The following is a 144,179-nucleotide window of genomic DNA, read 5'->3' on the forward strand; positions in this document are numbered from 1 at the left end:
ATTGATTAATTAGAATCGATCAAGTTAGCCTATTGATCCGGACTCGAACCATTGAGCCAAATTAGATCATAAGTTGATCGATAATATGTAACTGTTAATCAATCTGACCAAACGACAACTACTTGGGTTGGTCATGAGCACATTTGATTCCTCTCTAACCAATATTTGATTTGATTTGATCAATCGCTTAAACTGGACCTAATTGACCTACCCACACACTGAACCTATGTGTTATGAAATTGTCTTAGATCTTCAATTCTCAATTTTTAGATCTATTTAATTTCATCTCTTAATTCTTAATTAAGTCCATGAGTCTTATTTAGATATCCAAATAATTTAGATCTAAATAATTTAATAGTATCTCATACAAAGAATTTCTGCTCACCTCGAGTCGACTCCCTGTAATGAACAGAGAACCCGTTTGCCTTAGCCTGCAAACTGAGCCAGCTCATCTGCAAACTGAGTCGGTTCCACAGGGTCTCAAGTCGACTCGTCAGGGACTCGAGTCGACTCGAAGAAGAATCGAGTCGACTTAGCGGGCGTACCAACAACGAGTTCCATAATTTTTTGATAATCCATGCATAATAAAAAAAATCTAATTTAGAAATTAAAGTAATTTTAAAATCTAAACAACTTAATTATGCATCAAAATCTAGGATTTTTAGATTTAGGATTTTGCAGAAAATTAAGTTTTTCCTTTCGCGGTTCTTCTTCATAGGATATAATCATATGGCACCCCTATATGTCATAAGAGAATCTATCAATTGGACAAGAGAAATTTTAATCCCTGCTATCTCTTATGATCGGACGGTTTGGTGATAAACCCAATTCGAGTACTTGGCTATTTAGACAATCAACTAGATCTACACATATTCTCATATATCAATAAAGATCTATTCTAACACATGCTGAAATTTTAATCTAAAACATTTTTAGATCTAATTTTAACATGCTAAAAATAAATCTAATCTAAATATTTTCAGATCTGATCACTACTTCATATCACATCTAAACTAGATGTGATTTGATTTAGATCTATGATCTGTACAGATTGGCTCTGATACCAGTTGAAGGATCGTGTAGGCGCACCAGATCGGTTCGGATTAGAGGCAATAGATTTCAAAAATTTTTTATTTTCATCGACCCAGCTCACCATATATAGATCTGTTATAAAAAATATCTCGAGATTCAATTTACAATAAGCTTAGAATGAGATCCAGGATGACGAATGGAGTCCAACGAGCCTAACAACAATCCAAATAAAGTCCAAACGACGAAGATACATGTGAGAGAAGCCAACATGGAGGTTGGTATGGTCTACAGGCCATCGGAGGGGCCCACAGGTCAGTGAAGGCTGCTGCGGAGTGGGCCATGCCTGGTGGCGGAGCGAGCGCATGTGATAGTGCGCGGGCCGGCTGCTGGCACACGACCCAGGCTAGCGTGCGGGCATGCGCGGGTTGGCCGTGGGCGAGGCCTAGCAGACATGTGTGATAGCACGCATTGGAGGCCCGTGCAGTATACCGCGATCCATGATTGACCAACGTTGCATAGGATGGTGTGTGTTCCAGCCTGGCATTTCCCTGACGTTTCATGCGGTCCACGATGGATCGACATGGCTTCTGTGGCCATTTCTCATGGTCCATAGGGATTTTTGTGGACTTGGGGTTGTTTTGGTGCGATCGAATAGTGATCATCACATGCAGGTGCGATCTGGTAGCCGTGGACACTGCGGACATGATCAAAGGAGGTTTTGAATCAAGTTAGGACTCTTGTTACGCGTTGGACTCAGATTTAGCTATTTAAAAGGCCTGTGGATGAAATAAAGAAAGAGAGCGTGGTTTGCAGAGACTTGAGTGTAACAGCCGGCAGAGAGAGTTCGATAGGCAGCAGCAAATCCTGAAAAGATGTCGACAGAGAGTAAAAATAAAGGCTTCAGGCAGACTATCAGACAGCGGATAACGATCATTTCAAGGGTTCAGAGATTTTCTAAAGAGAATTTTTGTGAAGGAGAGCTTCTTATTGAGAGAGAAAAATTTGTGTCCGAGGATTGAGGGTGTGATCTCCTCTTGTAATTTTTTTTTCTAATAGTGAAGCTTGCATACCTATTGAGGTGAGTCTTTTGGCTCATCCACATATTTGATTGTGTTCTTATTTTGTTTCTTCTTTCTTTCTATTGCAACATGTGGTACCAGATCCTGCACAATAAGTGATATCAGAGAAAGGTGATATCACAACAATGGGTATCAGAGCTAGGCGGTACCAGGATGCAGGTTGCGACGGTGGTGATTAAGATTGAAGATGAAGAAGACATGCTCAATTAAGATGGAGATCAACAAATTTTATGAAAAAAATAATTTCTCTTTGTGGCAAGCGAGGGTGAAGAATGTGCTCATCCAGTAAGGGTTGATCAATGCTCTCTTGTGCGAGCAGATATCGGCTACCATGGAGGTGATGGTTTGGATGCGGCTCCAGATGCAGATGGTGAGTACGATCTGTTTGTACCTAGCGGATGAGGTGGTGATTCATATATTTGATGAGACTTTTCTAACGGTACTGTGATCAAAGCTTGAAGAGCTGTAAATGACGAATTCTCTCACCAATACTCTCTTTCTTTAGAGGCAGTTTTACCAACTACGAATGACTAAGGGACAAAGTGTACAGGAGCATTTTAGCCACTTTCAGAAGATCCTCACCGACCTCCTCAGTATTGGCAAGAAAGTTGAGGGGAAGATCAGGGCTTTGGTCTTGCTAGCATTGCTTCTCCTTTCATATGAGTCTTTGGTGATTGCTCTTCTAGTAGAAAAGAGCACCATTAAAATGGATGAGATCACTACAATGATTCTTTAGAACAAGATTCTTAGGAGGGAGAATCCAGCTTCGAGCTTAGGCAGTGGTAGCTCAGCTTTGGTAGTTTCTGAAAGAGCAGGTGGCGGCTAACGGAGCAACAGAAGATCGCGATGAGGGCGGTCCAAGTTCAGAATGAGGGACTTGAACAAGATCATATGTTATTGGTGCGACGAGTTGGGGCATCTAGCTAGATTGCCCACAATGAAGAAATCAAATGAGGGCTACTACAGTAACGGTCAGTAGCGAGTCAGAGGATGATATTCTAGTGATATCTGATGAGGTATGGACTTTTTCTCAGTAGTGAATTTTAGATTCTATATGCATCTATTGTGTATGTTGCAGAGAGGAGTTGTTTGACTCTTTGGAGAGCTATTTGTTCTCCCTTCTGAGAATAAGATTCTCAGGAGGGAGAACCCAACTTCGATCTTATTCTCAGGAGGGAGAACCCAACTTCGAGCTTAGGCGATGGCAGCTCAGCTTTGATACTTTTTGGAGGAGCAAGTGGCGGTAGATGGAAAGACAGGAGATCGCGACAAAGGTGGTCCAAGTTCAGGATGAAGGACTTGAGTAAGATCAGATATTATCGATGCGATAACTTGGGGCATCTAGTCAAAGATTGCCCACAATGAAGAGATCAAATGAGGGCTACTGCAGCAATGGCCAGTAGCGAGTCAGAGGATAATATCCTAGTGATATCTGACGAGGTATCTACTTCTTCTTAACAGTAGATTTTAGATTCTATATGCACCTATCATATATATATTGTAGAGAGAAGCTGTTTGGCCCCTAGAGAGCAATAAGGGCACTATTTATTTACCGAATGGATTGAGATGTGTGATCAGAGATATCGAAATGGTCAGCTGGAAGACACATGATGGTGTAGTGAGGAGATTGAGAGAGGTCTGATACATATCTGATTTCAGATAGAATCTTATCTCACTGAGTAGACTGGATTCAATCGGCTATAGATGGAGAGCTGATGGAAAAATTCTAAAGATTTTGCACGGCGATAAGTTGATATTGGAGGAGAAAAAGAGGATGATAGGACATTACTACATGGTGGAGAGCCTAGTGTAAGGTAGAGCTTTAAGAGCCGGAGGAGTCTGAAACAAGGTGGAGCTCTAGATGGAGGTCGATCGAGCACGAGATACGAGATTCGAGAGGATGAGAGGTGATATCGCAAAGTGAGATTCCTATTATCGTAGGAGACTACTCTAAGCAAGTCTCAGGTCAGGAGGAGTACAGCATATAACGGAGATGGGATAAAGCAGCCTGGCTTAACTTCCATGCTTGTCCATCCATGATTAGCAGGCATTTCCCCAGGGCATGGGGGCGAGAAGATTCAAAAGCTCTTAGAGTTAGGAGGAGGTCGAATATCAAGTCGAGGTGGATATTGTTATGAAAAATATTTTGAGATTTGGTTCACAATAAATTCAGAATGAGGTCCAAAACAACGAATGAAGTTCAACGAGCCCAAGAATAGCCCAAACGGAGTTCAGACAGCGAAGATATGTGCAAGAGAAACCAGCACGGAGGTTAATATGGCCCACGGGCCGTTGGAGGGGCCCATGGGTCGATGGAGGTTGCAGCAGAGCAGGCTAGGCCTGACGGCGGAGCCAGCGTGCACGACAGTGCACGGGCCAGCCGCGGGCACACCGCCCGGTGAGCGCGCAGGCGCACGGCCCAAGTGAGCGCGTGGGCGCATGCGGTCCCACAGATGAGGCCTAATGGGCACCGCGACAGCATGCATGGGAGGCTTGTGCTGTATACCGTGGTCCATAATGGACCGATGGTGCATGGACCAGCCTGGCATTTTCTTGACGTTTTGTGCGGTCCATGATGGACCGACATAGCTTCTGTGGTCGTTTCTTGCGATACATAGGGATTTCTGTGGATCTAGGGTTGTTTTTGCGTGATCGGATGGCGGTCATCACGTGCGGGTGCGATCTGGCAGCTGTGAACGCTGCGGACGTGATCAAAAGAGGTTTTGAATCAAGTTAGGACTCCTATTACACGTTGGACTCGGATTTAGCTGTTTAAAAGGCCTGTGGACGAAATAGAGAAAAACAGCGTGGTTCACAGAGACCTGAGTGAAGCAGTCAATAGAGAGAGTTCGACCGGCAGCACGATCCTGAAGAGGCATCGACAGAGAGCAAAAATAGGGGCTTCAGACAAACTATCAGATAATGGATAGCGGTCATTTCAGGGATTTAAAGATTTTCTAGATAGAGAGCTTTTGTGAGAGAGAGCTTCTTGTTGAGAGAGGAAGATTAGTATATGAGGGTTGAGGATGTGATCTCCTCTTGTAAATTTTTTTTTTTCATAGTGAAATTTGTATGTCCCATGGAGGCAAGTCTTTTGGCTAATCCACATATTTGATTGTGTTCTTGTTTTATTTCTTCTTTCTTTCTGTTGCAACATATGGTACCGGATCCTGTGCAACAAGTGGTATCAAAGTAATGTAATATCATAACAACATCTAAATCAGATATAATGCATAATATAAATCAGCATATATAAATGAAAGGGTGATCACATCACCTTGTGTGGGTAGACGATCTCTGCAATCCAATTATCCTGATTTTATTGAAATTCGCTGTTGAGCTGTGATGTGTCCGGTCTCTACAGATATCCACTCGAACCTTTGTGTAGGATTCTTTTCTTTCTCAGGATTTGATCTCTCAATCGAATTTCTTTCTTATCCACAAGGGGCGACACCCCTTAATTCCTTTCTTATTTCATCGTGAAACATTTTCACGAGAAACAAAAACAAAGCATGGATTGGTTTTCCCATTCAAATTTGAAGCAGATCTCATCTTTATTTGAATTTGAACCCTTTCAAATTCAGCTTTAAATTTAAATGGCAACCATCTCAACCACTAACCTTCTCATCTTTATCCATATGGGGTGCACACCTCTGGATCTTATCTAGAAGGGGTGTGCATCCCTTCTCTCTCGAGAATGCATGGAGAAAGTAGAAAGGGGGAGGGTGACAATATTTGGCACTCCTCCTTTCTCATCCCATTTCTCATTCTCCATTTGACTTTCAAATGAGCATGCAAATCCTTTGAATTTTGAATCTTATTCAAATTTAACTGAAGAAGATTAAATGCAACCAATTTATTGGTGCCAAATTGAGAGCCCAATTAGATTAGGCTGAACCCAATCAAATAGGAAACCTAATCCTGAAAAAATCTCGGTCTAATCATATGCTAGTATGATTCCCATAGATTCAATTGGACCAATTGAGTCTAATTAAACAATTCTAGATCAAAATCCTTTGTTGTGTGACCCCATAGGTTCAATTCTGTACGATAATGGGACATATTGTGATCTCCATCATCAACATCATCGAAATTTTTTTTGATGGATCAGAACTATTTTCAATTCAGTCAATTAGAATTATTGATCATCGAAATAATTCTAATTGATCCCATAATCTACCAGTGATACCTAGCAGTATGTAGTGGCAACTCATCAGAACTGCAAAAAAATCTTTAGGTGTAGTTATTGTGTGATTCGATTTTTCTATCATGAGTTCCGACAGAACTCAACCTCATCTCTGTCATATGATAGAATCAATCAATTCGAATCTGATGTGAAATTCCATTGAAACACTTTTTTATCTTTCATACTGCCATGGTCTCGGGTTTTAGGACTCAATCTCATGATCTTTATAGGATAACTTCTTCTCTATTAAGATCGATAGATCCCATCTTGGTACAATTCAATTCTCACAATGAACATACTGTAGCTAACATATATCTCAAAGCTCCATATGGCTAGAAGATCGAGTTATGGTGTAGTCAAACTACAGCACCCTCAAGGTGAATAGGAGATGCACCTCAGGTCAGAGAATTAAACACATAACCGCAACTGTGAGCATGTCATTGACGAGAAGATAGATATCCTTGTGACTGCTTGTAATTGGTTACACTTAGTATCCTTGTTCTTAACAAGCACTTACACTTTCGCTCTGATGTCTCTATCCCGTAGATTCAAGACTCATCTATTCGAAAGAAGCGATCATGCATCAATCTTCCGGATCAATCATCATCTCCATGATAATCCTATGATTGGGAGCAATTTATGAGCTAACTAAAATTAGCACGTGTCTTAAATTCTCAATTCTTAAGAATATGTGTTATCATACCTATTAATTCAAAGGACGATTCACGGACACTATTAAACATAATGTAAATAAAAACAATCCAATTTTATAAATATAAAAGTCAATTTACAAATTGTGTCGTAAGAATGTTTTATATGTGTTGGCCAATTTGGCTTCTAGCACATACATCCAACAAATGTCAGCCATCAATATTTAATCAGATCATCGAACCCTAGGGTAGTGAGTTCCGAAGCAAAAAAATTTCCTTCTACTCTACTTGCTGTTGTTTCTTAATAGGGGTGGGCAGTGATCAGATGTTCCTTTGAATAAAGGAGAAAGGTTTGTGAGAGGGAATTCACTTATCCATTCGAGAGAGACGAGGCATCAATCTATGTTAGCCATTGACAGGTTCCCTTGGTGGTTCGACCAAGTATATTTTCTTTAGCTATTTTATCTCAAGGAGGAGAGAGAGTCTATGAGCTTGTTGAAATCTCTGGATGCTTTTGAGCCACTTGGTGCGCCTTATGGTTCAGAGGAGTATTAAGTGATGTTGAAATCAGCCACAAGAACCCATGCTTCGGTCCATTTAGTTCAACTGTGTGCAGTTCGCTGAAGAAAGACCCTCTTTGTTATGGATTGTTTGGTCCATAGATGTTTGTGACTAGCCAATTGGAGTCTAACGTTGAGGCTTTCATCGAGTGAACTATACTGAGTATTGTCCATCATAGAAAGCCATTGAGCTCTGATGAGTTTGAGGAGGATCATCAATCTGTCTGACAATCCTTTTTGAGTTGCCCGCACACCACCGATCCAGTTTTGTCTGCAGACTGATTCGATGATTCTTGGGTTGGTTTTATCCAGTTTTGTTTCCTGAAAACATGTTAAAGAGCAGCTTGATTGCACCACCATTTCCTTGACTAGTTTTCTTTTTGGTTTGCTATTAATGCCTCTTATGTTCCAGAAGGTGATGTTCATCTTGTTTTGAGCTTGGGAACCAACTTGACTATTGGATTTGAAATAATATGGATGAAGAGAAAATACAGAGAAGATTCTAGCTTCTACCATTTGGGTAGTGTTTGTCCGACAAAAAAAGAACTCCTAGGGAACTAACTAAAAGTCGAAATAGTATTCTTTATTTCATGCAGAGATCCGAAAGCTTTGACTTAAATCAAAATGGTGGAAGGGAAGAAGGGATTAATTTCTGACTTAAAAGGCATCATATTTGACTGGTTGATAACTTTGATTTTGGGGGATGTCACCCATCAATGCTTCTTTATTTCACAATTTCCGTTGCTAGGAGCCCTTGTGAGCCTTCTCAATGCATTTTAGTATTTCCATAGCTTCTTCTACCAAATCTGTGAAGATCAAGCTGCACTTCCTTCCCAAGATTTTCACGCGTTGAGGTGAGAGAATTTAGATACATGATGCCTTCGTCGAGCAGCTCTGATTCTTTGGGTCCCAATATTTTCGGTTTCTTCACTCTTGAATGAGCACTTCTTTATGAGCTTTTTAGGATTTTTTTTTCACTGATTTGATTTTGTGAGGATTTGTGTGTATACGTATTTAGTCTCACATCAATTATTCACCGAGAAGATTCTAGGTAGTTATAAAAGGTTAATAAATTCAAGTAATATCTCTTATATAGTCTTTTTGGATGAGGTCTTGAATTACGATACGTTGTCTCCATCAAAATTCCTGATTTCTTGGTTAAACCACTGCTGGAGAGGATCCTCTGCGGTGCCATTTTTGCACCGCACAGTGCTGTGCATGCTTGGATTATCTTTACTTGGAATAAAGCACATCCAACGGTAAAGTATTAGAATCACGTGGAATAAAACACATCCAACGGTAAAGCATTAGAATTCCCTTTTTCTCAAGGGATTCAATGCCCCGACAGGATCTCTTTTTAAAGCTAATGACGGGATTTAATGATGCGACTTGATTTAATGACGCACATTAAAACAATATAGAGTTAAAATAAATTAAATGGCAATGCCCTTCTCTTTTCCTCTGGGGAAGGATCTGACTATCGGCATCCTATACTGCTCCTCTCCTCTCTAACATTGTTTTATCAAAGAAGAGTTTGATCGGTTTTTAGAAACTAATATTATTTTATTTTTTTTTAGAAAAATATCCATCTTAGAAGATAGTGAATTTGGCCTGATTTTCCTCGATAGATGTCAACGGACCTTCTCAACTCTTGAATCTTCTTCAATCAATAATAACGTAGGAAAGATATTACGGTCTTTCACCATCATCGTTCGTCATCTTTACTACCACATCGGTAAAGGCCACTTCATATTCATTATCATTGTTCTCTATTTCTTTCGCTCTTCGTTGGACATGTTTTATATGAATTAATTATTTTTTACCATATAGCAAGTGTTTATGGAAATACCTGATAAGCTAACTTGTCTATGAAACATGTAATAAGTAATTAAGAAGTATAAATATTTATATTATAATATATTATATTGTTTGGTCTTGTTGCCGCTGATAAAATTTATTTTTGTAATAAAAAAAAGAGAGCTTGGTGTACCGCTGATGAAGTAATGAAAGGAAAGGTATAGTGGATATTTTGTGATAAACTAATGACTGGGCAAGGAGAACCTAGTAAAATGGAGTTCGGTGTAGGATATTGTTTGGTCTAATATGATTGCTTGTTGTCTATGTCAGGTATAGGACCAAAAAGAAGAGTCTTAAATGAAGCCAACGCTACAGAAAAAATGATCATTAACGACGCTATTAATGTTATTTTACGACGCTTTAAAACGTCGCTATTTAGCTTTACGACGCTTCGAAAAGCATCGGCAAAGCGTCGCTTATGTAAGAGTGGAGATGAAAAGCACTGACGCTTTTTAAAAACGTCGTTATTTTTTAACGATGCTTTAAAGCGTCGTAAAATTTAACATTAACGACGCTTATAAGCGTCGTTAAACTTGTCTTAACGACGCTTATAAGCGTCGTTAAATATATTTCTAACAACGCTTTAAAGCGTCGCAAAATATAATTTTAACGGCGCTTTTTAGCGTCGTTAATGACTCCGCGTCATCCACTCTACCAAGACGCTTTTCGAAGCGTCGGCTTTTTTGTCTTTAACGACGCTTATAAGCGTCGTTAAAATAATTTTAACGACGCTTATAAGCATCATTAAAGGTTTTAAGAGAAAAAAAAATACAGGTATTATCTACAAAAAAAAAAAGAATACATACATTTCTGTACGAAATTATATCAATTATTCGAACATAAACCTGTACAATCATCACATTCACACCTGTACAATCACCACCATTCACACCAAAAGCAAACTTAAATAGAAAATTTAACCAAATCAAAAGACAATATTTTATATAAATAAAAATAAAGTACTAATCGTCCATTACAATCAAGAGTAATATAAATAAATATAAAAATATAATAAAAATAAAATAATATCAATCTGCAGGCGGATGGTCGTCGTTGTCTCCACGTGACGTGCCGCTATCTCGACGGGTGCCTGATGTGCCAGGAGCCTACAAAAAACATATCAAAAGCATGATTTGCATATCTATAAATAAAAATATATAAATCATTAAATTAATACAAAAATATATATATTTAATATTATGTGTTTACCTGAGATGAACCATACATCTCTAATAAAGATGTAAGGCGATCAATCTGTCCCCTCATGGCCTGCATCTCGGCACGGCTCTGTCGCATCTCCTCCATCTCAGCGGCACGACTCTGTCTAATCTCCTGTATCTCCGTCTCGAGTCTGCGAACGCGTGAATCCTGAGCATTTGATGTAGCCCTCTCCTGTATTTTTTTTGAAAACAAGAGTTATACATTAATAGCTAACAAAATTAAATTTAAATCATTGTAAAAAATATAATATTAATAATGTCGTACATATAAATCTCTCGACTCATCTCGAACAAAAGTACCATCCTGATGAGTATGAGTCATCCGGTAAAACTCCACTTGTCCGGGTTCCCTCCCATGCTCATCCTCCTACATAAATAATTTCAATTTTAAGTAAACAGTTATAATAATTTAAAAAAATATATGAGTATCATGATACAGACATAGTCCACGATACATAATGATATTAGTTATATAAATATTTCAACATAAAAATTAAAAATTAATTATGAAAGTTTAAGGAACATACAAACTCCTGTCGAAGTCGTGCATAACTCTTCGACCCCGATGTATGAGGAACAGACTGAGCTGCTCGTGCAGCTCTACCAATAGCAGAATAAGTCTGTAAAATAAAGTAAAGAACTTGTTATATATATAATATATAATAAAAATCAATATTTTTATAAAATATTTAAGAAAAAAAGATAATAAACAGATAATATACCTGTGCCCTCTCGGAGAACCAATAATGAACCAACTCCATCCACTGATGAGGGGGTACATCAGGAGGACAATTCCTAGCAACCTCCTCCTCTGTCATACCCTGTCTCATATAGTCCTTCTTCAATTGTGCTCTATATTCTTTCCATTTGCGGTTGAGAGACTTCATTACAAAATCATGAGTGGATGGAGGGAGAACAAACTTGCTCTATAAAAAAAAAGTTAAATGAAATAAATTATATAAATGATTAACAATTAATATACAGTATGAACATCAATTCATTACCTCTATAACTCGGAGGAACTCAACTTTGTACGTTGGAAGCATGTCATTCCATTTTGCATAGCCCAACGGACATAGCTGAGGCCTCCGAGCAACAGTCCCCAAAAATGAAGTCAATAAGCAGGCAGCTTTCTTAATTGGCTGACCTAGCTGATTGCACTCCACAACAATCCTCTCACCCTCACGCATCTGCCACACATCTCGTACTACTGTGGATCCGCGTCTGGGGCGTACTCTCCCGGATCCGTCTGCAAAAAATACATAAAAGTAACTATATCATAAATATACATAAAATAAAATAAAAAAAAATTACATGAAAGACAATATATACCCTGCACGTGTATCTCATCATCTGGCTGATGAACAGGAGGATCGTGCTGTGCTGATGATGAAGGACAGGGCTCAGAATGCTGTGCAGCTGAACTGGCCTCAGGCTGCTGTGCTGAAGAAGACGTACCGGCCTTTGTCTGTGAAAACTGAAACTGCACACCAGCATATCGTCCCCTGCGACGCATGATGTCACCTAGTATTTATATAAATAAAAGGTAGAATCAGTTAATATATGGAGTAAAATAACACAATAATTAATGCAAAATATATACATCATAAATAATTATTATCAGTAACAATCAAGCAGTAGTGTTTTCTTCGAATTCTGTTCTAACCAACGTCGTCGTAGCATTTAAATCATCAGCTGGCACAAAATTGTAGGGCATACATTGTGTATAAGTATCATCGTTATCATTCTCCACTTGGTTTCCCATATCATATAAGTCTCTAGGTTTTGTTTTGATGACAGTAAACCAATCTTTATCTTTTGCGTCTTGTACATAAAATACTTGACGAGCTTGAGATGAAAAAATGAATGGGTCATCCTTCAATAACACACCAGTGTGTATCAACCTTGAAAAATTTACAAGTGTAAATCCATTTGCATCTTGTTTCAAACCCCTTGGTGAGTTTATGTCTATCCAATCACATCTAAACAGTACTACTTTAAATTTTCCATAATAATCCAACTCATAGATATCTTTAAGTGCACCATAATAGGATTTTCCATCCGCTTCCACCATAACACCGCTATTCTGTGTTTTTCTAAATTTCTCCCGTTCTCTAGTATGAAATTTAAAGCCATTAATTATGAAACCGTTATATCTATTCACAATCTTGTTAGGTCCTCGAGCAAGAGCTATTAGTTCATCTGAATTATTTGTCTCCATCATCTTTGATACCTGACAAAAAATGATATGACGAAGTGCAGTTGAGTTATCTGATATTAAATATATATCAAAAATTAATATATCTCATAATTAAATATAAATCACACCTGATTCGAAAGCCACATAGGGAATAACTCGACCAACCATCGCTGTTCAATCCTTGCATTAGGACGAATGTTATGATTGGCTCGTCTCTGATAAATTAAAAATTCACTGCATAAAATATAAATATATCATTTAGAATATTATATCTAATATAAAATTTAAATTTTGATGTCATTCCTTAAATATACTAACCTGCGATGGTCAGATATTATGTCACTATGAAGTAACACATAACGATGTGCTTGTGCTAAAGATTTTTGATCAAGTACAATACTTTCAGCTCTTCCCAAAAATTTTTCAGCAGTTAAGAACTTATACAGTTCTACATTCTCCACAAAGTCATTATGCCGTTGAGGTCGACTAAAAATAGTCTCTACACCTTGAAGATATCTTGAACAAAATGTCAAACATTCATCCGCAATATATGCTTCAGCAATCGAGCCTTCGGGATAGGCTCTATTTCGCACATAATCTTTAAGACGCACAAGATACCTTCAAGAATTAAATATTTATTAAAATATCAGTATGCTGTTGTTTCTAATAAAATTATCAAAAGATTTAAGGTTTGTAATAATACCTCTCAATAGAATATATCCATCTATAATGTACCGGTCCACCAACTTTAACTTCTGAAGCTAGGTGAATGAGCAGATGTACCATAATAGTGAAAAATCCAGGAGGAAAAATCTTTTCCATCTGGCAAAGTGTAATTGTAATATCGGATTCTAACTGATCAAGTTTCCGAGGATCAATAACTTTGGAACATAATGCCTTAAAGAATGACGATAATCGAAGTACAATTGTAACAACTTGTTTCGGCAATGACGATCTTAAAGCTATTGAAAAAATATCTTGCATCAATATGTGACCATCATGACTTTTAAGATTTGAAATTTTTCGATCTTTTAGATGCACACATCGTGAAATATTTGATGCATATCCATCGGGTACTTTGATACTTTTCAAAACTCCCAAAAAATTATCCTTTTCTCGAGCAGACATTGTGTAACATGCAGGAGGCACATAAATTCTATCATTAGCAAGCATTTTAGGATGAAGTTCCTGTCGGATACCCATTTCTTTTAAATCAAGACGTGCCTTCATGTTATCTTTGCTCTTTCCATCAAGGTTTAAAAATGTTCCAAGTAAATTATCGCAAACATTCTTCTCTATATGCATGACATCAAGATTGTGCCGAATAAGATTATGTTTTCAATAAGGTAAGTCAAAAAATATACTTCGTTTTTTCCATAAATGTTTACTTGGCTGTTGTGTAGATGCTATCTGTGTGTCTTCCTCATTTTCATCCTCGAAATAATTGTCTGGATCTTGAAACACCTCTGCATCTATAGTACTGATACTGACTTCCTCTGGTAACCCTTCGTGCACTGAGCTTTCAACATCATCCCTTCCTCTTTTTTTAGAGGACTTTGAGTGCTTACCATAGCTGTAATTCATGCCATCTATTTGTCTATGAACATCAGTTCCAGAAGGTGGAATAGGGGCACATCCCAATTCTATAGTACCATCAAACAAATCTTTCTGAAATCGAAACGGATGATTTGCTTCCAACCATCGACGATGTCCCATGTAACAAAATTTACCTCCATGTTTTAACCAAATTGAATGTGTTGAATCTCCACAACAAGGACATGCGACCCGTCCCTTTGTACTCCAGCCAGATAAATTGGCATATGCTGGAAAATCATTAATAGTCCATAACAAAGCTGCCCGTAGTTTAAATGTTTGGCCGTTGGAAGCATCAAATGCATCAACACCCTCCCACAACTGTTTCAATTCCTCTATCAAAGGCTGTAGAAAAATATCAATATCATTGCCTGGACCCTTATCTCCTGGAATAACCATTGACAAGATAAGTGATGATTGTTTCATGCACATCCACGGTGGCAAATTGTAAGGTATCAAAATGACTGGCCAAGTGCTGTAGGTAGAACTCAGGGTCCGAAATGGATTGAAGCCATCAGAAGCTAAGCCAAACCTAACACTGCGAACATCAGAGGCAAAATCAGGATGCCTATCATCAAATGCTTTCCATTGAAGACTATCTGTTGGATGTCTCAACATTCCATCCTTTGTACGTCCTTCATGATGCCATCTTATTGATGAAGCTATTTTTGATGATGCATAAATCCTTTTCAATCTAGGTATAAGAGGAAAGTAACGCAATACCTTGGCCGGTTTCTTTTTACTCCGCGTTGCATCCAATTCATTCAGTACATCATCTCGATCTTCTTTTTGTGTTATCCATCTTGAAGATCCACATACATTGCATGACTCTTGATTAGCGTTTTCACCCCGATATAACATACAATCTTTCGGACAACTATGAATCTTTTCGTATCCAAGATCCAATTCCTTTACTACTTTCTTGGCTTCATAATACGATGGTGGTAAACGAGTGCTTTCTGGAAATGCATCCTTTAATAACTTGAGCAGCATGGAAAAACTCTTTCCAGACCATTCATTCAAATATTTTATATGAAATAAATGTACAAGAAAAGAAATCTTAAAAAATTTTGTACAACCCAGATATAATTCTTCGTCTGTATCTTTCATTAAGGTGTGATAACGAGCTGTCTCATCATTAGATGTATGTATGGGCTCCTCAACATGCATACATTCCGTATGCGTACATCCATCAAACATCCCAACTGTTTTTTGTATACTACTGGATTCTCCTAAATTTTGAACATCAAATCCAAAAGCATCTGTGATCAAACCCCTTATATCATCATCTCTTGCAGAATTATCTTCTAGGCTAGTGGATCCAAAATGAGTCAGGGGTTGGTTACATGATGATGGCAACATAGATTCTCCATGAAAAATTCAGTCGGTATAACCTCTTAAAAAACCATTCCATACCAAATGTTCTTCAACATTTTGTGGATCTAAAGAAGAACTATTTACACATTTCCGACATGGACATAAAATCTTTCCATTCAAACTACTTTTCTCCATACCAAATTTAATGAAGTCATGAACTCCATCTAAATATTCTTTACTATTCTTTGGTTTATTTATCCAACTTTTGTCCATTATAGGATAAAAATGACCGAACTTGCAATTTATCTAAAAATAAAAAAAATTATACAATCTATATTAATGCAATGAGTAAAAAATATCAGTCATTTCATAACATTCAAAAAAATAACAGCTAGATAAAGTTTACATAGTAAATGCTTGCTATCATCAACTAATAGGTAAAGAAAGTCCTATCCCATTCAGAAAATGTATTAATTCTATAGGTCAATTACAAAAATCAAATGATATGCAACAAGAGCCGAAAAAAATTTCGGCAGCATTTCCCCTTAGTTCTTCCGTATAGGAAGAACAAAAGAAAAATACCATCCGAAATTTATTCCGAACCCTCAGCATACCATTTGATTATGGTAATGACCTATAGAATTACTCACATTTTCCAAACTGTCCATACTGGACAATCAATTGATCAATGTACATAATTCTTTTACCCGTATAAAAATAAATAAATGTACGGATACAATAGAATATGTACATTAATCAAAAGACGGGTCTATGTTTCTATGCAATATAATTTTTTTTAAAATTAATTCATAATTAACATTGTCTGGCATCTTTCATCACATCCCTCTAATAAGCTGGCAACTTTATCACCTGTTATCTAACTTTGTATTTAATGTTGCTTGAAAGTTATGCTAAGGAAGCAAGAACTATGAATCTTGTCATGTATTCTAGAGCTAGTCTACTTCAAGTCTTGTCATGAGGCAGATCATAGCCATATCCACAGAGACTAAGAGAGAAAAAAGAAGTATAATACCTGATATTAACTTGGGGAGTAACGGACAAAGAAACTTGGCCCAGCTTAATCCAGATGCTTAGTCTTCATCAGCCACGAAGATAAGGATAATGTAGGCCACACGATATCAGAGTCCAGCCACATAACAAGCGCCACATGTCAGATAAGCAATCAATCAGGATTCATGAAACTATGAAATTATCCATTCATCAACTATGTATCACAACCTTAATTAATTGTACTATATATTTTCGGGTGAAACTCATAGAGAGATACTAAGAGGGTGTGGTTGTAAATTGATCTAGCTCTATATCATTTATTTTATATAGTTGAAGATATTATCAATAATTATGTTGTTGATTATAATTATTTATGGTTATACATTTTTTTGAAGAATATGTTACAATAAATTTTGAAGAATATGTTACACATTGGAATGTTTATTTCATTAGTTGTCATTTAACTATATATATATATATATATATATATGACTGAAACATAGATGTGTCCAGAACTTTAATGAATAAGCTCAGTATATAGTTACAGAATAATTCCATTGTTGGCAGACAAGATGTCTACATGTATCATGCATGTAGTTTATTTAAAATAAGACTGAGACCCCATGAACCAAGGATTGGAAAAAATGTAACGTTTTTTTTTTTTTTCAAGTCTTTGAAAAATGTTTATTGTCTTTCATCTTTTCAGTTAAAACTTAATGCAAGGAGTGTAACTTTAATTTAGAGAAGATGGCATTTATAATCATAGGCAATTAGCTAAAGAAATCAATTTGTGGTTCATCGGCGAAAGGTAAAAAGTAATTGTGGCCCAAATTTCCCTAGAACTAGAAGCATGCATTTGTTTTGGGTCTATGTATCTTGTAACGACTTATAAATCATAGTAAAATATTTGCATGAACAGAATAAGTACTGCATGCATTAAGGATGTTTTTTTCTTTAAGATTAGGATGTTTACAGTATTTTTTTTTTTTCCTAAGAAGATAAAACATCTACATTCTAACCTTTTTTGCTGCCAACCATAGCCAAATGGGTTACAACACCCATTCAAATGACACCTAGGACATTCCGTAAGCATGCCCTGTGCTAGCAAAAGTTCAATATCACTAGATAGCATACGTTTTATGTAAGGAAATATTACATGTTTATTCTCAGATAGCGAATAAGTACAATTAATTGGACCTTTTCCATACCAAATGTCTTTTCATTAAAATAATTTCTTCGGCAAGATCTCTCATAATCCTTGTTTCGCTAGGCTAACCATGTGTTATACCCATTTCTCTTCACCATAATAGATGCAAGACAATAAATTGAGAATTTCTTTAATGAAGCATGAAATTAAAAACGGAAATGAACAGGAAACATGGCCTCCACCACCGAGCAATGCCCCTCATCCTCTCTTTTCCCCTCTTTTCTCCCTTCAAGTTCACCGTTCCCCTTTGGCTCCTCTTCTTTCCAAGGCCTCAAACCACCGGCGCCGGTTGAGAAAATTCACTGGGAATCAATCCGAAGAGAGTCTTATTCCACTTCCCCTGTTTTCCAATTTCTTTTTCCCCTTCTTCCAGCCACAGGTGTCACCACCCCCTAACGCAGAACCTTGGACCGAACTCCTTAGGCCTCTCCATGATCCTGCTGATGAAGCCATGGCCGCTGGCCAAATCAAAGCAAAAGCCCCTATTCCCTTATTTTTTTTGTACTTTTTCCTCTATTTTCTCGGCATTTTTCCTTTATTTTCTCACTAGTTGGTCACCACCGCCGGCTGTTCACAACCTTCGATCCTCGACCATGCCCATAAATGCTTGAACACAACAGATGATATGAACCAAAACAAGACAATCGCTGGCAACAAACATCATAAGACCACTGCCACAGCCCATCGCACAGGAAAAAATTGAACTTACGCCGAAAAAAATAATTATCAATAACATATCTTACTTTTGTGCCTGCGAAGATGGCCGCCGGGAGGGGGGAGGAGAGGAGGGCCGGTGGGGAGGGGAAGATGGTTTGGACCGCGCGGGTGGGCGTCGACAGACGCGGCAGCAGAGGGGAGCGGCGGACGGTGGTGAGGCGTGGACGGCGTGTGCGCGTGGACGGTGGATGCGGTGCCGGCGGCGGAGATGGGCCGGGGTCGGCGGAGAGGAATGGGTGGAAACTGAAGGGGCGGCGGTAGATAGATTAGGGCACGCGCGGGGGTATAAAGGAACCTAACGACGCTTTTTAGCGTCGTTAAATAATGACGTAAAAAAGCGTCGGTATTGTTTTTATTTCACGACGCTTTTGCTAAAAGCGTCGGCGTTGACAGTTTCAAATTTTACGATACTTTTAAGCATCGTTAAAAAACGACGCTTTTTAAAAGCGTCGGCAGGTCTGCGCAATCTACCGACGCTTTCCAAAAGCGTCGGCAAAAAAAGGTCGGTAATTCACTGTTTTCTTGTAGTGCAATATCTATGGAAAAGGCTTATTGTCTATGTCATTGCATTGTTTTGTTGCATCATCTACCAGCCTATCAAATATCTAGTAATAAAAGAACAAAAAGCAAAGCCAAAAATATTTAATTAAGAACTTAGAAAATTATCATGTTGCAGCTCATTATTGTGCTAGTTAAATTAGCAAGGATATATGGATATTGTTTTCCTTTCAAAGCCTATAAAGATAGTTTCTTGTAATGTAGCCTTGCATTTATAACTATAGAATGTGCTAGGAAACCACAACATCAATCGAAAGAAGCCAGAACATATCAGACAAATAATCATTATCATATTGACTAATTTATTATGCAATCAATAATCTTATATATGTTTGAAATCTTTTATTGCATGTTGTTACTAATATTTAGTTAATTTATGCTAATATGCAGGAGGTTTATTATGGCAGAGAGTCAAGTTGATGAAAAAACAGTTGATTCTCATGATTTTCATAGATACATCCTCAAAGTAGGCATGAAATTTGAATCTGAAAATGATGCAAATGAATTTTATAATCATTATGGATGGATAATTGGATTTAGTATTCAGAGAGACTATGCGAACAAGCATCGAAAGATCAATAAAGTAATCTTCCAAAAATTTATATATTGTAAAGAAGATTTCCGACTTCCAGACAAACGTGATGATCATGCAAAGAATCATTGTGCTGAAACAAGAACCGGTTGCATGGCACATATACTTATTAAGTTCAACAAAAATAGTGGAAAATTTCAAATTGAGAGCTTTGTGGCGAAGCATAACCATCCTATTCACATTCCATTATGCTCCCACATGATGCCATCCCAACATAAAATGTCAGAAGCCAGATATATGAAATTGATTTAGCAGATGATGTCGGTATTAGGTTGAAAAATTTTCATGAAATCATGAGTCAGCATGTTGGTAGTAGGACCAATATTGGATTTACTAAATAAGATCACAAAAATATCCTTCGAACCAGACAACAATGGGAAATGGAACATGGAGAAGTCGGGGTGCTGATGAAGTATTTTCAAGAGCAATTATTAAAAAATTCTATTTTTTTCCATACAATGCAATTATATGCTGATGAAAAAATAACCAATATAGGTTTTTACTCATATCCATAGGTTCGGGTATGGGTTCGGTTATTACCCATACCCATAGATTCGGGTCGGATTCGGATTCGGATTTAGATAGAAAACAGTACTATCCATATCCTATCCATATTCGTGTTACAAATTTTGAATTTTTTCTAAATCTGATCAAATCTTATTTTTTGGGTTTGATCGGATTTGAATAAGATGCATATCCATCAGGTCGGATCAATTTTACCATCTCTATATGATTGTTACCTAGATAACCTGTGGGATGCTCTTTAGTCTTTCGCAACAGAAAACCACATCAAAGCTACCAAGGTCTTCCCAGCATATGCTTGATCGGCTTGCCTTGCGAGGAATACCAAAACCCGAGATAATTGTAGCTACTGCCTCCATTGTCCAGGACTTCGTATCGCAGGATGTAGCCATTGCCATGAATGTGTCCTTCAGCCATGAGATCTTGCACTATTCTGTTGTGCGAGCAAGTGACAAAAAATTCAGTTGGAGATGGTTGCATGGTGGTCCACGATCCCTTCTTTGTTGCCTTCCTCGCCAGGGTGGTAGTGACATCATGTACCTCGATTGGTGGTCAATATTCCGGCCATCTCATCCGTGAAACGAAGGAAAACTTGTTTAAACTGGGGTCGGCTTAAGAGCTATGTGGGACGGATGTCATTTGTGCTGGCTTGGTAGGTTGCTGTTTTTGGATCTCTTGCAGTTTCTATAGAAATGTCCGAAAAAAAGTGGCGCTTGAAGCAATGGAAGCAGCGGCCACATTTAAAAGGTCGAATGTGTCCGGAAGGTGTCATGAGAGTAGGAATGGGATGTGTTGTCTTTGATGGATGGTGCAGAGGAGGGGAGGATGGCTTTCTAGTCGGTTTTGCACCTTTCCGTACTTCACCACATTGGCGTAGGTTCTGATGAGTTGGTTCGCGTTTGGTGCTTTATTCCTCCACTCGTTACTGGCCACTGCAATCTCTGATGCCTTACACCACCATTGGTTCCTAGATATGGCGCTGTTTCCTCTATCATGATGCTGAGGTTGACATTGAAGTTTAGTCCAAACTCCGGTGACCATTATGCGAGTGTTTTTGAGAGGGGGGAAGTCTAGAGTGTTGAGCTGCTGGTTTTTGCATGCTTGCTGGGATATGATATGAGATCTCATATGGCCGTGGCAACCAAACGTGGGGTAGCTGGGCATGGAGTAACTATAATTTAGAATTGAGCTTTAGGAACATTTAGCTAGATTGATTTCAATACATAATATTTTGACTACATGGGAATGGAGCTTTAGACTTTTTTGTGGTTGAAGACTATCCTTGTAAAGTCTAATTTAAAATTCTCATATCCTTAACAAGCTTTGAATGATAGACAATGCCTTTTTTTAAGGATTTCAAGTTCTTGGATCCGAATTTGAACTTTTTGAAGCTCCAATGGAGGATCAAACTCTTTTCTTTGAATTTTTTTTAAAGTATATTTGGTTGCGGAGAGTTGAACTGAAATGAAAATGACTGCTATTCCAAATATTTAAGTGGAGGAGAGTGCCATTCCCATTCCGATTCCAATGGAGAATAGAAATGGCTCAATCTCCGAGAATTCAATCCCTATTTTTCTCTGATATATTCAAATCACATTTCATTTCTATTTTTGATTCCAACCACAAATCAAATGTATCGGAAGATATGGCTATTCTGATTTTCGTTTCAATCTATTCTGATTTCGATTTTTGTTGCAAACCAAACTAGATGCGCCTCTAATGATTTGAAGGTATTCTATCAGTCTTTCTCGCATGCAAACAATTGTTCGACCCTCTGGATACGACCAGAATCTCAGTAAAGTCTTGGATGACTCTCTTAGGAAAAGTCTTGGGACATTGAGGGAAGACTTGAGTGCATTTTTGGAGTTCGCTAGTCAAAGAAGCTTCCAAGTTTGGCAGCTGGAGCATTTGAGCATATGAGATGAATGTCTCAAGCTCGATTTGGTCCAAATCTAGTAGGTTGGTCTGCAAAACCTTCTTCACCGGTGAGTAGTGTTCATGGACTTTGAAGGGGAAAGGTACATAGTTTGATGAGCAGTTGCACTCTTTCGAGGTGCATGCAAGAGCATTGATTTTTTTAAAAAGCGAGCTTCCTCATTTTATGAGCCTTTTGCCTTTAAAAAAGCGGGCTTCCTCATCTGATGAGCCTTTTGCATTTAGTATTGAAGACGATAATGATGGCACGACAAGGGAAGGACGTAACAGACTGTCCGGTTGCATAGGCAGTGTGTTCGCGCTTGAAACTGGTGGATTGGTTTGCACAAAAAAGTTTGTCAGATCATGTAAAGAGACAAGAGAAAAGTTATTTTCCATGTGAGACGGTACTAAAGGATGGATGATCTGCATCATCATCATCCTGAGAAATTGTTTTGGTTTTCTGGGATTCATTTTTTTCTTTCATCTACTGTAGCTCCATTATGTTCTTGTTACTCGACTCGTGAGCTAATGCTAGTTGATTGTTTAGAAATTGCCATGGATTTAGCCGAACAATCCTGATGATGATGAGTCATAAAATAAGTCAAAATTTGACCCATTGAGCAAGGAATCTGTAAAACAAACAGATCAATATGATAAAATAGAATACAATTCATGTATTTTAATTAAGAAAGTTGTACCTTGGGAGGAGAAGATAACCGATTGTTTTCTGAAGCATGGAGGCTAATGATACCACACTAGTGTTGTCTTCACCTTCCTTTTGTTCAGGAAGGTGACTTGGGTAGTTACTCGAACCTTTTAAGAAATTAATTGATGTTGCTCAGGAACATCTTGCCTCAGTTGATCGTCCATGATAAGTTTAGCACTTTGTGCCTATAGAGAATTTCCAATAACCTTGTTGAGTTGGATTTCTTATTGCTCCTTCCCTTCTTCCTTTTTTTTTTCCCCTGCAGAGTAAAGTTTCTATCAACATTGCTTCTTCTTCTTGTTATTCTCTTCTTTCCGAGAACAATCAAATGGTAATATGCTACTTTTAAGCTGTGGATATCTGAATACATTAGCATGCACCTAGATTATGACAGCAGTGGCTTCAACAACCATCGAACTATTCAAGCGTGATAAGATTTTCTTAGCAGGATACCACCAAAAAGATACTGTACGTCTCATATTACAGTGAAATAGTTTTTATTCCTTAATATTAATGCTGTTCTTGTATAATGGAAAGAGATTTAATATCATTCGCCATATCAAATGTATGGATTGAAACCAGCTTGCCAACTTTTCAGTAAAATTAAACGAGGTGCCATGCATAAGAAGGAACTGGGAGCCACTACTTTCCATGTAGAATTGCTATGCTTCTGTTAATTTACTTATTTATTTTTTGGCATGGTGATGATAGAGACGGACCTTCCAGGTCATTGGGAATGTATTTACCAGCCTATACTACTGTTTGTCAAGAAATTGATCTAGTAAATACTTTCAATTCCATTTCCTCCAGATGAGGCAACTGGCAGGAAACAAACAAGAAAGTGCACATGTACCTGCACACACTCCTAACTAGTTTCTTAGCCATTTCCTTTCTGATTCCTATTCTTTTGATTGCCCCCAAAAATAAATGACAGGTAACAACAAATATATAGCAATAAAAAAAAAATTATTGAGAGAGGAAATAATATTACAAATGAATAACGAGGAAGATGTTCATAAATTATGAGCTTTTACAAAATTGATGAAGAGAATGAACGTGGTTCGACTCTTTTGGCGAATTTGTCAGAGGCTCCATTTCTTCTTTGTTGCCTGCCATCAAGTCCAGAAGTTGGAGGTGGAGAAAGTAACCACCACCGTCATGCTCACGACCATGGAAAGAATGTGGAGGCCCTCATCCCATCTTTTTCTTGGTCTCAGTCTGGTGTATCCCTCAGCCTTACTGGTCTCAGTTGCATTGATTCCTGCCTTGGTGATGTTCCTCTCTTGCTTGCTGCCCAAAAACAACACATAAAAAGGGCCCACCATAATTTAGATTTTTGTTGAAGCTACCACAAAAATTTATGCCCAAGGATCAATTTTAACTCCACAATGCATCTTACAGAAGTACCACATCAAATGTAAAAATATTCTTCTGGAATATCCATGAATTCAAAATATTTAGATGATACTTTTTTCCCCATTATTGTTAAGTAGGCTCATCGTGGCGTAGGTTTTAATTATTGATTACCAATCATTGAGGAATAAGATTTAAGCTAGCAATTATGGAGTCTGAGGAACAATTATTGAGACAGCACTCAGAGCAGAGTGTTCGACAGTAAAATTGAAAAGAAATAATCTTTAATTTTCTGCAAAAAGGAAGGAAGATGAGGCGGGTTCTCACCTTCCAGGAAAGATGCAATCCCCATGACCTGCAACACAACCACAACTTCGTCTTTCAGCAACCAACGCACCAGGATAGCCAGAAAAATAAAAATAATAGCAACTATGATGATATAATATAAAAACTTTGAACGATGGTAACGGCTAAGAAGCTAGAGCTAATTATGAAACCAAAAGCATGCTCCTATTGGGTTATAATGATACCTTGAATGCAAAGCAAAAGATTTTAATGGACACCAATAGTGCCATGTGCAATTGGTGATAACAAGCGGGACCATCTCAGGATACATGAAAACTCGCTGTCAGCAATTAAGCTGGCCGATGGATGTAAAAAAATCTGTTCAATTTGGTGGGGACTCCACACGGACATTGATATGATAAATGATTGAACTACCCAACAATAATCTGGTTTTAGGGGCAAAGACAGTATCACCTCAGAAAAAGTTTCAAAGAAAAAAAAAGACCAAAAACAACTACCTCATCAGAGATTCCCGTTATTGGTATTCAAGTAAGAATTTGCTGTTCTATTTAATATTGCAGCTACAAATCCAAAATATTGTCAGTTGTGGGATTGTGGCTGTCCAAACAAAGATGTCGCTGTTATGTCCATGACTTGGAAAGTGGAACACAGCTTTTTGTTGAAAAGCCAGCTTACCTTCCTGATTAAAAAGTCATTTTAAGCATGTTAGTCTTTGACATCTTCTGAATTTTTGCATATACACCCCCTACTTCCTTAATGTTGCCTGTAGAATGCTCATTTTGCAAAACTTATAATTTCTTCAGTTGGCTGTTAAGGGCTTAATGCTAATGCCAAATGATCGATACTATGAGAGGCTTCAAAAGAGAATGGATGTCAAGATGGTTTTGACAGAGAAGAGGCTCTCCCAACAAAAAAAGATGGGTCAATAGGAGGAATAAGGATAGAATGGTCGATGACAAATTGTAATTGCAAACTCTCCCAACAATTCTCCTTGTTAATGACGTAACTTCAAGAAAGAATATTCCAGGCATGCTCATTCTAGCTACAGCAAGTAAAACGCCAAATCCCACCATGTCGCATACTCACATGATCACATGGACTTATATGTTATATTAAAGAATTGTGGGGTTCATGTGTAAATTTTTTTTTTTTTTGAATTGTTTAGTAGCCGACTAATGTACACTGAAAATTTGCAGATCGACATGTACATTGCTTTCTATTGAGTTTTCTCATTTACAGAAACTAATAGTGCAGCTGATTGGTGGAATCTCACATGGTTGATCATATCGGAACTACTTTATGAGATTCTACAATAAATCTTCCTAGTCCATTGTTAAATATTTTGTTCACTGATTCTGAAAGATGTATTTGCACTCATCTAGTTTAATTTATCTGATTTACCAAAAAAATTGTAAAGTTTTGTATCCCATTAATTAAACCCCAAAGCTTTCTTGGTGTTCAGAAACAAGCACCAAAAATCCAAAACCTCACTCTTTTGGAGGTCTACTATGCAATAGACTCTAACCAAAAGTTGTGACGATTTCCTACCAACCGAGGTCAGTAACAAACAAAGTTTACAGCAGGATCCAGCCCACACTCCTCAGCTCGTACTCTGCTTTCCCTCTCTGTCTTCCATATCCCTTCCCTAAGCGGGTCACCCGTGTCCTCAGGCCCCTCTCCTTTCAAATCCCACTCTCTTCTGCTACCCAAAGGATTCCACTTCCACCTCCACCTCCACCAACCCATCTCCTCTCCAAGCCCCACCACCACCCGTGCACAGAAACAAAGAGCCCTTTTCAGTGCTCACTACCAATAACAAGCAATAAGAATAACAACAATCCTAAATCATTGAAACAAACGCACTACAGGCTACAGCATAGAATTATAGATTTCGGACTGCGGAGCAAGAGTCGGCAAACTTACTGGGATCGGTGGTGGTGACCATTGCCACCCCCTGGAAGTAGCACGATCCGGCCCCCTTCCCCTCCTTCTGGTAGTAGCTATCGAAAGCATACGATGCGTGGTTCCTCACATTGTTGGGCTCGTAGCAGCTCTCCCCGGGCTGTATCTCCGAGCAATTCGCCCGCCCCGGCCCGCACGCCCAGTCCAGCGCCGCCTGCAGCGCCTTCCCGTCGGCCCCCTCCGCCGCCACGCAGTACGTCCGGTTCGTCGTGTCGTTCGCCAGGAACCCGCCGCTCCCCGCCACATGAAGCAAGTACACCGGTGTGCCGTTTCCGTAGAAGAGCCCCCAATTCCCCTCCGACACCGGCCCCGGGCTCAAATCCTCGTTGAACAGCTCGTAGATGTAGACGCTCGAAGTGACCTCCGGGTGGAGCGGCGTCCCGGAGCGGTCGAGGATGTGCTTGATGAGATTGGAGTTGTAGGTGTCGGCGTTGTCTTTGGTGGCGAAGGGTTCGTCCTTGCGGGAGCCGTTGGAGGGCCAGCCCGTCTCGGTGATGAGAACGGTGACATTGGTGAAGTTGACGTTTTTCATCGAGAAGTAAGCGGCGTCGATCATGGCGTCGAACACGTTGGTGTAGTGGAGGAGTGTGTTTGGATCGACCTCCTCGAGCGACGGTGGGAGGGGTTTGAATAGAGCATTGTCGATGGGGATGACGCTCCGGCTCTGCATGAAGGCGTAATAGGGGTAGAGGTTGAGCATGAGAGGGGAATCGGTGTCGGAGAGGAACTGGATCAGGGGAACGAGGAAGGAGGAGGCGAGGGTCTGGTTGAAGAAGGCTTGGGAAGGGGGGAAGGGATCGAGGATGACGGAGAAGGGGAGAGGGGTGGAGAGCTTGATGGGAGGAGCGGAGGAGGAGAGGTTGGAGGAATTAAGGGCGGAGGAGAGGGAGCGGAGGGCGGGGAGGACGAGGGGGAGGGAGTAGGGGACGGAGGCGGGGACCTCGTCGCCGACGGCGATGGCGGAGATGACGGTGGAGGGGTGGAAGGGGAGGACGTAGCGGGCGATCCAGGAGGCGGCGGTGGCGTTGGAGGAGCCCAGGGCGAGGAGCTGGTTGTTGGGCACGCCGAGGACGACGCGGATGCCGGTGCCGGAGAGGGCGGCGAGGAGTGCCGTGTCGGCGTCGTAGAGGCGGATGTGGGTGATCTGCTGGGACTTCAAGAAGGCCACCAGATCTTCCGGCGGGAAGAGGTTGGAGACGTCGGTGCCGATGTTGACGCCGACGAACGGCGTGGCGTCGTTTTTTGATTGATTCGCTGCGGCTGCAAAGAAACGACGGAGGGATTATTTATGGGAGTTTGATAAGGAGAGTGGAGAATAGGAAGGGAGGTGGAGATTTGAAGGGCTGTCTTACCGGCTAATAAGGGGGAGAAGGAGAGGGAAAGGAGGAGGAAGTGGAAGATGGAAAGCATGGGAGTCATTCCCATGGGTCTCTCTTTTTTGAGTGGAATTGGTCTTTGCTTTTACTATCCCCAGGGGAAGAGGGAAGCATAATTGTGGAAGGGAACGTGGGGAGAAGGTGGGTGGAATACTGGAATGGAATGACTCCGTGTGTTTTAGTTTTACGGTCTCCCTCTCTCTTACCCTCCCCCTCCGTCTTTATCCTGGTGTCTGGAATACGTGATTCTTTCAGACTTGTGACTGGTGGGACTTGTGAGTGAGAGGAGAGACAAAGAAGGAATTGAGAGATGATGAAATAATAGAGGAGGTTGGGGGTGGGAATTGTCAGGAGGACGCGGACAAGATCTTTGGGGTTTTGTTCAGCCTGAAGGGAAGTTGCTTCATGTTTGCTCTACATGCTGTGTTTTCCTGGTTTCTTAAATGGGATTAGATTTGGTGTTCACTGTTGGGCATTATAGAGCTGCCAAAAAGACCAAAGTAGCCACCCACCTGCTAGATTTTTTTATAATGGGGATGGGATGACGCGCTTTCCTCGGAATATGATTTAAGAATTAATTTTTCAGTACGTGCTCGATAGCGAGTCCATCCTCGCCGGCACCAAGAAGCGCACACGCGGCCTTGCCCGCTGTTTGATGGTGGTGGGGATCAAAAAGATAAAACTTTTGGTGCCGCTTTCCAGATCGCGCCTGAGATAGAAAAGAGTTCCACGTGATCCTACCATCTAGCGCGTGCTCTTAGCCATCTAAACATCTTTGATATAGTTAAAACATATAAGATTAATAGAGCAGGTGATTAGATGGCATTTTTTATTGCTGATTATAATAGATTCGCGCTCTAAGAATCTTGATCTAGATTACCTGATTGTCTTTGAGATGTCCTGATGGCTGATGCGAGTGGGTATCTTTATTTTTATATAAAACTGCCAGCTCAACAAAATATATAAAAAAAATGAAAACATCTTTATCTTATGAAAGAAATGTCGATGGCAAACATGTCCCTTCCTATTACCCGACTTAGTCTCCACTCTCAACCAGCAGAACATATTTTAGAGAAATTTTTAATACATAAAGTATGTTTATTAAAAGGAGGTTTCGCTCTCCATCTGGGTTTAAAGTCAGTGATTTACAGTCATTTTGTAAACAATACAGCTAATCTTCAATAAATTAAGCATCAAAAGTGGCTCACAAAGTATTTAAACTGTTCGGTGCCAAATAATTGTGCACCTTACACATAGTTTCTTACCGTAAATCTGGTCAGACTATAGCACCAGTCATGTATCTTGATCAATCAGATTATATATATATATATATATATATATATATATATATATATATTTTATTTTCATGAGCAATCAGCTCCCTACACTGCTTTTCTCTTTTTTTTTTTTTTTATTATTATTAATGCTTTGAATCAGTAACTCTTCTGTCATTTAATGCTTGTTAACATATCCCTTTAGGCTATAACATTAATCACGCATCTTGAACAGTAGCTGATTCCTAAAATAAAGACCCCTTTTCGTTTTCACCGACGTTCTGCTTGAAAAATTTATATACATTACTTTCTCCTCGGATGTAAAGCAAGAGCAGAGACACTTCCCTGAAAGCTTTTCAACTGAAAATTCTTTGTGCACCGCCTGCGGTTCAGAAAATTCGATGTAGTCATCATTTTTTAATACATAATTAATATCAATAGATTAATTTTTTTATTTAAAAATTTTATATGATAATAATATCTTTTTTAAAAATTATAATATTTCATCATAAAAATTATGACATCTTTTTATAAAAGTTATAATATCCCCTACATAAAAGATTAAACTGAAGTAGGCACCATAATTTTTATAAAAAAATATCATAATTTTAAAAAAAATATCATAATATTGTTTTCGCATATATTCATTATCTTTTTTTCTTCTGTGCAGTATTATGACATCTTTTCTTAAAAATTATGACACTCTTTTACAAAAATTATGACACCTTACTTCAATTTAGCCTTTTATGCAGGAAGTGCCATAATTTTTATGAAAAAATATTATAATTTTTAAGAAGGGATGTTATAATTTTTAAGAAGGATATTTTTCATCACACAAAATTTTTAAACGAAAAAAATCAACCTACCGATAATAAATACATATTGGGAAGTGGTGACTACGTAGACTAATCGAATAAAATAATGTGCTCCACGTCGGATTTTCTGCACCGCAGACGGTGCACAAAGAATTTCTCGCTTTTCAACATCTATATGATTGTCAAACCACCAGGCCCAAGCATACAGCAAATATAATAAGTCTCCAGGGCACCAAAATTTAGTTACTTTCTGCGGCATAGGTCATCTCTCCCATGGTTTGGTATGCGATGACAATCATCGAGGATGGCTGCCACACTATAGGTGAGTATTTTCTTATCCAAATACCCGTGCGGCACCTCAGCATGCCACACACCAAGGCCAGTCCTCTTGAGTCCTTTTCTCGGATATACCAATAAACACGCAGCAATCCAGCAACATAGCCAAGTATGCACCTCTATGCTCCTGCCTGGCAACACTATTGTACTGAACACAGATGACACCCTCAAGTGCCCGTAAGCAATCCGACTCCTTGGATCAACTGCAATACTCATGCGCACCTCCGTGCCATAATAGACTCTTCCCAAGAGTGCTTCGCAACTCAACATCTCTGTGTCCACTCTGAGGCTCTGCCCCTCAAGCCAAGTATTGCTCATCCCAGATGTCTTGATCCTCGACATATCCTTGTGCTGTGACATAATCACTATGCCACTGATCCACAACCCACCAAGCTGTCCTTCAGTACTACACATACCAAATCCACACAGCACGACCATGCAATGCCACTACAATGCATTAGGCTCGGGCAAATCCAATTCTAGTGCCGCCCAGCTAAACTACCAAGCTAACATGCCTTACAGCTCTTTGAAGGTACAGTTGATCGTACACATCCGAGTCCTCCGAGGTTCTACTATCCAAGCTTCCCCCATAAGCTCTTGTGCTACGATCCCGGTCTTGCATCCTTGATATGCCTTTCTATCCATGGTCATATTGCTTGATAATATTCATGGCCTGCCCGTCTATCACTGTGCATTACCACGATCCTGGAGATGCATGACCATATCACCCAAAATCCTAGGTCCACAACCTACTCGCATATTGACCACTGTCACGATATCAGCATCGAAGTCTGCCCCATCAAGTAAATATCTTCGATCGCTTGATAAATGCATTAAGCTGTCCTCTCCTCGGCATGACCCTCTTGGCCATCCTTGATCCTTGGCCCAACTCCAAGGCACATATTCCGACCGATATACCATAAGCTTTGCTTGTTCTCCATGACCGACCGGCTCCCATTGATCCTCGCAAGACATCACCTTATGATACTCACGAGACTTGCCTGTTTGTGTAGGCCACACCCTTGCCCGACTAGTCTTCTATCATCTCTACGCTCCACTACAGAGATTAAGAACACATAGAGTAGTCTGGATAAACCCCTCAAGGATAAAATCTCGAGATATCCCCTCCCCGCACAATGTGGTCAGCTCGTCCAACCAGCATTGCCTCGAATACCTCCACATGAGACCATTCAGGTGTGGCACCACCATTGCCTACACAACCATGCCACAGCGCACCCATCTCCTACGGGTCTGGGGGAGTCGGGTATGCGGCCAAAGCTCTACGCCCCTCCTCAAACCAAGAAGAATTCTTGAGTATCCATGTATATCATGGCGGACCATCACTATTTCAAATATCATGCATCCTGAGCCCCCCAATATCTTGCCACAGCTATGCCGCTCCTTGGCGAACCATTGCTCCCTCACTACCCGAGCAAGGCATCCCCCAAATCTTACCCAGGGGGGTCCAAATGATCGAGTAGCATTGCAAATTTTGGCCATGCCAAATCCTTCGCAGCATCATGCCACGCCCATGTTGGTACCCCCTGCAACATGCCTACGGATAAGCCCGTGACAATTCTCCTCCACACAAGCTGTCGACTCCCTCGTCGACATTCAAGCCACTCCTTGAATATTAGTCACCACGATCAATTTCCATTGCAGTCACTGTAAATATGGTTCCTCAAATCAGAGACCCATGGTCTTGATGTCCTTGATCCTTTCTCCATAACTGAAAATCCATTATCCACACCACACTGACTCTTCCACAAAACCAAACTACTACAAAACCCAAAACCAACCTCTACTTTTATCCTCCTCCAATGGTCTTCTAACCTTCAATTACATGGCATTCCTCAAACTCTTCCAAGGCTTAACTCTCGATTGCCCCAATCTGAGAGCGACTACTGCATTCTTCTAAGCTTACTGTGGTCCTCTAACCATCAACTTAACTGAAAACTTTGTGGTACTTCTTGAACCCTTCCGAAGCTTTACTCTTGATTTTCTCAATCTAAGAGCTGCCATTGCCTCCACCAAAGCAAAATCCGTTGCCAATAACACAAAATGGCACTCTTTGGATTGTGTCCAAGACTTAACTCCTGCCCATCTAAGTCTCAGAGTGGCCCATCACATGAGTCCCCTTTGGCAACTCGTCTTCAAACACTTGGTCTTGTAATGTACCTACCTTGCAGCCTTGTAGTAATTTTGACTTTTTCAATTTAACACCAAGACTTCGGACCCTACCACGTCGCACCAATGCCATGTACTCACAAGTTGCCTCCATAACTCTACGCCGTCCATACCAACGCAGATCCATAGATGCTACCAAACGGGACCCTAATATCCAATCAAGGCCACTTTCCACTTTGCTCGAGTGCCTAGACATTCCAGTCTTCACTTCGAGCTCCAATTATCTATCTTCACAGAACCATTTGTTCATGCTATTTCCTGCGATCCCCAACTCGACTACTTCTATGTCTTGACTCCGAGTCTGTGATGCCAATGCAAGGCCACCACACTAGCCTGCCTCACTCCTATGACTCCAGTGTATCGACACCCGCTTGCACGACATCAGGGCCTTGTAATGCCTCACAGCATGACCACCTCATGGCTAACCTAGCCAACATTAAACAACCCTCATGCTCCATGTCCTACACCCTGACATCACATGTCTATGTAGAGAGAAGATACCTTTAGCCAAATATCTACCTCTAGTACCTCGGCTTACCAACACCTTCATCCTGAGAGTAATTCCATTAAGTTTGGTTGATATCTTATGCCATTCGAGTGCTTCAGATCCACAATCGTCCACACAAGAGATGGCTCTTTCCAATGTTCCCATATCTTAGCGCAACTGAGTCCCTTGACTCTCCAAGCATTCACCTCAGCTTGCACTTTTAAAATTTGGGTGCTACATCTATCCCTGCACTGTAGATACACCCTAGTACCTCAGTCTATTTGTCCAGCTCTGCTTCTTTGGAGATTCTAGTCCCTTGAGATGCTCTGCCTTGCAACTTTGTATGTAGCCCAAGTGCTTTAGCATTCACGAGCACTCTTCACCCTGAATTCCATTCCTCAGTCCTAAACTGGTAGACTTTTACATTCACAGGCTTCCATCCACTAGTGCCATTGATGAGCAACCTTTATCTTTCAGCACTGAGCACATTGCCCTGTAACATACTCCCTCACTCCAAGTTGTTGACACCACAACAGACTCAGACATCCAATTCCTCTGAACCTAGACTCCAAATTTTCATTGCTTTGGATACCCCCGTATCTGCAACCAAAATATGCAATTTGATACCACACGTACTAGAAGCTAACACCACGCACAACATTGACCATCGACTTAGCCAACCTGGCTCTGATACCAACTATCACGGGATGAGTGTTTTCTTACCCAAACACCCTGCGGCACCTCAACATGCCACACACCAAGGCTAGCCCTCTTGAGTCTTTTTCTTGGACATACCAATAAGTATGCAGCAGTCCAGCCACATAGTCAAGTATGCACCTCTATGCTCATGCGTAGCAACACTGTTGTACTGAACACATATGACACCCTCAAGTGCCCATAAGCAATCCGAATCCTCAAATCAATTACAATGCTCATGCGTACCTCCGTGCCATAACATAGACTCTTCCCAAAAGTGCTCCGCAACTCAACACCTCTATGTCCACTCTAAGGCTCTGCCCCTCAAGCCAAGCACTGCTCATTCCAGATGTCTTGATCCTCGACATACCCTCGTGCTATGACATAACCACTATGTCACTGATCCACAACCCACCCAACTGCCCTTCAGTACTACACATACCAAATCCATATAGCACGGCCATGCAACGCCACTACAATGCATGAGGCTCGGGCAAACCCAACTCTAGTGCCGTCCAGCTAAACTACCAAGCTGACACGCTGTGCAGCTCCTTGAAGCTACAGTTGATCGTACACATCCGAATCCTCTAAGGTTCTACTATCCAAGCTTCCCCCACAAGCTTTTGTGCCACGATCCCAGTCATGCATCCTCGATATGTCTTTCCATCCATGGTCATATCGCTTGACAATATTTATGGCCTGCTCGTCTATTATTGTGCATTACCACGATCCTGAGGATACATGACCATATCACCCAACATCCTAAGTCCATAGCCTACTTGCATATTGAGCACTGCCATGATATCGACATCCAAGTCTGCCCCATCAAGTAAATATCTTCGACCGATTGATAAATGCATCAAGCTGTCCTCTCCTCAGCATGACCCTTTTGGCCATCTTTGATCCTTGGCCCAACTCCAAGACACATATTCCAACCGATATACCATAAGCCTTGCTTGTTCTCCACGACCGACCGGCTCCCGTAGATCCCCATAAGACATCACCTTGTGATGCTCACGAGACTTACCTGTTTGGATAGACCACACCCTTGCCCGACTAGTCCTATATCGTCTCTTCGCTCCACTATAGAGATCAAGAACGTATAAAATAGTCTGGACAAACCCCTCAAGGATAAAACCTCAAGATATCCCCTCCCCGCACAATATGGTCAGCTCGTCCAACCAGTATTACCCCGAATACCTCCACACGAGATCATTCGGACGTGGCACTACTATTGCCCACACAACTATGCCACGACAGACCCATCTCCTACAGGTCTGGGGGAGTTGGATATACGGCCAAAGCTCCGCATTTGTCTTCAAACCAAAAAAAATCCTTAAGTATCCACATATAACATAACAGACCACGACCATTCTAAATATCACGCATTCTGAACCTCCCGATATCATGCTACAACTATACCGCTCCTTAGCGAACTATTGCTCCCTCACTATCCCAGCAAGATATCTCCCCAAATCTCACCCAAAGAGTTCGCTCCTTGACGAACTATTGCTCCCTCACTACCCCAGCAAGACATCTCCCCAAATCTCATCCAAGAAGTTCCAAATGATCTAGTATTGTAAATTTTAGCCTGCGATATGCCTACGGATAAACCCGTGACAACACGAAGATATATCAATATGAATTGCACGCGAGGCAGCGAGCAAATAGGCACCCGCTGCACGCAGAAAAACCATCCAGTTTCATATTTAGATATGATTTTTACCAAACGCATGTCCTGCATATCACATTAGACGCTCAAAATATGGCTGAGAAGAAAAGAACGAGATCACATCCATCTTTTCCCTTCAATTTCAGTTGGGGCCAAGGTGTTTGTTGAATCTGCTACCTGGGTCATACACATCCATCTGCTTGATCATTCATGTGTGGACTGCCATATTTGCAAACAGATCATAACCTGGCCCACTTAACGCGCTCAAACTTTATGAAATGGCGTCAAGAATCAGCTCAATTAAAAACATTTATTCAGTGGTAAGATGTCATTTCCAGAAATGAGTATAGTTATTAGTAATATCATAAGCTCAGAGACCACCAAAAAAAAAAAAATTCTCTAGAAAATTTTACATGTAACTTCTAGGTGGATTTGCTCACATTAGCTTCCTAAGACGGAAACTAGATTTGCAAAATTTAAGATTGCCAGACACAAGCAAACCAGTCAGGAATGGGTCCATATCTCCAGACCTTAGTACTTTGTCAAAACCTCCGCACCAGTCCTCGTAATCAATATTGTATGCTCAAACTGTGCAGCCCGGCCGCCATCAGCCGTAACTGTTGTCCATCCATCATCCCATGTAACACAGTCAATGCTTCCCATTGTGAGAATGGGCTCTGCAAAGTCAAATCTCATTCAATAAAAATTAAATGGAAACCCAAAAAAAGGGTCACAATGAATATAAGTTCTCAAAAATTAATTACACACCATGTCAAATATAAGACAACTTGATAGCTGAGGTTTCAAAAAGAACAGTATATGCATACATGTATATAAGAGAGTGGGGTTATCAGCGCAGAGTCGACCTGCTCCCCACCCCAAACAAAGAGGGTATCAGTGCCTCAGAAAGCTATGCAGGGGCATAAACATAGTTTTCCCCTTATGTGAACTTCCATCTATCTCATCCCCCTGAAACATGTTTTCGGGAAGTTTGCAACTTTGGTATTGTTTTCAAAGGAAAATGACATAAACCCCTGACCCAATAGCACATGTTGCCTCTAATTCTCTCTCTAACAATCAATGGTATATCTCATGGAGTGGAATTATGATCAAAGGTATGACGCTGCTTAGCCCTTGAAGCCAAGGTGAAGTGCAAGGCATACTTACAGTAGGCCAATAACAAAATGCGTACAAGATGGTTTTAGATGGATCTATGCAAGCTAGCCTTTACTTCTAGCAACAGGATGATTAAGATTTTCAGGACCAGCAGGCCCTGAGTCTAAGGAATCATTGTTCTATCTCCTCATCTTTATTAACATGTTTCTTTCACCCAAAAGAAACTTCTATAGGTTGAGAAATAGGGAGAAAACAAAAGTACAAATAGTAGGTATGGTTAATGGTACAAAAGCAATCCACTTAGCAATTAATTCTATGTAAATAGACTGGAAAAAAGAACATGGAAGGAAAACTAATAGATAGGAATTAGCTAGTGAGATCCCGAGGAAATCTCTAGCATGCTCTCAATACCATTCTTTTGATTACAAACTGAGAATGAGACAGGCATGTCCTAGCATGAAGAGAAGCGTTGATAAGATATCTGTAAACTTAAATGAGGCTAGGTGCTTATTTTTTTTCCATGTTTTGACCTTCAATTATATAATCAAGGTTCGCCGTCTCAGTACCGGACCCCATACTAATGAAATCCCACTATAATATCGGTATGCGGTACCATATGGTATAGTTGTATCGATACGGGATGATTCGGCATACGGTACACTCGTATAATCTGATACGATACTGGTATGGTATGGTCCATCCCATACCGTCCGGTACAAGGCAGTATAGCAAATGCTAATTATAATGTCTCTGGGTTAGATTGTTTCACCAAACTTTATACAAAAACCATATTCAGGAATTCTTTGGATGTATGGAGCTATTTCTAATATTTTTCATGTTTTGGTCATCACTTACATGTATTTGGGCCTGATTATAATGATAAAATTTACATAGTAACCCCAACTAGGGGCATTTTGTTCTTTATCATCAAAGAAGTAGACCTAAGAAAATATTACAAAGTGGACATAGATCAAAATTTCAGTCTTGCATCCCCCCTCATTCCCCTCTCTGCATTTTGTCTGCTTAACTTCACTTGTTCTTTTTGTTCTTTTCTGTCCTCGTTTCCTCATTTAGGAACTTCTTCCTCAATGTTATTCTTTTTGGTATCAACTTTGAGCCACTCTTGATGATTGCATATTATGCACCGAGGCAATGCATGTGCTTTACTTGGTCATTATTTGATTGCACCACATATATCAAACCATCTCAAAGAAACATAAAACATACCCCTTCCGAATGTCAAACAAATTTAAGAGGTCATTTGAATAAATTCCAAATATCATGCTATGCTTATTAGATCATATGATAAAGATTTCAAAACTTAACAACTAAAGAATTTGCAGAAATCTCTGATGTCCTTTGTATAGACAAACATGCATAAGTTATCTCCTAAAGAAAAAACTGCAACATGACTCAACAAAGTTATGGCCTAAGATCACGCTCCAATCATAAAAACAAATTAAGTCAGGTTGTATTCACTACTTTTGATCCTAAGTATACAATAATATTTAGAGTAAATTATAGAAAAGCTCTCCAAGATTAGGTATAAATTACAATTACACCCAGTAGTTTGAAAAATCTACCATTACACCCTTGAGGTTTATTTTTAACCTACACTTTAACTCATGCCATTAGTCAAATCGTTAATATTAAATGGACTTCAAAAGGCCCGTCAGAATAAATTTATAAAATGACAAAACCCTGAATAACAAAATGGCCAAATCGAAGGCACCTCAACCAAGGGTCACTTTCCCCACCAACCCATCCTTGAGGAGGTCCTTGTCCTTCACCGATACCTCCAGCAGTTGGCCTGGAGCTATTCTTTGGAGAAGGCGAACAGCTGATGCCACTCCGGGTTTTAGTTCTACTCTAGATGCTTGGTCTTTCCGATGAAGTTGCTGAGCTTCACCTCCACATTGGGGTCGAGACTGCCGGTGATGTCCATTGCCAGCAAATTTCGAGTTTGGCCGATGTTGACATAGAGGTACTCCATCTGTTTCGCCAGGTCGTAGATGTCAGCGATCTTGGTACCGCCGTGATAGCCCCTCTGCACGATGACTGGTGGCTGCATCTCTTTGAGACCATAATCAGATTTCGGTTGTGGAGGGGCATCCATGTGCATCATCGGGGGTGGTGCTTCTACTCGAAAATGGTGGCTCCGACTATGGTTCTTCTCCATCTTTATGAATTCTCTTGTCTAAGTCTATGCAGGTTCGAAGCCCACCGTGTGAAAGACTTTCTCTCCTTTGTGGCTGGCAGAAGGTTATCGGAGGAATGGGTTTCCGAGATAGTGGTGGTCGTCGAGGGGGCATGGCTAGAGGAGGCTTTGGAGGGCCTGAGGATAGCGAAAAGGCAGAGGGCGAGGTCACCATGGACACAAGAGAAGAGGCGACGACAGTCAAAAGAGCAAACCTAAAGGGTGGCTCCGGGATGAGAGTAGGCGACAGAGGAGCTGCAGAGGCGGACACAGTTGAGGAAGCTATGGCCCTGCTGGTAGCCGTCGCCAGCGGAGCAGTTGTGATAGACGGTGATGTGGATGGTGCAGCTGGCTAGGTTGAGGGGGTCAGCGACGTCGAAGAAGAGAACCTCATTCCAAAAGGGGTTAAGGTCATAAGGTTGATCCAGGTGCTCCCCGTGTACACTATAGTGAGATCGAACGAGACCAATATGGAGAAGTTGCTGAGGGACTCCGAAACTTGGTTGGTGAACTGGTTGCTGTGAAGGTAGAGCTCTTCCAAGCTAGTTTCATAGTTTTGGCAAAAGGATGAGGGGATCAACCCCGAGAAGCCATTGGAGTTGAGATCGAGTAGCTCCAGCATCGGGAGCTTCGAGACTGAGTTCAAAAGGGGCTCGGAGAAATTGTTGAACAAGAGGTCAAGAATCTCGAGATTCAACAGGGAAGAGGATAGGGTCTTGAAAGGAAACTAACTGAAGAAGTTGTTGGAGAGAGAAAGGGAGGTCAGGACGGAGCAAAAAGAGATAGCTCAAACTCCAGCACCGGCTAAAGACTCCGGCCATGATATCTCGGGGAACTAGTTCACGAAGAGGTCCAAGTGTTAAAGGTCGGAGTAGCTGCTAGTTGACGGGATCTCGATGGTGAGCTGGTTCCTGATCAAGTCCAATCGTCAGAGGAGGCCGAAGCTTGAGAACAACAGTCGAAGGTCAGCCTCGCCATAGATCTTGTCGAAAGAGAGGTCAAGGGTCTCTAGCAAGAACCCATCACCACTGGAGGGGTTTTTCCTAGTGGGAGGGATCTCAATGGAGTTGTCAAAGGGGGTGGCGACCTTAAACCCATGCAAGCGGTGGCGAGATTATAAACATCAGCAACTGACCCTCTGAGGGCATTATCAAGGAGGTCCAACATGGAAATGGATTTGAGCTCAGCAAAGAAGAGGATGATGGTTTTTTTTCAGATTTGAGAGAGAAGCATCATTAAAACAGATTAAAAAATGAGAGAGACCTCTGGGGCCATTTTCTTCTTTTTATATAATATAAACAGTTTGAGTAATACTATTAATTTACATGGGTGTGAATGTAGGTTTTACAAACCATTGGATGTAAGTGTAATAAACGAAAATCTTAAAAAGATTTTTATAATTTATCCTAATATTTATTAGAGAAAAGATTCTATAATAATATATAAAATATAATATTTCAAGATAATATTTAATGATACTAACCACAGATGAGAAACATAAAATATCAAATACATACCAATGGTAAAAGTTTGACCTTCAACCATACACCCAGATTTATCATTACCTATAAAACAAATACTTGTCATCAAAATGAGAAAATAATGCCAGGTTATGTTATAAAAAAAACATTCAAAGCACAAGATGTCCATTTCTGGTATATATACATAATCCACAAGCTATCAAGTTGCAATATATATCTATGAAGTCAGGTCAATTTTTGACATCATTACCATTCTGCAAACAAAATTTCGTAGAGAAGATATAGTCGAAAAAACTGAAAGAAGACAAGCCTTTTCATAGTTTATGATACATGATAAAGCAGAATATAGCCTTAACATGATGTCTGAGCAATTTTGGTCCATGTGTCCTGAGATGTGTGGTTCATAGTTAATGGTCCTATGTTTTTTATTTGCATGACCTACCACGCATGTTGAAAAACATAGCTATTATAATATATACATTTCTTTCCACTATGATGCATAGGAAAGAAACAGCCACAATAATTTAACTCATTTCGTATTTTTGGGCATGTTAAATATTAGATCATGATTAACAACGTGAATTGTCATTTTAGATGGACAAGCATCATGCATTTTGCATATAGAATTTGAGCTTGATTTCCCTTGGTAAGATTATAGCTCCACTTTTGAAGAATGAAAAGAGGGAAGACGAAAATGGGGAATTGATATTTTAAAATAAAAAAAAAGAGAGAGAAAGAAATGAACAATGTGGATGAGGAAGAAGAGAAGTTGAAAGGAAGGTGTTTAAACATTAAATCCAAAGAAGGTAAAACAAAAGAAGAGAAAGAGGAGACTCTGGGAGTTTGGAAGTTATTTTTGTTATTGTTTAATCTTTATAATCATTCTTAGTTTTTTTTGTTATTGTTTAATCTTTATAATCATTCTTTCTCTTGCCACTCTCAGTGTCCCTCTAATTTAAAGCATCAATTTTTAATATACCATATCTAATGGCAAGTATCATGCTAGCAAGGACATGGAACCTTGATATCTGAAGTTGTAGTGCTATAAATAAAAACAGTAGTTCTCCAATAAATGATACCAAATTTACCTGAACCTAATATCATTCCTAGTCATTCTTAACCTTAAGCCAATCATGTAATTTTGTCCCTAAGTATGTACTTATTCAAACTCCTCATGAGCAATAAAACCACTACCAATAAATCTTGGTAGAAGAGTGCAGATCCACACTATATAGTGTCTTGTACTCCCCATTACTCTAATGGATGCTCTACAAACATGAAGAACAAGTCACTTGAGAATCATAAAGTAAGACATAAGATAAGTGACTGCCACAGTTGACAAAATGAGTGTTTTACTGAAAACTATCACATCAAGGGTTTGAACCCATCACAGTGGTGTGGAGAGAGAGAGAGAGGAAGAGAGAGAGAGAAGGGGGGGAGAATAATTTATTCTTCATTTTGCATATATAGCATCTTATAAGAGGCCAATAAATCTACTCAATATACAAAGCCAAATTCAATTTAGTGGTCAAATGTTATCTATATAACTCACTTTTATCTTGCAGCTAAGCATAACTTAGAATTTATTTTAAATTGATATGCATAATGACTTTTTAATGGTTAACCAGAGAAGTGTACATGGAATAGCCACCTGGCTTTGCTAAGAATGCAGTTTATCATTTATGTGCAAATTCCACAGAAGCCATGTATCAGTTTGCACAAGCTACCAAGTTGTGACAAATTCAGAGTTTGATGCCTACCATTATATTAGATTTACCATTTTGATCATCCTAGGATTCAACAAAGTATAGGTCTCCTTCCTCATCACCCTTGAGTTGTCTCAACTCATGACCCAACCCGATTAGACCCGACCTAGTACATATTTGAAGATCCATGGATTGAGGTCAGGTTCAAAAATTGGACTGAATCTAAATTCCATGTCAGGTCTGGGTCTTGTTTTTTTCAACCCAAACCAACTAAGCATGTACATCATTGGAGTCTAATTTGAGCCAACAAAAGATGGACTTGATCCAAACCCATTTTGACCTACTCAAAAATTAGAATCATATAAACCTTCTTCTCCTTCACCCTAAATATCTTTCCTGATTAATTAAATGAACTCTCATTTAATCTAATTCCTATTTTTCATCTCAATAGTAACATACCCTCTCACCTATTTTCACTTAACTATATTGAAACATTCATGTTTCATTATTTGTTACAAATTATTATTTATAATGCCCCCAAGTATATTGACATATATTAAAAAAAAAAACAGTCTGTAAACTTAAGAATGATAATTACCTTGATGAAATTAAAAATTCTTGAATGAAAAATCAAGTTTTAGTTGGCTCTTTTTCATTTTGTTTAAATGTTTTTAGTGATTTTATATTTGATTATCAATTATTATATTTTAGCTATTAAAGAATAACTAGAAGTTTGACTTGAACTACAAACCCAAGCTGACCCAGTGTCAACAAACTTGAACATTTTAGGTTGGGTCCGGGTCCAAAATCATAACAAGAATATAAAACCAAGTCATGTCCCGGTTCGACCCAACCTGTTTGCAGCCCCATTCAAAACCATGTTTAATCAGGTCTTCAATATGAAATACCTTTCATTAAGACATCATTTGCAGTTGTACTCATTTATCCTGGCAACAATATGAGTTGTAATCACGCAATTATGAAAGTCAGAAAATTTCATGCACGTCATTCAAGGTAATGGTGATTCCATATGCTGTACAACATGTGTATGACCAAGACAAGAGTTTATTAGTATTTTGTGATATGAATAAAAAGCCATATATCCGGTATAACAGTCAACAATTAAATAAACCTAGCAGTTGAAAGCAACAATTGCTAAAATCATGTTCACAATAAATTACAAAGCCAAGGGATAAATAGTTTAATATATCATTATTGAAAAATTGTATATAAATCAGCCATAGTTTTATATTCACTGGAAAGGAAATGATCTAAATGGTTCAAAAATCTGGAATCGTCTTCTCTTAATAAAATATGGATTCTTTCTAAATACAAGAACGCATCTTGCAGCAATCTCCAACTAAACATATTTTCATATTTCCTTTGCATATTACAAATTTTCATATTTGTTATAAAATTTACAAGAGAGAATCAGAGAGATGATTTGAGAGATGACTCACGATGATGCAAGATAAGTGGCTCGGCATGAAATACAGTCCCAATACCATGCCCAACAAAACGTTCCACCACACCATAACCATATCTTTCAGCAACCTCACTAAGACAATTTAAAGCAATTTTTAGAAAATGAATGATTTATAGAACTAACTACAAGTACAAAGAAAGAAAGTAATAATAGTTTTAACAGTAAGTTGTATACTGTCGAAAACAGAATAAAACCTAAACAGAAACTGAGACATTTCATGTCTAGTTCTGCATATCATAAATAAGCATAGAGCAACCTAGAATGTAGCGTGAATCTACAACATTCAGTAGAACTGCAAAACCATATTTCTGAGTTTTGGATGATGCATATTTTTTGTTGTCAAAGAGCCAAGATGTATGTTGAAGAGGAAATTGGCGCCCCCCCACCCCACAACCCCCCCTCCTTTTTTTTTTTTTTTTTTTTGATTTGGTAAAACAATCCTTGCACTCTTGCTTAGTTTGAATAAATCCATTCTGATATTACAGGACCTGACCCTTTTTCTCTGTAGATGTGCAGAAGTGTTCAGTCTATTACAGTTTGTTTATGTTAGATGTCAGTGATCAGATCATCTATCAAATCCTCCATGACTTCATTGTCACAGTTCCCAAACAGTTTGGGAAACCCATAAATAAATCCATTTCTGGATGCTTGCATGATTTTCTTTTAAGATTTATAAGACCATTTCTCTTAAGGCACTTTCCTCAATAAGTGGGTCCTCAAAAGATCAATGCCCTCACAGGTGACAGCAGAACTGAGCACCAAAACAACTTTTTTTTTTTTTTTTAATACTAGTGTGCTTTAATTTCATTTTCCATGCTTTAACAGTTTTATCCTAAAACCATCTTCATGAAAGGACAACCACTCCTCTGTTCTTTCCTGGGTCCTTGCCCTTTTAAGTGATTCTGTATATCTCCTCCCATCATATGCATCTCTATATTTTAAGTGGTAATTGCTTTCTTCTGCAACATCACATCATATACATCAAGTACCTGACTTGTTCTGATAAGCTCGACTTGATACCAATGCATCTCTCAGCATATTGCATTCTTAAAGCAAGAGTTAGTAACTTATGGTCTCCTCCGCCCAAAACCCCCTTTCTGTATGTGTTTTTTAACCCTAACTTCCATTTTAAGATGTTCTTGTGACCCTTTGTGGTTTACAAGGTCTCTCTCCCATGCAGAATGTCCATGTTTTTGCAGCAAAACTACACCTATGCTTTTTTTGTCTCTCAGATAAGTCTCAAAATATTAATTTGCCGATGGAATTCCATTGATTTTCCATCATGTCTGATGCAAGACGCTAAAGATCTTACACTATTATAGAACAATGTTAGTTAGTGGGCGCATTGGCCTATTCACCATCTCCCATCCCAGCATTGTGCATGTTTGAATAGTGCACTAGTTTGCTCAGAACTCACCACATTCACCGGTCAACCATCCATGCTAAAAAATATGGGTAAAAAAAACACACCCCACTTTACGGTTGTATTAATATTTATAGAGATATGTACAGATGGCTTAGCATAAATGGATATGTACAAAGAAGGCATAGAAGTAAAAAAATAAAATAAACCTAATATGCTACGGCCATAAATACAATAATACTCTAACATCCTCCAGCAATTTGAACATCCTGTGGTCGAATATGAAGGTTGGATTGAAATAGAGTAAAACGGGAAGTAGATAATGGCTTCGTGAAGATATCAGCAAATTGCTTGTTAGAATAAATGTGAAGAAAAGACAAATCACCCATTTGAACTCTCTCATAGGAAATGATGATCAAACTCAATGTGCTTGGTGCGTGAATGAAGAACCAGATTGGCAGCAATATAAGTAGTGCTAAAATTATTACAGTAAATAGAGAAAGACCGCATAAGAGCCACGCCAAGATCTCGAAAAAGATGGCAAATCCAAATGGTCTCACAAGCGTGAATGCAACGGAGCAATATTCAGCTTTGAAGCTTGACTGAGATATAGTAGGTTTTTTCTTAGTAGACTAAAAATAAGATTTAGATCCAGAAAGATACAAAAATTAAAAATGGAGCCCCAAGTATCTGGACATCCTGCCCAGTCCACATCTGAATAAGCCACTAAGGATGGACACTAACATCGAGAAAATTGAAGCCCATAGGACAAAATAGTACGAATGTAGTGAAGGATGCACTTGACAGCTTGAAAATGTGGTTGACGCAGAGCATGCAAAAATTGGGCCCCAAGGTTGACAGCATAAGAGATGTCTAGGCGAGTGAAAGTTGCAAAACCCCCACAATCTGACGATAAGTGTAAGAGTCCTTAAGCAAACATCGTTCGTAAGCGGATAGATTGGTATTAAGCGCAAGAGGAGTAGAGACCGACTTGCTAGAGGAGATCCTCGACCATATGGCTGTCCATGACTTCCTCTCTATCTACGGTCTCCATGAGATCTACCTCCACGGCCACCTCGATTTCCTCAACCTCGATTGGCATAAAGGGCACTGGCATCCTGTGATAAGTTTTCTAGATGACGACTTCTCTAAACTTCGGTCTCTTCCCACATGAGGAGAAGATAGAGTTAATCGAAGGTGGACTTAGTTCGGTAAGTTTTCAATGCACTCACAAATCCTGTATATATTTCTGAAAGTCCTAAAAGAACAGTCATCACAAGGTTGTAGTCTGACTCGCCTTCTCCAATCATCTAGGGTGTCTCCGATAGCCTTAACCTTCTACATATACTCAGTCATCCTCATTGTTCCCTTCTTTATGTTCCGAAGTTTCGACTTGAGAGAGAATATGGTGGATGTAGTTTTATCCAAGAAATTTGCCTCAATCGCCGTCCAGGCCTCGCATGTTGTCTTTGGTGAAGTAGATATCAATCACCATCTGTAAAATGCTTAGAGACAACGTCACGTTAATCCAAGACAGTATAGTTGTATCTTCTTTCTTCTAGGTAGAGTAGGCCATATTGGCCAAAACTTTGCTGTCGGTTCCCTCAATTGTTTTTGAGAAGGGACGATTGCTGTGCCATCTATGCAAGGAGACTCCAAAACTTTCAAGCACGTTCAAAAATACTTGTTTCCAAATGAGATAGGTGGTGCCGATGAGTTCAATTGGGACCAAGGTTTTGACGTTGATAACAAGTAGTGAAGACATGTTAGCCATCATAAGTTTGTTGTAAGATGACCGAATAAAAGTCGTACCAAAGAATTGATGGTTGGTACTATAGTAGTACTATTGCGATGGTACTGTAGTGGTACTATAGCAAGCAGTAAAAATGAGAAAAATAATGTGAAAGACAAAAGAAGGTTTGATGATGAGTATATGGATCCATTGGAGATGGGTACGAGTATATGAAAGAAAAGAGAAGGAGAAAAAAGAGAGTAATCGGTGGTAGAGAATCCACCAGAGATGATCACTTATGGTGGAGGCTTACCTTAGGGTTAGGGTTCTGACTTTGATACCATGAAAAACATGGGTAAAAACAACACACCCCTCTCTAGGGTTGTATTAATATTTATAGAGATATGTATATATGACTTAGCATAAATGGACATGTACAAATAAGGCATAGAAGTAAAAAAATAAAATAGGCCTAATATTGCTACTACCATAAATACAATAATACTCTAACATATGCTTTTTTCATTATCAACATGGCACAACATCTAGCTCATAGTTACTCCATATCGTTTCCTCTAAAGCGTTCCTTCATTTACCCAATAAACTTCATGTTGCTATTAACTGATATTTTACCACCACTGGCTTCTATAACTTGCCTAACAACCACTACAATCCCACAAAAGAAAGGGAAGTAAAAAAGAATCAAGTCATTGTTTCTTACCTCAGCACCAAGGCCAAGTATATTTAATGGCTTAAACCATGTGGTCCATATCTGAAATTGACTAACTCTACCACCCATGGAATTACAAAAAAAATATGGAAAGTCTATATGTAAATGACTATAAAGACTCAAGAGAAAAATCAATTGTACTGACCTGTACAGCCCCATACCAATCATACCATGGTATGGGTAAGGTACTGGTGGGGTACCAAGGTTCAGTTCGGTATATGAGCCAAACTGGTTCATACCAGTCCGAACTGAGCAGACACACTCCGTACCACCTAGCACCAACCCATACCACTCGGTTTCAGGCAACACTATGGCTAAGACTAAGAAAAAAAAAATTGGGACCCCCTAGAACAGGAAGGGTACAATACTGTCCCGAATCAATAACATACCAGTACAGTTTTCAGTACTGATTTTGCAGACCTTACTAAAGAGTATGTACAATAATTCCCTAAATGTATTAGTTCCATAGTATGCAATATAGCATGGATTATTTCCCAACACTAGAGGGTTGCTAGTCATTCCTGTATTTTTTTTCTTTTTTGAAATGTGTACTCCAAACCTGGAGTCTTCATATGCATAAAAACAGCTGCTGCTGATAATAAATGACAGGTTTAGCATAATTATAGCATTTGTCATCATTAATTGAGACAATTAGAGAATAGACTAGATACTGATTCCAGAAGTGGCATGAAATGTTTAAATTTCTTAAAAACCTTATAAATTGTAGTGGGAACTCCTGCATTCTTCACACTGGATTTCACATTGTGACGATATCAACGTACCTTATTTTCTTGCCAATCTTCTTAAAGCTAGCACCATCTTTGCAGGAAGATATGGCCCTCTGTAAGCACTCCTCAGTTACCTGATAAGGAACAAATATTCATATAAGAAATAATATATTTTTTTCTTTACTTCATATTTGAAGTATACCTTTAAAGTCCACAATGTCAAGTTAAGCTAATTGGAACAATTTGACAAGGTGTGAGGAAGTTGATGCAATTATATATATATAGCAAGTATTTTAAATGTTCCATATTTGACTACTTCAAATTCAAATTGACAATAAAATTCTTGCTCATCAGCTTGCAAAGAAACCAGTAAAGGCTTTATTTCCTTTAGTTTCAAGCATGACAAGGAATCTCTTAAAGAAGAGAAAAAAAGGGATGCAAGATTGAAGGAGAGAGAGTAGGACAGGATGAAGAAGGAAATGAAAGAATGGGGAATAGAGAGGTGAAAGTGGCAGGAATGTGGAGGACAGGTGGTTGCTCAACATATTTAACTAAACACCCTTATTCTCATACTATTAACCTAGATGTGTCCATAAAGATGCAACCTCTATTTCAGCTGACCACGATGTTTTCTTCAACACCAATTATGGATCCAAATCAACATTTAACATGACTTATGAGCCAAATACAAAACCAAATGTATCCATGTGAATAATTTTCACACACCCTGTTAGAGCTAATCCAAAAACTCTTCATGCAAATTTCTCATGCCTAGCTTAGAGCACAAGGCAAAAGCTATTCAAAAGCCTTTATAGAAATGTTACCCAGTTGTTATGACTTTTGATGGTATCAAATCTTTCCTACTCAAAGCATCATGAAATGAAGTTACATACGGCTCCTACAAGTTTGCTTTCCAACTGGATCATTGGGTCATTGATGACAAAACTTGCATCTCAGTTATCATGGAATATTTCAATAGGCTTACTTGCAATAAAACTTAACACATGTTTACAATTCACATTTAAATTAAGCCATGGCTTTATTTTGTATATCTTGATCTAGAAACTTTTTTTTTTTTTTCCTCAAAGAAATAAGATTATCTCTAGCATGTAAAACATCCTTTAGCATAATTTTCATTAGTTAAACCCAGCCTAATCAGTGTCAAGAAAACGGCCAACTATAAGCTAGGAAGCATATATACTTCAAATCACATGCCGTGTATATATTCGATATGCATCAGATAATGATACTCATCAGATACTTCCTGGATACACATGCAATACTTTGTAAAGTATCCTATTTTTCAAAACTAAAAAGAACAGTCTAATTTCTTGGATACACTCAAGATACCTTTTGATACCTCATAAAATGATGGGGAGGGCATTTTCTTTCTTTTCTTTAATGTTAAACTTTCAATGATGAGTGGTCACTTTTGTAGTCTATGATGTCAATATTTAAATAAGTGCGGATTGGGGCTAGGATTTAATTATGTCTAAAGGATGAACAAGCAAAAGTTGATGCTATCATGTAAAGTATGAATTACATTATTTTGATAGCCTACCATGCTTTATGGATGCTTTTTTACGCACATAAACATGTGCATTTACTTGTACATATGTCTGCATGCATGAATGTACAGATATATATATATAGAGAGAGAGAGATATTCATTGACATATCCTAGCCCTATGTATCCTATTTTTCAAGGTTTGTCATATCGTGTTGTATCCATATCCCATATCCATGTCCATGCTTCAGAGGCTATAAAATGTTTTTATTGACAATAGCTCTTACTAGTCCTCTAGGAAACTCAATCCTGGAGGTCCTATGGTTCTATGTTAGTATTTCTATCTCACCAAGGGCCTGTTTGGATGTTTGGGCCCAAAATCCCATGAGATTCATGTATTGGACCAGCATAGATAGAAAAAATTAATCTTAGCTAGATTTTTTTTTTCTCCCTATAGGATTTGGGGTGGCCCACTCCAAAGGCCTATGGCTATTTGATGAATACAAGCCTTGTCCAGACTGATTTTTCTTCTAGTTTTGCGGGCCCAACCAACGAATCCTATGGGATTTTGGGCCCAAACATCCAAACAGGCCCTAAGAGGTAGAAGTAATTTCCTAGGAATCTGATGATCAAAGTATGTACCTTTTACAACCACAGTTAAATTGCCTTCTATTAGCATATGATACTACCAATAACTTGCAACATAAAGATATGAACAAGCAGGATTGCAACAAGAATAATATAGCAAATGCTCCTACAGGAAGTCAATAATACAATACCTTTACAAGGCGTTTCGTAGGTTCATTAACATTTCCACATAGAAAGGTTTTTGAAGTGTCCCCATGGTATCCCTAGAACACAAATCATAAGCAATTTACTTCATAACAAGTAGACATACGTCAAGAAAAATTCTATGCCAGATAAACTATAACTTTGCATGTATTATTTTTTTTTTCCTAAAAAAAGTCTTTCAATAATTAATAGGTTACAATAGAAGAACTACACAAGATAATTTTCCTGAGAATTCAACCTCAACTAATGGACAGATTAATGCATGAGAAGCATAACCAAAAAATTCCATTATCAATCTCCTATCAAGGGCTGAAACCATAATTGGCATAAACCTTTTTCAATAGTCCTCTTTTATCTTTCACAAGTTGCTTGCATATTCAATTCTTATTTATGCCTCTATCAATTTCCTTTACACATTAACGGACCATCCTTCATTCATAGTAGTCAAAACTCAAAATCCTATATACGTTAAATTTCATAGTTGCCATCTGGTTTTGTGAATTGCACTTAAGGAATTCATTTCTTCTATTGCATTTCATATAGAACAATATTCTAACCAATAAAAAAGAAAGCTGGGATTACTATTGTGTCATAAAATCTTTATTTGAAGCCTCATAAGGTGCAAAAAAAATGATATGACTTTTGAGGCACATATCCACTTTAACAACCTTATAGTTGGAAATGCCTTTCAACGCGCAATCTTTTTTATAACACAATAATCAATGACCAGATTCTACCTCTAACAATCTTGCACGTTTATGTCTGAAGGATCTCTTAACTAGCACAACAATAAACTTTAACTCTATTCAGGTTTTATGATTAAATTCCATCCCTTGCTACACATAATTTATTCATATATTGTCTTCATTTCAATGACAACTCTAGAAGGGAAAAAAAAAAAATCACAAAGTCAAGCATGTTTAGTGCAATGTAAAAGAATAGAATGAGCACATAGATTAGTAATTGGTGGATTTGATGATTACAATAACATATACATACTTTAATCATCAGTTCTGTTCATTTCTACTGAATCATGCAAAACTTTAAAGCAGCAGCATTTAAAGCAGCAGTAAACATCTTCTATATATCAATCTATGTATGTTCAATGCCAAGTATATCTACCTAGGGGTGAAAGTGACAGGATAATATCAATTTGGATTTGGATCTGTTTTCATATCCAAATTTATCCGGATACAAAAACAAATTTGAGCATCTGACTAATAACCAAATCCATATTCATATTCAACAAAGATAAATAAATATAGATATGGATAGACAATCACTCGACGAATATCTGAATATCTGGTTCTGTTTGTAATCTTCCGTGATCTTAAATAGCACTCATGAAGTTTTACAAAAAATAAATGGACATATTAAACTGTTACTGTCATAAGTTACCTTCTATTTAGTGATAGCTTTGATTTCATGGTCAAAAAGTTTAACCATCTGACTTATATCAATATCTACATACATACTTTCAATATCCAGTATGCATCCATAGTCATTTATAACAAACATGCATATGAATATGAACCCAACTAAAATTCATATCCATATCCATATTCACCAAATATAAGCAGATACAAATATGGATATACTAATACCCCATCTGTATTCGATCCATTTTCAGCCCTACTTCCACTCCACCTTATGATACTCTTCCATGTCACGATGTGGGAACAATAACTAAATGAAACGTTACAAGCTGCATAAATATTGAGCTAGAATGTCTTAGATTCATCAGTGTCCTCCCTCCATGACTATTATATTGATGCAATCAAAATCTAGGGCTTCTAGAGCAGATTGAACATTTAAAATTGGCATACAGGAGGGTACGGTACATGTCAAAAAAGTTTTTTCTTCCGTTTCTAAGGTTCCCAAATTTAGTTTTAGGTTGAAACTAGGGTTTTGTAAGTTTGCCTTTGATGTTCAAATGTAATATACTTTAATTTATTATATTTCATAATTTTTAATTAATAATAATTTTTATTAATTTTATTGAAACAATATTTAAGTCAAAAAAATAAAAAATTAAATTTCATTTTTGGCTTATGTAGCCTCTGATAGGAGGTAGAATATATATTTTTCCAATCCACATTACACACAAACTGCCTAATTATTCTAGAAATTACTTTAAATTTGGGCTTCTATTGATAGGCAATTAATATAACGAAAATAAATCAAATATTGTCAAAAAAGATAGCATACAGCATACTAGAACCTGAGCACGATACTAATTTTTTGAATCTAACATCTCCCTTATTTTTATTAAATTTTTATCATATATATTAATTTTAAAAAATCAAAAATCAAAAATTTATACCAATCGTAGATCTGACTAAGATCAAATATATATCACCAATCATGCCAAAATATAAAATTTTAGGATAATTTGCCCTTATTGTTTTTGGATGTAACAAAAAGAAAGGAGTGAGAAACTACCATGCTGAATGTTGGATTTACCCCGCCTACTCACCCTTCCTCTCTCTCCCTTTCTCCTTCTTTCTCCTCTGTTTCTCCTCTCTAAGACTGTGCACAAGGAAATAAAGGGAGAAATGCTGTGGTGACTTCATCTCGCTCAATTACTGCAGGGCTTCTTAAGTGGTATCAGCCACATACCAGGCCAAACTAGATGCAATTGAGCGATTTCAGATGATTCAGCCTAATAAAAACCAATTTGCACAAGTTCAAGCTCACCATCATGCCGACACTACAGAGCATCTCAGTTCATGATTGAAATGGTATGGTAACGCTTGAACGGTCGGGTCTGATATAACAAAGAAATACAATATTCTTGCCCTACTTCACAAGGTGATCCAGAAGCTATAACACAGTGAAAGAAACCAAACTAAGTTTTACTTCTCAAGTGTTCCATGACCCTAACGAAGAGAAATTAAGTTGAGGACCACAATCAGTCAAAAAGATATATAATTGATCTTCAAGAGAAATTATGTATCATAATTGAAACACCTAAGATGGTAAAAGCAATGAGCAGCAAAAGTCAAAATTTTGATGGACACTTTCATTTTTAATACAACAGAAAAATCAAATTGTTCTTTATGAATGCAAACAAACTAAAAATAAAATAGAAGAAAAGAAAGAGCATACATTCAAATAAACAGTCACGTCGATGTTTATTATGTCTCCATTCTGCACAATGATGGAACAAGTGTTAGTGCAAGGCATTTCAGTCTCACTGGTCTCATAGAAAGACCCTCACAAAAACAGTGAAGAAAATGTCATCTTAAAAAACCTGTAGCTGGCGGGAATCAGGTATTCCATGGCACATGCACTCATTGACTGATGTGCAGACACTTTTTGGAAATCCTCCATAACCAAGTGGGGAAGGATAAGCGCCCGCATCGATAATCATCTTGTGCACTGCTTTATCAATTTCATTTGTTGTTACAGATGGCTGATAGAAATATGCATCTTTGCAAATGTTATTATTTACATCAAAAAAAACAACATATTAACATAAAGAAAGTAAGAAAACAGTAAATTAAAGAAAATGATGAAAGGTGCCTATTGGAAATATTTCTTTGAGTATTTGATACAAGAAAAAGTTTTGCTAACAAATACATGCATGAGAAGAATGTTACTCAGAGGAATAGCTAATGTATAATCCAAGTCTGAAGATAGCCCACTTAAAGGTCCAATCTGAAGCAGTAGAGTCCAAGTCTTTGTCTCATAGCATAACATTATGTGCGATGCAAGTCAAAATAGTGTATACTTTACCAAAATATGTTTTCTATTTTTTTAAATTTAAGTTACATGTGTGAATCATATGACAGGATTCACAGCATTATATGTGTATATAAAGAAACATGCAAATTTTTAAAGGTTGAAGTTTCTCCATTCATCATCAAGAAACTATTTAAAATGGTAACTGTAATGAAAAAGTTAGTCTTTTTGCTGCATTTTTGTGTCAGTACATAAATGTGGCATAGCATACGCTACTGTCAAGCTCAGGTTGAATTGAGATCCCTATGTGAATTATTGATGATTGATGAACATTCTTGTAAAACCGTGTTTTAGATTTGTGTGACAGACGGCTACAAAGGATTCTTACTCTTAATCAGTATTGATCAGGCAAATCTGGCCATTGGCATTTATAAAATTGATGCATATGCTGACGCCGACCTGGGTTCCCTCGTTATATAAATGAGATGAACTACTTTTATCTCCCCCTTTCCAACTGTGCCATATTTATTTCATGCATAGTGATTGCATTTGCGGCAAAATATATATTAAGGTAGCTTGAATTTTCTGGTCAGCACCATGCATCATAAAAAGCAGCATCATTGATTTATTGCACCATGACCCACTTGTAGCATTGACCACTTGTCACCACCCAATGACCCAAAAACAGGGTTACAGGATGAGTTATATAGAAAAGAAAGGCACATTTTATGATTTGATTTGGAGCAACTGTTCAACAGGAATAACACAGACAGCTATGGTTTGCTTATACTAGCTACAGAATACTGGGGAGCAATTTAATTATTAGATCTGAATGGCAGCTAGTAGAATAGCAAATTTACCACCCCATATCTGAAGTGGACAGATAGACCTGCTCAACTTATGGACAGTTATGACTTCCCAACTACATTTTTTTAAAAGGATTTGTAACCATGGTTAAATACTATGAATATGTGCACCAACTTTTTAAACTTGGGCCCATTGATTCTCAATCACCAAATAATTAATCTTTATAAGAGCTAACTTTGGTGTCATTGCAGGTCTTTCCAAACCCTTTATCATAAAAATTCCATCCATGTTGGCTTAGGCCTCCCCCCTACTTCTTTTAGGCCTTTCAATACATAGTTAGGATCATCTTTACCAAAACGTCCTCCAATTTCCAATGCAAATGCCCCTAAATTTACCTTCCATCATCCCAACATTCTTGTATCTTCTATGTTCATCTTGCTTGCTTGAGCCCTCTTTCTTTCACAGAAACATACAACAACACTAAAGGCACCATTACCAATTTATAAAACTTCCCTATCATGATATTAGTATGCAGTCAAGTCATGCTTGTGTGGTACCATTTCAATTAGCAATAAAAAAAGTGTATTTTCCTCCATAATTTGTTAGTTGGAAATATGCACCTACAACAAAACTGTAACCAGATTAATTTATCAAAGTGATAATGTGAAGATTAATACGACCACTATGGCAATGATGTAAAAGGTAGTTCAACTGCAAAGCTATGGGCCTACACACATAACCAGAAAAAGAAAATTTAAATGAAAGAAATACTTGGACTTTATAAATATTTTCTGTCAAAGCCAGCACTAATATATGTCAAAAAATGCACTCTGAGGATACCAAATCCTAAACGAATGGAATAAATTCCTTACCCTAACCAGTGTTCCTGCAAAATTCAGAACACGTGCAGCAAGCTCACAGGCAGCTTTCATGTGAGCAATACCATCATCATCATGTACTTGATATTCATTAGAGAGTTCTGGCAACATGTTTGAACCCACATAAGGAGGTCTGGAGATGTGTTCTGGCACAGGAAGCCTTGCAGAGACCTTTCCACGCCTTAATGGTGGTCTCTTTCTTATTTTTACTGAGCTTTGAAGCTCCCGTAACCTTCAGGTGATTGATACAATTAGTTAACAACATTGTCCAAGCAGCACTGTCACATGACCATATGGCCTTAAAAAGTAACATGCTGTGCCTGATCGCAGATTTTCATGACTTTGTTGTGAAAGAATGCATTAGAATAATGGAACAGAAAACAACAGAAAAAGGAAACCAAAACTATGCATGAGTTGACTTACAGTTTCAAGTTCAGAAATGCAACCCATCCTCAAAAGTATGCATTAATCATGCATACACCATGATTATGTATCACTTTGATTGTCATATAATTGTGACCATGGATCAGCAAATCAAGAGAAAAAGGAAAACAAACTAGGCAGGGGTTTAGTTACAGTTTCAGGTTTAAAAATGCATGCCAGTCTCCATCCTCAAAGAAAGCAATGTCATTTATTAAGCATGCATGCATCATTGTTATGCATTATTTTGATTGTCATACACTTGAAACTATGGTGATTAATACAAGCTTCGCTTAAAGTAAAGTTACAACCAAGGTCTCAAAAATGTGTTTCTGTTTCAATTTTGACAGCTTTGCTCTGAGTTCTGGAGTTTTGATCCCAAAAAAAAAAAGAAAAATTCAACAAAAAATTAAATAAAAATATGAAAAATAAAATAAACCAAGACAAGTTATTTTGGAGCATTTGATTTCATTTCAAGTCCTCCAAAGAATTTATATTATTTAAATAGTTTCAAGTCAAAATTAAATTTTCATTAAAGCTTAATACACTAATCATATAGCATGAATGTACTAATATATAGAATAAAATACCAAATATCACTCAATCATATACAAACTAATCAGATGAGTATACAAGAACATAAAATTAAATGCAAACCTCACTCTCCAAAATAACATCAAAGCACCTAGACATGCACAAACATCTACATTTCTACATATTGCAATACTGTTTATAACTTAAAAATGCACATTAAGATTGTGACCTACCCACTTCAATCATGAAGTTTAGATAAAAATAACATGGATTAGATCATTAGAGCTTTAAATAAATGTGTGATCAAATTATATTGATGAATTTTAAAAAGCATTTTGTATTTACTTGTGAAATGCAAAATTTAAAAGAAAAAAAATTCAGTCGGTTTCCGCCAGAATTAGCTGAAATGCTGAGACCGGCCAAAACTGACCGAAACCAAGCAAAACCGGCTGAAACCAGCAAAACTGACCAAAACTGAAAATTTCGATCAGTTTCGGGTCAGTTTTGGCGGAAACTTCAAACCTTGGTTACAACTCCATTCAGTGGATGATGTGTCTTTTCTTCATTCCTGCCTTTGGATCAAGTAACATGCTTCCAAAACACTTTCCAAAAGCTTGAACTACTAAAGCTCAAATATTGTAGAAAATCTCCATCATTGTTTTTCCAACTTCTACTATCCCTTTTCTGTGACTGTGTCAGAACTTCATAGCATGAACTTATTTTCGACTATACTCCTATTCAGTGCATGATTCTTCCCAAGATCTCAGCATTGTGGGAGCTCTAAACAACCATAGTACATTTCCACCTTGGATTTGAAAATTGCATCCCCTTTTGGGACTGTGCAATTGTTAGTACTTCACAAGTGTATATGGAATTCAGTTAGCATTGGTGGCCAGAAAAAGGTTTGCATAATCGGACAAAATCATGGTGCTTCAAATTGGTGTTCCAAGGTGCTCAAGGGCTTAAATATAGGCTGCAGACACTATGCTATTGCTATCAATAGCAAGTTCTCTATTGATCGAAATAATGGTCAATCAAAGTTTAAGAACTTTTATACCATCAGCCATCAATCTATTAAAGCCCTTCAATAAAGTTCTTTATCCCTCACAAGCATAAGGACTTTTTCTCTACTTTCGCAACTTCAATCTCCTTTACACATCCCAAAGCAAACCTATACATTGTTTAGCTCCAACATTGAAGTCGTCCAATAACTCTGATTGACTAATCAGACAGCATCCATGCTTCTTCATTAATCTGAGCCACTCACTGAACACAGTGCTTCACCTAAAAACTCATTTCAATATGAACCTTTCAGTAGCAAGAGCCTTACACTACTGTTAATTTTGTATCTGAAACAACTTTACTGTCACTAGCAAAGTTCACCATCTCGGTATCGGATCCTATACCAATAAATCCCCTATTATAGTGTCAGTCTGTGGTTCAATACTGTACAGTATTGTCGACATGGGCAGTATGGCATACCAATATGGTACTGATATAGTACCAGTATGGTACAGTATGCCTAGTATCGGTATGGTACAAGTGGTATGAGGCAAGACAGCAAACCATGGTCACCAAATTGCCAACCAAAGGCTAATACCAAAAAAGGATGAAGAAGATGAAATGGAAGGACGAGGCCCTACATCCATGAGGGAAGGAAAGAAGAAAAAGAAATAATACCTTCTGAACCAAGAGGAAGAAACTGGTGCCATGCTGCTGTTCAGAATGGATCTTCTGAAGGTGTTATTACCAACCAATTTTGAAGGTTGGAGCATGTTGCAGCCCTTCTAGCACTGCATCACCTAAATGTTTCCACTAGCACATGCCACTTCAGAAAACAAGTTGAAAACTAAGTACAATTTTTTAATGAATGGATTGTCAATTGGCTTGCTTCTCATCTTATTCTTTTTCTAACTATCAGATGTTTCCATCTGATAGTTGTATACATATACATGAACATGTATATGCATATTATTTTTCATAAAAAGATGAAATCGTATTGCTTAAGAAATAACAGTAAAGAGAATATCAGAATGGGTTTTTCTAAAAGAAAAAATGTTGCATCAGAAGTTTACAACTATATATACATGTTGAAGACAGAAAAAAATAAGGACAAAATGTCATGCAGCCTTGCCAGTTGTCATGACAAAAAAATACCTCCAAACATTAGACTACAATTAGGTACCTTTGAATTCGCATGGCTTCCTCCAACCCTGATAACCTTCTTGATACAATAACACAGCGCTTTTGTACAGCTTCTTTTCCTTGATAAATAAATAACATGATTAATGAGGATAATTTTGCAAAACAAGATAATGTTGGAAGAAAGAAATTACATATACAATTTATAAGACAATCTATGAAACATGCAGCACCCAAACAGACCTCATACCGATCATACCATTGACTCTGGAACCTTCATAAAATTCAAAATAGTAATCAATTGCTTCACACTTTTTAACCCAAAATTACCAAAAAAAAAAAAAAACCAAAACCCATTCTCAGACACAATTCCTGCAAGAATAGCAACCGGTACTACTAGAATTGGCATCAGAGTAAAACCAGTGATGTTGGACCTCCATAAGCCTAAATAGCACTAAAAAATAATGTTCGTATGACCTGCAGCTTTCGTAAGAAAAGGCCATCATTATCTCGTCTAGAATCTAATTTGCATAAAATCTTATGCATCAATAAGCTTCTTTCAAGACCATTCTAATGGTTTACTCTCATCCAGAAATCAAATTCATACTTTCTTGGAAAATCAATAGTCTAGCTGTAACAATTAAAGAACAGATTGTGCCCTGGTTCTTGATTCTACGATACTGCCTTCTCTTTATCACGCTGTCTCATCCCAGGATCATCCATGTCAACGGATAAGACTGTCAATCAGCTTGGTGGAAAGTGTTCGAAATACATCAATGACAAAATAAGGTAATGAAAGATTAGAAATGAGTGAACCAGAGGAACTCTCGGAGTTGCAAGAGGATCAACTAGTTGACAGCCAACTACAACGATATGACTAAGATGCATACAGCCAAACCCTAATAATAGTTGATTAAGCTTGTCAGTAACGGCAACAGCTACGATTACAAACCATACGTTGCTTCCCTAGTTAAGAACGTCAACACACGGCCCAAGCTTCCCTTGAACAAAATAATTCGAAACTATTATCATACGGCAAGAATAAACGATACAGGAACTGATTCTTTAGACAAATTTCAAACCTGAGATCTTCGGAGACGAGTGCCTGAGGGGTTGGCCCACGAGGAAAAGCCTATCGGAAGGGGCTTCCATGAAAGAAGACGGCGGTGTTGCGAAGATGAAGCTGTTCAGAACGCCCTTCACCGCCATTCCAAACCGAAGAAATCGAACGTCTCCGATCTTTATAGGGGGCGCGAGGGGGCGGGGTGTCAGCGGAAGGAACGGAGGGGAGCGGACGAAGTATGTGGATGGGCTCCAAAGAGCCGATGAGGAGAAATCCTAGAGGGTAGTGTGAAAATCCAGCAAAGGAGGATAATAGACACTTGTCTTCTCTTATGCTTTCGTCCATCCGTCCGTCCCAAGTGTTGGATCCCTCCGCCAATATCAATTTATTAATACGTTAATTAATATATTATTTTATTTATTAATAATATATTTTTATTATTTTTAATATATTAATACCATATTACATAAATGTCTATTATTTTCTCTTAAATTATAAAATGATCCTCCACATAAATTTCTGCAAGGAATTATGATACAAAGCATTAAGATATCTATTTTTTTTGTCAAACTACAAAAATATCCTAAAATTAAAAATATATGCATGATGAATGAAGATTCTGCCAACACAAAGACCTTCATTTTAATATATATATTAGAATATATATATTAAAATGGAGTCTCTATCCACCATGTTTATATATCTCATATCTACTCCATGTATATTTGAAAAATAATTGAAAAGCATCAATCTTATCAAGGAGGAACAGACATTTCGTTTCCATCACTCCCTCCAACATTTCAGTTTCACTTCCTCTTTCTTTCAATTTCAATCCTCCCATTGATAATATTGATGCCCTCATCACCCTCTACTGTCACTGCCACTGGCACTAATGTTGTCCCGCTTGCTAAGAATCGAAAGATCGATAACTTACCCGATGAAGAACTTGAAAAAAAATGATACCATGGTGCTCGAGACAATATTAGCCAACAAAAGCTCTAGCCCCAATCCTCCACCACCAATGCCATGCATGGAGATAGTCATGGTCGGTGCTCTAAGTTTATCATATGGCAAGTGCTCCAATCTCTAGTTTGTCCTTCTCTCTTTGCTCTTAATCTCTATGGAAAACCCAAATTCTCTCTCTCCCATATTTTTTTTTCTTTTCAGTGATTCATCATGCTACGAGATGGATTTTAGGAGGGATTTTTGAAGATTTTTTTCTTAAAAATGCCATCCCTAAAGTGGATTTTTAATATGAAGCATGATAATTTTGATGGAGATTTCTGTTTTACATAGAAGGAAGGTTGGAATTTAAAGTATTTAGAATCTAATTCGTTCCTTATGATTTCTATTTTTAGATGTCTTGGTCATTAAGTACCTATCGTCAAGTTTTTGGATAAAAATTAAATAATACCCTCTATTTTATCCAGATTTACAAGTACCTCCTACATCTTCAATTCAACAATTTCAATCCTATACTTTACAAATTATTGTAATATCTCTCACCAACCTTCTAATTTGGGGGAAAGCTCATCACCGATGCCACGTGACATATTATTTAAAGTTAGATGGTTGATATAGCTTTATTAGATTATTTAAAAATAGAATAAAATCTTATATGAACTTATAATAGTTCAATAACTAAAATACCCAAGTTCTAACCTTAACTTCATCCTTTTCCTCAATTCTCCTTCCTATGATGGCTATACAACCCCCACCAGTGACCTCCCTCCTAGACCATTGCCGGCGAAGGAAAGAGAGGGAGAAGGAAAATAAAATGAAAAGAGAAAGAGAATAAGAGAATAAGGGTGACAGTACCGAAGGGATGAAAGTTTTTCTTGCTAAAAGAAATAAGCTTTTCTTTTCTTGCTAAAAACCCCCATCCCTCCTTTGCTACCCCCATCCTCCTTTCCTCCTCTCTATTCATCTTCTTTTTCCTCTCCTCCTAATGATTGGTAGTAAAATTCTGGCGATTACTGTATTATTCCTTCTTCGGCTATTTCAAATGGTGCCTTTCTTGAAACTGCATCTAGAGAGATCTCCCCACCACTGACTTCATCCTATGCATCCTCCATATCTGGTAGGAAAACAGACATTGGAGTCTTTAATTAAAGCAGATGCTGATAAGATGAACAACTTAAGATACTCGAGGAGGAGGAAGTGCTTGTCTCCAATGGGCCAAAGCTGAAAGTCATAAATATCCTGATGCAGTTGATTACATGTGGGTCAATCTCTATAAAGGATCATCAGAGCTTTGAATTTATTCCAACTTATAAGCTAAGGTTCTCTCACATAAAGTTTCCATCATCGATGTTTGCAAACTCATGATGCTAAGAGAGCTTGATTGCCTATCAGAGAGTTGAAGGCTGATAGGATTGAGGATAGAAGACAAGGAGTACTTCAGTGGGAGCTTGATAGAAACTAAGAAACATAAAGAGGAAGTAAATATTCTTGATGCAACAAGAGTGGATAAAGTCCTCTAACTGCTACAGATTTTTGATAGGGGCTATCACACCATACTTGCAAGGGATACTCGTAAGGTCTCAAATTCTATATATACAAGATCTTATAGCCAAGTCAACCACATGCTTTTCATATCCATTCTCCACCTCACAATTCAATCTTCCTGCAAGTGTAGCACTAAAGTTTCTAGAATTTAATTTTAGAGCCTCTACTTCATCTTATATATTAGGATAGATTGATCTACTGTAGCTCTCCATATCAAGTCTTTTGTGTTGAATCTTTTCATCAATTGAATTCTAATCTACTCCAATATAGATAGCATAGGCAGTTCTAGCCTCCAAGATCATGGTATCAAATAATTCACTAAAATTGTTGAAGAGACAATCGCTCTTGGCTTTGTTGCTAAAGTAGGCCTTGCACTATTAGGTAGAGAGATCTTCTTCGACTACTCCCAAGTTTTCTCATTAACAGTTCAAATATATACCATCCTCTTTTCAAACTTTTAGGTAATGCTTGCATAGATTACTTTTCACATACATTTTTTAATTCTTTTTCCTTGAAAAATATTCTAAAATTACTATACATATATCTCATGTAGTTATTGCACTCCACCTACGGATAGCTCTTCAATTATAGGGACTAGTCTTTGACATATTAGTAATATTACCTACCAGTCTAATGCAAAAAATAAAGTAGAATGTAGTAAATATATGATGCAATGAAAATATACCTTCTATGTATCTAAAATGAATACTATCTAAATATCATCAAGTCTGCTTATATTCTCTCTAGAAAATATGAAAAAACTAGTTCCAAGAGTCTTTATTTTTTTACTCCAAATATTTATTGCTACTAAGAAGATATAATCATTTTCATCTCTACCAATAGTTCAAAGAAATTATTCTCCAAATCTTCCCTTAAGGAAACATCCATCTAGACCTATTATAGGTATACAGCCAAAAATTTCATCTTCTGAGTATGATATTTTATGTACATTCTCTCAAAAATAGGCTATTGATCCTCATCAGAAACTTCATAATATAAAATTATATGACTTCCAACATTTATTTTTTTCATCATTTCAGCATAGTTCCTTAATTTTCTGTACTATAGCCTTTCATCTTCTTCAATAATTTTTTTGGTTTTTTTTTTAGCCCTATGCACCTGACTCCTACTCACATCCACAGTAATATCTTTTTAACATGAGCCTATATAGTTGATACTTTCTATTTAGCAATGGTCCTAAACTTATTCTAATCCTTTTTAGCCATGTAACATGACTTGAGAGTTTGAAAATACTCTTCCACATACACAAAATTGGTGAAATATTTTAATCTAAAAAGTAGTACATTATCCCTAATCCTTGATGCATATATTCTCCACCACTATTATTTTTACATACAACAACATCTTATATATTTAATGTAACTTAAACTTAAAGTCAATAGACTTCCTTACTATGTTCTCTATCAACATTGCTCTAAAGATTATGACATTAGTAAATATCATCCCCAGCTATAACTTTAAATTTATCATGTCAATATCTTCATTTAATTATGGATCATACTCCCTCTCATTATTAGAAGACCTATGAACAGTTATTAAGTCCTCATTGCATAGAGGATCCTCAACAATGTCATCCAAAGAGATGTTTTTTTTTTCTTTCATAGATGACCCTGCAACACCAAAACAATTAGGAGGGTGTGCAGAGAAAATTTTTCAGAAGTGGGATCAGAAGTCTTAGACTTTAAGATGATACCATTATTAGATCCTTCAAGATCCTCATTCAATCAATTTGATTCACTATCACTATCATGTTTACTGCTACTTCCATCACCTTCATTTCTTATCCTAGCCTCAGCCTTATCATCATCACCCTGTCCATCCCAATCATCAGGTTCCCTCATCAACTCACTTATTGTCAGGCTCAACTTCTTGTCATGTCTACCATCAAACCTATTGTCTACTCTTATAGCTCCAACTATCTTATCATATCTCTCATTAACCCCATCATCCACCGTTAAGTCCACTAAGTCAATAATGGCCTATGTATCTACAACCACATCTTAAGTCTCTTGAGTCCAATGAAACTCATCTTTCTGGATAGCTATAGAGCCCTCTCTCATATTCAACGGCAGTATTCCAGTCTCAACATAAATTATAATGATAAATATCCTTTATCTAACATGTATAATACATCATCATCAGTGACTAATAATCTTAATTTATGATCAATATTATCATTAGGTATCATGAAGTATATATTACTAGTAGATGAATACCCTAAATCAACACACATACTTTGGAGTTCGAAGTAACTCATCAAGGTAGGATCCACATTATCATAATAATCCACTTACCTCCAATATATTTTGTATTTGGTGCCTTTAACAGCATCCCTCTATGGTGGATCTTAAAAGAAAATTTAACCTTAATCATATCTACATCCAAAATGAATTAATTTTATTATTTATTTAGCATATTTGTGAAAAAGTGAACTAATCCTTATATAGAATAAGAGCAAAAGTGGAAACACTACAGCATCATTTGAACTGATCTAAATACTACTAAATGGGACTAACCACTATAAGAAAGATATACAAATTTACTGCAACCAATATATTATCCTTTAAACAAATTCAAATATTGATAAATAAGATTAATCATTGTATTAAGCAATTTTAGATGCACTGAACCACTGCATATTCATTTGAACTACTCCAAATATTGCTAAATAAGATCAACCACTATAAGAAAGAAATTATGATATATCGGGACCACTATATAATTATTTAAACTAATCTAAATATTTAAAGAGTGACAAACCATTACAAGAAAGAAATTAGATACACTCTGACTACTACATAATCATTTAAACAAAATCAAATACTACCAACTAAGACTGACCACTGCATTATATAATTTCATATATAGTAGGATAACTACTTAATCATCTATAACTTACCCAACCACTAGTAAATGAGATCAAAAAATCACAAACTCATAAATAACTAATATCTATAGATGAATTTCTAACCTTAATATTGATATTTCAAAAACAAAGAGCACAATCCCCATATAATTTTTATGGTAGAGTAAAAAATTCATTGCATGACATAAAACAATAAAAAAATATAATAATACCTTTTTCTCGATTTTTTACTTGCTTTTCTTCTTCAATTAGATGAATGGAGGCTTCAATATAGTAGAAAAATCTTTGATTTAGAGAAATACGCTTTTGATTATATGATTTAGCAAAGCATATAGTTAAAAAATTATATAAAAAAATTTTGATGCTATTTTATAGTGCAGGTGGATAATAGAGCAAGATAGAGTTTGAGAGATTTGACCTCAAGTACTACTTTTCAAATTATAGATGGCTCTGTGAAATTGAACTTAACCTCAAATGAGTAAACTGTAATTATCTCTGATTTAAATTAAATCATATTTACAAATTACATGATCTAATTAATTTTTTTTAATCTATAAGGATTATATAAAAATATTTATGAACTTTAAAAAATCAAAAGCATCATCTATAGTATATAAGTGATGATGTGATATATAGATGATGACATGGCATATTATTTGTATATGACATCATCATCTATATGCACATCATCATCTGTTTGCGATATCATTGCTCGTATAGGTGATAATATGACATATGGATGATGATGTGGCACACGACGATTGAATACTTTTGAGGATAAAATTCTATAGCACATGCTATATCATCAAAATAAAGATTTTCATCTATTATGCTACATCATCGCCGATATGCCACATCATCATCTATATACTATATTATCTATGTTTAGGTAGTTTTATCATATAAGTATCTATTTTTGCCATGCAAATATTGGTTATCACCGACTGAGATTTTTGGTGAGAAAAAGTAGCCAAAATTCGAAGAAAAAATCATATTAAAATAATTCAAAAATTACATACACCAATTTTTAGATTTTTAAACTTTAAGAACCATTTAGAAAATATACTAAACTTCATTATATAATTTCATATATAGTAAGATAACTACTTAATCATCTATAACTTACCCAACCACTAGTAAATGGGATCGAAAAATCACAAACTCATAAATAACTAATATCTATAAATGAATTTCTAACCTCAATATTGATATTTCAAAAATAAAGAGCACAATCCCCATATAATTTTTATGGTAGAGTAAAAGATTCATTGCATGATATAAAACAATAAAAAAAATATAATAATACCTTTTTCTCGATTTTTTGCTTGCTTTTCTTCTTCAATTAGATGAATGGAGGCTTCAATATAGTAGAAAAATCTTTGATTTAGAGAAATACGCCTTTGATTATATGATTTAGCAAAGAATATAGTTAAAAAATTATATAAAAAAATCTTGATGCTATTTTATAGTGTAGGTGGGTAATAGAGCAAGATAGAGTTTGAGAGATTTGACCTCAAGTACTACTTTTCAAATCATAGATGGCTCTGTGAAATTGAACTTAACCTCAAATGAGTAAACTGTAATTATCCCTGATTTAAATTAAATCATATTTACAAATTAAATGATCTAATTAATTTTTTTTTAATCTATAAGGATCATATAAAAATATTTACGAACCTTAGAAAATCAAAAGCATCATCTATAGTATATAAGTGATGATGTGACATATAGATGATGATATGGCATATTATTTGTATGTGACATCATCATCTATATGCACAACATCATCTGTTTACGATATCATTGCTCGTATAGGTGATAATATGACATATGGATGATGATGTGGCATACGACGATTGAATACTTTTGAGGATAAAATTCTATAGCACATGCTATATCATCAAAATAAAGATTTTCATCTATTATGCTACATCACGCCGATATACCACATCATCATCCATATATTATATTATCTATGTTTAGGTAGTTTTATCATATAAGTATCTATTTTTGCCATGCAAATATTGGTTATCGCCAACTGAGATTTTTGGTGAGGGAAAGTAGCCAAAATTTGAAGAAAAAATCATATTAAAATAATTCAAAAATTACATACACCAACTTTTAGATTTTTAAACTTTAAGAACCATTTAAAAAATGCACTAAACTTTAGGGGCTAAAAGCATAATTAACCTTTAAATAAATAAATAGAAAACATCATAGGTAAAATCTTAAAATAAGTTGTAAAAGAGAGTGACTTTTTTCAATATGATCTATTTGAAATATATCATATAAAGTCTAAATAGGCCTTGTAAATGAGGAGATGTTGTTTGTTATAAATATTAAAATGATGATACAATGGTCTCACAGCATTTTCTTAACAAATTCTTTTAGCCTTATCGGACTGTCATCTTATAATATAGACACAAAACACTATATTAATATATTTGTTATTAGGAAACACTGCTCAATTAAAAGATGTCATGGTTGTATTACCTTTAAGTATAGATTATACAATTTGTTAATAGATTTTCCCATAAGGATTTTAGCATTTCTATCAAAAGTAATTAAAATAAGTTCTATATTATGATCACCTATTTTCACATGCATGAGTGCTTAGAATTGAAAAATAAAATAATTAGCAACAATTTTATTAGTAGTTATGGCATGTGCTGAGGTTTATCATAAAAAGAAGATAAAATATATCATCTTCTGATGGACACAATAATAGTTTTCCTACTAATTATCTCATCTTGTAAATCTTGGTATAAATCGATATGAAGATTTGTTTGATTACATCATACCTATTGTAGTCTATCTTTTTCAATAGCAGTATAACTATTAACCATATATTGTTAGAAAATCTTGTCATTTTGTAGAAATGATTTTTCTTTGAATACACGAAACTACATTCCATAAGCATAGGATTCTCTCAACAAAGTATACAACTCATATCTCAACCTATATTAAAGTAATCTATATGGAATGTTTATTGCCCAACCAGCCTCCTCATAAAGAAATAATAATGGATATCATAATGGCATATAACTTGGATTTGTTTTACTTATATATTGCAATGGTCTAGATCTTGTATGTAGAAGGACATCTTGTTTACCAACATTTTCGAAGCCATCACTAAGCATCAAAGTTGCTACTTCATCAGATGTCAAATCAATATATTATTGCCCATTTCTACTCTAAATGATTTGTGTGCATAAATCTATTTTGATTATCATCTAATATTTCACTAGCAGACCTAAATACTAAAATATATAGATTTATTTCATTAAGCATTAATGTGCCACTATCCATTTCAATACTATTTATCCAATCTCTACATCCATATTATATGTCACAAATACATAGTTAAGCAAATTTAGATCTTTGACATTTATGAGGATATAAACATATAATCTTATGGTAAGTTGCACCACATACAAAAACTAAAAGGATCTCATCTATCTACAACGTTGTAATCATCCTTACCTCCTATAGAAGTGAAAAAAATATTAAATTATTTTATTTTATATGCTCTATAAATTTTGATCTCCACATATCTAATTATTCATGTATGAGTGGTTGAAGGACTAGGAGTGTATTGGCTACGTATAATAGCCACACTTCTCTAGCTTGACAACATGAAAGAACTCCATATCATTCTTTGAACCATTGCCGCTCCTTTTTTTGATCCATAATAAAGTATTACAATGATGACATACAAAAGTTGACTCTCAAAAGCTCTATATTTTGATAAAAATTCTTTATCTAACTATTTGAAAGCAATCATGATCACTTAAAGACACTCCACATCTAGTATTATAAATATTTCAATTATCAAACAAAGTAAAATAAAATTAGATATAGTCTTTGATTACATAAGACTATTATTAATTATATTATGTAAGATATTTTAGATGATTAGTTACTTTAATTATTTTTTCACCTCCATATTGTTCTAAATTAATATGATATTATTAATATAATATTCATCATCATCAACATTGGCTATATTAGGATTAACCTTAGGATAAACAATAGGAGTTATGTCAACTTCTACTTATTGCATTTTTTCTTTTTTTTTGATCTCATTTGCTTGTGATAAGAATCATCAATAATTGGTTGCACTCTTACTACATCAATCATTGCATCCTTTCTTAACAAAGGTTGCCTTCAAAATTATTTTCACAAATATTTTCATCATTTCTATTACCATTTATCTCTTTTCATTTATACTTTGTAAAATAGGATGTTATAGAATTTGACCTCCATTCGCTTCATTAGTTTCATCATAGAGACCAATCCTTTTCATCTTCAAGATATAATATCACCGTTCACATGCTATCCTTTATATTTGTCTAATACTATTTATTGCATCATTATTTTGTTTATTCCTCAAAATGTTTAGTTTTATTCTTCTATCCTTCCTTGCAATATGTGATATACTATGTTTCATATTGATAGCTTGAGAACTCATTTATACTTGTAAGTCCAATTAACATGAAATAATTATTTAGTGATAAACATCAATTTGTAAGATATTTGCTACATAAATAGCTAGCAACTTGTATGCTTGTTATGGAACTAAGCAACATCTAGATGCAGATCTTAATAGCTTAGGCTCTTAGGCTAGTTTAGGGGTATAAGTAAGTTAAGCCACTCACAAACTACTCGAGCTTAACTTGACTCGACTGATATCAAGTTCTAGTAGTTTTATTAGTTTTTCGAGTCGAGCTTGAATAGTGAAATACTCAACTTGAAGGCTCGCAAGCCTACTAGAGTATTGGTATATTATATTAATTTAATATTTTAAATTATAATATATATTCAGATATATTTTTTTAATTTTAATTGGTGAAGTGGCTAAGTCTAACCACTTAATAGTTAACAAGCCCTAAACCAACCCATTCCACTCCTACTCGACTAAGTCCCCAGGGATCCCAACTCATCCCTCCAGGCTTCCCAAGAGATTGTGACGTCCGTGACCTTTCGTGACCATCCATGGATGGTTACGGACCCCTCCCAAATCCTCTTCAAATTTAGGATTTCTTCTTGTCACTGGTGACGGCAAGGATGGTCACGGAACCCTCCCAAATCCTTTCCAAATCTAGGATTTCTTCTCATCACTACCAGCAACCTCATCGTTGCCATTCATCTTGCACCTCACCATGCCCATCAACCTCACCGGTCGCTGCTTAGCCATGCCCATCAACCTCATCGATCACCACCTCACTGTGCCAGCAAACTTGCTGTCTCGTCGTGTTCATCCACCGACTGTAAAAGGCAAATCACTGTCATTCTACCACTCAATACCATCAACATCCTCTCTTTTCATGACCATCCCTTTGGTCGTCTCTATTTTCAATATCCCAATCACCTCACTATTGATCAACCACCGTTGCTTGCCTTATCGCCTTCCTTTCTCCTCGGACAGACATTGTGACTTACCACCAGTCCGTCATTAGCCACCATCAACTCTTTTAAGGCCCCCATTTACTACTACAGTACCATCGAGTCCCCTCCTTAAGGTTGTCGATTTGTCACTCATGATCGTGAGTTTGTAACTAACCCCTCCCCTTCCCATTTCATCACCATTGAGAAACCTCAAGAGTTGAGATCTCTTCCAGGCCTTCCATCCATAGCACCTCCCCTCTATTTGGACTTTGAAGCCGCTGCTCACTGGCATGTGGTGTCGAGAGTCTCTCCCCTTCTGTAGCACAATCTATAGTTAATTCGGATAAATATACTTAGCATTATGGTTTTGATTGATCTATTGCACAAGGCCTTCTTTAGTTTATGTCCAGTATATTTTTTTTGGACTTTCAACTCTCAGTAAAATAATTTTATGCTAATGCTTGCAGAGACTCACCAAATCATTGGAAGAGCTCTTGAAAAAATGTGATCATCTTTTTTGGGCTACAAATAACCACTTTTGCTTCTTGAAGAAGTGTATATATCTTATTTATCTTTCTATGTTTAATAATTAGACTACAAATTATATATATTCACTAAAATTACACTTGGCTAATTTGCTACTATATGAAAATTTTTAATTTTTTCTATCTATGTTGCATGGATATAGGTATCTAGCATATATTATTGAGTTCTTCAATGTTAAAATTCTAAAAATATGGACATAGTTTTATGAACATAGAAATCCTTTTATTATTTAAATCATTTACATATCATGATAATAGTCATCCTTCATTTTGTATGAAAGTTAAATTATTCTTCCTTAGAAGTTAGAATACTATGCTTATTGCCTTATTTTCATCATATTTTAAAGTAATTTTAGAGTAGGCCAAGGCTTGAATTCGAGCTCGGGTATGGCTTGATTGTCATTTAAGCTGAGCTGAGTTAAGCTTGAGTATTATCTTTTTTTAGTTGAGTCGAGTTTGAGCTTGGAATATTAAGGCTTAGTCGATTTTAAATCGAGCTAAGAGTCCGAATATTTTGAGTCGAGTCAAGCTCTAATCTTATATTTAGTTGGGATCATAAGAGGATAGATGGATGAAGTAGTTAGAAGGATGGATAGCCTTCATCTATCATTTGATTCAAAAAATTTATTATAGGGAGGATGGATGAAAAAGGAGGATTTGTCTATCCACTTTGGCCCACCAATTTGTATCTTTTCAATTTGAAAGGATGCAAGGATAGATGGATTTTTTATATTGATAAAATTATTTCTCATTAATTTTTAATAAAATTATAATATTTTTTTATTTTTTTATTCATATTATTTATATTTATATATATATATATTTATATATACTATTAGTCATATACTATTAAATTTTATTACTAATTATTTTAATTTTAATACATAATTTTAATAATTATAACTAAATAATTAGAATTATTTTTTATTTTATTTACTATTTTTAATTAACTATTTATATGATATTAATTAGCTATTTAAATTAAATTATAAATTAATTAGTTATTTATATAATTAATATATAATTAATTTATTAATAATTAATTTATAAAATTATTTATTAAATTAAAATTAAATATTTATATAATTTTTTATACAATTATAGATTATAATGATTAAAAGTTTATATATTATTTACTTATTTAGTATAAATAAGTGTTATAAATTAATAATAGTAATATTTTTATCTAAAGATAGTTTAGTAAAAATGTTATATAAATAGCATCCATCTTTTCTTTCATTCCTTCTATATCAAATAGAAAAAAAAATTATTTTGACCCATCCTTCTATGTTTCATCAAACATATGGAAGAATGAATGGAAAATCCATCATTCTTCTCCCTTATCATCCTTTCTTCTCTGTCCATCCTTCTTTCAATCCATCTTTCATACCAAACAGAGGGTAACTTCTAGATACTTGACTTGGCTTGGCTCATTTGCACTCTAAGGCTAGTTGAAGCAATTTGATCCATAGACAGATTTAATAAATTGAGTTAAGGCTGCATAAAACTTAACCATGATCTTAACCAATTCAAAATGGAATATTAAGACTCAGTCAATCTTGAGTCGAGTTTCGAGCTCAAATATTTAGAGTCAAGTTAAGCTATAACTTCTACATACTCGACTCAGCTGGCTTGTTTGCACCTCAAGGCTAGTTGGAGCAATTTGGTCCATAGACAGGCTTAATAAATTGAGTCAAAGCGACATAAAATTTAACCATGATCTTAAGCAATACTCAATTAGCTCATACCGATAGAGTTCATTGGTTTTATTGACGAGAAATTTAAATATCATGCTCAATTTGGTCTAAAATTTTAATTGAGAGGCATGGTTTAAGACCTTTTTTTTGGATTGGGCATTCAAAGTCCATAGCAACCAAATTTATAGGTTTGGTATGCATTAATTTGCTATATGTTTTCGAAAATCTTGTTCACATATATTTGGATGATGTGGATTTTTCTCCACTTAGAAATTCAAAGATCAAAGCTACCATAAATAAGTTGAATTGAATATCAAATAATATTAATCCAACAACCTATCTATTTATTTCATTTTGACATTTCCCATGAATTGGCATTAGTTTGTGAGTCTGGGTTGTATTTGTTATGCAATCTACTTTTAAAAATTTTGCTTATATAAATTTAAATGATGCATAATTATTTTTTTTTTCTTTCTTGCTTAGACATTCAAAGGCCAAAGCAACCATAACCATGTTGCATCAAATATTGAACAATATTCATCCAACAATCTATCCTCATTTTCTTCATCCTAATTATTTGAGCATCATATAACATGTAAAATTACCTTTTATTGCATAACAACTATATTATTTTACATGCTAAGCTATTAAACACTTAACTCAAAAATTATAACCTATTCATAGGTAGTCTATACCAAAGAAAAGGATGTCTAAATAACAAAATATTAACATGCAATTAACCAGAATCTCGATTTTAATTTTTTGAATTGTTCAAATCATATTCAATGTTAATAAAATCAAGTAATCAAGGACATAGAAAACATGGATTATACAGTAAAATTTATTCATTATTTTATTTTCTTTTTATAAAAGTAGAATTGACCATATCATTACATAAATAGTTGATTATGAAGTATTCAAACATAGTACCTATGGCAAAACCCACTCTTACCTATAAGTTTCAGGCTTTCATTGCTTCTAATTTATATCTATAGTATTTCAGCCATTCTCATTGCAAGAAAAATGAATAATTGAAGGAACAATATAAAAGAACACAATACTAACCTTCCAATCACTTCGATTATGGTGGCATGGATAGGAATTTCAATTATATAAAGAAATAAAGATGATATTTTTATCAAGCTCATACTGTTTTTGATTGCTGTGACACTAAACTCAAGTCTAAATTTGTTTCAAAATTTTTCATGTGTGGAAGAAAATAAATAAGAGGCATTTTTTTGTGCATGAAGAATTTTTCTTTTTTTTATGCAACTTTCTAGAATTATATTAAAATATCTGACTAAGATTTAATGGGTTAGTTATGCTTTTACTCTCTAAACTTATCTCCTTTTTAAAGAGTCCTTAAAGTTCAAAAACCTAAGGTTTAGTCCCTTATATTTGTGAACTATTTTAATATGGTTCTTAAATAGGTTTTCAGCAACTTTCTCAAATTGAAAATATAATATGACGATCCCTAGTGCGAACATGGCCTAAACTTTGACTTGGTGGCATCACAGCACTTATGCAGCTCTAAAGTTTGAAAATATAGATGATGTGGAAAAAGGGTTAATATGGCATCACTTGAATCGGAAGCTCCCCTCTAGTATTGTTGTCAGAAAATTTATTTCTCCCTTTATTCTTCCCAATTAAAATCTATATTTTTCCTCTCTTCTTCCTCGATTCACGGTCCTTCTTCCTTGCTATGCATCATCCTCCTACCATAATCTCCATGGATAGATGCTCAACAATTTGGTCTAATAGTTCCTACTGATCTAGTAGTTCAAACAATGATGGAGAAAAGTTTTATTTTTATAAGCATTGAGCTGAAATGAGGACCTTGTGGACAAGAAGAGTTATTCTTCAAATCTAACCTATCTCAATATAGAATTATGCTATTAAAAGATGTCCACCACATGATACATATAATGGATTATGAAATAATTGAAAAACTAAGCTTTAATAAAAGTGCAAGGCCACCATTCATTATAAAATATCATTTGTCAATACTCATTCCAACACTTATTAGAAAGCGTATATGACCACCATTTGCATCTATTCCAATAATTGCATGTGCACAGACATAAAGTATCAAATGAATACACTGTTTACATCCAACAATGATATATCCATCATTTATACCTACTGCAACACTATTTACAGCATATATAAATACAACATATATACTTTATAATTCAGCATTATAACTAGGTCCATTCCTTCTAGTAGATCTACCCCTCGTAGGCCTCCCAGCTACACAAAATCTAGTCCTCCCAGCAACAAAAAAAAGCCCAACCTACAGCAGCTGATCCAACCCTCCTAACAAAGAATCCAACCCTCTGAGCACCAGCTCTTCCAGCAGAACCAGATTTAGCCCTTCCAACAATATCATATCCAGGTGTAGCCCTCCCAAACCAACATCCTTGCATCTAGCACTCCTATCTATTGTAGCCTTCCCAACACTAGCACTAGCATCAACCCTCCCAACCCTAGCATCGGTGCTAGCTCTTCTAATCCTAGCATCGTCATCAGCCCTCCAACCCCAATAATGACATCAACCCTCTCTACACTAGCACTGCTTCCAGCACTAGGACCACCCATCTTTGGAGCAGCAGTTTCAATAGTTGTACAGCCCCATAAAGTAAGATAATGGCCTAGTTACACCATAGTTTTCATTACTAATATATGGTTGATCACATACTTATATGCCAATGTATTCTAATGCAAGCCTAAAGTCTATAAATCTCTCGTTGCTACTCCCTTGCTCTTGGCTTCCATATATATAAGTAGAGGTACCATTGGCTTGTTGTCTCTGTCTTAGATTACGTCCCACTAGTTGTCCCTTGCATATCAATGAGTTATATCTCTATAAATGTTATGTCTCTATAAATGATATTTCCACACCTTATCTTTGTGTTTCTCTTTGTTACTTTAGATGGAATAGGATTTTGTGATTCATCTGCATCACTTCTCCTTTGCTTCTTGAGTCTACTAGGTAGCCTCTTTATTATTGGAGAGAGTGAAGGGAGCAAGTTTATCTTAGGCTATATGTTTGGTCCATTCAATGGTTAAAGGAAGTGAGAGTACATTCCTAGATACATCTCCTTATGGAAGTAAACATGCACAAGCTCATTGAGCATCCTTTTTAAAAAGTATATGTAGTGTATTGAATGTGAAGACAGTAAATCAACTAACTACCATCTAAAATAGCTGTATTTATACTTACCTAAATCAACAATATACTAATTATGACCATGTTCAACCTCATACATGTTGCCACCAACCCATATTGCTAGATAGAACCTTGAAACATCCTTATTCTTCTTGAGCTTCTTTAGGATGGTAGGAGAAATTGGATAATTATGTTTAACCATCAATTCTCTCTTCTTGATTGTCTTTGACATCACAGCCTTACGTATCATCTCTAACATTGATCCTATAGGCTTATCCCTTGCTTGCAATATGTAAGCATTAAAAGTCTAAAATAAATTATTTAACAATATATTATGTATTGATCATATCCTAAATGCATTCTTAGATCAAAATCTTATAGAAACAACCATCAATAATTGATATATAGCCATATCAACCCTTTTGATCAGATTCATATGCAACTTAAAATCGACCTTATTGTAGCCCATACTGCATTCCACAAGGCATCCTTAAGTACTAATCCCTTAAATTTTTCCTTAAAATTAGCAACAAATATTGAATGCAGAATCTATGATCAACCTTTAAAGTAGCTTATCAAATGTAGGTATTATACCCTACCATAATCATGAAATGTAGATTATCAGTAACTTATAAACTCTCATAATTGAAGATTAATGGAAATATGTAAATTATAATGCTACCTTCTATTGGTCGAATATGAATGTCTAGCCACACTCTCTATATGACCCAATGTCAAGCTGATGTAGCTCCAAAAATTATGACTAGCTATCTTTGGATTTAGCTTTAAGAATAAGCTAAATATTTTGGTATATACCATCATTTCCATCAATCCCAATTGTAGTAATTAATTGGCCCAATTATAGTCTTCAAATGATAAGCATCTAGGACCATTATAAGCCTACAACCATCCAAAAAATCTTGCTTACATGCAAAAAAGCAGGCATAAAATCTTTGAATATTGTTGAGTTGTGGGCTGTAATGTGTCAACAAGCATCTTCATTATACTATCTATATTTGTCCTCCTAATCTCCTTGACATAATCCCATAGTTTGCTATACTGGTTTGTAACAGAACCCTATATTATCTCTATAGCCTTCCTCTTTGCCCAATATTCTTGGGATCTAGATATTTGTGCACTCAGATCCTGCCTAAGCTAGATAACTACCTCACTCGATTTCCAAAAAGGTGGACTTTTGAATTTATCCAAAAATTTATTAATGAAATAACTTGATTTTGTATTCCTATTCCAAACCTCTTTACAACAACCATGCTCACTAATATGGCTATATCACACTAAGCTCAGTCAGGAAGTTCTTAGCTCGAATCTTAATTAGACGCGCTCAAGCTCAACCTCGGGCTGAGTTGAGATGATATCCTTGGCCGTCAACCTGAGCTTCTTGAGCCTGGTCGACCTGATTGGCTCGGACGACCTCACCTCATCAACCAACATCGAGGAGGGGCTCAGACCAAATTATATATTTGCTGATTTTTGGAAGGTGATCATATCCCCCTGATCATGGTGAGCTAGATAAGGGATCCATAACCATGCAAAGAAGGATCAATGTGACCATTAAGTAACAACTTATCCTTATGTGTCCAAGATGCATAACATGATCTCCACCCATACGATTCATGTGAAACTTTCGATAACCACCGCCTCCCCCATAGGAAAGGCTACTACCCCATCTCTATAGTTAGAGGGGAATAGAAGAACCCAAGTAAGCCTTTAGACCACACCAATAATTCATTACTCCTTTGTTTCTCTCTAACCCTATTTTCTGATAGTCCACTAACTTAAGCATCGGAGGGTCCCCATCAGAAACACCTTCGGTCAAAGACTTTTATTTATAAGATCAATTTCGATCATCCAAGTAGTCTTTCACCTTGGTCACAGCTACTAAGCCGACCTCAATCTCAGTTTGAATTTTGGTGGTAACAAATTGATGCTTGAGGAAGGAGAGGAGCTTCAAACTCTTCATGTTGATCAAATAGCACCCTACCAGAGCCTACGGCACCCGAAACTATTGAAGTGCCATCGCTACCCCAATGGGCACTGATGGTGACTCAAGATCAATTCAAAGTACTGGTTCAGCAAGTACAAATCTTAACCACTATGGTGCAAGGGATGCAGCAAGTGGTTCCCGCTCAACCATCCCTTGGTGCACCACAGCAGGTTTCGAATCAGCAATCCCCTCCTCACAATCCACAACAAGGACAATCCAATCGACATAGCCACCTCAAAAGCCTTGGTCACAGTCACCATAGGCACTCTCCGACCTCGAGGTTTGGAAAAGATTCGACCCCAAGACAATCCTCACCCTTGCACTCGAATCATCAAACTATCTAAGATACCAAACTCAACTGGAGACTCCAAGAAATGCATCAACAGATCGAGGCATTGCAAGGTTGGAGTTAGCCAAATAATGGTGAACCCAACTCCAACACTAAGCCACCATATACCAAGAAGATCATGGATGAGCCGATTCCATCTTGATTTAAGATATCGCTGATGGAGCCTTATGATAGAATCATCATCCCCATCAATCATCTAGAGAATTTTAAGGCTCTTATGCTTCTCCACGGTATGACAAAATGGCATCCTTTGCAGGGCTTTCCCTTCGACACTTCAAAAAGTGGCTCGATATTGGTACTTGAGCTTTTAGCCGGACTCGATTGACTCCTTCAAATAACTCAGCTAGGTGTTCGTGGCATGCTTGATGATCAATGAATTAAATATGACATAAAAAATATTAAAATATTTGATATTTAATCTTTATTATTTTATATTTGATACTTGTTATGTTTTTTTTTAGAAATTATTAGTCATGCAGATTTTATCACATCAAGTCCAAATCCAAGCTCAATTTTGTCACGTACATAGCAAGAAACGTTGGGAATGGAGAACAAAACAAGAAGTCCAAAAAAATCAGCCAAAAATCAGTTCAAAAATCAGATTTAAAGCCTTCGATGTATGGTAGATCGGTCGCTTGATCCATGAGTGGCTCACAAAAGCAGGGTGCGGTCTACCGCATAGTTCATAACCCGATGCATGCCGGGTTCACACATGATCCACAAAAAAATTTATCTCGATCTTTTATTACGGTGCATAGGTCGGTAGAAGTCTTGTGTACTGATTGATAGCTGAGAGGCATTGAAGCACAGCATCAGACAGCTGAGAATGCACGATCCCATATCCAATGGTGGTGGCCCACAGATTAGTGCGATCTAACGGTTCAAAGCCGTCCACACATGAGATCCGATAGCCAGCATGGGTTCCGACTGAGAGAAGACTTTTGAAAGCTTTGAAAGTGCCATCTGATCGATGAGATTTGATCGGGACATGATCCAACGATTGAGAACATTACCGACTTGATTTAGGAGTGTTTTATGCAGGATTTTGGCCGTTCGATCTCCATCTGATGGTTGATGTGGGTCAAGGAGTTTTAACATGAATGAGAATCTGATTTCAACTCAATTTTAGCCATTCTCTACATCTATTTAAATAAGAGACCGTGGAATTAAGGAGATCATCCGAGAGGAGGAGCAGCTGTGAGAGAAGGAAGTGGCAAAGCTTGGGTTGAAGGTTGCTTCAAGGCAAGAGGTGCTGAGAAGAAGAGCTTTGTTCCTGTGCTATCTCTACATCTATACCATCTTGAAGATCAGATCCAAAGAGAAAGAAGAAGAGAAAGCCCGATTTGCTCTAAAGAATTTGAAGAAAGAATGAAAGATTATCAACCATCTTCCCGACGAGACTGCACCAATCGACTTCGAAATCTTTATTATAGTTTTATTTTATTTACTTATTATTTTAATTTTTTTATAATTAAATTTTATTTTTAATTAATATAAAATTTATTTTTATATTTTTAAATTTCTATTTTTTATTTTTATTGCAAGTAAATGCTAAGATCTAGTTAGTAGATCTTAGTACCAAACTTTTCTTTGTGCACTTTTAATTTTTGCTTTCGATTGCTGTATTTTTTTTAAAATTCTTGCAATAGGATTTAGATTTTAATTAACACAAAATTTAAATTTTTACAAGTAGAAGCTATGATCTAAATAATAGATCTTAGTACCGAGTTTATCTTTCTACACCATTTAATTCTTATCTTCTGTTTATAATTTTATTTTCAAAATTTTTTTTTTTTATAAGAATCAAAGTTATCAAATCAAAGTACTGCCTTCTCTGTAGAATCGATCTGATTTACTACTCTCTATATATTTTTAATTTTTTTAAAATTAGATTTAAACTGATAATCATGGTGTCCTAACAACAACATCGCAAGATATCAATTTTGGTGCCATTGCTAGAGAAGGCATGAATGCTAAGATTTTTGAGTTCTTTAATTTTTTTGTGAATACAGCTTACTAACCCTTTTTCTTATTTTTCTTGTAGAAAAAAGAAAAAAAAAAGAGAAAGAAGAAAGAAAAAAGGAGAAGGAAAAATTGCCAATCTTGTTTGGTGAGATCAATCCTAATCTGCTTTTCTTTTTAGTATTAGTTGCTTTATTTTTAAATTAACTTAAAAATCACCCACATAAACTTAATAAAAATCGCATGACAAGAATAGAAACCCTAATGGCTTAGAGCATCCATCATTTAGATTTATTATTATTTTTTTTTGATGATTGTTGGAGACAAGATAAGCCTCTTAAAGTTTAATTAGTTTGATGTATCTAATTTAGTTACATAAAATCTCTTATTTGAAATTGGTTGTGCACATTCATCTCAAATCAACTTAAGGATAGCACCCATTAACAAGATAAGATAGAAATTTCATCATCCTTTCTTAGTCCAAAAACAATCAGCTAGCATCCCTTATTGACCCAAGCCTCTAAATTAAAGCTAACTAGATGTCAACCCCTAAGGAACTCAAGCTCAATAGGACAAGTGATCCCAAAAGTTGAACCGAATCGGGTCTAGTTGATCAATTGATGTCTAGAAAAGTGATTTTGAGACTACATCATAAAGAAAGATGGTTATTTAATTGATTCCGTTCGCTAATTTAGCCAACTTAGTTAGTTTCTAAGGAAAGCAATGGGGGACCCCCACCAATCTTATATTTATCTGGTCAGTTGGTTGGTTAGGTTCGCACTTAGAGTTCTTGATGGTGCACTTAGAACAGTTAGAAGCTATCTAGATTTAAGATAACCTCATGATAGAGAGTCCACTTTGTGCTAACTTGTTTGTAATTAACATCTAACAATAACTAATTCTTCTCATCTATCATCTTTAGGTCTAGGACTCTCTTAGTGTTCTCCTCTTTAGAATTTCTTTCTTTCTTCCTCTTTTCTTCTTCTTCCTCTTTTTTTAAAAAAAATCTGAACCACGCACATTTGGGTTTGCACTGGTAAATGCATGGTAGGAGATATCTTTTTTCTGATCTAGTTGAACCTAATCCTGAAATTAAATGGCTGATCTACATTAAACCTGACAATCAAATGGTTAGAAAATCTTGAAGAACCATCTAGGCAAATGAAGAAATATTTTATATATTTTTTCCACCTATAACCCCATCGATTTGTATCTACTTACCTGATATCTCTGCAAGTCAATATGAGATCAAGTCGACCACAATCCAGATATTCCCATCTTTTTATGGAATCAAATAGTTAGACCCTAGTTCTAAGGTCGACTTGAACCTAATAGTTTAAAAATTAGATAAAATTGACCTTCTTGCCTAGAAGTTAGATCAGTTTCTACTCCTAGGTCAATAATCTCCTGCATAATACACATCACCTTCTAATTATCAAGAGATTTATTCTATCTGTGCTAGCCTAGCCCACCATGTGAGTGAATATCCCACAATTGTACAGTTTTTATCTTTCATCCAAAAATAAGTTCAAGCTACCCAAGATTACTCTAATTCTATTAACGATTCATTCTCAAACACATATAACCCCGATTAGAGGAACCACCCTAATTTTTTTCGAGACCTTAACAAGCTCAAACCCAAATTTCTCTTATACCAAACTTTCAAAATAGGCTCTATTATTAAAATTATGCCTATAATAGAGGTCAATCTAGTCAACCTATCCAGTCATCATATTATAATCAACTATCATATCCACCTCCTCAACAGATCAATCTAGCTGACGATAGATTTACTTAATTTCAATAACTAATTATGATCCAACAGCAATCTATTGCCAGGTTAGAAGCATAAATAGGATAGTTAGCTGAGTCCACCATGAGGAGAGAATCAGATCAATTATCAAGCCAATCGATATCGAATTTCAGGAATAACCCCCCAATGTCTACCAACCACTTGGATCTAGTCATTAATCCAATGTCCCACCTTAAGAATTCTCAATTTGAGAATGTCAAAGTAATTTTTAAGCTTAGAAGTGATAGGATTCATAAGAACCTATATCAAGACCAGGTGAGAGAGGCTAATACTGATGCTAGCCAAAATGTGAATTTAGAAGAGGACATTAGTAATAAGACTTACTGCATAGAAGAACCTGAGCTCAAAACTAGTTTTGATGCCGATTTCAATTTGAGTGAGAAAGATAAAGAGAAGAAGAGAGTAGATGAGTTATCTGAGATATATAAACCTAGAGTCCCGTTTCCTTCAACCCTGAAAGCCGGTTCCTTCTGTAGAAAGCAAGGAGCACGCTACGAATCAAGTGACACCCTTTCGATACCCATTGCACCGAACTCAACACCTAACTCAAAACTCAATTTATGAGTATTTTAGAAGAACAACTAGGAGAAATTCTCAACAAATAATAATCTGTGAATGAATTTGTGAATTATCTTCTTAAAATGAGAAAGATAAAACTGACTAAGAATGGGGTCATGAACCACTTTCTAGAGATTGGCAACAAAATATCAAAATTTATCAATAAAGGAATCATAGGTCATCCTCTTGAGATTGACAATCTAAAATTGTTGAAATTTGTCAATCCAATATTCGACACGGGATAGGCAGAATCGACATAGTCTGGTTGAAGACTTTAAAATTTGCACTTATTGGGAGGTAATCTAGCTTTTACATTTGAATCTCCTTTTTATTTTTAGTTTACTTTCTTTTTAAATTTAAGATTAAGTTGGGTAGAGAATCAATTTTGAAAAGACTTCGAGTGGAATCATGAAGGCCAGACCGAACCAAGTATACATCTGGGTCAGGTGACATCTTTCCTTTTCTTCCTCTTTGTCTATCATACTTTATTTTTTCTACTCTATTGAGGACAATGTCGATTAAGTTGAGGAAAAAAATAATAATTTTTTTTCAGTCCTCGAATAAGTTAGTATTTAGTATTTAGGCACCCGAGTATGCTTAAAGAGAATCGAGTTGAATCAAGTATTTTTTTAAAAAGATAAATTGATATACAGATGAGAGAGTTTGTGAGATATCAAGGGATTAAGTATTAAGAAAATTCAATGAAGAGTTAAATCTAGAATATAAATATTTTTTTTATGAGCACTTCTAATTCCTCCCACCAGTATCAAAGAAGAGTTTACTTCCTATGGATTTGTGTAGGATAACATACATTTTTTCATACAAAAAAAAAATTTCAAGAATTTCATGCTGAGTAATCGAATCTCTTTACTTAAGTAAGCATTAAGTTTTGCATCAAAATGTATGAATGACAAAGAAGTTTTATTGTAAAGCTAGTCTTAATTCCTAGTCTGTTTGATTCGAGCAAGTAAGTTTAAGAGATATTTTATATCTAGTGTCCTAAAGCCATCTGGTTTGAAAGTCATTGGCTGAAAACTCACTATATAGGTCAGACAGAAAGCTTAATGGATTAAGACACTTAATAATAGTACAACATTAAAGAAACATATAAAAAAAAAGAAAAAAAAGAGAAAAGAGCAAAGTCTAAACATTGGTCTCCCATCAAGTAACCAGGCCCCTTCGTCTCAGTAAGTATTATGGTTCACATTAAAAAGTATACAATATGAAGATATTTTTATAATAAATGAAGGATGGAAGTAACAATACACTCGTCTATATGAAAGTTAGACGATTTGGAGATAAAGATAGGAGCAATTTAAAAAAAATTCAAAAAAAAATTATTATTTTTAGCTTAACTCCTACATTGATTAGTACTAATACCTCAATGATATAACTCACATTTTACTGAACATCAATGACCCCTTTTGAAAATTATCTGGTGAAATTCGAAACTCTAAGCTCAATGGTACTTAACTCTAAATCATTTCTTTACTCAAGGACGAGTAAAGTTTAAATTGGAGGGTATAATCAATGCATTAAATGTGACATAAAAAATATTAAAATATTTAATCTTTAATCTTTATTATTTTATATTTGATATTTGTTATGCTCTTTTTTAGAAATTATTAGTGATAAAGATTTTATCATATCAAGTCTAATTGAGCCCAAATCAAAGCTCAATTTTATCACATACATAGCAAGAAATGTTGGGAATGGAGAACAAACCAAGAATCCCAAAAAAATCAGCCTAAAAATCAGATTTAAAGCCTCTAGTGTATGGTGGACTGGCCACTCGTGGACTGAGCGGCTCACAGAAGTAGGGCATGGTCTACCATGCGGTCCATAAGCTGGTGCACATCGGGTTCACACATGCTCCATAGAAATTTTATCTTGATCTTTTATCGCAATGCACAGGCTGGCAGAAGTCTTGTGCATTGATTGATGGCTAAGAGGTGCTGAAGCATGGCATCAGATGGTTGAGAATGCGTGATCCCACATCCAGTGGTGGTGGCCCACAGATTAGTGCGATCCAACAGTTCAAAGCCTTCCATACGTGAGATCCGACGGCCAGCATGGGTTCTGACTAAGAGAAGACTTCTAAAAGCTTTGAAAGCACCATCTGATGGATGAGATTTGATCTGGGCCATGATCCAATGGTTGAGAACATTGCGACTTGATTAGGAGTATTTTACATGAGATTTTGGTCGTTCGATCTCCATCCGACGGTGGATGTGGGTTAGGGAGTTTTAACATGAATGAGAATCCGATTTCAACTCAATTTTAGTCATTCTCTGCATTTATTTAAATAAGGGATGATGGAATTAAGGAGATCATCGGAGAGAAGGAGCATCCATAAGAGAGGGAAGCGACAAGGCTTGGGTTGAAGGTTGCTTCAAGGCATGAGGTGCTGAGAAGAAGAGCTTTGTTCCTGTGCTATCTCTATGCCTACACCATCTTGCAGATCAGATCTATAGAGGAAGAAGAAAAAGAAGTCCAGTTTGCTCTGAGGAGTTTGAAGGAAGAAGGAGAGGTCATCAACCATTTTTTCGATGAGGCTGCACCAATCGACTTTGAAATCTTTGTTACAGTTTTATTTTATTTACTTGTTATTTTAAATTTTTTATAATTAAATTTTATTTTTAATTAATATATAATTTATTTTTATACTTTTAAATTTTTATCTTTTATTTTTATTGCAAGTAGATGCTAAGATCTAGTTAGTGGATCTTAGTATCAAACTTTCCTTTTTGCACTTTTAATTTTTACTTTTGATTGCTACATTTCTTCTAAAATTCTTGCAATAGGATTTAGATTTTAATTAACACAAGATTTAAATTTTTGCAAGTAGAAGTTAAGATCTAAATAGTAGATCTTAGTATTGAGTTTATCTTTCTGCACCGTTTAATTTCTATCTTCTGTTTATAATTCTATTTTCAAAATCTTTCTTTTTTTTTATAAGAATCAAAGTTATCAAATCAAAATACTGTTTTCTCTGTGGAATCGATCCGACTCACTACTCTTTATATATTTTTAATTTTTTTTAAAGTCAGATTTAAACTGATAATCATGGTGTCCGAACGATAATATCGTGAGATATCACTTGATAAGCAATCGAAGATAGTGGCACGATTCTGATTCACTCATCAACATCAAACAAAAGGAAGGTGAGTCCCTCAAAGACTATGTGAGCCATTTCAATGCAGCCACTCTAGAAGTCCAAGATCTGAACCAATCGGTTGCCATGTCCACTCTTAAAGGTGGACTTCACAAGAACTAGCTCCTCTTTTTTCTAGAGAAAAGATACCTTAAAGACTTTGCTGGATGGAAAAATATGCGAACACCAAGGGGGCCATGGATCTACACAAGGAGCCGCCCGGCATGAAGTCCCATGAGAAGAAGGAAAGCGGCAAAGATGAGAGGAGCAAATCAAGGTGTGAAGGGTGTTAAGGTAAGGGTAGGTCGTGCTGGTCAAGGACTCTTCATGGCAACCGATCTAAGATACCACTTGGGAACCATCGATCCTAGACTCCACCTCAGAAGTTCAGGACCTACACTCTACTCAATACACCTAGGGTCCAAATACTAATAGAGATAGAATGTCAGCATGACTTGCCACCACCAGGAAGATGCTAACCCCAGTTCATAAGTATGATGTGAAGAAGAACTACTAGTATCATCGTGACCATAGCCATGATATGCAGGATCACATGCAGCTTAAGGATGAGATTCAGGCACTCATTCGATGGGGATGACTTAGGTGATATGTCGATGGATGATTGATCCAGAATGATACCCGAACTGAACCCCGACAATCTAAGGGAAATCTTGAAAACAAAACTATTACGAGCATCATCAACATCCTCTATAGGAGGCAGGTTAGTAGTCCAACCAGGACCACAATTGGGATGACATCATCAACACTGGAATGATGCTTGAACTGAACCCCAGCAACCTAAGGAAAATCTTAAAAATAGATCTACTACAAGCATCATCAACACCATCTCTGGGAGGTAGGTTAGCAGTCCAACTAGGAGCCATAACTAGATTAAGGTGAATGAGAAAAATTGTCACCAAACTAGGAAGGCCCATATCAAATCGATGAAGTCATGCAACTTGGAACTTATTGACTTCATTAGATGGGACCCCAATCCCCGGAACCTAAAATTCGAAAAACCAATGAATTTATCATCAGTAATGTAATCTATATTTGTAATGAATAAAAGCACTTTTGATCTCATATTTTCTTCAGATACTTTGACTATTGTAGGCTGGATCTACTGAAGTCAGACTGAGTTCGAGCCTCCACTCATTTGAGCATGAGGGGCAAGACAAATCTCTCCTCACCCAAGCATAAGGAGAGCATCAAGGCCCCCTCCTCATTCGAGTATGAGAATGGCAAAGTAAACATCTTCTTGTTCAAGTGTGAGGAGAGCAAAGTGAACTTCTCCTCATTTGAGTACAAGGAGAGCATGGTGAGCCTCTTCTTATCCGAGCATAGAGGGCAAGACAAACCTCTCCTCACCTAACCACAAAGAGAGCATCAAGGGCAAAGTGAACTTCTCCTCATTTGAGTATGTGGAAAGCATGGTGAGCCACCCCTCGTTCGAGCATGGGGGGCAAGATGAACCTCTCCTTACTCGAGCATGAGGAGAGCATCAAGACCCCCTTCTCATCCATGTACAAGGAGGATAAAATGAGCCTCTCCTCATCCAAATACAAGGAGAAAATAAGCCAACTTTAGCCCGTTGGGAGTCCAAAAGAGGACCCTCAGCCTCCTCACATAAAATACAAATTTAATCGAAACTGACCCTCTCCTCATTCATGTACAAGGAAAGAGTAGGTCAATCTCAACCCATTGGGTAGGGTGCCCAAAAGAAGACACAGGCTTCCCATGAAATACACAAATTGAGCCAAGGTTGAACCTATCCTCGCCCACCTACGAGGAGAGAATCAACCTATCTAGAAGACAATGATGACAACAATAAGAAATAAGGAGACATCATTGGAAGGAAGCAAAATAGACCTTTCATTAAGTGAAGATCAGTTACAAAAGATGGATTTTCTGACCCTAAAAATTTGCTCGAACAAAGCCAAGTAGGATTTACAAAAATAGACCAAAAAATAAGGCCTTCAGAGTGTTGGAGCAATTTTTCCTGGTTGTGGACATTAGAAAATAGTAAGGATTAGATCGTGGAGGTCTTTGAAGGCCAGCAACAAAGCAATACAAAAACAACCATTAGAATTTCAGCAGCCTTGTAAATCCTATCGGTAGGATTTTCTTCTGCGATTTGAATCCCTTCTCTACTAGATCTGAAATCCACCTTTTGGGATCTAGAAGCACCCTTGATGAGGCCTCCAAAAAATAAAATATAGAGGCATAGAACTCCTCTTGGGTGGCCAAGAGGGGGCGCACAAAAAGGGGGCGTGCACAAAGGAGGGTGCTAGAAGCCTTAGCGCCTCCTTTCTTTCCTTTTTGGGATTAGCGGTCAAGAAACCCTAAGGTTTCTTGCTGCTAAAATATGGAGAAGATCAGAGAGAGAGGAAAGAAGAGAGAGAAGGTTAGAAAAAAAATAATTTAGTATTCATTCGCTTCATCGAGTCAGAATACAATATATCTTTATATACAGGGTCAATGTGATCTAACCCAAAAACTCTCCTGGCTAACTCAATATAAGATTGCGCTCATCCAAGCCCATGTACACCCATGACTTGATCCAATCTCATAATCTTGGACTCAATCCTAGATCGAATATAAGTTAGCTACTTAAGACCCAGAATCTCTGAACCTCAAGATCCGAAAGGCTGACAGTCTTTCGTTCTAGGACCCAAATTAGCCCTAGAAACCCCATGACCACCTCATGAACTTTGGACTTTGGCCTTAATCTTGATTTTCTGAGTCTTGAGAGCACCATATAAGGTCCAAAAATCTCCACCTTGGTGTCCCAAGGCCTTAACCAACTCCATCCTATCCATTAAGTACATCAGTGTCACATATTTTCGAAAGTTATCTCATGAAAGTACCTTCATCAGTGCATCCACTAGATTTTCCTTAGTGTGGACCTTCACCAGCTCCACCTTATCTTCTTCCACAAGCTCTCTGATTCGATGATACCTGATATCGATGTGCTTCATCTTCGCATGGTAGACAGAGTTTTGTGCAAGTAACAGTGCACTCTGACTGTCGCAGTACACCCTGATGGCCTCTTGTGTGAGATCTCTCCAATGCCAAGTCCTTCAACCATAGGATCTCCTTCACTGCCTCCATAACATTAATGTACTCTACCTCAATCATGGATAAGATCATGATGGACTGCAAGCACGATCTCCACTAAACGGGACCTCCAAACAGGCTAAATACAAAATCTATCATCGACCATCGGATGTCCACATCTCCATTAAAATCCACATCCACGAACCCTCCTATCAACCTTTGAGCCACCTTGAACATGTTGAAGAGTCCCTCAACACCTCCTCACTGTCCATAGCAGATGCCGACTCCAACAGTACCCATCAAGTACCTGAAGATCTCTTTTAATGCTCGCTAGTGCTCCCTGTCAGGCTGCACCATGAACCTGCTGATCTGGCTCATTGCATAGGCGATATCCGGCCTATAACATGCCATGATGTATATAAGGCTCCCCACACCAGAGGCGTATGGCACTCTCTCTATCTCTTTAGCCTCCACCTCAATCTGTGGCGACATCATCTTTGAGAGTCTAAAGTGCCTGACGAGTGGCAGCTCCGTCAGTTTTGCATCTTTCATCCCGAACCTCTCCAAGACCTTTTTAATGTAACCTCTTTGAGATAAATGCAGCACCTTCTTGACTCGATCTCTGAAGATTTTTATGCCTAAGATCTTCCTCGCAGGCCCCAATTCCTTCATCTCAAACTTTCGAGACAGGACTGCCTTCAATTCCTGCATAACCTTTTTACTCTTGTATGCTATAAGCATGTCACATACAAGAGTAGAAACACCCTAAACTCATCCTTCAAAGATTTAACATAAACACAAGAGTCATACTCGTACTTGAAAAGCCCGATGCTCCTCACATAAGAATCAAACCGCTTGTACCATTGCCTTGGTGACTGCTTCAGCCTGTATAGTGATTTCTGCAACAAATATATTTTTCTTTTTGCTCCTAGCTCTTGAAATCTAGGTGGCTGCTCCATGTAGATGCTCTCCTCTAGATACCTATGGAGGAACATCGTCTTGACATCCATCTACTCTAACTTCAAGTCGTGAGCTGCTACGATGCTCAGCAACATCCTGATGTAAGTATGCCTAACGACAGGAGAGAAAATCTTGCTGAAATCGATATTTTCTCTCTAAAAGTATCTCTTGGCCACTAGCCTTGCCTTGTACCTGATACCTCCCTGCTTCGAAGACCCCTCTTTGCATTGATAATCCCACTTGTAACCAATAGATTTCTTTCCTTGTGGCAACTGCACCAATCACCACGTCTTGTTCTTGTGGAGAGATTGCATCTCCTCAGATATTTCTTGGACCTACCTCTCTTTGTCCTGGCTCTCCATAGCCTCCTCGTAGGTATAGGGGTCTCCATTCACTGTCACCGGAGCATATGACACTATCTCCTCGAAGCCATATCGTTCCAGTTGCCTGACGTTCTTTTTGGGCTTGTGCAGTGTGTTGGGCCTCATGTGGTGCTCTCAAAGCTCAGGGGACCAAGACTAAGACCAAAGCCTAAAGTCCATGAGATGGTCATGGGGTTTCTAGTGCTAGTTTGGGTCCTAGGACGAAAGGCTGTCAGCCTTTCGGATCTTGAGGTCCAAAAATTTTGGACCTTGAGGGGCTAACTTATATTTGGGCTAGGATTAAGTTTAAGATTATAAGATTGAGTCAAGTCATGGTTGTATATGGGCTTGAGTGAGCGTAATCTTATATTGAGTTAGTCAGGAGAATTTTTGGATTGGATCACATTAACCTTGTATATAAACATACACTGTATTTAGACTCGATGAATCGAAAAGAATATAAAATTATTTTTTTTCTAACTTTCTCTCTCTTCCTTCCTCTCTCTCTGGTCCTCTCCACATTCTAGAAGCAAGAAACCTAAGATTTCTTGACCGCCACCCCAAAAAGGAAAGAAAGGAGGTGCTAGAAATCAGTACCCCCCTTGTGCACGCCCCCTATTTGTGCGCCCCCTCTTGGCCACCCAAGAGGAGTTTCAGATCCCATCTTTTATTTTTTGAAGATTTTATCAAGTGTACTTCTAGGTTCAAAAAGGTAGATTTCAGATCTGATGGAGAAGAGATTCAAATCGTAGAAAAAAATTCTGCTGATAGGATTTATATGGCTGCTGAAATCTTGAAGGCTGTTTTTATTTTGCTTGGTTGCTGGCCTTCAAGGATCTCCACAATCAGATCTTTGCTATTTTCTAACATCCACAACCTAGGGAAGCTACTCCAATAATTGGTATCAGAGCACAGATTGTGTGGAGAAAGAAGGAGACTCCAGAAGTTGAAGATCTTCAAAGGCTGAAATTTCAGTAAGGACCTTGTCAAGGTATTTCTCAAATCTCTTGGAGTTTTATTGTGTTTTTTGGTTTGGATTCAGCCATGGAAAGCAACATAAAGGTTGATTTTGAGAAGTTTGATGGGAAAGAAATTTTTTTTATGTGGAAAGTTTGGGTAGAAATTTTTTTGGTTCAAACAGATCTGGATCAGGTATTGGAGGAGAAGCCTGAAGGGATGACGGATCATCAATGGAGGTCCCTGAAGAAGAAGGCTTGTTTTGTGATTAGAGGATGTTTAACGGATATGGCACTCTATTCGGTGTTAGAGAAGAGGACCCCAAAAGATTTATGGTCGAAGTTGCACACCATGTATATAAAAAAATATATATGTAACAAGTTGATGTTGAAGAAGAGACTATACAGCCTTCGGATGCAGGAAGGTGGAGATGTCTTGGGTCACATCCAAAAATTCAACCAGATATACAATGATTTGCTGAACATCAGGTTGAAAATGGAGGAGGAAGATAAATCACTGCTACTGCTATACTCGCTGCCCCCTTCTTATGATCCGTTGGTGACGACGCTGCTTTACGGCAAGGAGACCTTGGAGTATGAAGACATGGTCTCGGTGTTGCGGTCCAATGAACTGTGAGAGAAGTTGACCAAGGAAGGTGCTCCCTAGGAGGACTTGGCTGTGGGGGAGAGATCTGAAAGAGGAAGAGAAAGAGAAAAGTCAAGGGGATGGTCAAAGTCTCGAAAGAGCATGAGTAAGAAGGAAGTCAGGTGCTACAAGTGCAACGAGATCGGGCACTTTAAACGAGATTGCCTGCAGTAGAAGAATAAGAAGGGAGATAAGGGAGGATTTGATGCACTGAGTATGGTGGCTGACAGCGAGGTGGAGGATGACCTTTTGGTCGTATCAGATGGTCACAGGCAAAACACAGATGTATGGATCCTGGATTCAGCCTGTTCGCATCACTACACCCCAAATCGGTCTTGGTTCGCTACATACATCAAGATGGATGAAGAGAGTGTGACACTTGGAGATGATCACCCATGTCGAGTTGCTGGTATTGAGAGCATTCGGACGAAGATGTTTGATGGGATGGTGCGGATGCTCACTAATGTGAAGCACGTCCCTGATTTGAAGAAGAATCTCATGTCACTTGGTTACTGAAGCGGAGTGGCTACAGCTTTAGCAGTCATGCCAGGATTAGGGTGTTGAACATCTCAAATGGAGCCATGATAGTGATGAGAGGTAGAAAGATGGAGAACAATCTCTACAGGATGGAAGAATCTGTGGTGACTGGAGAATCTGATGCAGCAGCAGCACAGGATCAGCAGGGGACTCACCAATTGTGGCACTACCACCTAGGCCACATGGAAGATTATGGGATGAAGGATCTGAGCAAGCATGGTCTGATTCTAGATCTGGATGAAGGTATTTCAGATGTATGTGAGTCATGCTAGATGAAAAAGCATAGGAGAGTGCAGTTTGCCAGCAGCTCAGCTCGCAATGCAGCCCCACTGGAACTAGTTCACACTGATGTGTGGAGACCGACTCCGATTTCAGCCAGAAATGGGGTAAGATACTTCTTGACATTTATAGATGATTTCTTAAGAAAGGTATAGGTCTACTTCATGAAGAAGAAATCAAATATCTTCACCAAATTCAAGGTATGAAAATCTGAGGTGAAGAAGACAGGTTGGAGCTTGAAGTGTCTGCAATCCGACAATAGCAGAGAGTACACCAGTAAAGAGTTTCAAATTTTTTGTGAAGAGTGTGGCATCAAAAGATACTTCTCGATGAGAGGGACTCCTCAGTAAAATGGGATGGTCGAGAGGATGAATAGAACCCTTATGAAAAAGGCACGGTTCATGAGGCTGCAAGCAGGGCTTCCTAAGGTGTTCTGGGTTGATACAGTGGATGCAGCTTGTTATTTGATGAATCGATCATCTCACACTAAGTTAGATGGTGGTATTCCAGAAGAAAAATGATCTAGAAAGAAGATTGGGCTGAGCCATCTAAGGGTGTTTGGGTGCACGGTATTTATGCACATCGATGCTGATGAGCGGAGTGAATTGGACGCCAGGTCATGAAAGATGGTGTTCTTGGGATATCCGCGAGGAGTTAAGGGATATCGACTGTGGGATCTCTTGAAAAAAAAGGTTGTCATCAGTAGGGATATTATCTTTGATGAAAATTTAGTTCTTCAAAGATGAGATGGCTTGGAGGAGCAGCAGGAGGTCCAGCAGGGCAGTGCTGGACAACTAACATCCTATTTTATTTTGCCACTTGTAAGTGCATCGAGAGGACTTGGTATTCAAGTGGACCACTTCCCAAAGGTGTCTCCACAGATGGAGAGAGCTCGGATGGATGAAAGAAGCTAGGAGGTCCAACAGGAGCAAACTGAATCTAGGATGGATATCGAAGTTGCACTGCACAAGCTCGAAAGGAACGTCAGGCAACCAGAACGATATGGCTTTGAAGAGATGGTGTCATATGCCTTGGTGATAGAGAATGGAGACCCCTACACCTATGAAGAGGCTATAGAGAGTCAAGACAGAGAGAGGTGGGTCCAAGCAATGTCCGAAGAGATGCAGTCTTTCTATAAGAATGAGACATGGTGATTGGTGCAGTTGCCACAAGAGAAGAAACCCATTGGTTGTAAGTGGGTTTACCAATGCAAGGAGAGGCCTTCAGAGTAGGGAGGTATTAGGTGTAAAGTGAGGCTAGTGGCCAAGGGATACTCTCAGAAGGAAGACATCGACTTCAGTGAGGTTTTCTCTCCCGTCGTCAGGCATACTTCCATTAGGATGCTGCTGAGCATCATTGTAGCTCGAGACTTAGAGCTGGAGCAGATAGATGTTAAGATGGTGTTCCTCCATGGGTATCTAGAGGAGAGCATCTACGTGGAGCAGCCACCTAGGTTTTGAGAGCCAGGAGAAGAAGAGAAGGTCTGTTTATTGCAGAAATCATTGTATGGGCTGAAGCAGTCGTCAAGGCAATGATACAAACGGTTTGATTCTTATGTGAGGAGCATTGGGCTTTCCAGATGCGTGTATGACTCTTGTATTTATATTAAATCTTTGGAGGATGGGTCTAGGGTGTTTCTACTCTTATATGTGGATGACATGCTTATAGCATGCAAGAGTAAGAAAGTTGTACAGGAACTAAAGGCAGCTTTGTCTCGAGAGTTTGAGATGAAGGATTTAGGGCCTGCGAGGAAGATCTTACGTATGAAAATCTTCAGAGATCGAGCCAAGAGGATGCTGCATTTATCTCAGAGAGGTTATAATAAGAAGGTCTTGGAGAGGTTTGGGATGAAAGAAGTGAAAATCGGAGGAGCTGCCACTCGTCGGGCACTTTAGACTCTCGAAGACGATGTCACCAGAGACTGAGGTGGAGGCTCAGGAGATGGAGAGAGTGCCATATGCCTCTGGTGTGAAAAATTTTATATATACCATGGTGTGTTGTAGGCCGGATATCGTCCATGCAGTGAGCCAGGTCAGCAGGTTCATGGTGCAGCCTGGTAGGGAGCACTGGTAAGCACTGAAGGGGATCTTCAGGTACTTGGCAGTTACTGTTGGAGTCGACATCTACTACAGACAGCAAGGAGGTGCTAAGGGACTCTCCAACACATCCAAAGAGGCTCGAGGATAGATAGGAGAGTTCATGGATGCGGATTTTGATGGAGACGTGGACACCCGACGATCGATGATAGATTTTATATTTAGCCTATTTGGAGGTCCCATTTCATGGAGATCGTGCTTGTAGCCCATCACAGCCTTATCCATGACTGAGGTAGAGTACATTGGTGTTACAGTGATAGCGAAGGAGGTCCTATGGTTGAAGGGCTTGGCATTGGAGATGGACCTCGCACAGGAGGCCATCAGGGTGCACTGTGATAGTCAGAGTACACTATTACTTGCACAAAACTCTATCTACCATGCGAGGATAAAGCATATCAATATCAGGTATCATCAAATCAGAGAGCTTGTGGAAGAAGGTGAGGTGGAGCTGGTGAATGTCCACACCAAGGAGAATCTAGTGGATGCACTGACGAAGGTACTTTCATGGGACAGCTTTTGAAAATGTGTGATACTGATGTACTTGATGGATAAGACAGAGTTGGTTGAGGCCTTGGGGCATCAAGGTGGAGATTGTTGGGCCTTATGTGGTGCTTCCAAGGCTCAAGGGACCAAGGCTAAGGCCAAAGTTCAAAGTCCATGAGGTGGTCATAGAGTTTCTAGGGCTAGTTTGGGCCCTAGGACGAAAGACTGTCAGCCTTTCGGGTCTTGAGATCCAGCTATTTTGGGCTTTGAGGGGCTAACTTATATTTGGGCTAAGATTGAGTCCAAGATTATGAGATTGGGTCAAGTTATGGGTGTACATGGGTTTAGGTGAGCACAATCTTGTATTGAGTTAGTCAGGAGAGTTTTTGGGTTGGGTCATATTGACCCTGTATATAAACATACACTATATTTGGACTCGATGAATCGAAAAGAATACAAAATAATTTTTTTTCTAACTTTCTCTCTCTCTTTTTCTCTCTCTGGTCCTCTCTATATCCTAGAAGTAGAAAATCTAGGGTTTCTTGGCCGCCACCCCAAAAAGGAAAGAAAGAAGATGCTAGAAACCAGTGCTCCCCTTGTGCATACCCCCTATTTGTGTGTCCCCTCTTGGCCATCCAAAAGGAATTTCAGGTCTCATCTTTTGTTTTTTGGAGGCTTCATCAGGAGTATTTTTAGGTCCCAAAAGGTGGGTTTCAGATATGGTGGAAAAGGGGTTCAAATCGTAGAAAGAAATTCTACCGACAGGATTTACAAGGCTACTAAAATCCTGAAGGCTATTTTTATTTTGCTTGGTTGCTGACTTTCAAGGACCTCCATAATTAGATCCTTGCTGTTTCCTAACGTTCACAGCTTGGAAAAGTAGCTCCAATACAGTGCAACCCCGATATCCATCCTAAGTCCAGTTTGCTCTTGCTGGACCTTCTGGCTTCTTTCATCTATCTGAGCTCTCTCTACCTATGGAGACACCTTTGGGGAGTGCTCCACCTGAATATCAAGTCCTCCCGATGTACCTATAAGTGAAAAAATAGAATAAGATGTTAGTTGTCCAGCACTGCCCTGCTGACCTCCTATTGCTCCTGCTGCTCCTCTATGCCATCTCGCCTTTGGAGAACTGAATTTTCATCAAAGGTGATATCTCTACTGATGAAAATCTTTTTTTCTAAGGGATCCCACAGTCGGTATCTCTTAACTTCTCACAGATATCCCAAGAATACCATCTTCCATGACCTAATGTTCAATTTGCTCCGCTCAGCAGCATCGATGTGCACAAATGCCGTGCACCCAAACACCTTTAGATGGCTCAGCCCAATCTTTCTTTCAGACTATTTTTTCTCTGAAATACCACCATCTAACTTGGTATGAGGTGATCGATTCACCAAATTATGAAAAAATTCAGTGCAGGGGTAAAATGGTAATTTTAAAACTTTTTCAAAATCACTATTTTATAGTAAAAATTATTAATTAATCTAATTAATTAATAAAAATTTATCTTACATTAGGATCTAAATATGATATATAGCATGCATGCATTTAAATTTGAAATTCAAATTTGAACAGTAAACACTTTACTGTAATGTGTTCAGAACACAATACATTTGTGCGAATAGTAGATCGCCGCAATCTGATTATCATCAAGAGAGTCTGATCATCATGATGCAACCACACAACATCTCCGACCTCTGTGGATCGTCCACACGAAGCTCCCGATCTGATCGACTCCTTACGAGTGCTAGCTCGTTGTAGAGCCCTTTCGACGGTCGATGCTGATCGAACTCCTTCGATCGATATCTGTCGATTTTTTGGATGCTCCAGATCATTAGTAGATATGCTTGAGAGGATGTTGAAGATCTTTCTAAAATTTGGTGGGCTCACGACACTCGTAGCTCACCTTCTCACTTCCCGAACTCCAGGCTGAAACCCTGAAGAACTCACTGAAACCCTGCGCATACTTTTTCTTTTTTTTCTTTCTTTTTGTTTCAGAAGGATATAGACCTTCACCTTACACACAAGGATTCCTCACACCCAGATTTTCTCTCCAAAATTTTTCTTGCACACGCCCCACTCTTCTCCTCCTTTTAAAACAATGTCAAACGTCTTATCCACGTGAGAGGATAAAGATGAGTAATTGCACATTTGAATTCAAATCAAATTTTGAATTCAAATGGAAACCAATTTATCCCTATCCACTAAGGGCATGAGAAAAGGAGGGCATGGCTTAATTTGTGCATGAGTGATTTCATGAGAAACATTTTTCCGTGTAATAAATGGGGCGCTAAAAGAGGATAAGGTCAAGGCGCTAAGATTGGTTGCTCATTCAAATTCAAACTTTATTTTGAATTTGAATGGCCAACCAATCATCCTTATCCACTCATTTGATGCATTAAAGTAGGGCATGAGGAGGGCTTTGCGTGAGAAAAAATTCATGAGAACTTCCTTCTCATGAATTCAAATGGGTGCAGTGGAAGTGAAGTGGCGCAGGGAGAATGGATCAAGGTGGTTTCATTATTTAAACCAACCTAATTGAACCAAATAAGTTAGGCCCAATTAGACTAATTTAAATCCAACTTAATTAGACTTAATTAGGCTCAATAAAATTTTAATCAAATCAAAAATTTATTAAGCCCAACCCCTGATCAAATCAGGGACCAAACCATCTCGACGATTAGGTCAACTCTTAACCTAATCGGGTCAAACCCAACTGAATCCAATTCAATTGGACTTGATCCAAAAATAATTACTCAATCAAATTGAGTTAATTAGTGATCAAATCATTAATTAAACCTTTCATAAATATTGAGTCCAAATTCGATGGATAATCGGGCATCAGAATTCATCGATATGTAACCCTGATCGAAGAGTCCCAAATCAGTGGGACTCTTGACCCTGGTACCCAAAATGTGTGGGATGCATGATCAAAGAATCCTAATTCTCGATCACAAAGTTTCAGACACATAGGACTCATAGTCCATAAGCATTAAGACTCTTCATCAGCCATCAGATCAGATAGGAACCTCTAATGTGTGTGACCCCGCAGGTTCGAACCTAAGCCGGTAGCACAGGAATCAATTCCTGTACTAATCGAAGTGACCATCTAGCAATGGTACCTGACGATCGGATAGGTTGAATAGTCACAATCGCAACACTCAGAATCTATGTGAATATGGTTACTGTATAATTCATCCTTTTGACCTCTGTGTTTAGGACGACTCAGGGTTAAACTGTCAACCCTGATTAGATCATCCGAATTGTGCTCAACTCAAACAGTCCTGTGACTCCTCACAAAGACTACCCTGACCAAAATTTTGCTAAATTGAAATATGACTATACACAGCTCCTGAACTGGAGTGGTCAATCCCATCTTGACACACGCACCGACAAGTCAAGTACTTGACTACACCCAGCAGCCTTCCGTCACTGAATTAAAAATTCAGATAGTCCAGTGCCTAAGTGCAGTGAGTTGCTTGCAAGTCACTGTAGCGATCTCAGGTCAGAGGGATATTTATACCCATATTCCATCGGAGCAAATCTTGACAGCAAAAATAGCTCCGGAGTCGGTCACGTTCAGTGCAGATGTACCCTTACATCTCACCTGTATGCCATACCAGTGTCTCCACACTCATTGGTTAAGAGGACAACCAACCTATATGGCACACAATGACCTATGCTTGATAAACGTTATCGTCCTTGGTAACAACGTATCATTTGGTCGCGAACAGATTTAAGGACTAAATGACAAATCCTCCTTTGTCGAGTCTAAATAGTCCTAAGGACTTCACCACAACATAGGAGTTCATTAGAAGATGAAATATTTTGTGATGAAAAATATCAAAATAATTTTTATTAATTCATAATTCATGTACATATACAAAAATGAGCACAACCGTCAACAGGCTGACGATTAGCTTTGGGACACTATTTCCAACAATCTTTCACTTGGCCTAAAGCCAATCGGTGCAATATCTAATACCCATCTTCGACTTGTAGTCGTCGAACTCCTTCACCGCAATGGCTTTAGTGAATGGGTCGGTCAGGTTCTCCTTTTCGTCGATCTTCTGAAGATCGACGTCACCTCGATCCATAATTTTTCGGATGAGATGGTAGCGGCGCAGAATATGCTTCATCCGCTAGTGTGCCTTGGGTTTCTTCGCCTGAGCAATGGCTCCAGAGCTATCACAGTAGAGTAGAACTGGACCAACAAGGGAGGGTGCTACTCCGAGCTCGGTGATGAATTTCTTCAGCTACACCGCTTCTTTGGCAGCATCTGATGCAGCGACATACTTCGCCTCGCAAACTGAATCAGCCACTGTGTGTTGCTTGGAACTCTTCCAGTAGATAGCCCCACCATTAAGGGTAAAAATAAATCCCGACACACTTTTACTGTCATCATGATCAGACTGGAAACTAGAGTCTGTAAACCCTATAAGTCTCAAGTCCGATTCACCATAAACAAGCCACTGATCCTTAGTATTTTTTAAATACTTCAGGATGATTTTAACAACCTTCCAATGATTCTCTTTTGGATCAGATTGGTATCTACTCACTACCCCTAGTGAGTATGCCACATCTGGTCGTGTACATGTCATGGCGTACATGATAGATCCCACTGTCGAAGCATATGGAATCCTACCCATACTCTCTCTCTTGAGATGTTGTCGGACAATCCCTCTTTGAGAGAGAAATTCTATGGCCTATCGGTAGATAGCCTTTCTTGGAATTCTCCATGCCGAACCTCTTCAGCATAGTATCTATGTACGTAGACTGGGATAAACCAAGCAATCTTTTAGATCTATCCTTATAGATCCTCATCCCTAGGATGTAGGAAGCTTCTCTCAAATCTTTCATAGAGAACTGTGACGACAGCCAAATCTTTATTCCCTGTAATGCAGGGACATCATTTTCGATTAAGAGAATATCATCCACATACAATACAAGAAATACCACTACTGGACCATTAGCCCACTTATAAATGCAGGGCTCTTCTCCATTCTTAATGAAGCCATACGTCTTGATCGTCCTATCAAAACGTATGTTCCAACTCCGGGATGCCTGCTTAAGTCCATAAATGGACCTCTATAGTCTGCACACCTTAGACTCATCAGTGGAGTGAATCCTTCAGGTTGTATCATATACACCTCTTCATCCAGCTCTCCATTTAGAAAAGCTGTCTTCACATCCATCTGCCAGATTTCATAGTCCAGATGGGCAGCTATCGCAAGCATAATCCGAATGGATTTGAGCATTGCCACAGGAGAAAACGTCTTGTCATAGTCTATACCATAATGTTGACGATATCTTTTGACAACCAGATGGGCTTTATAGGTTTCCACCTTTCCGTCTGTGCCCCTCTTCCTCTTGAAGACCCACTTACACCCTATGAATTTTACTCCTTCGGGTGGGTCAACCAATGTCCACACATCGTTGACCTTCATGGACTCCATTTCGGATTTCATGGCTTCTAGCCATTTCTCAGAGTCGGATCTCTGCATTGCATCCATGTAGGTGATCGGATCCTCATCGTTTTCATCAAGTTCGATAGGATCATCATCCCGGATCAAGAAACTATAGTATCTGTCCGGTTGACGTGGTACTCTACCAGATTACCTTATGGGTGCTTGAACAATGGGCTCCAGATCTGATCTAATCAAATCCAATTCAGGTTCAGCAACTTGTGTCGATTTTTTCACCTGTCGAACTTCGTCAAGTTCGACCTTAGAGGCAACAGTTCCTTCACTAAGGAACTCTTTTTCCAAAAAGATTGTCTTATGGCTGACAAACACTTTTTGCTCATCAGTCAGGTAGAAATAATACCCTTTGATCTCTTTTGGGTATCCTATAAAATTACACTTGTCAGACCTAGGTCCTAGCTTGTCTGTAATTAAACATTTAACATAAGCCGGACACCCCCAAACCCTAAGATGTGAGAGTACTGACTTACATCCTATCCATATCTCATATGGCATTTTGGTTACAGACTTACTCAGAACTCTATTTAGAAGGTAACAAACCGATTCGAGCACATATCCCCAGAGGGCGATCGGCAGATCAGCAAATCCCATCATGGATCGAACCATGTCCAACAAGGTCCGATTCCTCCTTTCAGATACCCATTATGCTGTGGTGTTCCAGGAGGAGTCCATTGAGAGAGAATCCCATTCTCCCCAAGATATGTCAGAAACTCATTGGAAAGGTATTCACCTCCTCGATCAGATCGAAGAGTTTTAATACACTTTCTAGTTTATTTTTCTACCTCATTTCGGAATAGTTTAAATATTTTAAATGACTCCGACTTATGCTTCATTAAATAGACATACTCATACCTCGATAAGTCGTCTGTGAATGTTATGAAGTAGAAATATCCACCTCTTGCACTTGAGCTCATGGGTCCATATACATCAGAATGTACCAGAGCCAAGAGTTCACTGGCTCGCTCACTTTTTTCAGTAAAAGGTGACTTGGTCATTTTATCAAGAAGACAGGACTCACAGGTTGGAAGTGATTCACAATCACCTACTTCAAGAATTCCTTCTTGAGCTAACCTGTTTATCCTGTTCTTATTGATATGACCTAGCCTACAGTGCCGAAGGTAGACTTCTAACACATTATCTATTCTAGGACGTTTACCAGAGGTTTGAACCATATTAACAGATTATGATAGAAAGTTAATTTCATTATAAAGTTGTCCAATAAATATTGTAACACTATTCAAAATGATATTGTAAACATTTTTTTTATTAAAAATTGATAACCGTTCATGGCCAAAAGATCTACAGAAATAATATTTAATAAAAAGCTTGGACAATAGTGACATTCACTTAGAATTATATTTCGAGAATTGATTACAAGGTTCATGATTCCTAATGCTAGAACTGAAAATTTGCTTCCATCTCCAATGTTCAGGAACCTCTCACCTTCATCAAATCTCCTACTGACCTGCAGACCCTGCATCGAATTGCAAATATGATAAGGGCTTCCGGTATCCAATACCCAGACAGTAGTATCAAAAATGAAAAAGTTGCAAGGTGTTATCATATAAGTACTTTGCTTCTTCTTTGGTCTGTTCGGGTCCAGTGAGGCAATGTATAGAGGATAGTTCCTCTTCCAGTGCCCCTGCTTCTTGCAAAAGAAGCACTCCACCTGGCTCTGGTCGGGCTTGCGCTTCTTGGTCTGACCCTGTGCACTGTGCAGACATCCCAACATGCAGTTGTACCTTCTTATTCTTCTTCTTCTTGTTCTTCTTCCCTTTCTTAAAAGGTCGACGACCAGAAGAAGACCCTCCCACAATATTCACCGACTCCTTATGGAGCTGGTGATCCTTCTCAAAGTTCTGCAGCAACCCCAACAAGCCGTGGTAGTTCACTACAGGCTTTGTCATTCGGAAATGAGTAAGGAAGAGAAGGAAGGACTTGAGCAGAGAATTAAGGATCGCATCCTTACCGAGCTGCTCGTGCAGAAAAAAAATTAGTTTACTTAGGCGCTCAATCATTTCGATCATGTACAGTACATGATCAGTGACTGAGGCTCCATCCCTCATCCGAGCATTGAAAATGGCACAACTAGTTTTATGCCTTTCAACGTCGTCAGGCGTGCCAAAAGAGTCGTTCAACATTTGAAGCATCTCCTGTGGCTGGGCGTTCTCAAACCTGTGACTGAACTCATCATTCATTGCTGCCAGCATTATGCACCGGACGTTGGTGCGGTCGTTGAGCCACTTCTGGTAAGTGTCTCAGACCATCCCTCTAGCATTCAGGGCTGGCTCCTCAGGTGTCGGATCCGTTACTACATAAAGGATCCGCTCATGCTCAAGAATAATTTTTAATTTTCGATACCAGCTATCGAAATTAGGTCCCATGAGCTTGTCATTATCTAATAATGACCGGAGCGACAGGGTAGTGGCCATAGCTGCATAAAGAAAAATCAGACCTATATTAGTACATAAATTATTAATACTAAAAACTTGGACTTTAGTCTAAAATTTCTCCCAGTATTTTTACGAATTGGTAGCCTCAACCTCCAATTCGAAGAATTACTTTAATTCTTTAGTGGGTACTAGAATCCACACAGACTACACACGAGCCCAACTTTGGTTGGTCAACCCATGTGCATCTATGGGTAGGTTCATAACCAGTTATTTCTCTAAACAACTTCTAGTAATTAATTTTGCCCCAAAACCTAATCAGTAGGCTTTGGCCTCCACTGAAAAAATCTGGTTAGGTCCAACCATTAACATGATTTGATTTGGTGAATCGGACCAATAAATGATCAAGCCCGACTTTGGTCGGCCAACCTAACCACCATCAGAAAGACTCAAACCAAATTATCATACTATGAATGATAATTCTATTAGTCAATAAGCACCAGGCCTTTGGGCCTCCAATGATTATTAAACTAATGGACTCATTATCACTTACTTAATGGGAGGCTATGACTTAGTTATCAATATAACTTAATCATTTTTAGGACCTAATAATTTTTTTTTTGAGGATTTTATTAAAGAATAGATGAGAAGAAAATATCCAGCCAATTTCAATCCTCCCACTGACTTCACCAAGTCAGATTAAAAAGGATTTACTTAAAGCTGGCATTAGAAGCACCTAAATCAGTCAAACTAATTTACCTAATGACATGGGTGAGCCCTAATCGCCAAGTGATCTAATCAAAATCTAATTCACCAGGTTGGCCAGGTAAGTGAGATCAGTGATGGGGATAAGCCATTAACTCATCAGAGATCGAATCACTGCGAGTAGCTCCCGCTTAAAAATCACTGGTCAAACTGCCAAACTTACCTTAGATACCAATCAGTTCATTAGTTTTAATTTGATCAACTTAGTAAATAGGGTTCCACCGCATAGCCATGAATTAAGTCCATCTTGGTCTAGTTAAAAACATGGATCCATTCAACTACAACTATTGGAGTTGAGTTTAGAGTATCCTTGACCTAATCTAATTCAACTTTTGATTAGATTTGACCAATTACTCTAATTTAGTCTATTTCTTTAAGCTAACCTTAGGTCTAACCCAATTATGGACCTAATCCATCTAACCCATTGACCCACAAGTTTATGCAATTGTCTTAGGTCTTAATTCATAATTCTAGACCTACTAGACAACACTTAATTCTTTTAATTAAGTATTTGGGCTGATGGGTCAGGATTTGGCATTTCAAAAATAATTTTCAAATTTGAAAGGTTTTATTTTCTGTTCACCAAATATGTTGACTCATTACACAAATAGATCAGCACATTTCATAAGTAGCAATCCTATTGCTAATTACATAACAAAAAATAACTCAATCAAAATAAATCATGAATATTCCTTTCGCTACTTCATCTGCATGGGATATAATTGCATCGGCACCCCTACCGCCATAGGAGATCCCATCGAATGGGAAGAGAGGGCCTTTAAACTCTATTTTTTTCCTATGACCGAACGGCCATGGCAACCAACCCAATTCGATTACTTGCTACTTGGATCAAGTATATCTAAATATACCAATTTCAAAATTTAAATTTTAAATTTTAAATTTTAAATTTTAAATTTCAAATTTCAAACAAATTTTAAATTTCAAATTTTTGAATTTCAAATTTTGAATTTTAAATTTTGAATTTTAAATTTGAAATTTCAATCAAATTTCAAATTTCAAATTTTGAATTTCAAATTTTTGAATTTTGAATTTTGCATTTCAAATTTTAAAATTCATATTTCAAATTTTAAATTTTAAATTTTTGAATTTTGAATTTCGAATAACTTTTAAAATTCAAATTTCAAACTTTAAACTTTTAGATTACAACTTAATCTATGCATGCAAATATATGTACCATATCTAAGAACCCACTCTGATATCATTTGTGAAAAAAATTCAGTGCAGTGGTAAAATGATAATTTTAAAACTTTTTCAAAATCATTATTTTACAGTAAAAATTATTAATTAATCTAATTAATTAATAAAAATTTATCCTACACTAGGATCTAAATATGATATATAGCATGCATGTATTTAAATTTGAAATTCAATTTTGAACAGTAAACACTTTACTGTAATGTGTTCAGAACACAATACCTTCATGCGAGTAGTAGATCGTTGCAATCTGATCACCCTTGGAAGAGTCTGATCATCATGATGTAGCCACACAGCGTGTCTGACCTCTGCAGATCATCCACACAAAACTCCCAGTCTGATCGACTCCTCACGAGTGCTAGCTCGTTGTAGAGCCCTTTCGACGGCTGATGCTGATCGAACTCCTTCGATCGATATCTGTCGATTTTTTGGATACTCCAAATCATTAACAGACATGCTTGAGAGGATGTTGAAGATCTCTCTAAAATTTGGTGGGCTCACGATACTCGTAGCTCACCTTCTCACTTCCCGAACTCCAGGCTGAAACCTTGAAGAACTCACTGAAACCCTGCGCACACTTTTTCTTTCTTTTCTTTCTTTTTCTCTCGGAAGGATATAGACCTTCACCTTGCACACAAGGATTCTTCATGCCCAGATTTTCTTTCCAAAATTTTTCTTGCACACGCCCCACTCTTCTCCTCCTTTTAAAACAATGTCAAACATCTTATCCACGTGAGAGGATAAAGATGAGTAATTGCACATTTGAATTCAAATCAAATTTTAAATTCAAATGAAAATCAATTTATCCCTATCCACTAAGGGTTTGAGAAGAGGAGGGTGTGGCTTAATTTGTACATGAGTGATTTCATGAGAAACATTTTCTCATGTAATAAATGGGGCGCTAAAAGAGGATAAGGTCAAGGCGCTAAGATTAGTTGCTCATTCAAATTCAAACTTTATTTTGAATTTGAATGGCCAACCAATCATCCTTATCCACTCATTTGGTGCATTAAAATAGGGCATGAGGAGGGCTTTGCATGAGAAAAAATTCATGAGAACTTCCTTCTCGTGAATTCAAATGGGCGCAGTGGAAGTGAGGTGGCGCAGGGAGAATGGATCAAGGTGGTTTCATTATTTAAATCAACCTAATTGAACCAAATAAGTTAGGCCCAATTAGACTAATTTAAATCTAACTTAATTAGACTTAATTAGGCTCAATAAAATTTTAATCAAATCAGAAATTGATTAAGTCCAACCCCTGATCAAATCAGGGACCAAACCATCTCGACGATTAGGTCAACTCTTAACCTAATCGGGTCAAATCCAACTGAATCCAATTCAATTGGACTTGATCCAAAAATAATTACTCAATTAAATTGAGTTAATTAGTGATCAAATCACTAATTAAACTTCTTATAAATATTGAGTCCAAATTCGATGGGTAATCGGACATCAGAATTCATCGATATGTAACCCTGATCGAAGAGTCCCAAACCAGTGGGACTCTTGACCCCGATACCCAAAATGTGTGGGACTCATGATCAGAGAATCTTGATTCTCGATCATAGAGTCTCAGATATATTGGACTCATAGTCCACGAGCATTAGGACTTTTCATCAGCCATCAGATCAGATAGGAAACTCTAATATGTGTGACCTCGCAGGTTCGGACCTAAGCCGGTAGCACAGGAATCAATTCCTGTACTAATCGAAGTGACCATCTAGTAAGGGTACCCGATGATCGGATAGGTTGAATAGTCGTAATCACAACACTCAGAACCTACGTGAATATGGTTACTGTATAATTCATCCTTTTGACCTCTGTGTTTAGGACGACTCAGGGTTAAACTGTCAACCCTGATTAGATCATCCGAATCGTGCTCAACTCAAACAGTCCTGTGACTCCTCACAAAAACTACCCTGGCCAAGATTTTACTAAATTGAAATATGACTGTACACAACTCCTAAACTGGAGTGGTCAATCCCATCTTGACACACGCACCGACAAGTCAAGTACTTGACTACACCCAGCAGCCTTCCATCACTGAATTAGAAATTCAGGTAGTCCAGTGCCTAAGTGCAGTGAGTTGCTTGCAAGTCACCATGGTGGTCTCAGGTCGGAGGGATATTTATACTCATATTCCATCAGAGCAAATTTTGACAGCAGAAATAGCTTCAGAGTCGGTCACGTTCAGTGCAGATGTACCTTTACATCTCACCTGTATGCCATACCAATATCTCCACACTCATTGGTTAAGAGGACAACCAACCTATATGGCACACAATGACCTGTGCTTGATAAACGTTGTCGTCCTTGGTAACAACGTATCATTTGGTCGTGAACAGATTGAAGGACTAAACGATAAATCCTTCTTTGTCGAGTCTAAATAGTCCTAAGGACTTCACCACAACATAGGAGTTCATTAGAAGATGAAACATTTTGTGATGAAAAATGTCAAAATAATTTTTATTAATTCATAATTCATGTACATATACAAAAATGAGCACAACCGTCAATAGGCTGACAATTAGCTTTGGGATGCTATTCGCAACATAAATAACAGGCTGCATTTATTGTATCAATCCAAAACACCTTAGGAAGCCCTGCTTGCAGTCTTATGCACTGTGCCTTTTCCATAAGGATTCTGTTCATCCTTTCGATCACCCTATTTTGTTGAGGAGTCTCTCTCTTTGAGAAGTACTTTTTGATACCACACTCCTCACAAAAAAATTGAAACTCCTTGCTGGTGTACTCCCAGTCATTGTTGGACTGCAGACACTTCAAGCTCCGACCTGTCTCCTTCTCCATCTCAGCTTTCCATACCTTGAATTTGGTGAAGACTTCTGATTTCTCCTTCATGAAGTAGACCCATACTTTTTTTGAGAAATCATCTATAAAGGCCAACAAGTATCTCACCTCGTTTCTGGCTGAAATCGAGGCCGGTCCCCATACATCAGTGTGAACTAGTTCCAGTGGGACTGCACTGCGAGCTGAACTGCTGGCAAACTACACTTTTCTCTATTTTTCCATCTGGCATGGCACACATATCTCTGAGATCCCTCCATCTAGATCTGGAATAAGACCATGCTTTCTCAGCTCCTTCATCTCATGATCTCCTATGTGGCCTAAGCGGTAGTGCCACAATCGATGAGCCCCCTGTTGGTCTTGTGCTGCTACTGTTGCATCAGATTCTTCAGTCACCATAGATCCTTCCATCCTATAGAGGTTGTTCTTCATCCTCCTACCTCTCATCACTATCATGGATCCATTTGAGATGTTCAACACCCCACTTCTGGCATGATTACTGAAGCTGTAGCCGCTCCACTCCAGGTAATCCAGTGATACGAGATTCTTCTTCAGATCAGAGACGTGCTTCACGTTAATGAGAGTCCGCACCATCCCATCAAACATCCTCATCCGAACACTCCCAATACCAGCAACTTTACATGGGTGATCATCTCCAAGTGTCACGCTTCCTTCATCCATCCAGGTATATGTGGCAAACCAAAATCGGTTTGGGGTGTAGTGATACGAACAGACTGAATCTAGGGTCCATACATCTGTGTTTTGCCTGTGATTATCTAATACCACCAAGAGCTCATCCTCACCTCATTATCAGCCACTGTACTCAGTGCATCAGATCCTCCTTTATCTCCCTTTTTGTTCTTCCACTGTGGGCAATCTCGTTTGAAGTGTTCGATCTCATTGCACTTGTAGCACCTGGCTTCCTTCCTGCTCCTGCTCTTCCGAGACTTTGACCATCTCCTTGACTTGCCTTTTTTCCTTCCTTTTTCTAATCTTTCCCCCATAGCTAAGCCTTCCTGGGGAGCATCTTCTTTGGTCAACTTCTCCCACTGTTCATTAGACCGCAGCATCGAGACCATATCTTCATACTCCAGGATCTCCTTATCGTAGAGCAGCATCATCATCAATGAATCATGCAGTGAGTATAGTAGTAGCAACAACTTATCTTCCTCTTCCATCTTCACCTTGATATTCAGCAACTTATTGCACATCTGATCGAATTTTTGGATGTGACCCAAGACATCTCCACCTTCCTACATCCGAAGGCTGTACAGTCTCTTCTTCAACATCAGCTTGTTGCACATATTTTTTTCCATATACATGATGTGCAACTTCGACCATAAACCTTTCAGGGTCCCCTTATCTAACACCGAATAGAATACCGCATCCGCCAAACATCATCTCATCATAGAACAAGCCTTCTTCTTCAGGGATATCCACTGACGATCTATCATCCCTTCAAGCTTCTCCTCCAATGTCTGATCCAGATCTGCTTGAACCAGAAGATCTTCTATCCTAACTTTTCATATGAATTTTTTTTTTCTATCAAACTTCTCAAAATCAACCTTCATGTTGCTTCCCATAGCTCGATCTAAACAAAAAACACAATAAAACTCTAAGGGATTTGAGAAATACCTTGACAGGATCCTTGCCGAAATTTTAGTTTTTGAAGATTTTCAACTTCTGGAGTCTCCTTCTTTCTCCATACAATCCATACTCTGATACCAATTATTAAAAAAAATTTTTCAGGTTGTGGATATTAGAAAATAGTAAGGATCAGGTAGTGGAGGTCCTTGAAGGTTAGCAACAAAGCAATGCAAAAATAGCCTTCAGGATTTTAGCAGCCTTATAAATCCTATTGGCAGAATTTTTTTTACAATTTGAACCCCTTCTTTACTAGATCAGAAATCCACTTTTTGAGATCTGGAAGCACCCTTGATGAGACCTCTAAAAAATAAAATATGAGGGTATGAAACTCCTCTTGGGCGGCCAAGAGGGGTCGCACAAAAAGGGGGCATGCACAAAGGAGGGCGCTAGAAACCCTGACACCTCCTTTCTTTCCTTTTTGGGATTGGCGGCCAAGAAATCCTAGGGTTTCTTGCTTTTAAAATATGAAGAAGACCAGAGAGAGAGAAAAGAAGAGAGAGAAGATTAAGAAGAAAATAATTTAGTATTCATTCACTTCATCGAGTCAGAATACAATGTATCTTTATATACAAGATCAATGTGATCCAACTTAAAAACTTCTCTAGCTAACTCAATATAAGATTGTGCTCATCCAAGCCCATGTACACTTATGAATTAATCCAATCCCATAATCTTAGACTCAATCCTAGCTCAAATATAAGTTAGCCCCTCAAGACCCAAAATTCTTGAACCTCAAAATCTGAAAGGCTGACAGCCTTTTGCCTTAGGGCCCAAATTAGCCCTAGAAACCCTATGACCACCTCATAAACTTTGGACCTTGACCTTAGCCTTGATCCCTTGAGTCTTGTGAGCACCACATAAGGCCCAACACAGAGGCCTATCCATCAGTATCTAGGGTTGGCTTCTTAGTGGCCAAGCTCAAAACTGGAGTGGGTCCTTATCGATGGCCGTTACAGTAGGGATCTGAGTGATAGCTTTGGCAATCTCTTTGGCCTTGGTTCCCTCCTTTCCACCTTCCTCTTCAACTATCTGGGCTCCTTATCGGCACCTAGGTGCCTTAGATCGAGCTTAAGAAACAAGCTTGGAATCCTAGCTCGACATTTTGCCATCCCCTTTAGATAGGACTCGATGGAAAATTTGGCCAAGTCCTTTCGATGCTTGATCAAGGTGTGATACTCGATTGGCTTCTTCTTCACCTCCTCAAGCTCCACCTTCCATTGAGACTCAGTAGCGCATAGCACCTCAATCACTGTAGCCTCTGCTCAGGCCTCGATTCTGGTGGTAACCTCCTCGACCACCTTTAGCTTAGATTTTAGAGTGTTAATCTCCCAACTGGCTTCAAGCAAGGTGTTTTGAGCCTTTTCCTCAGCTTCCAGTGCCTCGAGTACTACTTTCTCCTTGGTGGCTTGAGTTCTCGCCTCAGCCTGGTCCGCTACCTATCCGAATGTCTTAGTGACTCATCGAAGTACTCAAGGTGGTGGATTTGCTGAAGCAAGAAATGTTAGTATACAAAAGTAATAAGCATGAGGGAGAAGGTTGAGGCTAACCTATCTAGAGGATCGAGTCATAGAAATTTTGGATGTGGAATCTGGGGTGTTCGGCCTTCACAAGCTCCATGTCAGCCAACAAGATTGCCCCCTGAAGTAGATCCTAGGTGACCTTAAATCCTTAAGGCCTGATGTTGGGCCTTGAGACCCTTGCCTAGCTAGCCTCGGTAGGAGTCGGCTGAGGGATCAGCTCAGACAAGCTGATGTGGTGGGGAGAGTGACGTGATGAGCTTTGAGGCCCCACCTCACCCTGAGGAGTGGAAGACAAAGCTGCTTGCATCTGGGGCCGCATCCCTGGTGCCACCACCCAAGGAGGGCTCACAACCTGGACCTTGGATGAAGAGGTCCTCTTACTTGATGCTGGGCCCCAGCCTGAAGTGTGGGAGCAATCCACTATCGATTGTGCCAAAACTGCCTTTGCTCAACCCCATTTTGGTTTCGAAAGCCCGACTGCTGCTTTTTTCCTTTTTGGGGCTGCACATCGAACTACCTCCAGCTCCTCAAGCTTCATCTCTAAAATGAAAAAAAAATCAAGAAGAAAAGGTTAAAGTCTGAGGATGCAACAAAACTAAACAAACCATGATCCAAGCTTACTATTAGGATCGACGGGACTCAAGCAGACTTTGAAGAGTGTTTTCTTAGAAAGGAGCTCTTGAATATCTAGAGTGGCATACTTAAGGATGAGCTCCAAGGCCTTCTCTTCAGCATCAGACAACATCAGAGCTCAGTTCAATATCTCCTCAGTCATTCCCATGAGGTGTTGAACCCCCATAGTTGCTCGATCGAAATAAAAAAGAAACGCTCTTTCTATCCTTGAATGGAGGAAGGGGCACCTTAGATAAAATGGCACTTCATATGAGGCAAGACATACCACCACCCAATCTCCAAAAGGTGCTCATTAAAAGTAAAGCACACCCTGAAGAGATGGATGGAGAACTCGACATCAAGAAGAAAACAATGGGAAAGAAAGGCAATGATTAACCACCATGAGTTTGGTGCTACTGAATATGGGATGATTTAAAAAAGCCTAAACAATTTCATGACAAAAGCATGGAAAGGCAACTACAAGCCAGCCCTAAAACATTCCTCATAAAGCCCTATCTGACTTGAGGGGGGCTCGACAATCCAATCATCCAAGCTGACGAGCTCCAATTAGAACTCCGAAGGGACTTGGAATAGGAGGTGGACGACCTCCAAGTCCTCATGGGCGAGGATAGAAGCCATCCAAAAAAGACCATAGGTTGCTCCCACATCTACCTCAGAATTATTCGAGGAGGGATTCGGGCCCCGAGGCAAAGGCCTCGGGTCATTTGACAAGTCTTGTTTTGAAGATCAACTACCCGTTGAGGCACTGGGTTGACTCATCCTATGCTATGGAGGCCTAAGGCGAATACCGAGAGAAGGGAGGAAAGAAAATAGAAGCTAAGGAGTTTGGGCTCAAAACTAACCTACGAAAAGAAGGGTTGAAGAAGGGGTTGACCAAACAACTCAAATGGTTGACCTTAGAATTCCGAATTCACTGAGCTTAGTGTTTATGGAAGCCTTGCCGGAGCAGCCAAGGACGATCACTAGAGGGATGCTAGAAATCTCCAGAATAGGAATTCTCCATGGTAAAAGTGGAAAGTGAAAAAGGGTGGGGGAAGTAGATGATGGCTATTTATAAGAGCTCAAATGACTATGATCTAATGGCAGTTCATCTAACCCCCATCCGATCCTCACTAAGCATCAGCCTCAGATTGGGGGGAGCCGATCTCTTACAAATCACTAGCATTAATGTCCTAGAGTGGAGGATCATCCACATAAGCATATGAGATCACAACATGCAGTGCGACCATGGCACTCAACTAGCTCACCCACCAAGATGCATTTATTGCGGACGGGTCAACTTCAACCATTGCTTGGCCTCAGCCATCGACATCTACTCTCTTCACTCGACCTCCATGAGAGCTCAGTCTCGGGAGTGGGCAAATGATATGACTGCATCACCCTGACCATGGCTAGAAAAGTTTTCGGCTCGAATTTTGGACGTGCATAAGCTCGATCTCCGACTGAGCCGAGGTGATGTTCTTTACCTACCAGGCTACTTCGGTCAACCTGAGGTCCTCGATCTTGGCTGACCTGATCAACTCGACCGACCTCACTTGCTCGACCAACACTGAGGAGGGGCTTAGACCAAATTGTGTGTTTGCTAATTTTTGGAAGGTGATCATATCCTTTTGATCACGATGAGCCAGATAAAGCATCCATAACTATACGAGAAAGGACTAGTGTGATGATTAAGTAACAGCTTTTCTCTATATGTCCAAGATGCATAATGATTTCTAACCATACAAATCATATGAATCTTCCGATAACAGCTTCCCTATGGGAAAGGTCACTACTTTCTCTGCATAAAGAGAAGTGGCCAGGGGATCTCAAGTAAGTCTCGAGACCATAGCAATAATTCATTACTCCTTTGTTTCTCTCTTTTCCTATTCTCCAATAGTTCACTGACTTGAACATACCTTTGGCTAGGGACTTTTGTTTGCAGGGCCAACTCCGGTTAGCCAAGGAGTCTTTCACCTCAGCCACTAGCTACGAAGCCAATCTCAACCTTAGTTTGGATTTTAGCAGCAACACTCACTATAATAAGTCTTGATTTGTATTGTTGATCCATATTGCATCAAAGAAACATATATACAAAATCCACCTACAATAACCTTGGCATATTGCTTTCATCTTGATTTTGTTATTTTTTACCAAGTTCACATTATGCCCCCCACTTATTACATACTTTCTTATTGTGGATTTCAGTTGGGCAAAGCTACTAAATTTCAAGCTCACCTTAAATTGAACATTAGCCAAATGAGTATCCTCCCTAAAAATAGGGAAGGTATTAGCTTGCTCCTCATTTGAACCCACGTATGAATCCAAGTCTCCAAATTATGTATATTCCAAGAAAACATCTTTAAGGATTTCAACTTCTTTAGCCCTAGGTTCACTCTGTTTAGAACTAGGTTGAGCATATCACCTCTTTCTCTCTCTAGTTCACCACTTTTATGAACATAAGAATTTGAATTTTCATCATGATCACTTCTCACACAATCATTATCATATAGGTCATCTAAATTAACACTTCTATCACTCTCACTACCACTTTCTTCAATCCCAACATCCTCATTGCCTTCAGTCCTAACATCTCTATTTCCTTCACCAACAGCTTGTTCATGTACATGAATGGGTACATTGTCTAAATTCAGCAATAGCTCAGCAAATGGACAAGATTATAGTTCCATTTCCTACACCGGCTCAGGGACACCTCCTTGCTAACTAGCCATCCCTTCCTCTCCATATTTCACATACACATGTATCATGCCATCAGAAAGAATGTCTGAAACTATTTCTAAAACATCCTAATCACCAAAAATAAAATTTAATCCATTATTTATATCTTTTTCAAACTTGACATAATAAATTAGAGAGAAGTTAGAAACAACAATTTTCCTCAACATGCCTTCTAGCTCCAAAATAGAGATTCTATTAGGATCAATGTTGTCATAAATATGAATAGAGAAACTTGCCCTCCAACATATCTCATGGTAGGTCTGATTATGAACTTCCCATCATAGTTAAATGTGATAGAAAACATGTCTTAAGCCATATCCACGAATTATCTGAGGACCAAATTATATAGACACTGAACATTAGTGATCATTTAAAAATAGCACGTACACTATGACAATCATAGAGATACGTTATCCTAATATATAAGATATACAGGAATATAAGAATTATATATAGAATAACATAAGAATTCATGTTAACATAATAATGCATACTTTAACCATAGTAACAATCTGGTAATTAACAATATATAAATGCATATAGAGAAAATAACACAAGTAAAATTTTTTTATTATGTATAAGTTGTTAACAGAAATTCATATTCTGAGGATCAAATTAGATTGGTTTTCCAAGTTGGCAATCATTTAAATACTTTGGATATACTTTGAGGACCAAAGAGATACTTTAACATAATAAACAATTTAGAAACACCAACATAAGAATATATGGGTAAATCTGAATGAAATGTTAATACCATAACAATGTATACTTTTATGCCTCTAGAAGTACAAAAGAGATACTGTCATGCCCCCGATCTGAGATCTGTGAGTCAGGGGTTACGGCAACTACTGTATATTTATGAAGAACTTTCTTCGCAAATATATAAGATTTTTCAAACACAATATCAGTGCATCATAGTAGAATTCATAATAAATTAAATCCAAAATTTAATTAATTAAAATCAACTTTAATCTCTTATAAAATTTTAATAATATTCAAAAGATCTTACATCAATTATATCTAAAAAAATAATCATATAAAATATATAATAAATCTATATTATCAACTCTCACTTGTAACTCACTCCCAAATAGTAACCTATGTTCGTAATTAAGAATCTGAAATTGAAAAAAAAAAGAGATAATGAGCTCGATAGCTTAGTAAGTAATGAATATCTATTAGGAATGGCAAATGGATCAGATCAGTCATAAACGCGTCAGGTCATAAATGGGTCGGGTCAGAAAATGGTCAACCCAAACCCGACCTATTTATTAAATGGGTCAAAAATTCAAACCTAAACCCAACCTATTTATTAAACAGGTAACCCGATCCAACCCATTTAACTCATTTATTAAATAGATCAAATTAGATTAAATAGATTAAACAGATTAAATGGGTCAAGTTAAATGGATCAGAAATAAGTTAAATAGATTTTAAACAGATTAAACGAGTCTTAAATAGGTTAAACAGGGTGGGTTAAATGGGTCAGAAATAGGATAAACAGGTTAAACAAGCTAAATGGGTTATCTGATTCAACCCAACCTAAATAGTAAATGGGTTAAACGGGTTAAACAGGTCAGATATCTAAAATCCATATCTGACCCAATTATTAAACGAATTAAATGGGCCGACCTGTTTATGACCCAAACCTGTTTAGCCTAAATCCAAACCTATTTATGGCGGATCGAATATGGATTGGATTGGCGGGTCGGATCATATTTTGCCAGCCCTACTATCTATACTAAATATTTTAGATATATCCATAAAATATGATGTTCAAAAATAAATATAAAAAATGAACATTAGAAAATATTTCATGCTAATTCAATGCAAATCAAATCTTTTTCATATATATATATATATAAATTTGATTCGAATCAAAATACATATAACTCAACAGTCTTTGATTATGACTACACTTTTTCCTATAGTAAAGCTAGAATAGAGTGCCAACATATAACCCCTATTGGTAGGATAAAAAATTAATGCACCATCTCCATTAGTAGGATCAAAAATCAATGCACAACTTCCACTGACAGAGTTAAAAATAATGTATAACCTCCATTAGTAGGATCAAAAATTAATGTATAACCTCCATTAGTAGGGTCAAAATATAGTTAGACTGAGAGCACAAATCTAATCCGTATCAAAGTACTTTTATAACATAATATATAGATATCATAATTCCATTGAACATATGCATATTTCATAATAATCAATAAACCATGATATTTTAAAAATCACTTTCATCTAAAACATAGTTTTATAAATCATGTATAATTCAAAGATTGATTATTTATTTTCAATATAATTATGAAATATCTCGAGAAGATGGTTCATTACTTATCTTTACAGAATACTAAATGGACAGATTCGATCAATCTAGAAAGTATTTTTCAGAACCTATTATTCAAAATATATTCTTCTATCAGCCTTAAGTCACAATTAAAAAAAATTCTAAGTTCCAACACTTTTATAAGGTTGACAAAAGCGGTAGCATTTAACATCCCGATTGATCGTATCAAAAATAATTTTTATCTGATCATGATTAGAATAAAAAATAGATGGTTCAATAAAGATCAATGATGATCAAATCTATTAGTGCTCGATAGTAGTCAAAGTAGAGGTTGATATATCGATTGATAGTCAGGGGTCAATTTGATCAGGTAGCTTCATCTAATTAAAATCATTTAAAATATAATGATTTAATAAAGATTAATGAGGATTAGATTTTGTGATACTCAACAAAGGCTCGGATGTTATGGAATCTCCTATTGAAATCAACTCAGACTCAAAGCAATAAGTCAGGTTCACTAGGTTCATAAATCAAGAGAATATCAGAAGAGAGAGAAATTAACAAGATGGAACATGACTAATTAGGCAGTACTATCCGACAATCCGATCGATCAAATCAAAATGATTTAATCAAATCATGATTAAACTACTGTATAGATGGTTTAATAAAAATTATAGATAATCAAATCTATTGATATTCAGATCTGATCAAGATGAATGTCGGCACAGTATTCGATGACCACGGATCAGGACTGTTTTTGCTAAGATCAAATTAGAATCATTCAAAAAAAAAATTTACTAGATCAAGCATAGAGAAAAATAATTTTAGAGAGAGAAAATATATAAAGAGAGAAAGTAGAGAGAAAGTGAAACTTTTAGAGAGAGAAAGTGGAGTGTTGCTCCTAGATTGATTTTGATGATTACAAAGCAGATTGAAGGGATACAAAATTTTAAAATGAAAAAGTCCTTATGCTCTTTAAGGGCAAAATCATAATTTCACTAAAATCCTGATTTGATAGTACCATTTGGTAGAACAAATGATTTGAAATCTATTGGTGAAAATTTCATTGTGTTTGGACTTATATTTTTGAAGTTATGAAGGTTTGAAGTGCATGAGTCGACTCATGAGTCAACTCATGGCACTGTGAGCTGATTGGCACGCAAAAATTCTCCTTGGCACGCTAGTTTTCTGGCTTGGCACGACCTGTGAGTCGACTCATGAGTCGACCCACAAGGCATGAGTCGACTCATGAGTCGACCCCTGCTAATTTGAGCCAAGAAATTCCAAAAAAGCATTCTCTGGTTTTTGCAACAGAGGTCGACTCATGAGTCGACCCCTGAAGCATGAGTCGACTCATGAGTCGACCCCTGCGACGGGAAATGTCAGCAACGACTATTTTTTTGCCCGTTTTAATTGCCATTTATGCTTCCTAAAAATCCTCTAACGGCTCTTTATCTGCCTAAATTATTTTCTCTTGCTTCTAATGCTACAAAATACTTTAAATGATGAAAGAAATTGCAGATTAAATAGCAGATCAAACGTGAAATCAAATGCGAAGAGAAAGAGAGGAAAAAGAGAAGAACAAAAGAGAGGATCCGAAATTTGCAAGAAAAAGCCTGAGATCAACGAAATATCCATAGAGAAAAAGAGAGAGGATCCATAATATACCAGAGAGATTGTGAAAGAGAAAAGGAAGATCTTTCAAGGAGAGAATTCTTCACGCCTATCGTTTCAACCTTGATCTAGAGATCGTTCAAAGCTTTCAAGAGATCTTCAATCAATAATCAACCTCTTCTCAAGCGTTCAACCGTTCATTCATCTTGAGAAAATCTGAAAAAGGGGTTCTTCATTTGAGTAAAGCTTTTATTGTTATATTTGCTCATTTAAGGAGCTGTTATTGTATTAATCTGTGCTCTAAATATTCTTACTCTTTGTGAGTTTTTGCTCTTGTTTTTGGAGGATTTTCAAAACAAGGAAAGGTTGATCCGAACCTGAAATCGGAGTGTTTTGGGTTTGCTTGTACCCGAGAAACAAGTGTTCTAGCTTGGGATAGCTAGGGTCGGAGTTTCCGACGTCTTGTATTCTAGCTTGGGATAGCTAGTGTCGGAGTTTCCGACGTTTTGTATTCGGGTTGAATACAAAGGATAGTGGATTGAAATTCCCAAGTGGGATCTTGGGGAGTGGATGTAGGTGCAAGGTTAGCACCGAACCACTATAAATCCTTGTGTTTGTGGTGTGCTTTATCGCTTTATCTTATTTCTTTATTATATCCTTGCAATACTACTTTAGGTAATTAATATTGATTTAAAGCCATTGTTTTGTTCTTCATAAGTTATTTGTTGGGCTTAAAATTTTTAGAAACCCAATTCACCCCCCCTCTTGGGTTGCATAGCTGGGCAACAAGTGGTATCAGAGCCAGTGCTCTAGCCCTTCTTTGATCTAACAATCAAAGAGCCAAAGATCTATGGCAACCCATGTTGGAACTTCTCTAGCTGAGGGGCAATCAACAAACCGACCTCCACTTTTCAATGGGTCTAATTACACCTATTGGAAAGCTCGGATAAAGATTTTCATACAAGCACTCGACTATGATATGTGGAGTATCATAGTGAATGGTCCTCACACACCCACCAAGATTATAGATGGTGAGGAGTCAACCAAACCCGAGAAAGAATGGGATGAGGTTGACAAGAAATTGGCACAATTAAATGCCAAAGTTATGAATGTTCTTTATTGTGCACTAGATGCTAGTGAATTTAATCGCATTTCTACTTGTGCATCTGCTAAAGAAATATGGAATAGGTTAGAAGTCACCCATGAGGGAACAAATCAAGTAAAAGAGTCTAAAATAAACATGCTTGTACATAAATATGAATTGTTCAAAATAGAGCATGATGAGTCCATAACTGCTATGTTTACTCGTTTTACTGATATAATCAATGGTTTAAAGAGTCTTGGCAAATCTTATACTAACAGTGAACTTGTAAGGAAGATTCTCAGGTCACTGCCAAGAACTTGGGAAGCCAAGGTGACTGCCATCCAAGAAGCAAAGGACTTGAACACTCTACCTCTAGAAGAGCTTCTTGGATCCTTGATGACTCATGAACTTAGCATGATGCAACATCAAGAGGATGAAATCAAAAAGAAAAGAACCATTGCCCTCAAATCCACAACTTCACCTGATTATGAAACAGATGACTCTGAAGATGAAGATCAGGATGAGGAGATGGCTCTCATCACCCGAAAATTCAAGAAGTTTCTAAGAAAAAGGAAACAGGGGATGAGAAAGAAATTTATAAAAGGGGATCAAAGCATAGAAAAGGAGAAAGATCAAACCCCTATATGCTACGAGTGCAAGAAGCCAGGACATTTCAGATCCGAATGTCCTCAATTGAAGAAAGGTCCAAAGAAATTCAAAAAGAAGGCAATGATGGCGACCTGGAGTGCGAGTGATGACTCAAGCTCCGACGAGGAAACCTCAACCGAACAAGCCAATCTGTGCCTGATGGCACATGAAAATGAGGTAACTTCTGAATCCACTAGTGAATTTACTTTTGAAGAATTGCATGAAGCTTTCTATGATTCAATTGATGAATTAAAGAAACTAGGGAAGAAAAACAAAGAGCTGAAATTGGAAAATCAGTCCTTAGTGAAACAAGCTGAAATTCTTTCAATTGAAAAATTCACATTGATTCAAGAAAATCAAAACTTTAAGGATGAAATTAACAGGCTGAAATCTATGGTAGATAAGTTCACCTTAAGTTCAAACAAGCTAAATATGATCCTTGATAATCAGAAAGCTATATATGATAAGGCTGGACTTGGTTATAAACCCCTGAAGAAACAAAAATTTTTGAAGGATATTTATGCAAATTATTCAAGCAAAAAGCCTACAAATATTACTTGTTTTAAATGTGGAAGAATAGGACATAAATCATACACATGTCTTATTAACAAATATGCAAACACAAAGAAAATATGGGTTCCAAAAGGAACCATTCTGACTAACCTGAAAGGACCCAAGAAAGCTTGGGTACCTAAGACAGAAACTTGATCTGTGCTTGCAGGTGTGTCTAGCATCCCAAGAAGGAAACAGGAAATGGTATCTTGACAGCGGATGCTCGAGACACATGACTGGTGATGAATCATAATTCATCACGCTTGATGCTAAGGATGGAGGGATGGTCACCTTTGGAGATAATGGCAAAGGAAAGATCATCGGGATAGGTAACATTGGTATCACTCCCTCCAAATACATTGAGAATGTTTTACTTGTTAAAGGTTTAAAGCATAACTTACTCAGCATTAGTCAATTCTGTGATAAAGGGTATAAAGTAAGTTTTGAATCATCTGTATGCATTGTGACGAGTCCTATTAACGATGGCATTAAATTTATAGGACATAGGCATGGCAATATTTATATGGTAGACTTGAATGATTTAACTAAATTAGACATGCAATGCCTAGTTTCCTTAAATGCTAAAATAAATGAGACTAGTTGGCTGTGGCATCGTAGACTTGCACATATTAGCATGCATTCTCTTTCAAAATTAATCAAAAAGGATTTAGTTCTCGGTTTGTCAAAATTAAATTTTGAAAAGGATAGAATTTGTGATGCATGCCAATTAGGTAAACAAACTAGAGTATCATTTAAATCCAAAAACACTATTTCAACTTCTAGACCTTTAGAGCTCTTACATATGGATTTATTTGGACCAACTAAGACCACTAGTCTAGGAGGAAAACGATATGGATTTGTAATAATTGATGATTACTCTCGTTTTACTTGGGTTTTCTTTTTAGCTCACAAAAATGAAACTTTTCAAATTTTCACGAAATTTCATCGAAAAGTCACTAATGAAAAAGGGTTTTCAATTCAAAATATTAGAAGTGATCATGGAACAGAATTTGAAAATCATGACTTTGAAAATTTTTGTGATGAAAATGGAATTGGCCACAACTTCTCTGCTCCTAGGACACCCCAACAGAATGGGGTAGTTGAAAGGAAAAATAGAACCTTAGAAGAAATGGCCCGTACCATGCTCTGTGAAAGCAACCTTCCAAAATATTTTTGGGCGGAAGCTATTAACACAGCATGTTACATTTTAAATCGTGCTTTAATAAGATAATTTTTAAAGAAAACCCCCTATGAACTTTGGAAAGGAAGAAAACCAAATATTGCCTATTTTCATGTTTTTGGTTGCCGATGTTTTGTATTAAATAATGGCAAAGAAAAACTTGGTAAATTTGATGCAAAATCAGATGAAGCAATCCTTCTAGGTTACTCCTCCACTAGTAAAGCATTTAGAGTGTTCAACAAAAGAACCTTAGTAGTTGAGGAGACCATACATGTTGTCTTTGATGAATCTAACGATCTTCCTTCAAGGAAGAATGAGGGTGTTGATGATGCAGATCCACTAATAGAAGGTATGAAGGAGATCACTCTGAGAGATTCAGTAACTCCAGAAGACAAGGATCAAGAAGATGAACAAAATAAGAAAGGTGAAGAAATTCAAGAACAACCTCAAGGTACAATTGACTTACCCAAGGAATGGAGGTATGTTCACAACCACCCTAAGGAATTAATTATCGGTAATCCTATGCATGGGGTAAAAACACGTTCTTCACTTAGAGATGTACTTAATCATTGTGCTTTTGTATCTCAACTTGAACCTAAAACTTTTGAAGAAGCTGAAAATGATCATAACTGGATTAATGCTATGCAAGAAGAACTCAGTCAATTTGAAAGAAATAATGTTTGGACCTTAGTGAAAAGACCTAAAGATTATTCAATAATTGGCACAAAATGGGTCTTTAGAAACAAATTAGATGAGCATGGAAATGTAATTAGAAATAAAGCAAGACTGGTTGCTAAGGGATATAATCAAGAAGAAGAAATTGATTTTGATGAAACCTTTGCACCTGTTGCTAGATTAGAAGCCATTAGACTTCTACTTGCTTATGCTTGTTCTATGAAATTCAAACTATTTCAAATGGATGTTAAAAGTGCATTTTTAAATGGATATATTTCTGAAGAAGTATATGTAGAACAACCCCCTGGATTTGAAAATCATGCTTTTCCCAATCATGTCTTTAGATTAAATAAAGCTTTATATGGCCTAAAACAAGCAGCTAGAGCATGGTATGAAAGGCTAAGCAAATTTTTACTAAATAATGGTTTCTCAAGAGGCAATGTAGATACAACCCTATTTATTAAAAGAAACCAAAATGATATGCTAATTATACAAATTTACGTTGATGACATAATTTTTGGGTCTACTAATGAATCCCTTTGTCAAGACTTTGCTAAGCTTATGCAGGGAGAGTTCGAGATGAGCATGATGGGAGAACTCACTTTCTTTCTCGGACTCCAAATCAAACAATCAAAAGAGAGAATCTCCATCACCCAAAGCAAGTACACCAAGGAACTACACAAAAGATTTGGAATGGAGAACTGCAAACCTATTGGCACACCAATGAGTCCCACAAGTAAGCTTGACAAGGATGATGAAGGTAAAAGCGTAGACTTAAAATACTACAGAGGTATGATTGGCTCATTATTATATCTAACTGCAAGTAGGCCTGATATCATGTTTAGTGTTTGCTTATGTGCAAGATATCAATCTAATCCTAAGGAATCTCATTTGAATGCTGTTAAAAGAATCCTTAGATACTTAAATGGTACACAAACTATAGGGTTATGGTACTCTAAGGACTCACAAATTAATTTGTTAGGATATTCTGATGCTGATTTTGCTGGATGTAAATTAGATAGAAAAAGCACAAGTGGAACTTGCCAATTTCTTGGAGTTAACCTAATCTCATGGTTTAGCAAGAAACAAAATTCGGTGGCACTGTCTACGGCTGAGGCCGAATACATTGCAGCCGGAAGTTGTTGTGCTCAAATCTTGTGGATTAAGCAACAACTCGAAGATTTTGGAATCAAACTTAATGAAACTCCAATAAAATGTGATAATACAAGTGCCATAAATCTATCTAAAAATCCAATACAACACTCAAGATCTAAACATATTGAAATAAGACATCATTTCATAAGAGAGCATGTTCAAAACAAAAATATAATTCTTGAATATATTAGCACTGAAAATCAATTAGCTGATATCTTTACAAAGGCCCTTAGTGAGGATAGATTCTGTAAAATTAGGAGAAATCTAGGAATTCTAGATCCATTTGCCTAAACTTCTCTTAATTATTATCAAATATTCTTAGAGCTCAATTTCCAACAACTATCCTGGTTCCAAAAGCTCAGTTTTATCACTCTAAAAACTTATCATTGAGCAAAATTCCTTCTCCCAAAATTTTGAATTTTTTTGGAATTTATTTGTATTTTTCTTGATTTTCTGAACTTCATGAGTCGACCCCCATGAGTCGACTCAATGGCAAACTTGTAAATCCCACCAACTTTCATCGGGTTCATTTTTTTTAAAACGGGAAACCCTGTTTGTGAGACGACTCATCTTCTCATCGTTCTTCTTCCGAAAGCCGTCCTCTCCAAACTTTTGTTTTGCTCCAAATCCAAGGATCAATTTTGAGGCAATTCTCCCTCCTCCTCTCCACCAAAAATCGCCTCCTTGAATAGGATTTTTCTGTGCTTTCTCGCAGTGATAGGTGCGGGTGGAACGTGCCCTAGAACTTCACCGTTCAGTCAAAATCCACTTCTTTTCTCCACCAAAATTCTTCTTTACTCTCCTGTGATCTCTCCTACTCTCAATTCAAATCTTCTTACTTGGATATGGCTCCAAAGATGAAACTTCCCCAAAGAAGGAAATCAATCCGTGAGCCTGAAGAAATTGTCAGAAAGAAAAGGCAAGCTGGTCAGTCTTCTAGTGTTTCCGCTCCAGTTTCTGTACCTGCTCAAGGTCCCTCTCAATCCTCCATAAGCCCCAGTGTAAATCTTCTTTCTGATAGAAAAGTAGAAACCGGAAAAAATATAGATTTTCGGTTCTTTGAGAAAGAAGGCTTTACTTTTGCTACCAAGATAAAAAATTAAGGATGGGAACTTTATTGCTCTCTTAAGGAAGTCACCTTTGTTGATCTAGTTAGAGAGTTCTACCAGAACCTAAATTATGGAAACGGGTCTGTGACTTCAACTGTAAAGGGGATTGACATCTGTTTGGATTCTAGGATATTGGGAGAGATACTTCAGTTGCCTAGTGAAGGATACTCATATATGGAACTCCCAATTAAAGAAGAAGGGATCAGAATTATCTTAGGAGAAGATTTTTCAGGAAGTTTAAATAAATTGGAAGCAAAGCTACTGTCCATTGAGATGAGGGTCCTGCATCAGATTGTGACAAAACTATTCTTTCCTAGGAGTGGTAGACATGACTTACTATCTGGCAGAGATGTATGTGTCATGTTTCATATCATCACTCAGACCCCCCTAAACCTCCCTACACTTATGATAGAGGCCATGAGAGAAACTTTGAACAGATCCAAGGCACACTTGCCTTATGGTATGGCCCTTACTAGAGTTTTTAGGAGGTTTGGAGTTAGCTGTGAGGGGGAGACACCTACCAAGCTCTCACATGTGGACACTTTCAACCAACACAGCCTGCACCGAATGGGAATTACAAAGACTGTTGGTGGTTGGATCAAGGGCTCAGAAGAAAGAGCTGAGGAGAGAGCTGAGGAAAGAGCTGAAGACAGAACTGAAGGCAGAGTAGAAGGAGAAGGTCCATCTTCTCCTGTACATGATTTCAGGGCAGCTTCACCAGATACCCAGTTCATTCCTGATACTGAGGCTGGCCCTTCTGAGTTTACTATGATGCCCACACCAGTGTATCAGCCAGAGAGCAGAGCACCTCCATTAGAGTTCAGACTGGCTGATGATCAGATCGAGCATATATCTCAGCGTGTGGCTTCTTTGTTGTCTAGCCAGTGGAGTAGTACTTCTTTTGCACCTGGAGCTACTTCTTCTGATCAGACCATTACTCCCCACATCTCCACTGTATTTCAGATGATTTCAGATCAGTCCGTCAGGATACAGCAGCTTGAGGATACAGTCTGGAGACTTACTGGCAGAGTTCTTGACTTGCAGGGGCAAGTTCTTGCATTGGCCCATCCCCAGCCACAGGAGTCTACTATTGAGGTCACAGACCTCACTGCAGAGGCTGGAAGGCTCAGAGGAGCATTAGAAGGTGGATATGAGCTACTGAGGAAAGAGATCAGAGGATCGAGTGAGCATGCTACCACCCAGTTCACTGCTCTACTTCAATCTGTTTCCAGAGCACTGAACATACTTGATTCTATCAGACTCATGGTATCAGCCCTAGTATCTCAGCGTTCTCAGCCTCCCAGTTCATCTCGTTCTCCTACTCGTGGCAGAGGCAGACGGGGTAGAGGACGCACTTCTGATCCATCATCTTCTCATAGTATATCTGATGACTCTGATCATTGACTTATCTAGATCTTAGGAGTTAGTATCTTGTTCTAGGATCTATACCTTGGGGCCATGTATTGACATTTAGCTGGTTGAATTTTATGTATTGAAACAATTATGATATTAATGGAATCATCTTTTACCTATATTTCTACCTCTTTGTAATGATTATATTTTGGTTATATTTCAATCTCTGATACATCTATTGAAATATTATCTTCTCCTTGTTGTTGTTTGCTATTGATAATTGCTATATTAAGGGGGAGCAAACATCTGTGAAAAACTCTAAAGAGGAAAAAATTAAAGAATATTTCAGAAAAAGAAAAGAAAGAGTTAACTATGTTTGATGATGTCAAAAAGGGGGAGAAATTAAAATTAAACAAAAATTAAAATTAGACAAAAAGTAAAACCCTAAATTATGAGAAAAAGGGGGAGAAATTAAATTAAAATAAATATTGATTAAATTAAAATAAATATTGAAGAAATTAAACAAATATTGGAGAAATTAGACAAAAACAAGGATTGAAAGATTAAACAAAACTTTGAGAAATTTTGGTATCAAAATTTGGTATCAGACAGAACTTTAACAAAAAGTTATCCATCAAAAGCAAAATCATGAGTACAATGCAAATAAGTATTTTTTATATATATAAGCTCTGATATTCAAACTTGCTTTTGAAATTTTACTCACCTTGATACATCTATAAGAAATTTGTTTTACTCTGATACATCCTACAATTTCTTTCAACTTGATCTGATACATGATAACATTTGATCCGATACAGTGTGAAGGTTTCTCTAATATATTATAACATTTGCTCTGATACTGTATGAAATTTTCTCTGATACATTAAAAATTTTCTTGCTCTGATACATTATAAAATCTTTTCTGATATCATTGTAAAAATTATTTTTGCTCTGATACATAGAAAAAGTTATTTATCTTCTCTTGCTCTGATATATCTTGAACTCAAAATGATCTAATACCCTTTTCAAATCTTTAAGAAAATGGACAAACTATTTTTGCATTTATATTACATGCCAAAAGAATCATACTCTTTTCAAGCATATACACCTATAATGGATTCTTTTGAAATTAATGCATTAACATAAATATTTTTGTTCATATGTTTTGTCATCATCAAAAAGGGAAAGATTGTTGCTCCTAGATTGATTTTGATGATTACAAAGCAGATTGAAGGGATACAAAATTTTAAAATGAAAAAGTCCTTATGCTCTTCAAGGGCAAAATCATAATTTCACTAAAATCCTGATTTGATAGTACCATTTGGTAGAACAAATGATTTGAAATCTATTGGTGAAAATTTCATTGTGTTTGGACTTATATTTTTAAAGTTATGAAGGTTTGAAGTGCATGAGTCGACTCATGAGTCAACTCATGGCACTGTGAGCTGATTGGCACGCAAAAATTCTCCTTGGCACGCTAGTTTTCTGGCTTGGCACGACCTGTGAGTCGACTCATGAGTCGACCCACAAGGCATGAGTCGACTCATGAGTCGACCCCTGCTAATTTGAGCCAAGAAATTCCAAAAAAGCATTCTCTGGTTTTTGCAACAGAGGTCGACTCATGAGTCGACCCCTGAAGCATGAGTCGACTCATGAGTCGACCCCTGCGACGGGAAATGTCAGCAACGGCTATTTTTTTGCCCATTTTAATTGCCATTTATGCTTCCTAAAAATCCTCTAACGGCTCTTTATCTGCCTAAATTGTTTTCTCTTGCTTCTAATGCTACAAAATACTTTAAATGATGAAAGAAATTGCAGATTAAATAGCGGATCAAACGTGAAATCAAATGCGAAGAGAAAGAGAGGAAAAAGAGAAGAACAGAAGAGAGGATCCGAAATTTGCAAGAAAAAGCCTGAGATCAACGAAATATCCATAGAGAAAAAGAGAGAGGATCCACAATATACCAGAGAGATTGTGAAAGAGAAAAGGAAGATCTTTCAAGGAGAGAATTCTTCACGCCTATCGTTTCAACCTTGATCTAGAGATCGTTCAAAGCTTTCAAGAGATCTTCAATCAACAATCAACCTCTTCTCAAGCGTTCAACCGTTCATTCATCTTGAGAAAATCTGAAAAAGGAGTTCTTCATTTGAGTAAAGCTTTTATTGTTATATTTGCTCATTTAAGGAGCTGTTATTGTATTAATCTGTGCTCTAAATATTCTTACTCTTTGTGAGTTTTTGCTCTTATTTTTGGATGATTTTTAAAATAAAGAAAGGTTGATCCGAACCTGAAATCGGAGTGTTTTGGGTTTGCTTGTACCCGAAAAACAAGTGTTCTAGCTTGGGATAGCTAGGGTCGGAGTTTCCGACGTCTTGTATTCTAGCTTGGGATAGCTAGTGTCGGAGTTTCCGACGTTTTGTATTCGGGTTGAATACAAAGGATAGTGGATTGAAATTCCCAAGTGGGATCTTGGGGAGTGGATGTAGGTGCAAGGTTAGCACCGAACCACTATAAATCTTTGTCTTTGTGGTGTGCTTTATCGCTTTATCTTATTTCTTTATTATATCCTTGCAATACTACTTTAGGTAATTAATATTGATTTAAAGCCATTGTTTTGTTCTTCATAAGTTATTTGTTGGGCTTAAAATTTTTAGAAACCCAATTCACCCCCCCTCTTGGGTTGCATAGCTGGGCAACATGGAGCTACAAGCTAAGAGAGAAGGAAGAGAGGAAGAAAGAAAATTTTTTTTTCTTCTTTTTTCTTCTTTTTTCTTTTTCTTTTTTTTTTCTCTTTCTTCTTCCTCTTCTCTCTTCTTTCATGGAATAGAGGACTTACAAACTCCTTCCTAAAATAGAGGAGGTCCCCCCAATTGACAATGCATGTGGCTAAAGGAGCAGGACCCGACGGTGGCAACCAGCTTGGTCGGTAATCGGTGGTGGCCAACAGCGTTAGAAAAATCAAGAACAAAATATGAAAAATAGGAGATATCGAAAATCAAAATTTTCATGAAAAATTCTGGCACTAATCGATTAAAATCCAAGCATCAGCAAGTATGGAAGACTGAGGGGAAGGTTAGCAAAGGATTCAAGAGATCATTATGTTATTTGCAGTGATGATTGTGTTAGATGTGTGCCCTAAATACCAGATTGGCTGACATATTTCTGTACAAATGTAAGGACAAATTTATAATTTTGACTATAAATGAATAAAAGGGTTATTCTACTATCACATTGTGTACATTATGTCTGTGATACATCCTTTGAGTTAGTAGAAATGTTAATTCATATTTTTAAGAGTTAAAAATTTAAGACATGAATTTACATAACAAACTCATAAATAGCTCTTGACTATAGGGTCATCATGAGGATGGTGATCGATCCGAAAGATTGGTGTACAATCGCTTCCTTAGGATAGATATGTCTTGAGTCTACGATGTGGAGACATCAGAGCGAGAGTACAGATACTCATTGAGAATGAGAGTACTGAGCGTGACCACCTCGAGCAGTCATAAGGAAGTCTACCTTCTCGTCGATGACTAGCTCGATGCTACAGTTGTATGTCTAGTTCTTTGATCTGAGGTACATCGACAGTTCACTTTGAGTGTGTTATAGTTTGACTACATCATAACTCAGTCTCCTAGCCATTCAAAATCCTGAGGTATATATTGGCTGTAGAATATTTATTGTAGGAACCAGATTGCACCAAGATGGGATCTATCAACCTCGGTAGATGAGAGGAGTAGTCCTATGATGATCGAAAGATTGAGTCCTTAAGCCCATGGCCATGGCAGAGTGAAATAATGAAAAAAAGTTTTCCATTAAGGTTTCACATTGGACTTGGATCGATCGATTGATTCATATGACTGATGTTGAGTTTGATGAGTTTACCTTAACCCTAATTCAGTTGGGACTCATGATAGAAGAACTCAATCACACAGGTAGCTGCATCGAGAGGTTCGTCTTCATTTCTGATGGGTTGCCACCATATACTGTTAGGTGTCACTGATGAATTTTGAAAGCAATTAGAATGATCTTGATGATCGATCATTCTAATTGTCTGAATCAGAAGAGTTCTAGTCCATCGAAAGGAGTTTCGATGATATCGATGATGAGATCATGACATGTCTCATTATCATACAAAAATGAACCTAATTGGGTCACACAAACAAGAGTTAGGGTCTGGATGTCATCAATTGAGCTTGTCTAGTTCGATTAATTTAGATTAGATCCAATTAGGTTCAAGAAAATCATGCTAGCACACGATTGAGCCTAACTTTCTCTTCGTGTAATCTTTTCTATCTCAACTGAGCCAAATATGATTTGGCTCACCCAGAGAATCTTGAGAAGGTTTCTCATAGTCTGACTGGAGCTAGTCCAACTCAGAAAGGACTTGTCTTAATTCATGAGATGAATTTAAGATAATACCTACTAATTCCTGTCACCTTTCATTTTTCGTTTTAGGACATTGGTCAAACGTTGACCCATGGACCTTGGACTGAAGGCCACTTGGCAAGAGGTCATTGGAAAGTTTTTGTAGAGTGTCCACCTGCTAATTTTACCCTCAAAGTGGGTGCCATAATCAGATATGGCGTGCGCCCCAAGTGGATAAGGATAGAGTCCCATGAGATGAGGACTCTGATCCCTTGATCAACTTGGACTGTGGGGCGCCAATCTCACTGTGCTTATCCAGTGTTGGCACCAACAGTAGGAGAGATTGTAGAAATTCTTATCTGATATGATTAGATGACATCACTCCATCAATCAAAATTTTTTCAGAATTAATTAGAATTTTCTGATTGGTCGAATGATGTGGTACTACATGGCGCAGCAGGGTTTATTTAAACCCTGTTTGCGCCTAGGGTTGAGACTCTGAGCAATAATCAGCAAAAGCCTAAATCCTCTCCACTTCTCCATGCCCTCTCTGATCCTCTCCCTCCCCTCTTCACGTCCAAGAGGTTGGGCATCCATGTGGTGCTTATCCAAGGCGTAGAGATTTGTCGAGAAGCTGCTGCTCCAGCTTCAGAAGATCTTTTGAAGATCTTCCAGATCAGATCCAGATCTAATTTTTGGAACAAAGATTTGCGAGGAGAAGATGATCCAGATCCTACTTGAGTGGATACTGATAGAGGTCAAGTGACTGTATGACTATTTTAGAACCTCGGGCATTGCTGCGATCATCTACAGGGTAATCTAGTTACCCTAGAGGTATTTCTCTATTCTTCATGATTTTAGATTTAATTTTAGATTTAATATCAGATAATAAGAATTAGATCTAATAGATCTTAGATTTGAAATATTATAGGATAATTTTTTTTTTGAAATATTCTATTCCATACCTCATTAGATCTGGAAGATCCTACAAGGAAAAAGTTGATTTTTCCCTTCAACTGGTATCAGAGCCAGGTTGATGGCTTTAGTTCAGATCTAATTTAGATCTAATTTTTATTTTTATTTATCTGATATTGATAAATTTTAGATATCACATCAGATATGATAGGATCTAAAATTAAAAAAAAATTAAAATTAAATCTAAGTAGATCTAACATGTATGAGATGCATGACTAGACTCGGAATAGTTTAATCTATGAATAGTCTTATAGTTTTATATTTTATTATGATTAAAATATAAATTAGATATAATTTATTTTTTATTTTTTTAATATTATAAATATTATATTCAGATCAAAAAATAAAAAATAAAATTTAATTAATTCATAAGATTGATCTATTACATGCCTAGACTAGTTGTAGAATTATTCTAGTAACTATCTAGAATAGATTTTATATTGAATAGTTTAATTTAAATCATATTTTTCAGATGTTACATGTGATGTATCAGATCTGAAAGCATGCTAATTAGATCAGATTTTAATACATGAGATGTATGCAAGGCGTGTATAAGTTAGATCTGAAATTATATATATAATATGTAACTTAGATCTAACTAGTTTTGTAATTAAATTAATATTTCTGATTAGGGTGTTCCTCATGGCCGTCTGGTCATAAGAATAAAGTAGGATTTAAGACCCTCTCCTCTCATTCAATGGGGTGTTCTTATGGTGTGTAGGGGTGCTGCACGTTCATCCTTAATCAGAAATCAAAATTTACTTTTCTGTAAAATCCTAGATCCTAAAACCTTAGGATTTATTTATATATTTTATTTATAAATCTAAGATTTAATTAATAAATTAAGCTTATGAAATTAAATTAGGTCTAAAATTGAGAATTTTGGATCTAAGTCATTTTCATAAAATTGGATTCAAACTTGGGTAGCTCAATTAGGTCTAGCGATTGATCAAACCAAATCAAAAGTTCGTTAGGTGGGATCATGAAAGCTAATAATTGACCAGCCTAATAGGATTAAGTCTAGGTCAAGGTCGAATCATATTTAGATATGACTCGATCAAGTTAAGACCTAATTTGGCTCAGTGGTTAGAGCCTGGATTGTAGGCTAACTCAATTGGTTCTGGTTTGACAATTTGGTGTCTAAGATAAGTTGGGCAGATGCGACCGACTGATTTTTAATTGAGAGCTACTCGATTTGAATGCGTTCTTATCAAGTTAATGGCATATCCCTCCCATCGGTCTTACTTACCTGGCCATATGTGTCGATCCAGTTATGATTTGAGGTGGCTAACAATTCGAGCTAACCCATGCTACTAGGTTAGTCATAATTGTTATGACTATATCAAGTCAAGTTTAATGAGACCTAAATCAAATCTTTCTAAGAAAATATTAAGTCTAAGGTCTTCCACCATTGTGGATGTGAGGGTCCTTCCCAGGGTTGATTGTTCTCGGCTGGTTACAGTGATTTAGTTGCACCAGAAAGACGCAACCATGTCCATTAGGCATTGGATGCTATGGATTAGAGGATGGGTTGTGCTCAATATTTCGGATACGGTGAGGGACCCAATTAGGAATCTAATTCATGCAAATGGTGGGTCTGACTTAACTAAGGATTAGAGCAATATTTCGAGCACGGTGAGCTTCATGAATTAGAGACTAAGTTTTGGATGCACCATGATTAGAGAATCATTGGACAAGAGTTGTCCACTCATCGGTTGATCCATCACCAATAACTGTTAGGTGAGGTGGTGAGCCAGTCGGTAAGACCGCACCACCCACTAGAAATCACTAATCATGGAGATTTTCATATCTCTACTTAGGGAGTGTAGGGATCTGAGAAAATAGTGAGAGCCTAATTTGTTTAAAAATGAAACTCCTGAACAAATTGATTAAGTATGATTACAAAATCTAACTGGAAACTTTTGACTCTCTACAGGAAACATGTCTGCGTCCAACCCCCTGACCAAAATACTAGACACCCATAGATTGACTAGACTTAATTTCAAGGACTGGTTAAGGAACTACAGAATTATTTTAGGTTTCAAAAAACTGACTCATGTCTTGGACCAGGACCCACCTGTCATGCCAGCACGTCCAACTGCTGAACATAGAGCATCTCTGAAAAAGTGGACTGATGGCGATAACAAAGCCAGGTGCTACATGTTGGGTGCCATGTCTGATGACTTGCAACGCCAGCATAAGAACATTATGACTACCTGCCAAATGTTGGCTCACCTACAAGAGTTGTTTGGTGAACAAAGTCATGCAGCCAAGTATCAAGTCTACCAAAGACTTTTTAACGCTAAAATGCATGATGGGCAGTCAGTCTAAGATCATTGTTTGATAATGATCAAAGATCTAGAGGAGCTTGAGATGCTCAATGTCATCTTAGACAGAAATTTTCAGATTGATGTGATCCTTCAATCTTTGTCTGATGCATATGGTCAGTTCATCATGAACTTCCATATGCATAAGATGCAGTATACCTTGGCTGAGTTAATAAATATGTTGGTTACGGCTGAGCTTTCTTTAAAATGTTCAAAAGGCTCAGTCCTTACTGTGGAGCGGACTTCTTCCAAGAGAAAGTCTTTTGGAAAGAAGAAGTCTGCAAAGAAGCAGAAGGTGGATGGGAAGAAGAAGAAGATGGAACCAAAGAAGAAGGCTGCTGAAAAGAAAAAATATTTTCACTGTAATTCAGACGGTCATTGAAAGTGGAATTGTCCTCAGTACCTGGCCACCCTGAAGAACAAGAAGGATGGTCCTTCTGGAGGTATGCTCGTTATAAAATCTAATCTTACGATTTTCTCTACATCCAGTTGGGTACTTGACTCTGGTGCTCATTTGTGCACTTCTACGTAGGGTCTTGAGGAGAGCAGGAAGCTGAGGGATGGGGATATGATCCTACGCGTCAAAAATGGAGCAAGAGTTGCTGCTGTGGCTGTAGGAACCTACCCTCTGCGATTACTGTTAGGATTAGATTTAGTTCTTAGAGATTGTTATTATGTGCCTGCAGCAAGCAGGAATTTGATTTCTGTTTCATATTTAGCACAAGAAGGCTATGTGATTAGCTTTCATAAGAACTATTGTAACATATTTTATGAAAATAAGATAGTTGCAAATGGTTTTCTTATTAATGATCTCTATCAGCTACATATTGATGTATCTGTATTCCATATTGAGCAAAATATGAATGCCATGGAAATTAAAAGGTCTAGAGATAGTCTAAATGATAGGTATTTGGGGCACTTAAGGCTAGGTCATATAGCGAAAGATAGGGTTAACAAATTGAAGAAATCTGGACTATTGAGTCCGTTGACTTTCGAGTCATATCCAATTTGTGAATTATGCCTTCAAGGCAAAATGACCAAGCTCCCTTTTACAGGACATAGGGAAAGGGCCCCAGACCTACTTGCCCTAATACATACAGATGTGTGTGGCCCATTTGATGTGCCGGCTAGAGGCAACTATGTCTACTTCATTACCTTCATCGATGATATGTCTAGGTACGGGTATGTGTTTCTAATGAAATACAAGTCTGAAGCCTTTGAAAAGTTCAAAGAATTCAGACATGAAGTAGAAAAATAAACAGAAAAATCCATTAAGTTTCTTCGATCAGATCGAGGAGGTGAATACCTTAGTCAGGAGTTCCTAAACTATCTTAAGGATAATGGCATAGTCTCTCAATGGACTCCACCTGAAATGCCACAACTCAACAGAATTTCAAAATGGAGGAACCGAACCCTATTAGATATGATCCGTTTCATGATGAGCTTCATGGACCTCTCTGAGTTTCTTTGAGGATATTGTCTCATGACAGCAATATATGTATTGAATAGGGTTTCTTCTAAAACCGTTCCTGCCACACCGTATGAGATATGGCATGGTAAGAAGCCAAGTCTGAGTCATCTCAGAATTTGGGGTTGTCCGACTCATATCAAGAGACAACAGGCGGACAAGTTAGAGTTCAGATCTTTTAGAGCTCGGTTCATAGGATATCCTAAAGAGTCATTAGGATACTATTTCTATATTTCGGAAGATCACAATGTGATTGTGAATCGACATGATATTTTTCTTGAAAAACAGTTTATTCAAGATGGTGGCATCGGAAGAATAATTAAGCTCAAGGAGAATGTCTCCCAAGAGCAACGAGCTAAAGAACCTGAGAAACCCAATCAATTAGAACCAGTCCTAACACAACCTCTTCCACCTCGTAGATCGACTAGGATTTTCCATCCTCCTGAAAAGTATTTAGGTACTATACAAGAGGAAGTAGAGAAAATGTTCCTCATGAAAAATGAGGCTCATGGTGATGACCTCAAGACCTATGATGAGGTGATATCAGATATCGATTCTGAAAAATGGTTAGAGGCAATAAGATCAGAAATTGACTCGATGCACTCAAACCAAGTCTGGACCTTGGTAGATCCACCTGAAGGTATTGTACCTATTAGGTATAAATGGATCTTTAAGAGAAAGATAGGTGCAGATGAGAATGTGGAGACATTCAAGGCTAGGCTCGTAACGAAAGGTTATAGTCAGCGTGAAGGCATTGACTATCAGGATACCTTTTTGCCCGTAGCCATGCTAAAAAGAATCCGCACATTGCTTGCTGTTGCAGTCTATTTTGATTATGAAATATGGCAGATGGACGTGAAAATGGTGTTCTTAAATGGATATTTTGAGGAAGATATCTATATGGAACAGTCGCTTGGTTTCACATCCAGTGATGATGATCACAAGATCTGCAAGCTGCAAAGGTCCATATATGGACTTAAGCAAGCATCTCGGAGCTGGAATACTCGTTTCAATGATGTGATCAAAATATTTGGTTTCATCAAGAATGAGGAGGAACTATGTGTGTTCAAGAAGGTCAGTGGGAGTGCAGTTGTCTTCCTCATACTGTACGTAGATGACATCCTCCTGATTGAGAATGATATTTTCATGTTGATCTCAGTCAAAATATGATTATCTAAGGAGTTCTCTATGAAAGATCTAGGAGAGGCATCTTTTATACTGGGTATTAAGGTCTATAGAGATAGACCAAATAGGATACTGGGATTTTTACAGAAGATGTATATAGAGGAGGTGCTAAAAAGGTTTAGCATGAAAAACTCCAAAAGAGATTTAGTACCTTTTAGATATGGCATTCATCTCTCCAGGAAGATGTGCCCTAGCACACCTGAGGAGATTGAATGCATGAGCAAGATCCCTTATGCTTCGGCAATAGGGAGCCTCATGTATGCCATGCTATGTACACGACTTGATATAGCCCATGCTGTGAGTGTCACAAATAGATATCAGTCGAATCCAGGCGAAAAGTACTGGACTTCTGTGAAATATATCCTTAAGTACTTGAGAAGGACTAAGGATATGTTTCTAGTCTTTGAGAATGGAGAACTCCAGGTTCAGGAATTTACAGACTCAAACTTTATGTCTAATATAGATGATCAAAAGTCGACATCTGAGAGTCTGTTCATTTGCAATGGTGGTGCAGTTAGCTGGAAGAGTTCCAAGTAGATGGTAATTACTGATTCCACCATGGAGGCAGAGTATATTGCTGCATCGAAAGCTGCGAAGGAGGCATTCTGGTACAAGAAGTTTGCCACAGAACTTGGAGTAATGTCATCGGATGCTGTCCCTCTTTACTGTGACAATAATGGCGCCATAGCTCTAGCTAAGGAGCCAAGGTCTCACCAGATGTTCAAGCATATCGAGCGGCGATTCCATCTGATCCGTGATTACCTCAAAAAAGGTTATGTCGAGGTTAAGAGAGTCGACTCCGCAGACAATGTGGCAGACCTACTGACAAAGCCATTAGGCCAGCAAAAGATCGAAGCCCACCTTAAGAAGCTGGGACTTAGATATGTAGCCAATTGACATTAGGTCAAGTAGGAGTTTGTTAGATGTGTGCCCTAGATGCCAGATTGGCTGACACATTCCTATACAAATGTAAGGGCAAATTTATAATTTTGACTATAAATGAATAAAAGGGTTATTCTACTATCACATTGTGTACATTATGTCTGTGATACATCTTTTGAGTTAGTAGGAATGTTAATTCATATTTTCAAGAGTTGAAAATTTAAGGCATGAATTTACATAACTAACTCATAAACAGCTCCTGACCATAGGATCATCACGAGGATGGTGATCGATTCAGAAGGTTGGTGTACGATTGCTTCTTTAGAATAGATGTGTCTTGAGTCTACGGTGTGGAGACACCGGAGTGAGAGTATAGATATTCATTGAGAACGAGAGTACTGAGCGTGACCACCTCGAGCAGTCATAAGGAAGTCTACCTTCTCGTCGATGACTAGCTCGATGCTGCAGCTGTGTGTCTAGTTCTTTGACCTGAGGTACATCAACAGTTCACCTTGAGTGTGTTATAGTTTGACTACACCATACTCGGTCTCCTAGCCATTCGGAACCCTAAGGTGTATGTTGGCTATTGCATATTCATTGTAGGAATCAGATTGCACCAAGATGGAATCTATCAACCTCGGTAGATGAGAGGAGTAGTCCTATGATGATCGAAAGATTGAGTCCTTAAGCTCATGGCCATGGCAGAGTGAAATAATGGAAAAGAGTTTTTCATTAAGGTTTTACATCAGATTTAGATCGATCGATTGATTCATATGACTGATGTTGGGTTTGACGAGTTCACCTTAACCCTAATTCAGTCGGGACTCATAATAGAAGAACTCAATCACATAGGTAGCTGCACCGAGAGGTTTGTCTTCATTTCTGATAGATTGCTACCATATACTGTTAGATATCACTGGTAGATTTTGAGAGAAATTAGAATGATCTTGATGATCGATCATTCTAATTGTCTGAATCAGAAGAGTTTTGGTCCACCGAAAGGAGTTTTGATGATGTCGATGATGAGATCACGACATATCTTATTACCATACGAAAATGAATCTAACTGGGTCACACAAATAAGAGTTAAGTTTTAGATGTCATCAATTAAGCTAGCCCAATTCGATTGATTTGGATTAGATCCAATTAGGTTCAAGGAAATCGTGCTAGCACACGATTGAGCCTAACTTTCTCCTCGTGTAATCTTTTCTATCTCGACTGAGTCAAATATGATTTGGCTCACCCAGAGAACTTTAAGAAGGTTTCTCATAGTCTGAATGGAGTCAGTCCAGCTCAGAAAGAACTTATCTTAATTCATGAGATGAAGTTAAGATAACACCTGCTAATTTCTATCACCTGCCATTTTTCGTTTTAGGACATTGGTCAAATGTTGATCCATGGACCTTGGACTGAAGGCCACTTGGCAAGAGGTCATTGGAGAGTTTTTGTGGAGTGTCCACCTATTAATTTTACCCTCAAAGTGGGTGCCATAATCAGATATGGCATATGCCCTAAGTGGATAAGGATAGAGTCCCATGAGATGAGGACTCTGATCCCTTGATCAACTTGGACTGTGGGGCGTCAATCTCACTGTGCTTATCCAGTGTTGGCACCAGCAGTAGGAGGGATTGTGGAGATTCTTATCTGATATGATCAGATGATATCACTCCACCAATCAAAATTTTTTCAGAATTAATTAGAATTTTTTGATTGGTTGAATGATGTGGCACTGCATGGCACAGCAGGGTTTATTTAAACCCTGTTTCCGCCTAGGGTTGAGACTTTGAGCAATAACCAGCAAAAGTCTGAATCCTCTCCACTTCTCTACACCCTCTCTACTCTTGTCCCTCACCTCTTCACATCCAAGAGGTTGGGCATCCATCTGGTGCTTATCCAAGGCGTGGTGGCTTCCTGATTAGAAGGCTGCAGAGATTTGTCGAGAAGTTGCTGCTCCAGCTTCAGAAGATCTTTTGAAGATCTTTCAGATCAGATCCAGATCTAATTTTTGGAGTAAAGATTCACGAGGAGAAGATGATCCAGATCCTACTTGAGTGGATATCGATAGAGGCCAGACGACTGTGTGGCTATTTTAGAACCTCGAGCATTGCTGCGATCATTTATAGGGTAATCTAGTTACCCTAGAGTTATTTCTCTATTCCTCATGATTTTAGATTTAATTTTAGATTTAATATCAGATAATAGGAATTAGATCTAATAGATCTTAGATCTGAAATATTATAAGATAATTTTTTTTTAAAATATTTCGCCCCAGACCTCATTAGATATGAAAGATCCTACAAGGAAAAAGCCGATTTTTCCCTTTTGTTTGATAGCAATTTCTAGCATAAACTAGGATGAAGATAGACTTAGTTTGAGATGAAAAATAAGAAAAAATGATGGGACAATTGGCTCTAAGGACCAAAAATTGCTGGCGGTGATTAGAGGAAACTTGGGTTGATTTAAATACTAGAAGAAATTGAAGATTTTGAGGAACTTTTGGTGTTTAGATTTGAAAGATATTTAGACTCCCGTATGGAGTCAGAGATGGAAAGAACTTCAAAAATTTTGTTTACTCACCCACAGCCCAGCATGTGCAGAGCATGTCCTCGCTTAAAATTTTTTTTTTGTCAGGCTTTAAGATCTGTACAAATTGGGGTATTACATTCTCCCCTCTAAAAAAATATTTTATCCTCGAATCTTCTTTTTATCCAAGTCCTCAAAATTTCTTACTTGGAATTCATAGTTCAACTCTCATCATCGAATATTTTGATTTTTCAATCCTTGATATATTTTTCATCATTCAATCATTTCACAAAGAAAAGATCAATATCTCAAGAGTTGATCTAAGTCAGAATCATTCATTTCTTATAATCGAATCAATATCATAATTTCAAATAAGAATATCAAGTTTTTCATCAAAAATATTAATTGTTTATGATTTAATCGATCTATCTCAAGATTATGAACAAACATTACTATACTCTCGGTAGATGAACATTCATGTATAACATTTAAGATTGATAAACAATCTCACATTCTTTCTAATCAGTAAAGTAACATATACTTCAAATCTAGGAGAAAATATATCTATTGCTAAATATTTCAAATTCAAGATCAAGAATCGAAGGTCCACTCATCTTAGAGTCAAAATGCTAAAAATTTTTTTAGTATGATAGATAGGAGACCTACTCATGAAAATCATATAGCACTATCCAAAATAATTCAGAATAAAAAATATTATTTTTTCCATTATCAATGAATTTTCACTATAAAGATATCAAGTTATATAATCTATCATAAATTTTCTAATTCAAAGAGGTAATATTATTGACCATCTCAAAGCAATCTAGATCACCATGCTTCACTCCACACTTTGATTTAGACCATCAAAATTTCTTAGATTCACAAAATAATTTTGATCAAAATATTACTCTACACCATAGTCAGAAAAAATCTAAATGTTCAAATTTCAATTAAAGATGAAGATGAACTTTTGATTCTCATCTCTAATTTTGTCTAGAACACAACCATCTTGATCAACCCTTGAGTCCAATATCAGATTCAAAACAATCATATAGGTTTACTATAATCCAATATGCACTAAATCTTAATTCCCTCATCAATTTATTTAGACAATTCTAATCAAAATCCCATAAGCAAAATCAATAAGCAAAATCTTCTACTACTCCACCAAGTTAGGTCTTAAATCAAAATATATCAGTAAAACTGACTCAATCATCTTTTCTAAAATTTCTTCTATCAAGATCTTTGACATTTATTAAAATTCTTCCATAACAATCATGCAAGTCTCTTAAAATTAAATCTTCATGCAATACGAGATTTTATCAAGAACCTCAATAACAAGGGCAAAAGAACCTAGATCAGTTCATAAATCCAAAATTTTAAATTACAATTTTACATATATCCCAAAATCTCAAATAGATATTATTGCAGTCAATGGCTCATGACTCAACACGTAAGATATTATCCACTTTGGCCTACAGCCTATAGTCTGGGTGCTATATGGGTCATTTTTGGGCCTCACGGTTTTGGCCCTTAAAAGGTGCCTTATGTGGGAAGAATGGTCTCTTCTTATATAAACTAGATTCTTTCTTGACTCCAATCAATGTGGAACTAATAATGTCCTTTCTTCTACACTATAACATAGTCTCTTCAGTCAAAAGAGAATCTGTGTACTCCACAGACCGTGTCTGTATACTCCCACAGAGTGGTGTTTAGGTGAAAGGAGCCCCATAGTCCATTGAGGGTGATGTCCTCCTTCTAACACCAATATTATAGTCAAAAACTTATGACTTGGCACGTGAGGTATTATCTGCTTTGGCCTACGGCCCATAGTCTGGGGGCTGTATGGGTCATTTTTGGACCTTACGATTTTATCCCTTAAAAGGTGTCTCACGTGGGAAGGATGGTCTCTTCTTATATAAGCTAGATTCTTCCTTGACTCCCATCAATGTGAGACTAATGATGTCCTTTCTTCTATGCCATAATAGATATAAATAAAATTTTTTATCTTGATCCAAAAAAATTAATCAATGATTTCATTAGCAACCTCAATAACAATGGTAAAAATTTCTTCAATCAATTTATAAATTCAAACTTTGAATTGAAGTTTCATATGTACCATATGGTCTCTAATAGATATATATAAAATCTATTACTTGGATCCAAAGATGGTAATTAAATAGTTCACCAAATGAATATTCTATAATCTGATAATCAATCGTTTCAATAAAAAATAAACTTCTTTGTAATATCCCTAACTATAATTTTGCTTTCTACATATAAGCTTCATATATGACCCATATTCTAGTATAAACCTCAAAGAATATTCCAGTCAAATATCATAAAAATCTTTCTCAGGCCAATCTTAAACAATATTTTATGAATGAACCTTTATCTTGTCACTAAATAATTACTTTCAAAATCAAGAGCGACATCATAGTATTCTCCTATATCAAATTTGAGCTTATAAAATTTATCAACTATTAATGATCAAATTAATAATCACAATGCAAGATAAAATTTTATGATCAATTCTTTTGCAATTACTTTAGATCAAAATCTAACTAACCATATCATGATCTCAGATTATCCATTATAAATCAAATCCTCTGGATCATTATTCCTATGTAATATTTTCATTCATAATTACAAGATTTAGATAAAAATTATGAAAATAACTTATACTATAGTTATCATAGATCTACATCCTGATGTTCCTAATATCTATCCACTTACACTCATTCTATATCTGATTCTACATGCTATAATTTATCTACTTATGCTCTAACACCATATTAATTATCATACCTCCGATCTGAGATTTATGAGCTAGGGATCGTGGCAACTACCGCATACTCATGAAGAACTCTCTCCACAAGGATGCAAGATATTCTAAATATGATATCAATGCATCATAGTAGAATTTATAATAAATTAGATCCAAAATTTAACTAACTAAAATTAACTTTAATATCTTATAAAATTTTAATAATATTTCAAAAATTTTACATCAATTACACCTCAAATAATAATCATGTAAAATATATAATAAATCTATATTATCGACTCTCACTTTTAACTCACTTTCAAGTAGTAACCTATGTTTCTAATTAAGAATCTGAAACTAAAAAGAAAGAAGAGGTCATAAGCTCGATAGCTCAATAAGTAATGAATATCTCAATAAGATATTTCAGATATATCCATAAAATATGATGTTCAAACATAAATATCAAAAATAAATATAAGAATATATTTTTTGCTAATTCAATGCAAATCAAATTCTTTCAAATATTTATATATATAATCATAAATTTAATTCAAATTAAAACATATGTAACTCAATAGCCTTTGACTATGACCACATTTATCCCTATGGTAGGATCAGAATAGAGTGTCAATATATAACCCTCATTGGTAGGGTTAAAAATCAATGCACCATTTCTATTGACAGGGTCAAAAATCAATACACAACCCCTATTGGTAGGGTTAAAAATCAACATATAATCTTTATTGACAAGATCAAAAGCCAACGTATAACCCCTATTGGTAGGATCAGAATATGGTTAGGTTGAGAGCACAAAATCTAATCTGTATCAAAATACTTTGGCAATGTAACATATAAATATCATAATTCCATTGAACATATACATATTTTATAATAAATCAATAAACTATGATATTTTAAAAATTATTTTTCATTCAAAATATAGTTTTATAAATCATGCATTATTTAAAAATTGATTATTTGCTTTTAAAATAATTATTAAATATCTTAAAAAAATAATTTATTACTTATCTCTGTAGAATACTAAATAGATAGATTCAATCAATTCTAAAAGTATCCTTCAGAATCTATTATTCAAAAATATATTCTTCTATCAGTCTTAAGCCATAACTAATAAAAATTCTCAATTTTGATACTCTCATAAGGCTGACAAAAGTGATAGCATTCAACATCCCGATTGGTTGAATTAAAGATAATTTTATCTGATCGTGATTAGAATGAAAAACAAATGGTTCAACGAAGATCAAAGTGATTAAATCTTTTAGTGCCTGATAGTAGTCCAAGTAGAGGTTGATGCACTGATTGATAGTCAGAGATCCATTTGATCTAGTAGCTTCATTGAATCAAGATCATTTAAAATATGATGATTTGATGGAGATTAACAAGGATCAGATCTTGCGATACTCAACAAAGACTCATATGTTATGGGCATATTGTCTAATTGATAGAGCAGTTTAAAATCTCTTACTGAAATCAACTTAGACTCAAAGCAACAGATTGAATTTCCTAAGTTTATAAATCAAGAGAATATCATGGGAGAGAGAAATTAACAAGACAAAATAGGATTAGTCAGATGACACAATTCGACAGTCTAATTGATCTAATTAAGATGATTTAATAAAATCATGATTAACCTAAAGGATAACCATCAC

At 37.4% G+C, this 144,179-nt stretch overlaps 2 protein-coding genes and 1 long non-coding RNA gene across 6 annotated transcripts; all 3 read right to left on the bottom strand.

The window, feature by feature from the left end:
* Positions 1-10,279: 10,279 nt before the first annotated feature.
* Positions 10,280-10,707, bottom strand: LOC140858868 (uncharacterized). The gene is made up of 2 exons (XR_012142277.1): positions 10,574-10,707; positions 10,280-10,470 (listed from the first exon to the last, which is right to left on the bottom strand). It is a non-coding gene; the product is annotated as an uncharacterized lncRNA (long non-coding RNA).
* A 13,166-nt stretch (positions 10,708-23,873) lies between these two features.
* Positions 23,874-28,337, bottom strand: LOC105046839 (glucan endo-1,3-beta-glucosidase 1). Of its 2 annotated transcripts, XM_010925573.3 has the most exons (4): positions 27,898-28,328; positions 26,507-27,805; positions 24,605-24,632; positions 23,874-24,214 (listed from the first exon to the last, which is right to left on the bottom strand). In XM_010925573.3, the coding sequence occupies exons 1-4, from the start codon at positions 27,968-27,970 to the stop codon at positions 24,040-24,042; spliced, it is 1,575 nt and encodes a 524-aa protein (XP_010923875.1). In that variant the 5' UTR covers positions 27,971-28,328; the 3' UTR covers positions 23,874-24,039. The 2 variants fall into 2 exon arrangements, with proteins under 2 accessions (XP_010923875.1, XP_073115591.1); XM_073259490.1 differs by lacking the exon at positions 24,605-24,632 and having other exon boundaries at positions 27,898-28,337.
* Positions 28,338-35,679: 7,342 nt separating this feature from the next.
* On the bottom strand, positions 35,680-60,073 carry LOC105046840 (methionine aminopeptidase 1B, chloroplastic). 3 transcript variants are annotated; one of them, XM_010925576.4, is made up of 10 exons: positions 59,774-60,067; positions 58,735-58,813; positions 55,590-55,827; positions 53,480-53,641; positions 53,335-53,376; positions 50,214-50,285; positions 47,982-48,061; positions 43,349-43,446; positions 40,219-40,266; positions 35,680-36,065 (listed from the first exon to the last, which is right to left on the bottom strand). In XM_010925576.4, exons 1-10 carry the CDS (start codon positions 59,898-59,900, stop codon positions 35,920-35,922), a joined length of 1,092 nt encoding a protein of 363 aa, XP_010923878.1. In that variant the 5' UTR covers positions 59,901-60,067; the 3' UTR covers positions 35,680-35,919. The 3 variants fall into 3 exon arrangements, with proteins under 3 accessions (XP_010923878.1, XP_073115592.1, XP_073115593.1); XM_073259492.1 differs by lacking the exon at positions 35,680-36,065 and adding an exon at positions 37,296-37,709 and having other exon boundaries at positions 59,774-60,073; XM_073259491.1 differs by lacking the exon at positions 40,219-40,266 and having other exon boundaries at positions 59,774-60,072.
* Positions 60,074-144,179: the final 84,106 nt, after the last annotated feature.

The sequence above is a fragment of the Elaeis guineensis genome, chromosome 6 (assembly GCF_000442705.2).
Source record: "Elaeis guineensis isolate ETL-2024a chromosome 6, EG11, whole genome shotgun sequence".
In the NCBI taxonomy this organism is placed as follows: domain Eukaryota; kingdom Viridiplantae; phylum Streptophyta; class Magnoliopsida; order Arecales; family Arecaceae; genus Elaeis; species Elaeis guineensis.

Excerpts from the sequence above, each read along its gene's own strand:
- LOC105046839 (XM_010925573.3), bottom strand. The coding sequence starts at position 27,970 with ATGGGAATGACTCCCATGCTTTCCATCTTCCACTTCCTCCTCCTTTCC. Across the intron at positions 27,806-27,897 it reads CTTCTCCCCCTTATTAGCCG|CCGCAGCGAATCAATCAAAA; the intron begins GTAAGACAGCCC and ends GTTTCTTTGCAG. Across the intron at positions 24,215-24,604 it reads GATTGCATCTTTCCTGGAAG|CAAGCAAGAGAGGAACATCA; the intron begins GTGAGAACCCGC and ends GTTTTTGGGCAG.
- LOC105046840 (XM_010925576.4), bottom strand. The coding sequence starts at position 59,900 with ATGGCGGTGAAGGGCGTTCTGAACAGCTTCATCTTCGCAACACCGCCG. Across the intron at positions 48,062-50,213 it reads CTACGAAACGCCTTGTAAAG|GTAACTGAGGAGTGCTTACA; the intron begins GTATTGTATTAT and ends GTTCCTTATCAG. Across the intron at positions 40,267-43,348 it reads GCCACTTATCTTGCATCATC|GTAATGATAAATCTGGGTGT; the intron begins GTGAGTCATCTC and ends TTTGTTTTATAG.